Here is a 134,635-nt window from a genome sequence, read left to right as displayed (position 1 = left end):
TCTTATGTTTCTCTCCTTATTTTCCTCCTGTACTGATGTACTCAAAAAAGTACATATAAAAGGCAGAATGCATCTCTGAGCCTTTCTCAACTCTTAATAAGATATAATGGTGTGTAAATAAATAGTATGGGTGGCCATTCACAACATATCACAAAATAGATTTGTATGCATAACAAGAGGAATAAGTTGCCCTGTGGCCTCAGGACCAGGGGAGACAAACAAGAAGGAAGTGGGACCATCCCACTCAGATCCATTGATGGGATGCTTTTGCATCTAAGTGCAGCCCACTCTGATCTGTGGGGCATCTAAACAAGCCGGGGAATGAGTAGACATCTGGCTCTCTTTCAAGGCTAGGAGAAAAATCACATAGCACCAACTCCTCCATTCATATCCTCTCACCTTCCACAACATGGCTCAGCAAAATCCTGGTCAGCTCTCTTGCTCATTTACCATAGCAGCATTTTGAGCCTTTTCCACTTCCTCAGACATGCCAAGACCACTCTGCTTACTTTTCGCAGATAAACTTTGAATAAGCCACCTGACTCAGCAAATGCAGTTACCATTAACCTGGTTGGTGAAACCAGAAATCAAAGAATCATTCTATTCCTTCAATTTCCGTATCCAACCACTGACCAAAAATAATAGATTTTTGCCTCTAATACAACAAAATCTGTTCACTTTTCATTGCACCCGTGGTTAGTCCTTAATGCCAGCTACCATGATTGTCAGCTGGACACCAGCAAAGGCCTATTAATATATCATCCTGATTCCACACCTCCCTGCGCTTTCCTTCCTAGCCTTCACCCTGCATTCAGGGTGACTTTTCTCAATTCCACTCTATTTACCCCATCACTTTCAGGAGCACCCCTGTGCCCTCCTTGGTAGAAAGGCTTCCTTAACCAGAGCCTTGTCTCCTGTATCCCCCACTGCCCACATTTGCTTTGGGCATGCATGAAGCCCTTCACACACACTACGCCATTTCAAACCATCCTCACTTTACTCAAGCTACTTCTTCCCCCTGGCATGCAAGTACCATTCTTTTTTCCTGGGCTAATTCTCCCTCATTATTCATGAATTGCCTTATGCCTCATTTTCTCCTTCATTTAATCCTATCTTGAGCTTGATTCTTCCTCCTCCTTCTCCCTGTGTTGTGCACTCTTTCATCACATGCTTTCCATTATTTTGAAATTATCCTGCTATAGGTCTGTTTCCCCCACATGACTATGTGTTTATCCAGGACAGGAACTGTATCTTATAAATTGTTAGATGCCTGGGACCCAGCTGATGCTCAATAAAGCCTTATGACCTCAAAAATTTTTTTTCCTACCTTGACCATAACAGAGAACTAACTCCAAAGGATTAATCCCAGAGGGGTCTGACTAACTCTCAGTTCTTTCTCAAGGCACCCTGCATTTCCCTAAGGAAAAGAACTGTGTTAAATATTAGTCTACCATTTTCTCTGTTCTAGGTTAGAGATTTGTCCCTACTAGGGAAGACACTTTGGCAGGGAGGAATTTAAGTGATCCCAGCCCTCCAGATTCCCTAGGTAGGAGAAGAAGAAACATTGCTATCCCCTGCCATATTTATGACAAAATAACTACTACTCTGTTAGTTTTGTATGCTGAATAACAAATTATCTTACAACTTAGCAGCTTTAATCAACCAATATTTATTATCTCAGTTTCTGTGCATTAAACATTTTAGAAAGGACTAGCTTAGTAGGTGCTGGCTAGTCACTCAAAGACTCAGCTGGGTTGGAGGATTCATTTCCAAGAGGAGCCATTTCCTTACATGGCTCTTGGCAGAAGACCTCAGCCTCCTGTAGCCCTATCCATAGGGCTTTTTGATTGTCCTCAAGACATGGAAGCTGGCTTCCCTCAGAGAGAGTGACCCAAGAGATACCAAGGAGGAAATCACAAAGCCTTCTATGTCCTCATCTCAGAAGTCACACATCAGCACTTCCACCATATTCCACCTGTTAGAGGTGATGGTCACTATGTCCAACCCACACTAAATGGGAAGAGAATTAAGCTCCACGTTTTGAAGGAAGGAGCATCAACATTTCTGCAAAGATGTTTTAATACCTCTCTACAGATACCATTTAATGCGCAACCTCCAAGGGCCAAAGTCAAAAATCTAATAAACAGCAGTTCTGGTTTTGTCTACTTTCTAAGTCTAGGCTCTTTCCCCCATGTACCATCCCCAAAATTGGAGCACGTGACTCATACTCCTCATTCAGTTTTTAGAGGAAATTCTTCCCTCAGATTCCCACCATCATTATGGTTTTTTTGCACATGCTGTCAGGGCATAAGGTCATAAACCTTATCCCCTAATCTTCTTTTCTACGTTAGGTAGACATGTCATAGTGTAGTATATAGGAACTTATCAAAAGTTCCAGTGTTAAACCAGAGTAATATATAAATAAATGCACTTGGAGGAATTTTTAAATTGTGACTTATAGGTACAAAAGGAACTATCAACAATTTAAACTAGTAAAGAACTACCCTGCTTTGTGTTCTGCTCCACACCAGCATTCATGCACAAGGGTTGAGTCACAGAAAAACAATAAAGAATGGCCATTCAGTTCTGTGGTAGGAACCACAAATGCTAAGGTCACAGACATTTCATTTTATGAAAAATTGGCCCTTGTGTCTGTGGCTTTCTTTGTCTAAGCTCAAATTTCATTTTGGAAATTCTGAATAAGCTCTATTCAATTAAAATCAACCACTTGTCCACAGTATAAAAAAATTTAAATGTTTCTGGACAAAATTGATTAAATTTGGAGAACTGGTTGGTCAAAAAGAATGAGAGCTGTACCCCTGATATTAATAATAGAGATTTGGTGAAGTGGCATAAGGGTTTCTAAAAGAAAGATGCTCCATTGGGAAGAGACCTTCTTCGAATTAGCAGACTCAGGACATGGAAATTTAGAAAACCTGAAACTCAAGTGGGAATAATACACATTTCTAAATGTTTTCATAAAAGACACCTTTTAAATTTATAATCTTTTTTCTCACAGACCTAACTTCATTTTTTAATGTGAATTGTCTCAGATTAATTCCTCAAATAAGATAGCATAATTAATGCAGTCCCATATTTTGCAATTTAGAAATGTTTTTAGTACACTTGAAGAAGCATCTATCTTCATATTTAAATCAAGAACAGCACATACACAGAAAAATGGAAATTGAAGAACCAAACTAAATAAACTTTTATTCAAAAATAAGATAAAAACAGAAACAACAAACTAAATCAAAATGAGGTACCAGAAAGGATAAAAGTAAAAAGTGTATGACTAGAAAAAAAAAAGTAGAAATAAGAAGCAAAACCAAAACTTTTGCTTTTAAAAGTCCAACAAGATAAATGAATGAGACACTCTGGCAAGTGTGTCCCAGAAGAAAAAAGATAGAACCACCGATAGATAACATTAGGAATGAAAAGAGATATGTTCACAGTACAGAAGAGAAACCACTATAAAAAAAGTCTTTGTTGATGTGTCTGAAAATCTATATGAAATAAGACAGTTCCTAGAAAATTTAAATCATCAGAGAAAAAATTTAGAAGCTTTAAGGAAAACTAAAACTAGGGTAAACAACTGAAAAAGTTATAAAAAAAATTTATCCCATAAATAAAGAACGAGATTCTGATGGATTTTAAAGAGTTGTATTAAAGCCCTGAGGAAGATACAAATAATTCCCATATAAATTAAACTATTCTAAATTATAGATAAAGATAAATAGATTCTAATTCAGCTTACAAAGATTACATAATGTTGATAATAAAACAAGAGCAAAAAAAAAGTCCAATTTAATGAAACAGATGCAAAAATTCTACACAATATATCAGTAAATTAAAACAATAATATACTTGTTGAGCATTATAACAGAGCAATATATAAAAACCAAGTATGCTTTATTCCCGGTATTCTAAGAGTAGTGAATCTGTTAGTATAATTCATCACAAAAATAAGTTGAAAGAAAGAAATCCATACAACCATCTCTATTTTAGAGATTTTATTAAATAAAATTCCACATCCATTCTTAACACACAAAAGCTCCTTATATGCTGGAAGATAATGATGCTTCCATACTCTGAAACTAAAACAAACACATTATTGAAACAATAGCGTCATCTCCATAAAAGTCTCGAACAAGAGAAGGATACCTGTCTAATCAGTTCAATCTGACAGTAAAAAAGTACTGGCTTTGTTTAAAAATAAGAGTGACTTTTTTTAAAAAAGCTTAAGTTGAAGAGGAATTTATTGTAAGCATCCAGGAAACCAAAGAATAGGAAAAACAGGAAGCACTCACAAGTGACTAAAACTAGGGCCCGAAAAAAATTCCAAATAAAGGCAACTAGCTACTCAGTCTCTGTCTCTGTCTCTGTCTCCCGAGGGTAGCAGGACCCTGAATTTTATTCATACACCTTTCTCCTCAGAAAACCTACTAACTCATCTATTTACACACGGCCTACCATGGTCACCCGAAATAGCAGCCTCAGGCCTCACTGATTATCAAGCCATTACCTCTTAAGACTTTGCTATGCCTCACTCTCTTTCTCCCCTCCTTTTGGGCTCCAATTAAAAGCATAGTAAAACTTTTCACGTGATCATATGAGTCTCTTACCCTTTGTATTAGCCAAGGTTCTCTAGGGAAACAGTAACAAAAGGAGATATCTGTAAATAGTATGAGATTTTATAAAAGTATCCCATGAAATTGTTGGGATGCATCAGTCCAAATTCCATAGGGCAGCTGCAAGTTGGCACTCTGAAGGTCTTCAATGAAATCCCCAGGAGAGGCTGGCTGGCTGAAACAGAGATGAAAGTTCTCTCTTCTGACTGCTGAAGTCATCACCTTTCCCTTAAAAACCTTCAACTGATTGGATTAAATGTCTCTTATTGTGGCGAACACTCCCCTTAGTTGACCATAGATGTAATCAGACACTGATGTACTCAACTGCCCAGAAATATCCCTGCAGTAATGGTTAGGCCCGTGCTTGCTTGACCAGACAACTGGGTACCACTGTTACCATAAGCACAAATCTTTCCAATAGAAGGGCCAGCCTGACCTGGCACAACAAAGGAGAAACATGTCTCTCAATGTGTAGGTGATTTATTGCAAGTGCACTTTGCAAGGAACTGGAGGAATCTTCCTAAAACCAATTTGAAGTAGGGATATGAGTTGGAATTTTTATAGGTAAAAGGAAGGGGGTAGGGGTCAAAAACTAAATAATAACCACATGATTCATTATTTTGTTTTAAAAATTTTTTACTGTGAAATATAACATATATACAAAAAAAGCAATACATTTCAAAGTACATTTTAAGAAGCACTTTTAGAGCAAATGTCAAAATATGGTGTGAGTTACAGTTACACAATTTCAGGTATTTCCTTCTAGCTCCTCTACGACACCAGAGACTAAAAAGAAATGTCAATGTAATGATTCAGTAGCCATGCTTATTTGTTAAGTCCTATACTCTCTGTCACAACTCCTCCTTCTTTGAGACATGATTCATTCTTGTCAGGTCAGCTATGACATTGGATCTTTTTGAGGAAAGCACAGGCAAATTTCTCAATCTTGTATTGTCTCAAGCATGTCTTGTTGTTCCAGTTTCAGTGATTAGATTTAGATATTGATGTGTAGCCTTTTATGTTCAGGGTTTTCATGACTCTTTTTTTAGTTGAGCCTCAAGAAAGTCAAACTTTCGTCATTTGAAGAGGAAGTCACTGATTCTCTATGCCACAGAGTATTTTTGATGCTATTGTATTATCTTATTCCTGTAAACAAAACTGAGAGGGTCTTATTAATGTCCTGGGAATTAAGTACAAAGAGTAGACTGCTAAGCTCAGCTATGGTAAGCATATTTTACAGCTATCACCATCACCTAGCCAAATTAACACACAAACCTACTCATCACACTCTTTTATAGGTACTTCTCATATTTTGTCTCTGCTTCACTGTGGATTGTTCCTTCTGACCTATCTTTCAATTTTCTACTCCTCTCTGCAGCTGTATCTAATCTGGTTCTTTATTTAGCATAATGCTCTTTTTAAATTTTCATTTTATTCTTAACAACAAATTATATGGTCACCCTATACAGAAGAGAAATTATTAGTTCCAATATCATAGATGGGAAACCTCAGGCTAACAAAAGTTACAGCTGAATCAATATCATACATGTAAATACCTGAGACAGGACTAAAGCTTTGATCTTTTGAGCTTAAATACCATGCTTACCATAATATTCTGAGGTTCATTCATATTTTAGTGCTATGTGATAACACTCCATTCCTTTTATTTCCAAGTAAATCTATTATGGCTATACCACATTTTGTTTATTCAGTCATCAGTTGACAGTCATTTGGGCTGTATCCATTCTGGGTATTGTGAATAGTGCTGCTATGAACCTTCATGTGGAAATTTTTGTGTGGATACATATCTTCATTTCTCTTGAGTATATAATTGGCACAGGAATTGCTAGATATGGTAACTCTCTAGCTTTAACCTGTTGATAAACTGCTAAACTGTATTTCAAAAGGGCTGCATTTATAATACTCCAATCAGCAGTGTATGAGGTTCCAATTTCACATGTTCACCAACACTTATTATTGTCCATCCTTTTGATTATAGGCATCCTACTGGTTGTGAAATGGTATATCATTGTAGTTTTGATTTGTGTATTTCCCTAATGACTAATGATACTGAGCATCTTTTAATGTGCTTATTGGTTATTTGTATATCTTTGGAGAAATGTCTGTTCAGAACATTTGCCCCTTTTTAAATTGAGTTATTTGTTGTAAGAGTTTTTCTTTTTAATATATCCTGGATACTGGACCTTTATCAAACACATGATTTGCAAAAGTTCTCTCACATTCTGTGAGTTGTCTTTTCACTTTCTTCATAGTATGCTTTGAAGCACAAAAGTTTCAGTTTTATGAAGTCTAGTGTATCTATTTTTTCTTTGGTTGCTTGTAGTTTTGGTGTCATATCTAAGGAAAAAGGTACAAAGATCTACACCTATGCTTTCTTTTGAGAATTTTGTAGTTTGTACAATTAGGTCTTTGATGAGTTTGAATTCTTTTTTTTTTAATATGGTGTGAGGTAGTAATGCACTTTCTTCTTTTACATGTAGAGAACCAGTTTTCCCAGCACCATTTGTTGAAGAAACAGCTATTTCTCCATTGTGTAGACTTGGCAACTCTATTGAAAATCAATTGGCTACAGATGTATAGGTTTATTTCTGGATTATCAATTCCACCCCATTAGTCAATATGTCTACCCTTATGCCAGTACCACACTATTTTGATTTCTGTAGCTTTGTAGTAAGTTTTGAAACCAGAAACTGAGAGTCCTCCAATTTTGAAATTTTTTTCTGTACCTGTAGTGAATTAGACTGATTTTCAAATGTAAAACCAACTTTTCATTCTTATCTAAATGTTATTTGTTAGAATTTTGTTATCATTTTCATATACCAATGTATTAAATATGTCAATATTTTGCTAATAGTTTTTGCTTCCATGTCCATGAGAGAAACTGAGTTATAATTTTACTTTCTTAGAACTTTCTTGTCAGGTTATGGGCTGGCTTTATAAAAAGAGATTGGAAGTATCTCTTCTTTCCTCCATTAATGTGGTGAGTTATAAGGGATTAGTTTTTATAATATTAACCAATCATTATTCTTATAATAAACCCAAACAAAGCAGCATATAGTTGTATTTTTTTAATATTGTAATAGTGTTTACTGAAGAAAATTTTGGAACTTTCAGCTAAATTAAAAGATTAAAGTCACCCATGTTCTAACAACCAAGACAATATCATGCATTTATAATATATATTTTTAATAGGATCACAATGTTGTTGGGTTGCTATGTGATTTCCCATCTTCTGCTATTTTTTTCTGCATTAACTTTCAATTTATTAACAGTAACCAGTCAATGGATATATATATATTATTATATATTTGATGGCAAGAAGGTACAAAAGTACAAAAATCAGCATATCAACCCATGCACTCTGATTGAGTGGAGATTTATCTGACAGCGCTTGCTAGAGAGGTACATTCTTATCTCCAAAGTTGGAGAAGGAGGGGCAGAGCCAGTTTCACAGGCATGTGGCCTTTGCAATTAGTTGCTCAGGTTCCTCATTCTTAGAAGCTTTCTGCCCTTGGATTAATGCTTTTTTGCTTCCACCTTGAATTCTTAATCACTTTTGAACAAGCGACCAGCATTTATTTATCTTTTTTTTTTTGGTTTGCATTAATTTAAAAAATTTTTTTTTGTGAAATATAACCTATATACAAAAAAGCAATCAATTTCCAAGTACATTTTAACATGTAGTTATAGAACAGATTTTAAAGTTTGGTATTGTTTTTCTTCTGTGGCTCAGATGTGGCCTCACTCTCTCTAAGCCCAACTCTGCAAGTGAAATCATTGCCCTTCTACCTAGATGAGACCTGACATTCAGGGGTGAAAGTCTCCCTGGTGGCATGGGAGATGACTCCCAGGGATGAATCTGGCCCTGGCACCATGGGATCAACATTGCCATCCTGACCAAAAGAGGGAAAAAAAGTGTAACTAATAAAGTTTCAGTGGTTGAGAGAGTTCAAATTGAGTCAAGAGGCTACTCTGGAGGATACTTTTATGCAAGCTTCAGTTAGATATTTCTACCTTTCATAACTTGCCAAAGCTCAACCAGAACCATTCCTGCCAATCCTAAAGAACACCTAGGGCATTATATAAGAGTATACAAAGGTTCCATGCACTAGGGTAACTTTCCAGAAATCTACAACCTCCAGATGGGTCCCCAGACCAGATAAATCCTGAAACCTAGAGGGCCCAGCTTCTCTAAAATATCAGCTAGTTCCATCTCCCTACCCAATATTATTGATAGCCCCTTCCAACATGAAAAAGTTAAAATGGCCATAGCCCAAATACCCCTAAAGAATAGGATAGAAAGATCAAAGGTGATCTTGGAGTTATACAGAGAAGGTAGGGTTTAACCAACAAATATGATTGCTGAATCATTAAATTGATATTTCTTTTAGTCTCCATTATCTTAGAGCACCCAGAAATAAAATCCTAAGATTGTGGAATTGTAACTCATACCAAACTCTGAAATCTGTTCTACAATTAATTGTTGTGCTGTACTTTGAAATTTATTGCTTTTATGTATGTATGTTATTTAAAGGGAAAGAGTGGTATAACAGAGAAGATAAGATTTAACAAATGAGTATGACTGCTGAATCATTATATTGATATTTCTTTTGGTCTCCAGTGTCTTGAAGCAGCTAGAAGAAAAAGTTGCAGAGTTGGACTAGAGAGGGAAAGGCCATGTCTGAGCAACAAAAGAGGTCCTCTGGAGGTGGCTCTTAGGCATACCTATAGTTAGGCTAAGTTTCTCTACTACATACATAGCTTCACAAGAGCAAGCCTCAAGATCAAGGGCTTGGCCTATTGATATGGGTGTCCCTAATGTTTGGGACAGTATTCAGGGTATCACCTAGTGTTAAAGTTTAATAGTTCCATAACTTTTCCCCCATCCCTCAAGGGACTTTGCCAATACTTTTTGATTATCTGCTTAATATACTCTGAGATGTATACAGGCATTACATCTTCTGCTATTTTAAGTATCTCTGTGGCTAATGTATTGATGGGTAAACTTTGCACATATATTTAATTATTTCCTTAAGATCAAATTAAAGAATTTTAATCTCTACATCAAAGCATACATTTTCAAGCTTTTTATATGTATTGCTAAACTATCCTCTAGATTAAAAAGTGAACTATTTTGCAGATCCACCTATGGTGCGTAAATATTCTGTTTTCCCCATATCTTCACCTACACTGAGTATTACCATTTTTAATAATCCTGCCAGATGACTAGAGGAAAAATAGCATTACAGTATTGTTTTAATTTACTTTTTTTCACATTAAATATTTTCCCACATATTTATTTGGTTAATTACTTCTTCATGTCCTCAGCCCATTTTTCTCTTGTGGGGTTCCATGTTGATTTTCAAAAGCTCTTTAGTTATATTAATTATACTAATCTTATGTGTAGCTCATGGCAAATGGTTTCCCTAGTTTGGTCTTTCCTTTTCAACATTTCTAAGGTCAATTATTTATTTATTTATTGTATAATATAACATATACAAAGCTAAGAAGCAAGCAATAGTTTTCAAAGCACTCTTCAACAAGTAGTTACAGGACAGATCCCAGAGTTTGTCATGGGCTATATTTTATTTTTTAAACTAGTCTGATGATCTTTGTCTTTAAATTGAGGTATTTAGTACATTTACATTTACTATAAGCACTGATTTACTGTTTTTTCCTACTACTTTTTCTTTGTTGTCTATTAATCCTACCTGTTTTATATTTCTTATTCTTTCTCTCCTTACCTTCTTTCAGATTAAGTATTGTTCACCATTCCTTCCCTCCATTAGCTTATCAGTTATACATTCTTCTACTATTATTTTAATGTTTTCCTTAGAGACAGCAACATGAATCTTTGGCATATTATAACCTAATATAAATTAGCACTGACACGTCTCAGAAAATTCTCACTCTTTAGAATACTATTCTCCATTTATTCCAGGCTTTTTTTTTAAGACTTTTTTTATTATATAGTTAACATATATACAAAGCAAGAAATAAAAAAGCAATAGTTTTCAAAGCACTCTTCAAAAAGTGATTACAGGACAGATCCCAAAGTTTGATCCATATCATATGATCCTCTCAATATTTTCCTTCTAGCTTCTCCAGAATATAGAAGGCTACAGGGCTTGAATACGTTTTTATTATCACAATTGACTTCTTTTCCTTCTTTTCTTGTGAACAATAACATATATACAAAAAAACTATAAATTTCAAAGCACAGCACCACAATTAGTTGTAGAACATATTTCAGTCTTTGACACGGGCTACAATTTCACAATTTTAGTTTTCATTTGTAGCTGCTCTAAAATACTGGAGACTAAAAGAGTATCAGTTTAATGATTCAGCATTCATATTCATTTGCTAAGTCCTATCTTCTATGTGTAATTCCACCATCACCTTTGATCTTTCCATACCTCTCTTTAGGGTTGTTTGAGCTATGGCAATTCTAAATTTTGGATATTGGAAGTGTCTGTCACTAATATGGGGTAGGGAGAAGGAACTATCTGATGTTCTGGAGAGGCTGGGCTAGGTTTCAAGACTTATCTGGACCAGGGACCCATCTGGAGGTTGTAGGTTTCTGGAAAGTTACTCTAGTGCCTGGAACCCTTGTGAAATCTTATATATTGACCTAGGTGTTCTTTAGGATTGGCTGGAAGGGTCCTGGGGGGATTGGCAGGTTATGATAGGTAGCAAGGTCTACCTGAAGCTTGCATAAGCGCAATCTCCAGAGTAGCCTCTTGATTCTATTTACACTCTTTCTGCCACTGATACTTTATTAATAATATTTCTTTTCCCGCTTTTTTGGTCAGGATGTAATTGTTGATCCCATTATACCAGGTCTAGATTCATCCCTGGGAGTCATCTCCCATGTTGCCAGGGAGACTTTCACCCCTACTCTAGGCCTTTTTGTGTGTTATTATTATAATATATTAAATTCAACTTGAGTCACAAAACACAGTATTATTGACATTTACATTTGCTCACATATTTATCTATTGCTCTTCATTCCTTCCTCTTCCTGAATTTCAAAATTTTTATCTAGAACCATTTTCTTGTGCCTATCTCTTTTTATAAGTTGACATTGGGTACAACTCTATGAACTTTGATTGGTGCATAAATTTGTGTAAGCATCTCCACAATCATAATGAAGAACATGAAAAATTCCACTTAACATTTCTTCTAATATAGATCTACTGGTGACACATGATATACGCCACCAATTTTTGTTTATCTTTATTTTGCATTCACTTTTGTAGGATATTTTCGCCAGGGATAGAATTCTAAATTAACTTTTATTTTTCATCTCTTTTAAAGATGTCATACACTGAGATGGCATAATCTAGGAATGCCTAGAATGTACAATGACAGTGACTAACTGTACAAATTTAAAAATGTTTCTGCATGAGGAAGAATAAAGGAATGTCAATATTGTAGGGTGTTGAAAATAGATGGTAATTCGTATTTTAAAACTTTAACTTACGTGTAAGACTAAAGCAAAAAATGTTTATTTGGTACAAAATTTATAAGCTGACTAGTGCATTTCCTAATACAACTTATGTGAACAGTTTAACTGAACACCATAAGTACATGGAACCTTGAGTAGGACATGAGATTTTGTTGGTTTGTCCAGAGTGATGCCCTAATAAATCCCAGAGTGATTTGAACAGTGAATAAAAAAGTATTTGCAAAGTCCCCTTGGTGGAATGGTGAGAAAGGGGGAAAATTCAACTTCCCATGTGGAGAATTCCTGATATTCTCACAAGCAGTGGGGACAACCAAAGCAATAGGCCAAGCCCTCAATCTTGGGCTTTGTTCATATGAAACTTATCCCCACAAAGGATAGGCTAAGCCTACTTAAAATTAGGCCCAAGAGTCACCCCCAGAGAACCTCTTTTGTTGCTCAGATGTGGCCTCTCTCTCTCAGCTAACATGACAAGCAAACTCACTGCCCTTCCCCTCTCTACCTGGGACATGACTCCCAGGGGTGTAAACCTTCCTGGCAACATGGGACAGAAATCCTAGAATGAGCTGGGACTCAACATCAAGGGATTGAAAAAACCTTCTTGACCAAAAGGGGGAAGAGAGAAATGAGACAAAATAAAGTGTTAATGGCTGAGAGATTTCAAACAGAGCCGACAGATTATCCTGGAGGTTATACTTACGCATTATATAGATATCACCTTTATTTAGTTAAGGTATATTGGAGGGGCTGGAGGGAAGTGACTGAAAATATAGAGCTGTGTTCCAGTAGTCATGTTTCCTGAAGATGATTGTATAATGATATAGCTTTTGCAATGTGACTGTGTGATTGTGAAAACCCTGTGCCTGATGCTCCTTTTATCTACGGTACGGAAAGATGAGTAAAACATACGGATTAAAAATAAGCAAACAATAGGGGGAACAAATGTTAAAATAAATTTAGTAGGTTGAAATGGTAGTGATCAATGAAAAGGAGTGATAAGGTAAGGGGTATAGAAAAAAATAGGGAAACAATGGATAAAATATATTGGGTAGATGGAAATAGTAGCAGCCAGTGAGAGGGAGTGGTAAGGGGTAGGATATGTATGAGTTTTTTTCTTTTTTCTTTTTATTTCTTTTTCTGAATTGATGCAAATACTCTAAGGAAGATCATGGTGATGAATATACAACTATGTGATGATATTGTGAGTTATCGATTATTTACCAAGAATGGCATTCCATTCCATACCATCATATGGTAAGAATGTTCGTGTTTTTTGTTGCTATGTTTAAAATAAATAAACATGTCATGCACTATTTGACTTCTATCATTTCTATTGAGAAATTAGGTTTCAGTCTTATTGTTGCTTTTTTTTAACACAAAGCATTTTTCTTCTCTGGTTGCTTTTATGATTTTCCCTTCATCTTTGATTTTTAGCAATTTGATTAGGATGTGTTAAGTTGTCATTTTTATTGCCTTTATCCTGCTCAGTGTTCTTAGCAATACTTTATTCTGCAATATTTTTTGAGTCTTTGGAAAATGCTTGACTATTACTTGTTCAATACTGCTTCTGTCACATTTCTTTTCCCTCCACTTCTTGAACTCTAATTACATTAGAACTTTTCACACAGTAGACCACATCCCATATATCTCTTACATCTTTATGATGTTGAGTTTTCCTTATCAAAAAGGAAAAGGAGGCTTTCTATTTGCTCAAATTTATTAAGTCTTTAAAGAGTGTTTTACAGTTTTCCTCATATTAGTTGTGCATGTTATTTTAGGCTTATGTCTAGGTATTTAATTTTTGCTATTGCCTGCTCTGCCATTTATTCTCTAAACTGCTTACAGTTTATATATATAAAGGCTCTTGATTTCAGTATGCTAATTTTAAATCCTGGTACTTTATTAAATTTTCAGTGCTACTCCATTGATTCTTTTGGACCTTCCAGATACACAATTATAGATAGGCTTAGCACATAGAGACAGTTTGGCTCTTCCTTTACACTCCTTATACATATAACTATTTTCTCTTCTTAAATTGCATTAGCTAACACTCCAATGCGATGTTAAAACCACTATCCCCCAGGTTTTTCCATCTAATTACTTTCATGTACATTAATTTCACTCAAATTTATGCTTCATTGGTTTAACAATAGTGTTTAAGAATTTGAACCAACTACCTTTGCTCCAGTCAAATAAGCAACTACCCAGATTATAATCTCTTGGGTCAGAGATTGTCTAGTATATGTGAACCAGGATCTGGCATTTAACGGTAATTGACAGCATTGAAACAGCACCTGAATGAGGCAACTGCAGAGAGCCTTGGAAGTGATGGAGAGGTGAACCCACACACATGCTGGGCCCAGAGGTGTTCTGGTGTGTGTGAATATATTATATATATACATGTGTATGTATATATAATACATGTATATGTATATATATAATACACTTTGCTTTTAGAGTAGTTTTGAGTTTACAGAAAAACTGTACAGAAATTACAGAGTTTGCACATTTCCTCCCCCACCACAGTTTCCCCCATTATTAACACCTTCCATTAGTGGGGTACAGTTCTCACAATTGATAAACCAATATTGATACATTATTACTAACTGAAGTTCATAATTTATATTTGGGTTCACTCTGTGTTTTACAGTTTGATGAATTTTGACAAATGAAAAATGTCATATATCCACTGTCATGGTCAGGTTCATGTGTCAACTTGGCCAAGTTGTGGTACCTGTTTGTCTGGTTGGGCAAGTGCTGGCCTGTCTGTTGCAATGAGGACAATTCATAATTAGATCATGATCATGTCAACTGAATCCACAGCTGATTCCATTTGTAATCAGCCAAAGGGGAGTGTCTTCTACAATGAGTGACACTTAATCTAATCATGGGAAGCCTATTAAGGAGGATTCAGAGGAGACAGGCCCCATTCCTGCTTTGGCTGGTGAGCCTTTCCTGTGAAGTTCATCCAGACCCTCCATTGGAATCGCCGGCTTCACAGCCTGCCCTGCGGATTTTGGACTCTGTGTTCCTGCGGTCACGTGAGACACTTTTATAAATTTTATATTTGTGAGTGTTCCCTGTTGATTCTGTTTCTCTAGAGAACCCTAACTAATACATCCACCTTTACAGAATCATGTAGAATAGCTTTATCACCCTAAAAATACTCCATTCCTCCTACTCATTCCTCCTTCATCCCCCCACCCCATGATAAACACTGATCTTTTACTATTGCTTTAGTTTTCTGTGGTAGTTAGATCCAGTTGTCAACTTGGCCAGGTGAAGGCACCTAGTTCTTTTGTGTGGACATGAGCCAATGGTACGTGAACCTCATCTGTTGCTGATTACATCTGCAGTCATCTAGGAGGTGTGCCTGCTGCAATGAATGACGTTTGACTTAATTGGCTGGTGCTTAAAGGAGAGAGCGCAACATAGCACAGTGCAAGCAGCTTGGCATTCCTCATCTCAGCACTCGCAGCTCAGCCCAGGCCTTTGGAGATGCAGAAAGAAATCACCCTGGGGAAAGCTGTTGGAACCCAGAGGCCTGGAGAGAAGGCCAGCAGAGACCATCTGTGCCTTCTCACATAAGAAAGAATCTAGTTGAAAGTTAGCTCCCTTTCCTCTGAAGAACTAACAAAATAAATCCCTTTTTAAAAGCCAATGAATCTCTGGTGTGTTGCATTCCAGCAGCTAGCAAACTAGAACAATTACCTAGACCTTTGGAAATTACTAGATATTGCTGCTAATTCCCGGAGACCTAAAGCACCACTGTGGCCCACCATTCATAGTTGGAGCTTACCACAGTGAGGTGGTAAAAATAGAGTTTTTGACTAGGTCTGTCTCATAGAGACATAGCGTCTATGGACTCACCTTCTGGCTACTACCCTAGTTTCTGAATACATAATTCAGGACTTGGCAAACTTTCTGTAAATACACAGATACCATTTCCCTGGAGATGTAACCTAATCAAGAGTGGTTGTTAAACTGGATTAGGGGAACTGTGTCTCCACCCATTTGGGTAGGTCTTGATTGGTTTACTGGAGTCCTATAAAAGAGGAAACATTGTGGAGAATGAGAGATTCAGAGAGAGCAGAGAATGCTACAGCACCATGAAGCAGAGAGTCCACGAGCCATTGACCTTTGGAGATGAAGAAGGAAAATACCTCCTAGGGAGCTTCATGAAACCAGAAGCCAGGAGAGAAAGCTAGCAGATGATGCCGTGTTCGCCCTGTGCCCTTCCAGCTGAGAGAGACGCCCTGACTGTGTTCAACATTTGCCTTCTCACTTGAGAGAGAAACCCTGAACTTCATCAACCTTCTTGAACCAAGGTATCTTTCCCTGGATGGATGCCTTTGATTGGACATTTCTATAGATTTGTTTTAATTGGGACATTTTCTCGGCCTTAGAACTGTAAACTAGCAACTTATTAAATTCCCCTTTTAAAAAGCCATTCTGTTTCTGGTATATTGCATTCCAGCAGGTAGCAAACTAGAACAGAGGGGAACAAAAAATAGAAAACAGACAAATGACATGGAGGTACTAATTCACAGATGACAAAAATTCAAACGGCCAACAAACATATGAGAAGATCTGCAAATTTACTAATAGATAAGGAAATGCAAACTGAATTTACAGTGAGCTATTACTTTATGACCCCCAAACTGGCATAGATTTAAAATATCCACAATACCAACTGTTGTTGGGATTCCGGGAAAGGGTAAGTTTAGACATTGCTGGTGAGCAGGTGAATTTTTACAGCTTTTTTTTTTAAAAGCAATCTGGACAATTACTATTACACATTTTAAAAGTATATATTATATCCTACTACTACTAATCTATCCCAGGGGTCAGTCAACTATGGCCTGTGGGCCAAACTCAGCCCACTGCTTTTTTTCATAAATAATGTTACTGGAACACAGTCTTGCTCATTTGTTTAAATATCATCGACGGCTACATTTGTGCTACAATGCAGAGGCAAGTAGTTGCACTGAAAACCACATAGCCAAACCAAGCGTAAAATATATACTATTGGGCCCTTTACAGAAAAAGTTTGCTGATTCAGAATCTATCCCAAGGTAATAAAAGCAAAGATCTATATGGTTATTTGTATTTATACAAAAAATGTTTATTGAAACATTGCTTGTAGGGACAAACAAGTCCATCATTAGGATTTGTTTGAATACATTGTGACATGTCCACACCACAGGATAGTAAGCAAGTCTCAAAAAGCAAGAAATTAAAGTTTAAAGTGATGCCACTTGATTCAGAAGGGTTTCCAAAAGGTATCTTAGAGCAAAATACCCAAAAGCATGTATATGATCCTACTTGTGTAATACAAACAATAACCACAACCATTTGTTTATAATGTGTCAGTTTATAACTGTAAGAGCAAGAAGAAAACATTTAGAAGGATATACACTGCATTTTGAACATGAATAACTTAGAACAGGAAGAGAATGAAGAGGATGGAGAGCTGGAAGGAGGAGCCAGGATAGAAGGAAGAGGAAAAAGACTACACACACACACAATAATGTTACATGATGACACTTACATATTTATATAAAAGCATAATTGTGTGTATGCATACAGTCAGATAGTGAAATGAAATGAAAAATTAATTGGAGCTCAATTGAAGATTTAAACAGTAGACTGGACATAGGCAGAGAGAGAATTCAAAAACTGTAAGGCAAATATGAAGAAATGAGGTTAAAAGGATACAGGTAGATAAAGAGTTTAAAAATCTGAAGGACCAGTATTAGCCTACTCAGAGGCCCAGGAGAGACTAAAGAGAATGGAGGAAATGAGACATGTGAAGACAACTGGCTGAGAATTTTCCAGAACTGAAGAAGGACCTAAGAAGCACCAGAACTCGCAAGCAACATTAAATAAACAAATCTATCCTTAGAAGCACAGTGGCAAAACTATAGATCAGCAAAGTAAACAGACAAGGGAGAAACAGGTTGCTTACAAAGGGATGAAAACATAGCTTTCCTAATTTCTCATTAGCAGCAAAGAGGTCAGAGACGACGGAATAATAACTTCAAAGTGTTGAGGGAAAAGGATTACCGGTCTAAAGTTCTATGTCTTGCTCACCTCATGGGGAGGGTATAATGAAGATAATTGTGGACAAAGACTGACAGTTCACCCAGCCTCTCCAGAACATCAGATAGTTCCATCTTCCTACCCTATATTACTGACAAGCCCCTTTCAACATGAAAAAGTTAGAATGGCCATAGCCCAAACACCCCTTAAGAGAGGGATAGAAAGATCAAAGGTAATGGTGGAATTATACAGAGAAGATAGGATTTAACAAATGAATATGAATGCTGAATCATTAAATGATATTTCTTTTAGTCTCCAGGATCTTAACTTAGAGCAGCTAGAAGTAAAAACCTAAAATTGTGGAACTGTAACCCATGCCAAACTCTGAAATATGTTCTACAACTAATTGGTGGTTGTGATTTGAAATGTATTGCTTTTTATATATATATGTTATTTTTTACAAAAAAAAAGTCAATTGGGATGATAAAAAAAATTTATGTCTTCTAACCTCCTATATTCTGGAGCAGCTAGAAGGAAAAATCTGAGAGGTAGCCCATGACAAACTTTGAGATCTGTCATGTAACTACTTGTTGAAGAGTGCTTTGAAAACTATTGCTTTTTCCTTTCTTTGCTTTTATATATATGTTACCAATAAAAAAAGTGAAAAAAAAAAAGACAAAGTTCACCACATGAAGACATTCACCAATGAACAATCAATGGATGGATTTAGGTGAAAGGGAAATTGAAGCCAGAAAAACTGGATTGCAAAAAACAATGGAGCAAAGAAACTGATAAATATTTCTGTATAGCTAAAGAAGCATAAACTCTTAAAAATACAGTCATCATCATCATCATCATCACCATCATCATAACTAATTTGGGGATTGTTCTAGTTTGCTAGCCGCTGGAATGCAATATACCAGAAATTAATAGCTTTTAAAAAGGGGAATTTAATAAGTTGCTATTTACAGTTCTACTGAAAATGTCCCAGTTAAAAGATCTATAGACACACTCCAATCTGAGCATCCAAAAAAATACCTTGGTTCACAAAGGCCAATGATTCTTCTCTCTCAAGTGAAAACACATGCACACTCGTTGCGCTCCTCAACTGAAGGGCACTGTGAACAGGGCACATCTGCTAGCTTTCCTCTCCTGGTTTCCGTTTCATGAAGCTCCCGAGAGGTATTGCCTGCCTTCTCTCCAAGTCACTGGTTGATGACTCTCTCGTTTGGTACGTGGCATTCTCGCTCTCTCTGAATCTCTCTTTCTCCAAAATATTTCCTCTTTTATAGGACTTCAGAAACTAATCAAGATCCACCCAAAGGGGTGGAGACATCCTCTACCTAATCCAGCTAAACCTCGATAAATCTATCTCCAGAGATTCTAATTACAGTTTCAAGCATATAATACTGAATAGGAGTAAAGAAACGGCTGCCTTTACAAAATGTGATTAGATTAAAACATGGTTTTCTAGGGCACATACATAATTTCAAACCAGCACAGGGATATTTAAAATTAAGGTGGAACAAAAACACTCAACCACATAACATGAGAGATGGTTGGATAAAACAACTTCTGCTACCTAAGTCCTCATACGAGGGAAACAATACTGTCTTCAGATTTTATTGAACGAGTATCCTTGTTTTATAAAAAAGAATACAGATATTCACTCAGGGCAATCAGGCTTTGTACTTGCAAGCAACATAAAAACCAGTGTCCAGCTGAAATAGGAAAAGGATTTTATTAAAGAAAATGAGGAGCTCGTGGGATCTCAGGAAAAACTGAGAACTGACTGGAGGTCAATCCAAGCAGGACAAGTTCCTGCATTCAAGCTTTAGACGTGGTTCCAGAGAACACTGCTGCCACCGCACCCCAAACTCCCAACACCACAGCATCAGACACAGCCACCACACCAGCTTCCACAGTGGCTCTGTAGCTTGGTGGGGCTGGAGGATGTGCTCATGCTAGTTTTGTGAGCAGGGACTATAAAGCGCTCCTTTTGTTTCACTTTTACAAAGAGAGGTGCCTCCCAAAGACACACGAGTTAGGGGCCTTCCAAAAAAGTACCCATCCACTAGACACCAAATAAAATTACATGTCTACCATACCACTAAAATAATTTAAATAGATGCATAAAAGAGGAAGAATGGCTAGAAAGAGGAAGACAGTTCATTTTTTGGTCTGGCAAGGAGTGCCATATCTAATCATTAGAGAGCATGGATTATCTTGACAACCTTCAGAGCTATTTTATGTTTTGCTTGGTTTCTTAAATCAAATTGAAGTGACTCTGAGTATATTCACCAGGGTTGGTGAGATATGCAATATTAGTCATTATTGGCAAGCAGATCTCCCTCCCTAAGAGCCCTAAGGGAACTATATAATCCAGAAACTTTGCAGCAGCCTTTGCTCTTGGGTCCATCAGGGTTGTGTTGAGATGCTCATCACCCGGTCCCGGGAGGACCACTTGAAGACAGGCATCCTACTGCTCACAGCATCACTCCCTGGGCCCAGTCTGGCCCCAGAAAAACAGCTGCTCTTTCGAAGGCCAGAGCTTAGAGTTCAGGCTCCATGCATCTGCAACCCACCCCAATCAGAGACTTGCCACCTTCCCAGGTTATGTGGGACCAGGGTGCAGCTTTCTGCCACACATACTAGGGAACCCAATAGCGTTCCCCCAGGCCTCTGGATCACTTTTCCAAAATGCCCCTTCCCTCTCCACCCTTTGCAAGTCCTATCTCTCTAGGACAATCCAAATTTAGAGCCATGGTGAGATCAGACCTGTTCATTCCTCCAGGAGAGAGGGAAGTCTGTGCTACAGGACACAAAGGCTTGATTGCCCTGTTAGGGGGATGGGGAAGAAACTTTTTCCTTCTCTGATGAGTCTACAAAAAAATATATATAAACACCACTATTTCCTCAATTAGCCATTTATATTTGTTCATATAAATTAGGGCTTAATTTTGGGCTTGTATTTGAATATTTATTTATTTTGCTTTGTGTGCAATGACATAAGGAGATTTGGATGCTTCAAGTGAAAAAAATACGTTGGCACATCCCTTCTCTAAGTAACAAGGCAGAAGCACAGGGTTGGTCATTTTTATGTCCTTAAGCTAGCCATTTTATCTCTGAGCCTTGATTTCTTTACCTGGAAAGAAAAGATAATATTTCCCCTGCCTTCTTTAGTTATCACAAAGCTGGGTTCACATAAGGCAAAAGATGAAAAAACGACGTTGCAAATCTAAGGTACTATTCATTACAAAGCTTTATTTCCAGGACAGCTCACCAAAAGATAGAGTTTCCCTGACTCCCATAAGTAAATCTGTGGGCATATTGATCAAACATCTTTACACCATTTTCTGAAAATAGGCTAGTCTTTGGAGTCATAAGTTGAGAGGTAAAATTCAAATGCTATTTGTGAAAGTTCCATTTTTCCCTTGACTTCAAGCTCTCATCAGGGGAGGGAGCAGGGGAGGCTATAAATATTGTTATCTGATTCATCTCAGTTTTAGATGGAGTGTAAAGAGGGCCCTGTGTGTCCCAAATAATCCTGGTTTATAGCCATGATGAATAACTTCTCCCTCCATTTTCACTCTTAAATGTGCTCCAGTTTAGTCAATGATTTATGTGATCACCCTACCGCTATGGGTAAAAAAAGATTGGTACAATATCTATGACGCAAAACAGGGTGTCATATAATTATCAAACAAACCTCTACTCTCAACACCCCTGTAAAAGAATACACCTTTGCTGACAGGGAAACAGTACTCACCCGCTAACTGCTGACACCTGCTGCCATCTGGTGGTCAAATCTGCTGTTATGACCACATCTGACAGGATCCTTTGACCTTTTCAGAATGGATGGAGGCATCATAGACAAAGAATTGGAGGCTTGCAAAATAAGTAGCTCATTAACAAACACTTTTGCATTTGTTGGTGAAAGGAAATGGTAGTTATTTCCAGGAGAAACTGATAAAGCAGGAATCAGTCTTCTTTGCTTTTACAAGATTGGGTAGATGCAGCTTGCAGGTTAAAATATTATTTCAATGTAAGTTCTATTTTATATTGCAATGATGATTAATTCACGCAACAGAGTGGGGATAATGGTCTTAAACAAAATAAATCCACCAAAAAATGTTTAATTATTGTCTGTGAAATGGTCTTTGAAAGAGAGGAAAACTATTCTATGAGAATATATAACAAAGGACCTGCTTGGACTGGGGGCAACCTGAAATAGAGAGGGGGCCCTCAAAGAAAGCTACCCTAAGAAAGTGACTTGAGAGCTGAAATGTGGAGAATGACTAGAGATAAGGAGAGGGGAGGCAAGCATTCAAATTCAGGGGAACAGGCAGTGCAAGACTCAGTGAAAGGGGGGTGTGGTGTAAATGAGAGCTGGTTCATTTAGTAGGGAGTGAAAGGGTGTGTGGTGTGAGATAACGCTGGAGAGGCTGGTAAAGCAGCTGTACAGAAGGTCATAGGATACATAAAGGATTCTCCACCTTTTTTTCGAAGAGCAGTAGGAAACTATTATTATGTTACTGTAAGCAAGGAGACAACAGGATCATATTTGGAGTTCAAAAAGAATATTCTGGTGAAATGAGAGGAAAAGGCTGAAGATGGGTTGTAATGGATGAGGTAGCGCCACTGAAGTAGTTCAGGTGAGAATTAAAATGACAGGGAATCCTCAATACATTCTAGACACTATTCTAAATGCTTCATGTTCTTGAACTCATTTACTCATTATCAAAACTCATTACACGAGGTAAATCCACACAAAACCCCTAAGAGATAGGGACAATTATTATGCCCATTTTACAGATGAAGAATGAAGCTTACAGAAGTCTAATTCTAGAGCCACAATTGTGATCACTAGGCTCTGTTGCCTACAAGGGTAATAAGAAAATGGAGGACAGTATATTCAAGAGCTATTTCAGAAGTAAAGTCAATCAGCCCTAATGATATGTTGGGTCCAGGACACTAGAAAGGTGTCAGGGTTGATGTACCCCAGTGCATGAGACCAATGGAAAAACACAAGGTGTGGTGTGGGTTAAAGTTGTCCTCGCATCTGTTGAGTTAATCCAGTGTTTAAGACAATCAAGAGGAGATATTGAGGAGGCAGCTGGTTCAAGAGATATAAATGTGGGCACCACTGGTGAAGAGATGGTAGTTGGAGCCAGGAATACAGAATAACAAAACCAGGGTTAGAACCTAATTCCATGGAACTCCAACATTTAAGTACAAGATATGCCTGCAGATGAGATGAAGGGTGGCTGGAAAGACCAGAATAAAACCAGTAAAAACCAGGGACCTGCCACAGTGAGGTGATCAGTCAAGGAGAGAAGATTAATTTCTTGTATGCTCAAGTATTTCTGTTCTCCCCAATTGAATTCTATGCTTAACAAGTTGTCCTTGATTTGTAACTTTATAATTTAATTAAATATACAGTGAAATAGTAGTATGAAAAGAGGGTTGGTGTTTCTATGAAAATGTATTTGAATGTTTTGGGAAAACTTGACAAAGGCAAAACGCTACTACAAATGCCGTCCTCAGAGGTACAAGTGATTGGAAAACACGGTAAAAATCCTGTCCACTTAGGTACAAGTGATGGGAAAATATACTGAAGATCTTTGTTCTGCAAGGTTCATTTTTTGTTCCAACTTTAAGAGAAAAAAACTGGAAAGCACAGAATTATGTCAGACTTTTGCAATGAAAATGAGATGGAATGCTAACCAGCGGATCTGTATTCAATGAAAAAAGCCATGGCCTTGCCTCAAAATAGTGATGAATGAATATATATGTTTATTGACTCCCCATTTCGACTGACTTTTTCAAACAACTGACCAACTCCTGGACCAAGCTGTCATTAAGGATTCTATAGTTACAAAGGTAATGAGGAGAAGGAGGGAGAGAGACTATATTAGTGGCTGCTATATATTAAGGAACAGGCTTAACAGGCTTTTAAAAAAATTTACTCCTTACAGCAATCCCATAAGACAGACATGATCATTCCCAAAGTTAAGTAATTTCCCAACTATCAAGTTACAGTATTTTGGTGGGAACTTGGTTCTCTACACCTCTACCCTAAGATCCAGACTGGCCATATCCACTAATTTCACATGAACCTGGACTTATCCCCAAACTGTCTCCTCAAACATGCTATACCCAGAAGTCTCCACCCATCAGCCATCCATCACTGATCTATTCTTATCCTTCACCTCCCATATCCAATCATCAAAACCTGTCACTTCAACTCCCATTAATCTCTCTTCACCTTGTCCCCATTATCACCAGCCTTGCAGAGTCACATCATCCGTTCTTGTTGGCCCAATTTCTTAATAATTAGATCCAAGCAACATCATTCTACAATGTATGATATCAGTTGAACACTCCGCCTTCAAGTTCTTTCATTTTTCTTCTAGAACTTTCATCTCTTCCAGGTCTGTACCTGGTTCTCTTATCACTCCTTCTCAAAGTCCTTAATGATCATTTTGTTCTTTACCAGCCTCTTAAATTTCTGTGCTACCTGGGTCTCATTCCTTTGGTCTCTTCTTATTATGGCCTCTCCCCGGCAGATCCTATTTTTGCCTCCAGCTTCAACTGCATCCACCTACTGAAAGTCACCCAGCCTGTTTTCAACTCATACCCCTATTCTGTGTTCCTGAACTGTATTTACAACTGGTTAATATTTCTGCCACCTGGATGGTTATAAGCATTCAAATATGTATGAACTCAAACATATATGCCCAAAACTGAAATCCCCATGTTCATCCCATTATGCCCCACCTCAAACCACCTTCTTCTATACGCATCCCTTAATGTTATGACTTAACATTAACCGATGTTAAGTCATAGCATTGACGATGTTGGGTCTTATGACCCAAACTTAAACGCTGAAATCATCCTTCTCCCCTCATTGCTATAGCAGTCAAGGTTCTCCCGAGAACAAAATCAACAGGATGGATACTCTGTGCACATGTATATGATTTATTTTAAGGAAGTGGCTCAGGTGATTGTGCTGGAAAGTCCAATACCTATAGGGCAGGCCATAAGGCTGGAAACTCAGGCAGGAATTTATGCTGCAGTCTTGAGGCAGAATTTATTCTTCTTTGGGAAATCTTGGTTTTGCTCTTAAGTCCTTCAACTGATTGGGTGAGATCTACCTATAGTGTTGAGGTAATTTCATTAATTTAAAGTCAACTGGCTGCATAAATTAACCACATCCACAAAAACCTTAACAGCAAAACTTAGATTAGTGCTTGAATAGATAACTGGATTTTTCTTCTTTTTTTTCACATGGGCAGACACCGGAAATCGAACCCGGGTCTCCGGCATGGCAGGCAAGAACTCTGCCTGCTGAGCCACCGTGGCCCACCCAATAATTGGATATTACATGCTAGCTAAGCAGACATAAAACAAACCATACTTCACAATCCATTCTCAAGTCCTACCCTTTTCACCATGTATTAAAACATTCCTTTCTGGTCTGTATCTCTATTTCTATTTTCTTGCTTGGATCACAGTGAGACTCCTTATTTCCACTATGCCTCCAATTAATTCTCCTCACTGCAGTCAGCATGAGCTTTCTAAACCATCTGTACCTAGTACAGGTGTCTGAAAGAGCAGCCACTCAATAAATGTTAAAATAAGTGAATCAATGCTCTCACTCAATTTAAATTATTTCAACACTCTCCACCACTTAACGCATGAATTTCAAAGCTTTTGCTATTGCACAGAAGGCCTTTGGGACCTAGATCTTTCCTTCTTCTCTAGCCTCAAACCAGTGTGCCCAATACACATTCTATTCTAGGAATAAACATCCAGTCATATTCCCTTGACTCTGCCTTTGCACTCTTTACTCTTCTGTCTGGAATCTTCTTCTCATACTGTACCTATAAAACTTCTACTTCCCCTTGAGGGTACTTACTAAAGTTTTTGTGGTTCTTTCTCTTCTCCAGCCCTAATAAAACTTCTGTCATACACAGCATCATTTTTACAGCTCAATTCAAGTACTTGTACATAATGTGACTACTTTTCAATTTCCTCCAGTGGTTTGTAGGGCCCGAAGGTAGGGCAGCATAAAGAGAGAGCATTCTCACTGCTCCCCCAGAACCTTTCTCCTCCACTCTCAGGAAAACACCTCCCTCCTTTTAAGGAGTATGCTACTTGTTATTCTGAGACCTTGAGATCAGTCTTCCAAGTCCCTGACCTGGCACACAGTCCATGTTTGTCTTCTCCATCCCAACTCTGGCATCTTACACAGAACTAACTGCCAGGCTGATGGTCCATACAATACCCCGGAATAAGTCACAGTTATCAGAGTTCTCTTTGCTCTGGCTGTATTTAGTGTCATACTCAGAAGTGGTTCACCTCTAAAATCCTTGTCTCTGCCCAAAACTTCCTATTCTGTCCCTTATACATATATATCACATTAATCTTTAATTCTCTAGAGCTCTTCCCGTTTACCCAGTTTATCAGTACTTTACTCACCTTAATTCTTTTATGACCCAGCTCAAATCCCAATCTTCAACAACCTCTAAATGGCCTTGTCATTTTAAGGTAGGCAAGACCTTAACAATCTGACCCCAGCACAATCCACTTTTTTCCATCCTACATTCTTGGCAGCTGAGCACTGCCTACAGAAAAACTCACAACCTGACTCATTTAGACCTAGTACTATATGCTCTTTAGGTTCTAAGTCAATTACTTTCATAGCACTTAGAATACTACTGCTTATCCTCTTAATACTTTGGGATTTTTAGAGAATTTGCAAAATGATGTGAAATATGAACCATTAGTATTACAATGACTGCTTTTAAATTCCTTCATGTCCAACGTACTCTTCAGGGTTACTTCTTATACTTTATCAATGAGACATACACATCTTTTGTTTTCCATTTAATTTATTCTGTGCAGTTTAAAGTGAAAAGTTAAAACATCACACAGACAAACCACAAAAGCTTAGATAGAGTATACTGACCATTTTTAAAACAAAAACAAGGGAGAGGTAAATGATCATTTTACAAACATTCCTCGTCTCTTATTTTACATCTTGTTACACAAAGATACTGTTAACACACACAAGTCTAATTCCTTATCAAGTGAAGCAGCAGGATGACAACGCATCATAGTACAGCACAGAATGTTTCCTTTAAGAAACTTCAGCAGCAGTATTTGTTGAATGGTTATGCTTAGGACTGACTTGGAGGGTAAATGTTAAACACTCTTCACTAAACAGGCAATACATGGACACTATCAAATGGGAAATGTGTCATCTATTAGTAGAAGATAACATGGTTACTTGTTATGCTTTAAGTTAAAAACTATAGGATACTTTAAAAGCAGATGATACACGGTGCTTTAATTCTAGAGCCTTTGACAAAGTACTACTTTACTAGTTGTTTGAAAGTCTCTAACTTTTGGCCTTTTTTGGGGGGGGGAGGTGCAAGGGCCAGAATCAAGGCCCAATCTCCCGCATGGCAGGCAAGCAGCTCATTGGCTTTTAAAAGTCAACTTCAAATATAAAAACACTTGAAGTTTATCATCAAAATCTAAAGTTGCATTAGTTATGTCTTATATATTAAAACATAACCTTCAAGAAAAAAGTGACTTTTTAAAAAGACTGCATCATTGACTAAGAATAATGCCAAAAACTGTTGCTGTTTCTAAAAGCAAAAATGCTCTACTTTCAAATCTTTCAACACATTTTGGTTTAAAATGTCATATTTTGTGAAAGCATTATCTAATATATTCCAAACATTCAGTAAAATAACATCTTGAAATTGTTTTTAAACCAAACATATCTAAAGAAATGGGTCAACAAATCTGGGAATTAGCTGTGGACCATGCAACAAAGTATTTTTTCCACCATGAAAATGTCATTACAAAGTCCAATAGATGAATCCTACTTTTAGCTTGATGTAGATATTAGAAACTTCACTTAACAGTAATACAGAAATATTTAGTTCCTTTTTTGGCATTTTAATTAGAGTAATACTACCAATAGAATTGAGACAGGCAATTTTCACAAAAGTTTCAAAGGCAAAAGAAGAAAGGATAAGATTGAGGAATGATTTGGTTAATTGGGAGGGAGTAAAACTAACCTATCCCAATTTCAGAATTAATCCTCAAAAGATAACGTATTTTATGATGATCATTTTTTTTGTGTATGAGAATTCAGATAAGTCTCTAATACCTGTATGTGTATTTTATGCTCATAACCTTTTAAACTTTAAAATTAACCACAGGCTGGTCCATCTCCTACTGAGAGACTGAAAATGCACTTGGATATAGTGCCAGTAAATTCAGCTACAAATGCAAAACAGGAAAAAGAACAGGAGGAAAAGAACAGGAAAACTTTATCACATAAATAATTCTATGTTTGCAACTATTTTTCTCTCCTCTCTTGGTGGCCTGAGAAATATGTAATATGGGTGTATGTGTGTATGGGTGTGTGTGTGAGTGTATGTGGTGGGGCAGGTGTCCAGTGAGGATTTTTTTTCTGCAGAAAAAAAATTAAAAAGAAAAGGAAGTTTTAAGCAAAGGAATTAGTTTAAAGAATTTCCACATTGGCATCAACCTTTTTTTTTTATTCTCTTAAGTGAGAGTTAAAATGTGGTGAATGTGGGGTTTACCATGTTTTGCATTATATTTCTCAAATAAGTTAAGCAGAACATTTCTTAAAAGTCTGTGAAATAAGATGTTGGAAGCATAAATGTTAATAATGCCAACATTTACATGGATCAACTTGTACTAATCTGAGGGTGACCCTTGTAGATTTGGGGGGAACGGTTACATCAGTCATCACTCTTTAATGCTGCCACAATAGGAAGTTTGCCACTTAAAGTATTTTTCAGTAACTATTATTATCTAAGCCTCAGCTATCCGCTATAAAGCAGAATCCACTCATAATATTAGATGACAAAAGATCCAACTGAAATGTCCTTCCCCACTAACAAGTATCTTTTAATATTTTTCATTTTAATGTGATATTTAGCTATTATGAAACATTAAAATTAATGCCTGAAAATTCTGTCACTGTTTTTGTTAATCCCTGGAGTCACACAAAAATAGGAAATTGCATCCAATTAGGAAGTGAAGACAGAAAGGTTGTCTCCCACTCTCAGCTGCTGGGAATTTCCCCTAGAAAATAATTAAAATCCAAATTACGCTCTTTGAGTTCACCTTCTGCATATCCAAAGACCTACAATGACAGTAAAGAGAATATGACTCTTTCATCAGGAATACAACCCGGGGCAGATCAAATAAACTGTTAATATAACAAACAAAACCAGCAGTAAGTCTGAGGTATCAAACATAAAAATAGAGGTGATATTTTCTGAGTAGCTCTTGAGAAACAAAAGTTAAAACATAGGATTGAAAAAGAACTTGGAATAATAAAATTAATTGGCCTTGCAATTTATTCTTCTACTAAGTAAGTAATGCCAAAAACTAAACAGGAAGGTTCTTTAGTCCATATCTCTCTTCTCTAGTAAACACTGAGTCCAAAGTTCAGCGAAGACAAACATGGAATCCTGGCAAGAGTCATTTACAGTTAAGTGGGTATTTTTACCCGCTCTATTTTTTCCTTAATACCAAGTACCTTTGAAGTCTTATCACTGAGTTGTTGTTTGTGAAGAAGTATTTCCTCCACAACACATGCCTTAAGCATGAAGTCCTCCCATATAAAGGGAGTAACTAATCCTTCTCTTCCTAACGTAGAAGATATGTCTCAGATTCCTAAATTACTACTCTCAACTCTTGACTAGGTTACAGATAAAAAGCATTTCATATATGATAACTATTTTAACAAGAAAATATGTGTCAAAATTAAGTTCCCCAATAAATAATTGCTTTACTAGAAAGAAAAATAAATTTATTTTACATTTCGATCTAATCTGAGATAACATCAACTGTTAAGATGCCTTATTTTATGCATCACTAAGAAAGAACACTGTCCAATTCAACTATGACACAATGCTTTCTTATCATGTAAAATGTTTATTTTATTTTTACTGAAAGAGCTCTTTTTAGTGGTAACAGATTTTTATCACATAAATCTGGTGCATATGTAAAATAAATGAGTGAGATAAACTGGTTAAGTTATAACTATGACTTCATATTCTGAGTCCAACTCTTCTGAATCACTTTTCAAATCACAGTCATGTATGTGTGCATTTTTCCAGACAATAATGCCCCCTGGGCCATCAAGAGTATTAGTGATGTAGCATTTCTTAGAAGAGTACTCCATCACTGTCTTCTGTTTAATGTCAGCAGGAAACTTTGGACAAGACAATGTTTGACGCTTTAACGAAAGTCCTGCTCGATGCATGAATCGGTCACACCAGCCTCTTGTTGCTTTGAATTTTGTTTCATCTATTCCAAAGGTTTTAGCAAATTCTCCTGCCTTCAACTGTATCACCTGGCGTGTGATAGGCAATTGTTTTGCACGTGTCTCACTGACAAAATGTAGCACAGCTTCGTCTATTTGTGGGTATCTTCCTTTCTTAGGTCCTGTAAAGCATTTTGTTGTTGCTTTGCAAGAAAATATGGACTTGCAGTCATTCCTCCAACGACGAATATCTGCTTCACTAATATCGAATGTACGCCCCGCTGCTCTGTTTCCACGCTTTTCTGCATACGCAATAACTTTTCTTTTCAATGCTGAATCATAGTGTAATCTTTTTGAAGACATTTTTAAATGGCAATTAAACCTAACAAGTTTGATATCAACAATACACAATTTGGTTAAAGTGATGACACACTATTCCAAACTTCACCCAGGCATAGGCAGGGTAATTACATCATGACTATCACCTGGTTGACAGCAAGTTAAAATATGAAGAAATATGTACATTTTAGAACTGATAAAATATGATTTCTCAAGCCTATAAGGTTTACCAGATTTACATCAGTGCAAGTAAAATAAGCCCAAGAGCTAAAGAATAAGCATATAATTAGAAAGCTAGTAAAACAAAGATTATCTTTAAGATAATATCTACAATGGTCCAGTTTGGTTTTAATTCCCTTTTATATGGCTTACATATAAATCTTTTTTTTTTAATTTGACTTAAAATTCACGCACACATGTTCTTCACTCTTTTAGCAAATTTCACGACCATACCACTAAATACAGAAGCTCCCAACCACTGCCATCATCATTCACTAATAAAGGACTGTGTCTGAGGGTCAGTGGCCTTCATCAGCAGGTGCCCTCCTTTGGCGAGCCGATCTGATCCTGTGTGGAGAGGATGAGGTGTCTTCTTCTGTTTCAGACCCTGAAGGCTCATGATCTCCTTCTTGGGATCCTGTGTCTCCCACCAGTTCCCGCAGAAACTTGAATTTAGATAAAAAAAGATGCCATACGAAATACCAACCTAAAGAGAAACAAAAACATTAAGAAAAGTTATTATACACAATGTCATCAATTCAGAACATACGAGTTGGGGCAGGGGAGATGGAAAACAATGCACAATAGTACTGAGAATAAAAAGATATATGTGATGAAAATACATCTCTGTAATAAATATTTATTAAGCATTTACTATATGTCAGACACAAGGATAAACTCTGGGAGTAACGTTGGTGGTAAAAACGGAAAATTTCTGTCCTCATAGAATTTAGTATCCAAGCTCGATCCATCTACATTTAAATTGTAAACGAGAGTAATCCTGAACACAAGTGTTTATTATATTAAAATCAAATTTTTCTGGGGAAGAAAATATTTTGCTATTTACTGGGACTTTCTATGTTCCTTGCCAAAAGCAAGTTCACTTCAATCAGAATACCAAAGACACTAAATGGAAGGAATCAACTCAGTCAAAATCAAGCTATTTATAAGTTTCTAGAAATAAAAAACTTTCACAGAAAATGAAACATTTTATTTAATTTCCATGATTAAGGAATAAAGCCAGAAAACCAATATCTTAAGTTGAAGATTTTAAAAATACAGTATTTTTATGTCTCTCCTTAAGTAAAAATACTAACCAAGTCTTGTTTGTTTTTTAAAGGAGTTTTAAGTCTAAATTTTTGATGCTTACTAATCAGGAACAAACAATCAAAGGAAGAAACAGGATAAAATCTCTGAACTCATAAACCTTAAGAGCATGAAATAAATCACTGTAACAGAATTTTTCGTGCTCATGTGTTTTCTTGATGCCTCCTATTTTAAATTCACTGGTTTTGTAAAAAAGCCACCGACCAAAACATATCCTAATGACTGGCATTTCATAAAACCAAAAATTCAATCAGCTTTTCTACCTCGGGTTATCACACTGCAACCAAGATGAACGGCCATGATGAATGGTCACTTTAAGGAAGTTTCTAAAGGGGATTATATAATAATTACCTTGATATCCAAAGACTATCTTCAGAGATTTATACTATTTCTCAAGTATTTTCTTTCAAGCTTGAGTTCTGAGTACTAACTGTAGCACAGCATAAATACATTAAGGTCAATTGAGTGTTTGAGGAAAAAACAACTTGATAAAATAACATATTCTAATGGAATTCCAGATTACCATGCTCTCCCTTCACATGAAATTCTCTGCAAAATAGGCAGAGCAAACTAACAGAAAAGACTGGAGAAGGAGTCAGGAGACCCAGTTCAGACAGAAGGTGCACAGGGCTACCAGGAGGAATAAATGAGAAAATACCTAAAAAGTTTAGGTACCAGTACCAAGTAAGAGTTCTACAAAGTGTTCACTGATATAAGCTGTGATCTTGGGATCTGAAGTAACTTCTGTTGGTTTTCAGAAAATTATTTTTTTAAGAGATATAATCATGTACCATACATTTTACCCCTTTCAAAGTGTAAAATTCAGTGGCTTCTAACATATGCACAGGTTGTGCAACCATCTCAATTATCTAATTCTAGAATATTTTCATCAAATCCCACCCCCCAAAAATACCCCATACCCATTAGCAGTCATTCCTTATTCCCTGGGTCCCCAGCATTTGGCATACACTAATCTACTTTTTGTCTCAATGGATTTGCCTATTCTGGATATGTCATATAAATGGAATGATACAATCCATGAACTTTTGTGTCTGGTCTGGCTCTTTCTCTTAGCATAATGTTTTCTGGGTTCATCCATGTTGTAATGTATCAGTATTTCATTCTTTTTTATTGCTGAATAATATTCCATCAAACAGATATACCACATTTTGATTACTCATCAGTTAATGGATATTTGGGTTGTTTCCACTTTGAAGCTATTAAGAATCATAAAGTCTTTACTTTTGGGGTGTTATGAACATTCATATACAACGTTGTATGTGAACATATGCTTTCATTTCTCTTGGGTCTAAACCGAGGAGTGGAACTGCTGGGTCATATGGCAACTCTGTGTTCAACTGTTTGCGGAACTGCCAAACTATTTACCATAGCCATTTTCCACATTCACACCAGCAATGTATGAGGTTCCAATGTCTTTACATCCTCAACAACACTTGCTTTTGTCTGTCTTTTTAATTATAGCCACCCTAGTAGGTATGAAGTGGTATCTCATTGCAGTTTTGACATGTATTTTCCTGATGACTAATGAACGCATAATCTTCTTTGCAGAACTATCTGTTCAAATCCTTTGTCCATATTCTAATTGGGTTATTTGTCTTTTTATTACTGAGTTGTAGGAGCTCTTTATATATCCTTGATAAAAATCCCTTAATCAGGATATATGATTTGCCAATATTTGCTCCTATTCTGTGAGTTGTCTTTTCACTTTTTTAATATTGTCTTTTGAAACACAAAAGCTTTGGTGAAGACCAATTTATCTACATTTTCTTTGGTTACTTGTGATTTGGGGGTTATATCTAATAAACAATTGCCTAATTCAAGGTCTCGAAGATTTATACCTACGATTTCTTTAAGAGTGTTACAGTTTTAGCTCTTACATTTAGGTCGATCCACTGTAGTATTTTTGGTTTTGTTCTATTGTTTCATTGGTTGGTTTAGTTATTTTTGTTTGGTTTTTTTTTTTTTTGGCATGGGCAGGCTCTGGGAATCAAATCTGGGTCTCTGGCATAGCAGGCGAGAATTCTGCCACTGAGCCACCATTGCACCACCATGGTTGGTTTAGTTTGGGCTGCAAAAAACATTATTGTTTACACTTGGTTCATGGTTAGAGGGCTGCAAGATGGATTGTTAAAAAGATACCTCCTGGCTGGAGGGAAGGTTTCAGGTAGAAGCCTGGATGCCAGGGGAATGCAAAGGTCCCCCTCAAAGGCCTCTTGGCCCCAGAGTCTCCTAGTCATGCTTGAGGGTTCACCTGTTGAAGAGATACTTGCCTGGCCTGGACAGCAAGCTGGCGAGTCTGAAGAGGTTTGTCACATGGTCACCCATCTTATTGATAAGCTTCACCACCTCCTCTAGGAAATGGCTCTCCAGGAGGACACAGAGATGAGATTCTGCATAGGTAGGACCAGGGCAAACAGGTCCAAAATGACCTGATTTAGGCTCTTCTCCAGAGCCACAGTGGTTTCCATGGTGCCCAGCGTTTTACCCCATTCATTTTAGGACAGATCCTGCATGTACTAGAAGAGGTGCAGACACTGTGCTGGTTTTACATTTTTCAAGAGATAATCAATGCCCTTGTGCTTCTCCTTGGTCAATTCGTGGAAGAAGTAGTCCATGTCCTTCAGAGCCAAATCTGTTTTTGTGGTCAAAATAGATGTCCAGGTAGGTTTAGAAGGCTCACAGATGAAGGCTGACCAAGGGGCTGACAGAGACTTTCACTTCAGTGGAAAAAAAATCTGAGAGATCTGGGAGTTCATAATTCATCAACAGTGAGTAATTAACCACAAAAAAAGGTGTCAGCTGATCCTGGAAGCAGGAGATGGCTGAGAAGATGATCTTGGAGTTCCAACTGGAGAAGCAGTTGGAGGGTGGGCCAAGGTTGAAGAGAATGGGGGAATGGTCCCTGGGCCTATTCCAAACAAACACTGTTGAACCAAGAGACAAATCCACAGGACCACTGGGCCTGCTATCTGTAGTTAATTTTTATATATGCTGTGAGGGAGGGACCCTAATTTATACTTTTGCATGTGGATGTCCAGTTGTCCCAGCACCATTTGTTGAAAACATATTCTTTCCCCCACTGTGTGGTTTTATCACTTCTGTTGGAAAATCAATGGATCATAAATGTACAGGTTTATTTCTGGACTTGATATTCCACTGAACTATATGTTTATCTTTACACCAGTATCATATAATCTTGATTACTATAATTTGTGATAAGTTTAAAAATGGGAAGTGTGAGTCTTTCAACTTTGCTCCTCTTTTCAAGACTGTTTAGGTTATTCAGGGTTCCTTTCATCTCTACATGAATTTTAGAATCAGCTTGTAAATTTCTGTAAAAAGAGCAGCCAAAATTTTAAATATCCAATGCCATTAACTGGTCTAAATTAATAATGCCAATTGATTTCAAACGACTTACTAAACAAAACTTCTTTAACTTTGAGGTTAGGTTAGAGAATCTAATATAAAATTTAAAAGAACTTATTAGTCCAAGGTCCATTGCTAAATAGAGATTATAAGGATGAATTTGTCATCAGGGAAATTATAATCCATCTCTCAAATGATGGCTTTGACCTCATAATAAGCAAAGATTCCAACATTGGCACAGGGTATTAAATAACCATAAAGAACAGTAATGGAACTGAGTAAAGGTATACTGACTGAAAAGGGACTATGGTAAAGGTCTGACCCATTGAGGTTCCAACTATAAACCACTATAGGGCACCTGGAAAAGTTAACAGAAAGCAAAGTCTCCAGCATAGAAATCTACAAAAATAAGGAACTGAGTATAACTTGTAGTAGACAGAGTCTTGGCAGATGTATTGGCATTTAGCTAGATCAGAGACTTTTTCTTCAGTTTAATAAAATGAATAAAAAGTTCATTTTAAACCAAACAATGCATGGGACTTGATCTCAGGTCGAATGTCAGAATGCAGTGACCCATGAGAGAAACTCCAGAATGAAGAGCAGCAAATTATGGCTGCTAACTCCATACTCACCCCTCCCCTCCCTCACTCACACAGCTGAACCATTCCAACTCCAAAACTCTTTATTTTTTAACCTCAGCTCTGAAGATAAGCAAACATGGAAGAAATGCTTTTATTTTCCCTATTCTGCCTGGGTGTTGGTATGTATGTGGAGGGGAGAGAAGAAGCAGGTAGGTAGTGACACTGCTTTCCCACAAAAAAATAAAAAATAGAGAATATCCCTAATATAGAAATAATATACCACTAATACAGAAACTAAGAGGGGTCCTATAGTGACAGGTACAACAGCTAAACAGATATTCACTAACTATATTAACTAAACATGGAAATAATAGCTAACTTTTTTTTACCATGGTACAGCTGCTGTGAGGAAAAGCTTTGCACAGATGTTTTTCAATGTAACTAGACTGTCTTGTCATTTACTTCTGATATGTCATATCCCCTTGTACTGACCTTATGACAAATAAAAATATAGTTCATTTCCTGTTATTTTCATAAAACAGCTTTTAGTTCAAGTAACAAAACCCCCAAGATCTAGTTTAAACAAAAAGGGGGAATTTGTTATAAGCTGATGAGAGTATCTCACAGAGCCCATGGGAGGAAGTGACTTCACCAGGGACCAGAACTAGGGGAAGGCTCTGGCAAACTGAGGTCATTTTCTCAGCATTGTCGGTTTCTCTCTGTATACTTGTTTAACTCTCCTCTTTGTTTCTCTGTGTGCAGAGCTCCCCCGCCCCGGCCCCTGCCCCTGCCCCCACCCATCACTTCTTGGTTCATATTCTCAAAACAAAACAAGACAAAACAAAAAAACGCAGTCTAAGTCAACTGTCAGCTCCAGAACCAGTCTGCTTTACCTGAGGGTGGGGGCAGGTACTGTGAACATGGCTAAAGGGTCTGCACTTGAAAGTAAAAGGGCAGTTTTCAGAGATTGGAAGGGAGTAGTTGGGATAGTCTGCAAAAAGATCCCCATTGATGAGGTTTCTTTTAACTTTATCAGGCAATAGGCTCCTGGTGGATGTTTTTTACTAGAAGAAACACACCCCCAAAACACCCCAGAGCTAAGCAAATTAATTAGTTGGATAAAGTCCAACCAAAATATTCGATCTTCTTGGGATCTAACTCTATTTCTTTAAAACCTCTACACAATGTGACATTTGATGAACATCTACACTGATAGAGGTCCCTGACTTCTTCAGCAAAAGAATTACTTGGGGGAGGCAAGTGTGAATCAGATGGAGTAGAAGGCAGATACTCCTGTTTAGGGAAAAGAGCACCCACAAAGGTAAGGTAAAGCCAAAAGTATTTATTATCCAACAGGATCATCCTAGTTAAAGATATGTGGTATGTTACTGCCTTTTACAAGAATGATCACTTAAACTACCAACCCATCAGAATCTGCTAGGGGAACTTAAAAGCTACAGGTTCCCAGTGTCTCATCCTTGATATCCTATAACAATTTCTAGGGGTGGAGCTTGTTTTTTTGCTGTTTTTGTTTTTAAGCTCCCTATGTGATTCTGATGTAGGTATGAAAAAGACAGAGTGAAAAGAAAACACAAGAACTTTTGCCAATCAGTTATGGACACTGGTCAAGGAAAAGGAAAACATGGATTAAAAATAGAGTTCCAGTGGGGAGCAGGGATTAAGAACAGAGTTCCAGCGGGAAAGTGATGGAACAGTGGACCAGACAGCCTATCTCAGAAAATCCCTGAGAACAGTCAGAAGCTAGACGTAAAGAATGATTATGTCTTTGCTCCAACTAGAATTACATGCTCTCTGGTTAATAGAATGGTTTAATATAACAGACTGACGTAGTCAGGGTTCACACTTTTGTATACTATGAATATAAATGAGTAAACGGAAAGTTAACTAACAGAAAATGAAGAAATATTCTCTATCTACAAGTTACTGGTCCTAAGAGAGCCCCAACAGCATGAGAAGGGTATGTGTGTGTAGACGTACAGTTGGGAGACACAAGAATTCCCGGGTCAGACTTGTAACTATAATTTACCATAAGAACTGACCAGCCTAATTTGGACTCTGAGCCCTAGCCACTAACTTTTCCCACGTGTGTATACGTGATCTTGGGGAGTAAAAGGGAAATAACCACTAAAATCCAGACTACCTTTTACTGAAAGGGGTTTTGGCTTTGAACCCTGCCCTCTTATGCAAATACTGTATGGCTCACACAATTCCCCTCAACCAAACATGATACAGATATTAAAACTCCTGCCCTACTCTTATTCAATGGAGCATGTGTCTTGTACCACCATGTCCTAGGATTTAGTAACAGAAATGGAAGGGAGAGAGGAGAAGAAAGGGGGTCAGGGGGCAGCAGGTAGGACTGCCTAACAATTATTTGTGCCTATGGTCAGAAACTTACTCTGATTACCAAAACACGTATTCTGTTTTCTCACAATTTAAGAGGCAAGTCTGTGCCTTGCTCCAGGCTCACAATGATAAGCAGTATGCCAGAAAAACTGGCTGGCAACAGAGGGTGTGTATTCTTGGGTAATCAAAGGAGTACTCGCTTGTGTGCGCTGATAACAAAGCATTACTTCAAAGGATTAATTTCATGAAATGCACTGTACATTCTTTTTCTATGCAAGATAAATGCACCGGCAGCAGAGAGGAAGTGATTACAGATGAACCAGTGTGATGAACTATCACCACCAATACACACGGGGGGACAGTAACTCTACCTTCATTATAGAGTTCTCAGGTCACAAAGGGCTTTAACATTCAACATCTCACTTATACCTCACAATAGTCGTATGTTAGTTAGACCAAGAATCATTATCCCCCTTTTATAGATAAGAAAACCAAGAATCATTATCCCCCTTTTATAGATAAGAAAATAAAGGCCCAAAATGACTCACACCCATTGAATTTTTAAAAGTGTTTCAAATTTCTTAGATTTGATGGTTAAAGATGGCTAAAACATAAAATACTATTTAGGGAATGAGAATTTGATTTCACCACCAAGTTCGTTTTAATCCAAAAACCTAGGTGGAGTATTACCACATACTTCTTATCTTTGTAAACTGTACAATCATTATGATGGAATTAAATATAATCCTACCTTCATGATGGCATCTAAATGACTAACTGGTAGGCTCAATACCAGCCTTACAGTTATATAAAACTTCTTTCCACTTTCAGTCCTATTATTAATTTGTTTCCATTTTATTCTGAAGGCAGCCATGGGCTAAGCCAAAATAGAGGAAAATTCTTCCAACTCTTTCTCCACAGAACTTTCTCCACTGCATAACCGTTCCTAATGACATACCAGACAAAGCCTGATGCCCATGGAGATACCACTACTGAATTACACAACTGTGAATCATAATACATTCTCATTAAAAACTCTTTTACCCAATAAATGTACATTTTTAAGTTGCCATTTTTTTAACTTCTTTTTTTCTCTTTCTATTCTCTCCTTCCTTTGGTGATCACGGCAGTCCCACAGTTTCAAGTCTCACCTCCATATAAATGGACAACCAAATTTTTCATCCAGACCTTCCACCTTTCTTAAATCCCAGGATGGAAATTCTATCTGATTGGCTGGAAGACACCTTTTCCTCTCTCATTTCTCTTTCTCTCTCTCTACCCCGACATACACACAGGTATTTATGTACATATAAATGTCAACACGTACACACAGATATTTCAACCAGCTCCTCCTGATTCCTGATTTTTGTATTTCTGTTATGGAAATTGTGTCCCCTTCTCCACCTCTTTGTTGAGAAAGAGTTCCTCTTCAGCACATGGCCCCTCCCCTACTCTGCCTCAGTGCCATATTCTACTCTAGTAAATTCTCTGCCATCTGTTTCTCTACATTTCCAGAGGCATTCCCTATCCTAGACCAAACTGTCATTATCTCTTTACTGAATTATTTCCGTAATTTCTTATATTTCAGAGGCATGCTGGAGCCACACCACTCTGCCATATATCCTAACTCAAAAATTACTTGCAAATAAGTGACCTTGGGAAAGTTAACCTCTATGGGCCTCAGTTTCCTCTTCTATAAAAGAGACCTGTTAACAATATTCATTCTCAAAGGATCAGTGTGGTAATAAAAAGAGTTAACATATGTAACATGCTAAAAAGTATCTGGCACATAATACAACCATCAAATGTTAGCCATTGCTACTACCTCCTAGCCTCCAGTCTCTTACTCTCCAGGGCAAACTACACAAACAACTTGAGACTACTACTATTGTTACTGAGAATTTTAAGCACCATCAGTATAATCATTTTTAAATTGTAAACACATAATATTTAAATTTTAAATACAAATCTTTATTTAAATAGGTTTTCATATAAAATGTTTAAATGTGATAGCATTATCAATATTTGCTGTCTTAGGTGATCACTTTAGCACCTCGAGCTAACCTCCATCCTCTTATCTGTCTTCCCCAAGAAATGCATGCTTCTTAAGGAAGGGAAACATATGCTTTATCACTGTTTTCCACTGTTTCTCTAATGCCTTAAAAGAATATCTAACAGGACATCACCAATGTGGTGACATAAGACATCCCCTGGAAAAGTCTCCCCTCAGAATCAACTAATAAAAGGAAAAATCCCACTTGCCTATAACTCTGGAGGATGACAGAGACTGGCGAAGGACTCCACAAGTGCTGAATCAAAAAAAAAAAAAACCTCTCCAAAACCAGGTAGGAGATTTCCATCCCAGACCCATCAGCCCAAGCCCTACCACCTCACTCAGGCCTGCACAGCCTGGGATTCACACAGAGGCAGCCGGTCCAGGTCTCTTCTCCAAAGGATACAGACTATAGAGCCACTCACAGCAGCAAGACAGAACCCCACACATATCCAGACACAGGCACCCAAGTCTGCAGGGAACCAGGGTGGAATACAAGCAGCTGAGGAGTGCCACATACAAAAGGGCCGGCAACGGAGGAAAAGAAAAGAGGGAGACAGACCATGGTAGCACTGTTGGCACGAGGTGAACACACTCTATCCAGTCTCTTTTTGCTGGGCTACTTCTTCATAAAATGGACCCTTCTGGATTAACTCACCTTTCTGGATTGAGGCCACCTGAGTCCCCAGAGCAGGATACACAAAGGGAAGAAATCAGAGGAAGAAAAGCTGTAGTAGCTGTACTATTATTAGATAAAAATAGACTTTAAGTCAAAAGCTGTTGTAAGAGACAAAGAAGGACACTACATATTAATAAAATGGGCAATCCATAAATATACATGCACCTAACCATGGTACCCCAAAATTCATGAGACAAAACTGGCAAAACTGAAGGGAAAAAGAGACACCTCTAGAATAAAAGTTGGAGATTTCAATACATCACTCTTATAAAAAATAGAGTGTCTGGAATAAAGATCAATAAGGAACTAGAGAACTTGAATAATATGATAAATGAACTAGACCTAACAGACACATACAGAAAACTGCACCCCAAAGCAGTAGCATATACATTCTTCTCAAGTGCACATGGCTTGTTCTCCAGAATAAACCACATGTTGGGTCAGAAAAAAAGTCTCAGTAAATACATAAAATATTGAAATAATACAAAGCATCTTCTCTGAGTATAAGGAAATGAAGCTGGAAATCAGTAACAGGCAGAGAACTGGAAAACCCATAAATATACAGAAGTTAAATAACACTCTTTAACAATCAGTGGGTCAAAGAAGAAATTAGAGGAAATAAGTATCTTGAGAAGAATGAAAACAAAAACTTGTGGGATGCAGTGGTGAAGGCAGTACTGAGAAGGAAATTTATAACCCTAAACACTTATGTTAAAAAAGAAGAAAGAGCTAAAATCAAAGACCTGTCTGCACACCTGAAAGACCTTGAAAAGAACAACAAACTAAAGACAAAGCAAGCAGAAGAAAAGAAATAAAGATTAGAACTAAATTAAATTGAGAACAAAAACAACAGATCTTTTTTTGAAAAAGATCTTTTCTTTGAAAAGATCAATAAAATTGACAAACCTTTGGCTAGACTGATAATGAAAAAAAAGAAAGACAATGCAAATAATAAAATAAAATATGAAAGGGGGGCATTACTTCTGACCTCACAGAAATAAAAAGGATCATAAGAGGATACTATGAACAACTATATGCCAACAAATTAGACAGCCTGGATGAAATGGGCAAATTTCCAGAAACACACGAACAATCTAAACTGACTCTAGAAGAAATAAAAAATCTCAAGAGATTAATTTTAAGTAAAGAGACTGAATCAGTTATCAAAAACCTACCAACAAAGAAAAGCCCAGGACCAGACAGCTTCACAGGAGAATTCTACTAAACATTCCAAATAGAATTAATACCAACCTTGCTTAAACTCTTCCAAAAACCCAAAGAGGAGGGAATACTTTCTGTGAGGCCAATATAACCCTGATACCAAATACTACAAGAAAAGAAAATTACAGACCAATTTCTCTCATGAATATGGATGCAAAAATCCTCCACAAAATAATTGCAAATAGAATTCAACAGCACATCAAAAGAATGAGCAAGGGGGGTCTACCCAGATATGTAAAAGTGGCTCAACATAAGAAAATCAATTTGTTAATTTAGGATTAACACATCATAGGAGAAAAAAGCCACATGATCATCTCAACTGACACAGAAAAGGTACTGGACAAAATTCAGCATCCTATCTAAGTATTCCTAAAATCACTTAGAAAAATAGAAATACAAGGAAACTTCTTTAACATGATAAAGGGCATATAAAAAAAATCCAAAGCTAATATACTTGGTGGTGAAAGACTGAAAGTGTTCCCTCTAAGATCTGGATCAAGAAAAGGATGCCCACTTTCACTGCTGTTACTCAACACTGTACTGGAAGTTCCAGCCTGAGCAGTTAAAGGCAAGAAAAAGAAACAAAAGGTATCAAAATTGAAAAGAAAGAAGTAAAACTTTCATTATTTGTAGATGGCATGATCCTATATATAGAAATTCCTGAAAAATCAACAACAAAGCTATTAGAGATAATAAACAAATTCAGCAAAGTGGCCAAGTACAAGGCCAACGCGCAAAAATCAGTGGTGTCTCAATACACTAGTAATGAACAACCTGAACAGGAAATCAAGAGAAAAAAATCCATTTACAGTAGCCACCAAAAGAATCTAACACCTAGGAATAAATTTAACCAAGAATGTAAAGGATTCATACATAGAAAACTACAAAACTTTGCTAAAAGAAATCAAGGAAGATCTAAAGTGAAATGACATTCTATACTCAAGGGTTACAAGATTAAATATTGTTAAGATGTCAATTCTACCCAAAATGATTTACAGGTCCAACACAATCCAATTGAAATACCAACAGCCTTCTTTGAAGAAATGGAAAAGCCAATAATCAAGTTTATTTGGAAGGCTAAGGGGCCCTGAATAGCCAAAAACATTGAAAATGAAGAAAAGACTTGGAGGACTCACACTTCCTGACTTTAAAACTTATTCCAAAGTTTTAAAGCTACAATGGGCAAAAGTGCATGATACTGGCACAATTGATAGTTCAGAAATAGACCTTCATATCTACGGCCGATTCATTTTTTTTTTTAACTTTTGATCATTCTGCTCTACATATATAATCAGTAATTCACAATATCATCACATAGTTGCATATTCATCATCATCATCATTTCTTGGAACATTTGTACCTATTCAGAAAAAGAAATAAAAAGACAACAGAAAAAAAATTCATATATACTATACTCCTTACCCCTCCCTTTCACTGATCACTAGCATTTCAAACTAAATTTAACATTTGTTCCCCCTATTATTTATTTTTATTCCATATGTTTTATTCGTCTATTGATAAGGTAGATAAAAGGAGCATCAGACACAAGGTTTTAACAGTCATAGTCACATTGTGAAAGCTATATCATTATACAATCATCTTCAAGAAACATGGCTACTGGAACACAACTCTACATTTTCAGGCAGTTCCCTCCAGCCTCTCCATTATGTCTTGACTAACAAGGTGATATCTATTTAATGCGTAAGAATAACATCCAGGATAACTTCTCGACTCTGGAATCTCTCAGCCACTGACACTTTATTTTGTCTCATTTCACTCTTCCCCCTTTTGGTTGAGAAGGTTTTCTCAATCCCTTGATGCTGAGTCTCAACTCATTCTAAGGTTTCTGTCCCACATTGCCAGGAAGATCCACACCCCTGGGAGTCAATGTCCCATATAGAGAGGGGGAGGGCAGTGAGTTTCCTTATCGGTTGGCTGAGAGAGAGAGGCCACATCTGAGCAACAAAAGAGGTTCTCTTGGTGGTCTAATTTTAAGTATAGCCAATACATTTCTGACAAGGCTGCCAAGTCCACTCAACTGGAAAGAATAGTCTCTTCAACAAATGGTGCTGGGAGAACTGGATATTCATATGCAAAAGAATGAAAGAGGACCCCTATCTCACACCATATGCAAAAATTAACCACAAAGTGTATCAAAGACCTAAATATAAGAGTCAGAAATATAAAAATCCTAGAAGAAAATGTAGGGAAGCATCATCAGGATCTGGTGTTAGGCAGTGGTTTCTTAGACATTAAACCAAAGCACAAGCAACAAAATAAAGTAGACAAATGGGACCTCATTAAAATTAAAAAGTCTTGTGCATTCAAAATACTTTATCATGAAAGTGAAAAGACAACCTACAGAACAGGAGAAAATATTTGGAAACCACATATCCAATAAGGGTTTAATATCTAGAATATATACGTAAAAAATCCTACAACTCAACAATAAAAGACAAACAACCCAATTAAAAAATGGGCAAAATACTTGTATAGACATTTCTCTAATGGCCAAAAAGCACATGGAAAGATGCTCTATCGCATTAGCTATTAGGGAAATGAAAATCAAATGCATAATGTGATACCATTTCACACCTACTAGACTGGCTACTATTAAAAGAACAGAAAATTGTAAGTGTTGGAGAGGATGGAGAGAAATGGGAACAATCATTTTTGGCTGGTGGGAATGTAAAATGGTGCAGTTGCTCTGGAAGACAGTTGGGCAGTTCCTCAGTTAAACACAGATTAACATATGACCCTGCAATCTATTTACCAGGTATATATCAAAAAGAATCAAAAGCAGGGATTCGAACAAATATTTGCACACTGATGTTCAGAGCAGCATTATTCACAATTGCCAAAAGGTGGAAGTAACCCATCTTTGGGAAGCAATCCAAATGTGCATCAACTGATGAATGGATAACAAAATGTAGTATATACATACAATGGAATATTATTCAACGTTAAAAAGGAATAAAGTTCTGGTTCATATGACAACACGGATGAACCCTGAAGACAACCTGAGTGAAATAAACCAAGCACAAAAGGACAATATTGTATGATATCAGGGATAAGAATAATTAGAATGAGCAAATTTATAGAGTTAAAATCTACAGTATGGGTCACCAGGGCTGGGTTTGGGGCAAGAAATGGAGAATTAATGCTTAATTTGTACAGAAACTCTTTTTGGGTTGATTGTAAAGTTTTGGAAATGGATGGTAGTAATGGTAGTACAACATTGTGAGGATTAATTAACAGCAGTGAATTAACAGCAGTGAACATATGTGAATATGATTTGTATATGTCACTAGAATAAAAATTAAAAGAAAAAACAAAGGACTATATAACACAGCGAACCCTATTCTAATCCATGAACTACAGCTAATGGTCCAATTATAAAAATGTCTGGGTGATGCTATGGTGGCTCAGTGGCACAATTCTCACCAGCCATGCTGGAGACCGAGGTTCGATTCCCAGGGCCTGCCCATGCAAAAAAAAAAAAACAAAGTTCTTTCATGAATGATAACAAATGTCCTACACCACACGAATGCAAGGTGTTAGTAACAGGATACTATATGGGGGAAAAATACACCCTATTATGAACAACAGGCTATAGTTAACACTACAATTACAATATATTTTTTTCATGAATTGTAAAAAAGGTACCACATTATTGCAAAATGTTAATCATGGCAGGGCTTAATATAGGAATGCTTAATTTTTTACATGATGTTTCTGTAAATCTGTAACTTCTCTAACTAAAAAAAAAAAAACAAACAACCTACTTGACACAGAGTAGATACTGAAAAAAAATCAACCACCTCCCATCTTCCTTTCCATCCAGCCCCACACAGAAAAAAACCTATCCATGAATGTAAGGGTTTAATGACGCTCACCAACTAAACCATTCAGTATCAGTTAGATCTGAAAGTTCCTACCAAATAAATACAGTAGCTGAAGTATGGGGAGGACTGCTGAGTGCACTTTCACAAAGATACTGAACAATCTTATCAACCAAATTGACCTAACTGACATTTATAAAATATTCTACTCAATAACAGCACAAGAATACATGTACATTCACCATGACAGATCATATTCTAGGACATAAAATAAATCTCAAGAGATTTATTTATTTATTGAGATTATAAATCTCAATAAATTCAAGGGTAAAGTCTCTTAAATTCAGTCATAAAAAATATGTTCTTTGACCATAAAAAATTAATCTAGAAATTAGTAATAAAACAATAGCTGGAGATCCACTTCCAGGTCAAGATGGCAGCGTAACAACATGCACATTTTAGTTCATCCTATAGAACAACTACTAAATAACCAAAAATAGTACAGAACAGCTCCCGGAGCCACAATAGTGACCAGACACACAGCGTACCCCAGTCTGGACCAGCTGGACCAGCTGCGAGCACCCCCCAGAACCATGAGTTCCCAAAGCTGCGGTGGCCACTGCCCCTCCCCCACAGGCCGCTCCCCAGAGGGGAAAGGAAAGGACTTTACCAGGGTACAATCAAACGCCAATTGTGGAACTAATTAACAAATTCTGACTACTAAAAATAGGCCCCCAGCTTAGGTGAACCTGATCAAAGCGGAGGTTGCTCATTTTTGCCCCGGCGCCAAGGGGGCAGGACTGACAGAAAAAGGGGGAAAAAAAAAGAAGGAAACAGAGGTTTTTGTAGCTGTGTATCTACAAAGGCTTGACTGCCTCTGGATACAGCAGCAGGACTTTTCTGGCTGCAGCTGCCCCAGGCATAGGCAGAAGTGAGCTCTTTTGGGGGCTTATCTGGAGCCTGTGCCTTCCCCAGGGGAGAGGTGAAGCCCCACCCAGGTGGAATCCCTCCATCAAGGAATTCAGACACCAGGGCTTGGTAATTTGAAGCCATTAAAACCAGCCTACAACCTCTCCTCTGTCTCCACCATGCCCCCAGCAGGGAGAGTCTGCCAAAGTTAAAGGTACCGTATCATCTTAAGCTGGTGGGACCTGCAGTCAGACAAACGCCACATACTGGGCAGGATAAGAAAAACAGAGTCCAGAGACTTCATAGGAAAGTCTTTCAACCTGCTGGGTCTCACCCTCAGGAAAACCCGACGCAGGTGACTCTTTCCTCCTGATAGGAGGCCAGTTTGGTCTGGGAAAATCTGGCTGGGGTATATAATATCTAAGTAGACCCTCCTAAGTGTGTGTGGGGAAAAGGCACCACACAAGCAGGGCAAGAAACAAGAAAACAAGAACTGAAAAATTCTCCTCTGTTAAACAAAACTTAAGCTAAAGGTCCAGATAAAGCTGAACGGAATGTCAAAGAACAGATAGACAACAAATTCATCCAGCAAGAAAACCCTAGATAAAAGAAGTGAAAGCAATCTCCAGAATAAACTAACTAAGGTAATTAAATGCCCAGACGCCAGCAAAAAATAATAAATCACACTAGGAAAATCGAAGATATGGCCCAGTTAAAGGAACAAACCAACAATTCAAATGACATACAGGAGCTGAAACAATTAATTCAGAATATACGAACAGACATGGAAAACCTCATCAAAAACCAAATCAATGAATTGAGGGAGGATATAAAGAAGGCAAGGAAAGAACAAAAAGAAGAAACTGAAAGTCTGAAAAAACAAATCACAGAACTTATGGGAATGAAAGACACAGTAAAAGAGATGAAAAAAACAATGGAAACCTACAATGGTAGATTTCGAGAGACAGAACATAGGATTTCTGAACTGGAGGACGGAACATCTGAAATCCGACAAGAAACGGAAGCTATAGGGAAAAAAAAAATGGAAAAATATGAGCAGGGACTCAGGGAATTGAAAGACAATATGAAGCGCATGAATATACATGTTGTGGGTGTCCCAGAAGGAGAAGAGAAGGGAAAAGGAGGAGAAAAACTAATGGCGGAAATTATCACTGAAAATTTCCCAACTCTTATGAAAGACTTAAAATTACAGATCCAAGAAGTGCAGCGTACCCCAAAGAGAATAGATCCAAATAGACATACTCCAAGACATTTAATAATCAGAATGTCAGAGGTCAAAGAGAAAGAGAGGATCTTGAAAGCAGCAAGAGAAAAGCAATCCATCACATACAAGGGAAGCCCAATAAGACTATGCGCAGATCTCTCAGCAGAAACCATGGAGGCGAGAAGACAGCAGGATAATATATTTAAATTATTAAAAGAGAAAAACTGCCAACCAAAAATTCTATATCCAGCAAAACTGTCCTTCAAAAATGAGGGAGAAATTAAAACATTTTCAGACAAAAAATCACTGAGAGAATTTGTGACCAAGAGACCAGCTCTGCAAGAAATACTAAAGGGAACACTGGAGACAGATATGAAGACAGAAGAGAGAGGTGTGGAGAAGAGTGTAGAAAGGAAGACTATGAGTAAAGGTAAAAAGAAGGAAAATTAGATATGACATATAAAATCCAGAAGGCAAAATAGTAGAAGAAAGTACTACCCATGCAGTAATAACACTGAATGTTAATGGATTAAACTCTACAATCAAAAGACATAGTCTGGCAGAATGGATTAAAAAACAGGACCCATCTATATGCTGTCTCTACTCAAAGGACATGAGGTCAAGGACACAAATGGACATTTACACACCAATGTTTATAGCAGCATTATTAACAATTACCAAGAGATGGAAACAGCCAGAATGTCCATCAACAGACAGTTGGCTAAACAAACTGTGGCAGTTACATAAGATGGAATATTATGCAGCTGTAAGACAGAATAAAGTTATGAAGTATGTAACAACATGAATGGACCTTAAGGACATTATGCTGAGTGTGATTAGCCAGAAACAAAAGGACAAATACTGTATGGTCTCACTGATATGAACTGACATTAGTGAATAAATTTGGAATATTTCCTTGGTAACAGAGACCATCAGGAGATAGAAATAGGGTAAGATATTGGGTAATTGGAGCTGAAGGGATACAGATTGTGCAACAGGACTGAATATAAAAACTCAGAAATGGACAGTACAATATTACCTAACTGTAATACAATTATGTTAAAACACTGAATGAAGCTGCATGTGAGAATGATAGAGGGAGGAGGGCTGGGGCATAAATGAAATCACAAAGAAAGATAGATGATAAAGACTGAGATGGTGTAATCTAGGAATGCCTAGGGTGTATAATGATAGTGACCAAATGTACAAATTTAAAAAATGTTTTTGCATGAGGAAGAACAAAAGAATGTCATTACTGCAGTGTGCTGAAAATAGATGGTATTTAATATTTTAAAATTTCAACTAATGTGTGAGACTAAAGCAAAAAATGTTTATTTGGTACAAATCTATACTTTGACTAGTGCATCTCCTAATATAACTTATGTAGATAGTTGATTGAACACCTTAAGGACATGGAACTTTGTATAGGACATGAGATTTTGTTGGTTTGTCCAGGTGATGCCCTGATGAATCCCAGAGTGATTTGATCAGTGAGTGGAAAAGTATTTGCAAAGTCCCCTTCAGGGAATGGTGAGAATGGGGGAAAACTCAACTCTTCCAAGTTGAATTCTTGATATTCTCACAAGTAGTGTGGACAACCAAAGCTATAGGCTGAGCCCCCAGTCTTGGGGTTTGTTCATATGAAACTTAACCCCAAAGGGGATAGGTCAAGCCTACTTAAAATTAAGCCTAAGAGTCACCCCCAAGAGAACCTCTTTTGTTGCTCAGATGTGGCCTCTCTCTCCAGCCAACACAGCAAGCAGACTCACCACCCTCCCCCTGTCTACGTGGGACATGACTACCAGGGGTGTGGATCTTCCTGGCAGTGTGGGACAGAAATCCAAGAATGAGCTGAGATTCAGCATCAAGGGATTGAGAAAACCTTCTCGACCAAAAGGGGGAAGAGTGAAATGAGAGAAAGTGTCAATGGCTGAGAGATTCCAAACAGAGTTGAGAGGTTATCCTGGAGGTTATTCTTATGCATTAAGTAGACATCACCTTGTTATCCAAGACGTATTGGAGAGGCTGGAGGGAACTGCCTGAAAATGTAGAGCTGTGTTCCAGTAGCCATGTTTCTTGATGATGATTATATAATGATATAGTTTTCACAATGTGACTGTGTGACGTGAAAACCTTGTGTCTGATGCTCCTTTTATCTGCCTTGTCAACAGATGAGAGGAACATATGGAATAAAAATAAATAAATAGGGGGAACAAATGTTAAAATAGATTTAGTTTGAAATGCTAGTGATCAATGAAAGGGATCAGTAAGGGGTATGGCCTGTAAAATATTTTTTTTCTTTTGTCTTTTTATTTCTTTTTCTGAATTGATACTAATGTTCTGAGAAATGATCATGCTGATGAATATGCAACTATGTGATGATATTATGAATTGCTGAGTGTATGTGTTGGGAATGTTTGTTTCTTGTAATATTTTTTAATTAATAAAAATTAAAAAAAAACAATAGCTGGAAAAATGTTCAAAATTTAAACACACTTCTATAGAACCCATGGATCAAATAAAATTAGAAAATACTTTGATCTAATGAAAATGAAAAAAATTATTAAAAGCAATATTTGTGCTCTCTCTCCGCCGGACCGCCGCGCGGCGCACGCGCCCCGCAGCAGCCGAGCCGCCCGACCTCCCTACCCCCTCTCTCTCTCCGCCGGACCGCCGCGCGGCGCACGCGCCCCGCAGCAGCCGAGCCGCCCGACCTCCCTACCCCCTCTCTCTCTCCGCCGGACCGCCGCGCGGCGCACGCGCCCCGCAGCAGCCGAGCCGCCCGACCTCCCTACCCCCTCTCTCTCTCCGCCGGACCGCCGCGCGGCGCACGCGCCCCGCAGCAGCCGAGCCGCCCGACCTCCCTACCCCCCTCCTCCCCCTCCTGCTCCGGCTGCTCTCCAACCAACACGGTGCCCTCTTCCCCCGCCTTCACCGTGCTCCTCCGCCACCAGCCTCGACACCCTTGCCGCCCTCACCTTTCCTCCTCCAGAACAACTACTGGGGGAGTGGAGATAATACAGAGCAGCTCCCGGAGCCACGAGGGAAATCAAAGGGACAGCGTACCCCATCCTGGAACGGCTGACTATCTGGGAGAACCAGCTCCGGTGAGATCACCAAGGGGCACGGGCTTTCCTGGGTGGGACAGCAAGCGACCGGAGTCCCTCCCTTCTACCTTCCCAGGCCAGCTGGTAGAATTGGACAGGCGGTCCCCTTAGGCCGCGGCGGCTGGTGCCCCCACCACACGAGGCCCCCCGGAACAACTGAGATAGTTGGGTCGGAAATCCCCAGACTGCAGAGAACAGTGACCGGGGGATCCCTTCCAAACACGTGACTCCCCCGTCGGCTGGGAGCAGTGCACTCTCCCGGGCTGCGACAGCTGGCGCCCTCCCGCCACGCTTGGTGCCCCGGGCCGACTAGCTAGTTTGGCCGGACGCTCTCCTGTGCTGCGACAGCCGGCGACCCTCCCCGCGTTTGGAACCCCGGGCCGGCTGGCATTCTTCCGGGACGCTTCGGTTGCCGGGCCTCCCCTACGGCGAGAGTTTTCCAGAGTTGAGGGACCCACAGCAACTTTCGCTGGTGGAACCCACAGACAGGCGTGTGCCACGTGTGCCACCTACTGGGCAGGATAGGAAGAACAGATCCCAGAGACTGCGCAGAAAAATCTTTCAACCTGTAGGGTCGAACACCCGGGGAAATCTGACTAAATGCCCAGACGCCAGCAGAAGATAACGGATCACGCTCAGAAAATTGAACATATGGCCCAGTCAAACGAAGAAACCAATAGTTCAAATGAGATACAGGAGCTGAAACAACTAATGCTGAATATACGAACAGAAATGGAAAACCTCTTCAAAAACGAAATCGATAAATTGAGGGAGGACATGAAGAAGACATGGGCTGAACATAAAGAAGAAATAGAAAAACTGAAAAAACAAATCACAGAACTTATGGAAGTGAAAGATAAAGTAGAAAAGATGGAAAAAACAATGGATACCTACAATGACAGATTTAAAGAAACAGAAGATAGAATTAGTGATTTGGAGGATGAAACATCTGAACTCCAAAAAGAAACAGAAACTATCCGGAAAAGAATGGAAAAATTTGAACAAGGTATCAGGGAACTCAAGGACAATGTGAACCGTACAAATATACGTGTAGTGGGTATCCCAGAAGGAGAAGAGAAGGGAAAAGGAGGAGAAAAACTAATGGAAGAAATTATCACTGAAAATTTCCCAACTCTTATGAAAGACCTAAAATTACAGATCCAAGAAGTGCAGCGCACCCCAAAGAGATTAGACACAAATAGGCGTTCCCCAAGACACTTACTAGTTAGAATGTCAGAGGTCAAAGAGAAAGAGAGGATCTTGAAGGCAGCGAGAGAAAAACAATCCGTCACATACAAGGGAAACCCAATAAGACTATGTGTAGATTTCTCAGCAGAAACCATGGAAGCTAGAAGACAGTGGGATGATATATTTAAGTTACTAAAAGAGAAAAACTGCCAGCCAAGACTCCTATATCCAGCAAAATTGTCCTTCAAAAATGAGGGAGAATTTAAAACATTCTCAGACAAAAAGTCACTAAGAGAATTTGTGACCAAGAGACCAGCTTTGCAAGAAATACTAAAGGAAGCACTAGAGTCAGATACAAAAAGACAGAAGAGAGAGACATGGAGAAAAGTGTAGAAAGAAGGAAAGACAGATATGATATATATAATACAAAAGGCAAAATGGTAGAGGAAAATATTATCCAAACAGTAATAACTCTAAATGTCAATGGACTGAATTCCCCAATTAAAAGACATAGACTGGCAGAATGGATTAAAAAACAAGATCCTTCTATATGCTGTCTACAGGAAACACATCTTAGACCCAAAGATAAATATAGGTTGAAAGTGAAAGGTTGGGAAAAGATATTTCATGCAAACAACAACCAGAAAAGAGCAGGAGTGGCTATACTAATATCCAACAAATTAGACTTCAAATGTAAAACAGTTAAAAGAGACAAAGAAGGACACTATATACTAATAAAAGGAACAATTAAACAAGAAGACATAACAATCATAAATATTTACGCACCGAACCAGAATGCCCCAAAATACGTGAGGAATACACTACAAACACTGAAAAGGGAAATAGACACATATACCATAATAGTTGGAGACTTCAATTCACCACTCTCATCAATGGACAGAACATCTACACAGAGGATCAATAAAGAAATAGAGAACCTGAATATTACTATAAATGAACTTGACTTAACAGACATTTATAGGACATTACATCCCACAACAGCAGGATACACCTTTTTTTCAAGTGCTCATGGATCATTCTCAAAGATAGACCATATGCTGGGTCACAAAGCAAGTCTTAACAAATTTAAAAAGATTGAAATCATACACAACACTTTCTCGGATCATAAAGGAATGAAGTTGGAAATCAATAATAGGCGGAGTGCCAGAAAATTCATAAATACATGGAGGCTCAACAACACACTCTTAAACAACAAGTGGGTCAAAGAAGAAATTGCAAGAGAAATTAGTAAATACCTAGAGGCAAATGAAAATGAAGACACAACATATCAAAACTTATGGGATGCAGCAAAGGCAGTGCTAAGAGGGAAATTTATTGCCCTAAATGCCTTTATCAGAAAAGAAGAAAAGGCAAAAATGCAGGAATTAACTGTCCACTTGGAAGAACTGGAGAAAGAACAGCAAACTAATCCCAAAGCAAGCAAAAGGAAAGAAATAACAAAGATTAGAGCAGAAATAAATGAAATTGAAAACATGAAAACAATAGAGAAAATCAATAAGGCCAGAAGTTGGTTCTATGAGAAAATCAACAAGATTGATGGGCCCTTAGCAAGATTGACAAAAAGAAGAAGAGAGAGGATGCAAATAAATAAGATTAGAAATGAAAGAGGAGACATAACTACTGACCTCACAGAAATAAAGGAGGTAATAACAGGATACTATGAACAACTTTACGCTAATAAATACAACAATTTAGAAGAAATGGACAGGTTCCTGGAAAGACATGAACAACCAACTTTGACTCAAGAAGAAATAGACGACCTCAACAAACCAATCACAAGTAAAGAGATTGAATTAGTTATTCAAAACCTCCCTAAAAAGAAAAGTCCAGGACCAGACGGCTTCACATGTGAATTCTATCAAACATTCCAGAAAGAATTAGTACCTACTCTCCTCAAACTCTTCAAAAAAATCGAAGCAGAGGGAAAACTACCTAATTCATTCTATGAAGCCAACATCACCCTCATACCAAAACCAGGCAAAGATATTACAAAAAAAGAAAACTACAGACCAATCTCTCTAATGAATACAGATGCAAAAATCCTCAATAAAATTCTAGCAAATCGTATCCAGCAACACATTAAAAGAATTATACATCATGACCAAGTAGGATTCATCCCAGGTATGCAAGGATGGTTCAACATAAGAAAATCAATTAATGTAATACACCATATCAACAAATCAAAGCAGAAAAATCACATGATCATCTCAATTGATGCAGAGAAGGCATTTGACAAGATTCAACATCCTTTCCTGCTGAAAACACTTCAAAAGATAGGAATACAAGGGAACTTCCTTAAAATGATAGAGGGAATATATGAAAAACCCACAGCTAATATCATCCTCAACGGGGAAAAATTGAAAACTTTCCCCCTAAGATCAGGAACAAGACAAGGATGTCCACTATCACCACTATTATTCAACATTGTGTTGGAAGTTCTAGCCAGAGCAATTAGGCAAGAAAAAGAAATACAAGGCATCAAAATTGGAAAGGAAGAAGTAAAACTATCACTGTTTGCAGACGATATGATACTATATGTAGAAAACCCAGAAAAATCCACAACAAAATTACTAGAGCTAATAAAGGAGTACAGCAAAGTAGCAGGCTACAAGATCAACATTCAAAAATCTGTAGCTTTTCTATACACTAGTAATGAACAAGCTGAGGTAGAAATCAAGAAACGAATCCCATTTACAATCGCAACTAAAAGAATAAAATACCTAGGAATAAATTTAACCAAAGAGACAAAAAACCTATATAAAGAAAACTACAAAAAACTGTTAAAAGAAATCACAGAAGACCTAAATAGATGGAAGGGCGTACCGTGTTCATGGATTGGAAGACTAAATATAGTTAAGATGTCAATCCTACCTAAATTGATTTACAGATTCAATGCAATACCAATCAAAATCCCAACAACATATTTTTCAGAAATAGAAAAACCAATAAGCAAATTTATCTGGAAGGGCAGGGTACCCCGAATTGCTAAAAACATCTTGAGGAAAAAAAACGAAGCTGGAGGTCTCGCGATGCCTGACTTTAAGGCATATTATGAAGCCACAGTGGTCAAAACAGCATGGTATTGGCATAAAGATAGATATATCGACCAATGGAATCGAATAGAGTGCTCAGATATAGACCCTCTCATCTATGGACATTTGATCTTTGATAAGGCAGTCAAGCCAACTCACCTGGGACAGAACAGTCTCTTCAATAAATGGTGCCTAGAGAACTGGATATCCATATGCAAAAGAATGAAAGAAGACCCATCTCTCACACCCTATACAAAAGTTAACTCAAAATGGATCAAAGATCTAAACATTAGGTCTAAGACCATAAAACAGTTAGAGGAAAATGTTGGGAGATATCTTATGGATCTTACAACTGGAGGTGGTTTTATGGACCTTAAACCTAAAGCAAGAACACTGAAGAAGGAAATAAATAAATGGGAGCTTCTCAAAATTAAACACTTTTGTGCATCAGAGAACTTCATCAAGAAAGTAGAAAGACAGCCTACACAATGGGAGACAATATTTGGAAATGACATATCAGATAAGGGTCTAGTATCCAGAATTTATAAAGAGATTATTCAACTCAACAACAAAAAGACAGCCAACCCAATTACAAAATGGGAAAAAGACTTAAACAGACACCTACCAGAAGAAGAAATACGGATGGCCAAGAGGCACATGAAGAGATGCTCAATGTCCCTGGCCATTAGAGAAATGCAAATCAAAACCACAATGAGATATCATCTCACACCCACCAGAATGGCCATTATCAACAAAACAGAAAATGACAAGTGCTGGAGAGGATGCGGAGAAAGAGGCACACTTATTCACTGTTGGTGGGAATGTCAAAGGGTGCAACCACTGTGGAAGGCAGTTTGGCGGTTCCTCAAAAAGCTGAATATAGAATTGCCATACGACCCAGCAATACCATTGCTAGGTATCTACTCAAAGGACTTAAGGGCAAAGACACAAACGGACATTTGCACACCAATGTTTATAGCAGCGTTATTTACAATTGCAAAGAGATGGAAACAGCCAAAATCTCCATCAACAGAAGAGTGGCTAAACAAACTGTGGTATATACATACGATGGAATATTATGCAGCTTTAAGACAAGATAAACTTGTGAACCATGTAATAACATGGATGGACCTAGAGAATATTATGCTGAGTGAATCCAGCCAAAAACTAAAGGACAAATACTGTATGGTCCCACTGTTGTGAACGGACATTCGAGAATAAACTTGAAATATGTCATTGGTAACAGAGTTCAGCAGGAGTTAGAAACAGGGTAAGACAATGGGTAATTGAAGCTGAAGGGATACAGATTGTGCAACAGGACTAGATACAAAAACTCAAAAATGGACAGCACGATAATACCTAATTGTAAAGTAATCATGTTAAAATACTGAATGAAGCTGCATCTGAGCTATAGGGTTTTTTTTTGTTTTTGTTTGCTTGTTGGTTTGTTTGTTGTTGTTGTTTTTTACTATTACTACTACTTTTATTTCTTTTCTTTATATTGACATTTTATATCTTTTTCTGTTGTGTTGCTAGTTCCTCTAAACTGATGCAAATGTACTAAGAAACAATGATCATGCATCTATGTGATGATGTTAAGAATTACTGAGTGCATATGTAGAATGGTATGATTTCTAAATGTTGTGTTAATTTCTTTTTTTTCTTTCCGTTAAAAAAAAAAAAAAAAAAAAAAAAAAAAAAAGCAATATTTGTTTGGGTTCAGTTCCCGGTCCATGCACTTTCCCCCCAAAAACAAACAAACAGACAAATTTAACAAATGGTGCTGCAATATGGGATACTCACATGGAATAATAATGAAATGTGACCCCACCATACAGTATACACAAAAAAGCAATATTTGAAAAGAAATTTATAATATTAAACGCCTGTTTTAAAAAGAAAAAAGTATAGCATCAATAATCTAAACCTCCACCTTAAGAAACTAGAAAAGAAGTACAAATTAAACCCAAAGTTAACAGAAGGAAGGAAATAAAGATGTAAATATAATTCAGTGCAATGAGTCAATGAAATTAAAAGATTGGTTTGTTGAAAAGATCAATAAAAATGTATAACCTCTTGCCAGACTCATTATCAAAAAAAAAAAAAGAAGAAGAAAGAAGACACAAATTACCAGTATCAGGAATAAATCAGAAGATAGCACCACAGATCATACAGATAACGGAACATTATGAATTTTAATTCTGTGAATGCTATAATTCAGATTAAATTGACAGTACTTGAAAGACAAAATCTACCAAAGTTCACTCAAAAAAACAGATACCTGGAATAACCCAATATCCTAATATTAGAGAACCATACCCCAATATATATTAAATAAATTGAATTTGTAGTTAAAAACCTTCCCACATGTAAAAGAGAATAAAGTCATGAAGTACATAACAACATGAATGAACCTTGAGGACATTATGCTGAGTGAAACAAGCTAGAAACAAAATACTGTATATTCTCACTAATAGGAACCAACATTAATTAGAGAACTTGGAGAATTGAAGGTAAGAACACAGGTAATCAGGAGATCAAAATAGGATAGAGATTTGGCAGTTGGTGATGAAGGAATACAGACTGTGCAACAGGACTGACTGTAAAAAATCAGAAATAGATAGCAAAATACTACCTGATTGTAGCACAATAATTAAGTACTGAATGAAGCTGAATGTGAGTATGATAGAGGGAGAAGGGCTGGGGGAAAGTATGAACCAGAAGGAAAGAGAGAGGATACAGACTGAGACGGTATGTATAATTTAGGAATGCCTCGAGTGGACAGTGATGGTGATTAAATGTACAAATAAAAAAAAAAAAACATTTTTGCATGAGGGAAAACAAATGAATGTCAATATTGCAGGGTGCTGAAAATGGATGGTATAAGGGAAAAAGTACAATCAATGCAAGCTAGGGCCTATAGTCAACAGTAACACTGTAATATGCTTCCACTTAATATAACAAAGGCATTATGTCAAAGCTAAATATCAACAGGCAGGTGGCATGGAGAAGGGGTATGGATTCTTTGTGGAAGAAAAAGAAGTGTCTTCAGATATATTATTGTGGCAAAGGCATGTCCATACGCTTAGGTTGGATTGTATGATGTGTGACTAAAACTGTTTAAAAATGAACAGAGAGAAATAAGTGCTAGAGAAAATGCAGAGAAAGAGATGTACCTATTCACTGTTGATAGGGAACTGCGAGGTGCAGCTCCTTGGACGGCAGTGTGGTGGTTCCACAGGAGGATAGCGTTGGGGATGCCTTATGACCCTGAAACTTCACTGTTCAGACAGCTGGGGGAACTGAGTGGGGGGACATGAATGGACATTTGCACACTGGTGTCTATGGTGGCAGTGTTCACAATCCACAACGGATGGAGGCGGCTTAAGGGTACAACGACTGAGGAATGGAAGAGGGAATTAATGAGTGGCCAAAAGAAGGAATGAAGTTGTGAGGTATGCAACCAGGTGAACGAACCTTAACAATTGTATGTTGAATGAACCGTCAGGCACAAAAAGACAGATATTATCATGGCTCACTCATATGGATTAACTGTAATATAAAAAGTCAGTGAACTAAAGTCGAGAGCATGGGTTATCAGGTTGGGACCTATTGTAAAGGGTCCTAGATTATAAGCTTTTACAGCATAACATGTATTCAGGAGTTATAACTGTTATTTCTAAATTCTGAGATATTAAGCTGTTTGTTTATAACCTGGTCGTTCCCAGAAATTTCGCATATTTATGTGATACCTGAGACTCAGAGCTCTGAAGCTATGAAAGTCAGCAGTACCCCATACAGGAACTGTTTAAAAAGCTGAAAAAAGGATCAGACTTCAAGTAGAGATATGGATGAGGATGATATGGATAGGATTAAGGTAAATGAGAATATAGGGTAAAGGATGATATTGTCCATATTTTAAAACTTCAACTTCTGTGTGAGACCAAAGGCAGATATGTTTATTTGGTGCAAAATTTCTATTTTGGGTAGTACATTTTCTAATTTAACTTGTATGGTCAGTTTAACTGAATACCATAAGTACATGGAATCTTGAATAGGGTGTGAGACTTTGCTGATTTTTCCAGGTTAGTATGATGCCCCAATATATCCCAGAGTAATCTGGGCAGTAAATAATGAAGTATTGCAACATCCCCTTGAGGGACTGGGAAGAAAGGAGGAAATAATCAACTTCCCCATTTAGAGAGTTTCTGATATTCTTGCAAGCAGCACGAACAACCAAATCAATGGGAAAAGACCTCGATCTTGGGATTTGCCTCTATGAAACCTATTCCTGCAAAGGATAGGCTAAGCCTACTTAAAATTAGGCCTCAGAGGCAACCCCAAAGAAACTCTTCTGTTACTCAGATGTGGCCTCTCTCTCTAAGCCAACACAGGAAGTGAACTTACTGCTCTCCCCACCCCAAGTGGGACATGACTCCAAGGGGTGCAAATCTCCCTGGCAACGTGGGACAGAACTCCCTGGATGAGCCAAGACCTGGCATCAATGGATTCCCCCTTCTTGACCAAAAGGGGGAAGAGAGAAACGAGACAAAATAAAGTTTCAGTGGCTCAGAGATTTCAAACAGAGTCAAGAGGTTATACTGGAGGTTTATTCTTACACATTATATAGATATCCCTTTTTAATTTATGGCAAACTGGAGTGGGTGGAGGGAAGTGCCTGAAACTGTTGAGCTGTGTTCCAGTAGCCTTGATTCTTGAAGGTGATTGTATAACAATATAGCTTTTACAATGCGACTGTGTGATTATGAAAACCTTGTGTCTAATGCTCCTTTTATCTAGGGTATGGACAGATGAGAAAAAAATATGGATAAAAATAAATAATAGGGAAGATAAGGGGTAAAATGAATTGGGTAGAATGCAATACTAGTGGTCAATCAGAGGGAGAGATAAGGGGTATGGTATGTATGAGTTTTAATTTTTTTTAGATTTCTTTCTCTGAAGTGATGCAAATGTTAAAAAAAAAATGAACATGGTGATGAATACAAAACTATGTGATGATATTGTGAGCCACTGATGGTATACCATGTATGGAATGTTTGTGTATTAAGTTTTATCAATAAAAATATTTAAAAGAAAAGGAAAGAAAACAACAAAAAATCTTCCCACAAAGAAAAGCCCTGGCCCAGATGGATTCTGCCAAACATTTAAGGATGAAATTATACTGATTGTGGCAGGTACACCCTAGGTTAACTCCAGTGAGTCAATACCACATATAAGGCTTGTGAAACCTCCTCCTCCTAAGTGTGGAAGGAACCTGTAGCCAACTTCCAACCAACAGAATATGGCAAAATTGATGGATAGTTATTCTCTTTATTAAGTTATGTTATATGGCAAAGGGCTTTTGCAGATGAAATTAAGGTCTCAATTTTTTAGTTAATCCAAAGGGATATTATCCTGGGTCAGCTGACTCAATAAGCTGAAAGCCTTTCAAAGAGGCTAGGCTCCTCTCTGGTGTCAGAGAGATTCTCACACTGGCCCCAAAGAAGCAAGTTGCCATAAGTCCCACAGCTGTAAGGAACTCAATTATGCCAAAAAAACACATGAGCTTGGAAGAAGAGCCTAAACTTCAGAAAAGAATGCCACCAGACTGATACCTTGACCCCAAATTTGTGAGACCCTGTGTAAAGAACCAGCTAAACCATGCCTACACTTCACAGAAATTGTAATTAATAAATGTATGTTGTTATAAGTTGCTACATTTGTGGTAGTTTGTTATGTAGCAATAGTAAACTAATAAACAACTTCTATGCAAACTCTTCAAAAAACAAAACAGAAGGGAACGCTTCCCAACTCATTTGATGAGGACTGTAATACCTTGATAAGAAAGCAAAACAAAGATATATAAGAAAACCACAAATATTTCTCATGAATGTAAATACAAAAATATCTTAAATATTTAGGAAATGAAGTCCAACAATACGTAAAAAGCATAAAGCAAAAAACCTAAGGGGGTTATCCAAGGAATACAGGGTTGATATGAACACTCAAAAATCAATTTAATTTACCATATTAGAGAAAAATCACATGATCATCTAAATGGATACAGAAAAAGCATTTGAAAAAATCAAATATCCATTCTTGATTTTAAAAAAATCTCAGCAAAACAGGAACAGAAGGGAAGTTTTCTTCCTCAACATGATAAATGACAACTACAAAAAAAACCTATCAGTTAATACCATACTCAATAGGAAAAGACTAAACGCTCTCCCCTCAAAAGATCAGGAACAAGGTAAGGAGGTCAGTTCTCACAACTTCCTTTCAACACTGGACTAGCCAGTGCAATAAGTCAAGTAAAGAAACTAAAAGATACATACTTTGGGAAAAAAATGGGTAAAGCTACCTTCATTTGCAACTGACATGAACCTCTATTAGAAAATCCTAAGGACTGTGCAAAAATTAAGAAACCTAATAAATGAGTTCGGCGGTTTTGCTGGATACAAGGTTAATATATAAAAATAATTTCATTTCTGTATATTAGCAGTGAATTAGAAATTAAAATGAAAAGAATACCATTTAAAATAGCATCAAAATATGAAATATTTATGGTTAAACTTGAGAAAATGAATACAAGACCTATTCATACACTGAAACATAAAAAGTTGCTGAGAGAAATTAAACACCTAAAAATGGAGAGATATAAATACGATCATGGAGAAGTCTCAACGTTGTTAAGATGTCAATGCTCTCCAACTTCATCTATAGAATAAATGTATCTATTTTGTAGAAACTAAAAAGCTGATCAATTTTGAAAAAAAATTTGATAGTGTTGTAATGGCAAAAGAGTTCAGATATAAATCCCTACATATATGGCCAGCCGATTTTCAACAAAAATTCCAATTTCAATGGGAAAAGAAAGCCTTTTCAATAAACAATGTTTAAACAGTTGGAAATCCTTTTTTTTAAAAAAATAAAATAAAAAAGAATCTCAATCCTTAATTCAAAGCATACACAAAAATTATACCAAAGTGGATCACAAACCTAAATACGAAACATAAAATAAAAAACTTACAGGAGAAAAAGCTTTGCAATCTTGGATTCGTCAATGATTTCTTAGGAATCAAAAAGCATGAAATGTAAAAGAAAAAAAATTGATAAATGGAATATAATCAAAATACAGAACATTTGCTCTTCAAAAAACACTTAAGAAAATGAAAAGGTAAGGCACATATTGGGAGAAAATATTTGCAAAATATACCTGATACATAGACTGGTATCCAGAATACATACAGAAATGTTACAATCTAATTAATGATAAAAAGACAAATAACCCCATTTAAAAATGAGCAAAAAATGTGAACAGATGCTTTCCCACAGAAAAGAATGGTAAATTATCATATAAAAAGATGTTCTCATTAAGGAAATACAAATTTAAGTCACAATTAAGGTACCACTAACCATCCTCTAGAGTGGCTAAAGTTAAAAAGGATTACTAACAGTTGGTGATGATGTAGAGTAAAAGGAGCGCTCATACATGGCTGCTGGGAATGTAGCATGTTTGGCAGTTTCATACAAAGTTAATCTTACACCTACCATATGTTCCATCAATCCCACTCTTGGGTATTTATCCAAGATAAATGAAAACATATGCCCATGCCAAAACTTGTATTTATACAAGTTTTGTATTTATACAAAACTTGTCAATAATAATAATAATAGTAGCCCAAAGCTAGAAACAACACTAATGTCCATCAATAGGTAAAGGGATAAACATATTGCCCAGTGGAATCGTTAGGTTCATATGTCAACTTAGCCTGATGGTGCTCAGTCGTCTGGTCAAGCAAGCACTAGCATAACCATTACTGCAATGACATTTCATGCTGATTGATAAACCAGAAGTCTGGTTTATTAAATCATTAGCACTTTGATTGCATCCATGGCTGATTACCTCTGCATCAGCCAAAGAGAGTGTCTTTCGTAACTAGTGACATTTAATCTAATCAGTCAAAGGCTTTAAAGGAGAAGTCAGAAGAGAGACTCTACTTCAGCCAGCCAGCCTCTTCTGAGGGACTCATTGAAGACCTTTATCGGAGTTGTCAGCTCACAGCCTGCCCTATGGAATCTGGATTCATGCATTCCCACAGTTGCCTGAGACACTTTTATAAAATCTCATATTTACAGATATCTCCTGTTGGTTCTGTTTCCCTAGAGAACCCTGACTAATATACCTGGCAATAGTATAATATATACAATGACAGAGATGGATTTCAGAGGCATTATATGCTAAGTGAAAGAAGTCAGACACAAAAAAGCAGTTAAATTGTGTTAAGGAAAGCAGTTCAGCGGTAGTCAGGAGCTTAAGGATTGACTACAAAGGAGTATGAGGGAAGATTTTGGGGTGATAGAAATACTCTATATTCTGACTGTGGTGGTGGTGGTGGTTACATTTGCCAAAACTCCTAAAACTGTGCACTTAAAATTTTATTGCATATTACACTTTAATAAAGTTGACTTTAAAAAAAATTAGAATCAATTTTTGTCAGATACCTAAAACACCTTTGCAGACTATGGGAAAACCAATAGAACTAGATGACCTGCAAAATCTGGTCATACTTTCCTGCAATCAGCAATTTTCATCTTATCCCATCATTATCTTTGAAATGTGTATTACCCTAAGTAAAGCAATATTAAATTGACAGCTTAAATTTCTAAAACCAGATTTAATCTTTGAATATCTTATTTTCAAATATCAATTAAATCATATTTATTCACCTGTGCCTCAATATGAAAAAGATATACAGAACTTATCTGAAACAGATTGTGAATGGAAATAAATGAATTTCAAATACATGGTCCAAGCGATATATAGATACAAAAAAAAAATTCCCTTTAATTGAAGTAGCTGTATTTAAACTTTCATACTCTGTTCATTCTTATAACAATTTTAATTCAATTATTAGATAGAAAAGCAAATTGTAAAACAAAAAAGCTGCAGCTATTTTCATGTTTGGCCCAAAGATTCAAAAGACAGCTGGCTCTTATGAAACCTATTTCTGTAACAGAAAAGCTAAGCCTACCTATAATTATGCCTAACAGTTATTTTCAGAAAACCTCTTTTGTTACTCAGATATGGCCTCTCTCTCTAAGACCAAATAAACTCTGCAAATAAAATAATTACCCTCCCCCCTATACAGGACATGACATCCAGGGGTGTAAATCTCCCTGGAAAATTGGGACATGACTCCCTGGGATAATCCTAGCCCTAGCACCATGGGAGCAACAATGCCAACCTGACCAAATGGGGGAAAAGTAACAAAATAAAGTATCAATGGCTAAAAGAGTTCAAATAGAGTGGAGAGGCTATTCTAAAGGTTACTCTTATGCAAGCTTCAGCTAGATATTGCTAATTGCCATGGTTTGACAAGCCCCAACCAAGTGTATTACTGTAAACTCTAAAGAATACCCAGGGTTCTGAGACTCTATAAAAGTTTTACTCACTAAGTTTATTTTTCAGAAACCTAAATCCTCCAGATGGTTCCTAGGACAGATAAGCCCTGAAACTCAGTTACCCTCTCTAAAAGCCTCAACCAGTTGCATCCCCCTACCATAATGCTGACAACCCTTTTCAACATGAAGAAGTTAAAATGATCATTGCCCAAATACCCCTAAGGATTGGGAGAAGGATCAAAGGAGAAGGGGGAGTTGTAATAGAGAAGACAGGATTTAATAAATGAGTATGATTACTGAATCATTATATTGACATTTCTTTTTAGTCTCCAGTGTCTTAGAGCAAAAGGAAATATCTGAAATTGTGGAATGGTAATCCATACCATACATTGGAATTTATTCTATAAGTACTTGTTAAAATGTACATTGAAATTTATAGCTTTTTTGTATATGTGTTATATTTTACAATAAAAAATGTCTTTAAAAAAGACAGCTAGCACTCATCAGGCAGAGTTTTTGCCTGCCATGCTGGAGATCTGGGTTCGATTCCCACTGCTTGCCCATGTGAAAAAAAAAGACAGCTACCACATGATTTATGCAAACATCCAACCCTCTATCAAAGTTAACTTTAAAATACTTACACAAATAATAAACTTCTCACACCAGAAAATGAGAAGTTACAAACAAGTAAAAATAAAATTAAAAAGTGCAATCCCATCACCCCAATGGTGCTAAACTTCTATTAAAACCAATTTCTTGGACTCTGGTTAAAATCCAAGTTCGTATCACTTAGCAGCTTTGTGACCTGGACAAGCTGTTTCATCCTTCTATATCTGAATATTCCTTTATCTGCAAAATGGGGATTGATAAGATTAACTCCCTAACATGGCAGAATTAAATATATAAAAACATAAAAAACACTTAGGCCAGTCAGCACTCAAAATGATAATACAACTGCTATTAGACCCTCATGCAATAATAGTGCACCAGTTGGTAAAATGACATATTAAAAGTAATTGCTCATTTAGTTCCTTTGTTTTTGAAAGTTTAGATTTTGCTCCATCCCCATTTCTTGTCAAAGTGGCCTTATTAGACACAGCTCTCCTTTACTGAGTACCTACTCTAAATTAGGGATTTTAGTTATGTTTTTAGTTTAATCCTCCTAACCATGTGTTGAAGTAGGTATTATCTACATTTTGCAAAAAGAGGAAAATATGGATAAAAGAGATTGAGTGCAGCACCTAAGTGACACAACTAGTAGTGATAATGCTAGTAGTCTTTAAAGCTAGGCAGCCCAAATCCAACTTGGTTCACTGTACATAGTAGACCCTTTTCAAAGACTCTTACAATACAATTTGTTGTTGAAAGAAATAACTATGCTATATCCATTCCCCACTGGAATCTGGGGAAGGTAGAACCAGTTTTTACTTATTCTGTATCTCAGTTCCACGCTTATAATAAATGCGCAAATATTTGGGGGGGTGTGTGAATGAGTGTATGAAAAGTGGCCCAATGATAGGGAATGAATAAGGAAGGTAAAATAACCCCTAAACTTTTATGTATGAACTGAAAAAAGAAGGGCAATTTTTAGGGAAAGATTCTGAGCTCAGCAACACAACAGGTGGTCAGAGAAGGTCTCTCTGAAGTGATAGCTAAGCTGAGACTTGATTGATGAAGAAATAGCAATGTGAAGAGTCAGAGGAAAAATGAGGACAAAGGCCTTGTGAAGGATACAAGATGGGTTGATTCTTGGAATGTTGTGAGTAGTGGGGAGAGTGGCTGGAGATGAGATCAGAGAGACAGGCAGAGGCTAGATCACAGAGATTCTTGAAGGCCACAGGAAGAAATGTGGACTTCATCCCAAAGGAAATGGGAAGCCATTGGAGGGTAGATTTTAGGTGAGGAAGAACATTTTTAAAAGGAAAAAAAAAGCTGGTCAGCTGCAGAGGGGGAGCCAAAATGCAGTGAAAAACCTCCGAATGCATCATGACTTATGGTGGGACAGTGGAGGGAAAGGAGAAAAAAGGACTAGTTGAAAGTTTATCTACGGAGCTTTCACATACCCAGGCAGCCATATTAATAATCCCCAAGCCAGAAATAAGAAGATTCTTGCCTGGAGAATAGAATACCTACAGAGAATAGATACCCAGTTACTGACAACTGGGGATACCCCTAAAGAAGAAACCAACTCACTGTTCAATCACCTTGCAGTGAGCCCAGAGCTGGCACTGAGAATTTGTCACCAACTTTTACTACCTCACCTAAATAGGAACAGAGACTAGATCACTACACACATGTGGAAAAGCTCCATCAAGAAAGAGGCTGAACAAAAGACATGTGAAAAGATGCTCAACTTCCCTGGCTTTTAGGGAAATGTAAATCAAAACCACAAGGAGACATCATCTCACACTCACCAGAATGGCCATTATCAATAAAACAGAAAACAAGTACTGGAGAGGATGTGGAGAAAGAGTCACACTTATTCACTGTTGGTGGGAATGTAAAATGGTACAACTGCTGTGGAAGGCAGTCTGGTGGTTCCTCAGGAAGCTAAGTATAGAACTGCCATATGACCCAGCAATACCATTGCTAGGTATCTATTCAGAGGGCATGAGGGCAAGGACACAAATGGACATTTGCACACCAATGTTTATAGCAGCATTATTTACAATTGCCAAGAGTACAAATGTCCATCAACAGAACAGTGGCTAAACAAGCTGTGGTATATACATATGATAGAATAATGCAGCTGTAAGACAGAATAAAGTTATGAAGTATGTAACAACATGGACAGATCTTGAGGACATTATGCTAAGTGAGATTAGCCAGAAACAAAAGAACAAACACTGTTTGGTCTCACTGACATGAACTAACATTAGTGAATGAACTTGGAGAATTCCAGCTAAGAACAGAGACCATCAGGAGATAGAAATAAGTTAGATATTTGGTAACTGGAGTTCTAGGGATACAGATTGTGCAACAGGGCTGACTGTAAAAATTCAGAAATGGATAGCACAATACTACCTAACTAATATAATAATGTTAGTACACTGAATGAAGCTGAATTTGAGAATGATAAATGGAGGAGAGCTGGGGGCACAAATGAAATCAGAAGGAAAGATAGACAATAAAGACTAAGATGGTATAATTAGGAATGCCTAGAATGTACAATGACAGCGACTAAATGTACAAATTTAAAAATGTTTTTGCATGAGGAAGAACAAAGGAATGTCAATATTGCAGGGTACTGAAAATAGATGGCAATTCATATTTTAAAACTTTAAGTGTAAGACTAAAGCAAAAAATGCTTATTTGGTACAAAATTTATAATTTGACTAATGCATTTCCTAATATATATTATGTGAACAGTTTAACTGAACACCATAACTACATGGAACCTTGAGTAGGGCATGAGATCTTGTAGGTTTGTCCACAGTGATGCCCTGATAAATCCTAGAGAGATATGAACACGGAATAAAAACGTAGTTGCAAAGTCCCATTGGGGGAATGGCGAGAAAGGGGAAAAATTCAACTTCCCTCTGTGGAGAATTCTTGATATTCTCACAAGCAGTGGGGACAACCAAAGCAATAGGCCGAGCCCTCAATCTGGGGGTTTATTCATATGAAAGTTATCCCAACAAAGGATAGGCCAAGCCTACTTAAAATTAGGACTAAGAGTTACCTCCAGAGAACCTCTTTTGTTGTTTAGATGTAGCCTCTCTCTTTCTCAGCCAACACGACAAGCAAACTCACTGCCCTCCCCTTCTCTATGTAGGACATGAGTCCCAGGGGCGTAAACCTTCCTGGCAACGTGGGACAGAAATCCTAGAATGAGCTGGGACTCAACATCAAGGGATTGGAAAAACCTTCACGACCAAAAGGGGGAAGAGAGAAATGAGACAAAATAAAGTGCTAATGGCTGAGAGATTTCAAACAGAGTCAAGAGGTTATCCTGGAGATTATTCTTACGCATTATATAGATATCACCTCTTTAGTTAAGGTATATTGGAGATGCTGAAGGGAAGCACATGAAAATGTAGAGCTGTGTTCCAGTAGCCACGTTTCTTGAAGATGATTGCATAATGATATAGCTTTCACAATGTGACTGTATGATTGCGAAAACCTTGTGTCTGATGTGCATTTTATCTACGATATGGATAGATGAGTAAAACATAGGGATTAAATAAATAAATAATAAGGGGAACAAATGTTAAAATAAATTTAGTAGATTAAAATGCTAGCGATCAACGAAAGGGAGTAATAAGGGGTATAGGAAAAAAATAGAGGAAACAAAGGCTAAAATATATTGAGTAGACGGAAATACTAGCAATCAATGAGAAGGAGGGATAAGGAGTATGGTATATATGAGTTTTTTTTCCTTTTCTCTTTTTATTTCTTTTTCTGAATTGATGCAAATGTTCTAAGAAATGATCATGGTGATGAATATACAACCATGTGATGATACAGTGAGTTATTGATTTTATAACAAGAATGGAATGATCATATGGTAACAAATGTTTGTTTTTGTATGCTATGTTTAAAAAAAATTTTTTAATAAAAAAAAAAAGAAAGAAGCTAAACCTTGATTCTTGAAGACAACTGTATAACCATACATTTTTTACAATTGTGATGGTGCAACTGTGAAAACCTTGTGTCTCATGCTCCTTTTATTCAGGGTACAGAGAGACGAGTAAAAAAAAAATAATAGGGATAAAAAAATAAATAAATAATAGAAGGAATGTTCTAGTTTGCTAGCTGCTGGAATGCAATATACCAGAAATGGTATGGCTTTTAAAACGGGAATTTAATAAGTTGTTAGTTTACAGTTCTAAGGCTGAGAAAATGTCTCACTTAAAGCAAGTCAATAAAAATGTCCCATCAAAGGCATCCAGGGAAAGATACCTTGGTTCGAGAAGGCCAACGAAGTTCAGGGTCTCTCTCTCTCAAGTGGAAGGCACATGGTGAACATGGTCAGGGTTCTTCTCTCATCTGGAAGAGCACATGGCAAACACGGCATCATCTGCTAGCTTTTTCTCCTGGCTTCCTATTTCATGAAGCTCCCTGGGAGGTGTTTTCCTTCTTCATCTCCACGGTGCTGGCTGATGGACTCTCTGCTTCACAGTGCTGCAGCATTCTCTGCTCTCTTTGAATCTCCTTCATTCTCCAAAATGTTTCCTCTTCTATAGGACTGTAGAAACTTATCAAGATCCACCCAAATGGGTGGAGACACATCTCCCCAATCCAGTTTAAGAACCACTCTTGATTGGATTACATCTCCAGGGAGATGATCTGATTCCAGATTCAAACATACAGTATTGAACAGGGATTATTCTGTCTTTATAAAATGGGATTTTGATTAAAATATGGCTTTTCTAGGGTCCATACATCCTTTCAAACAAGCACAGGGAGATACGGGATAAAAATGGGATAGATGGAAAAACTGTGGGTCAATGAGTGGGAAAGGTACGGGATGTAAGAGTTCTTTTTTTAAATTTTTATTTCATTTTCTGAAGTGATGCAAATGTTCTAAAAATGATCATGGTAAAGAATATACAACTATGTGATGATATTGTGAGCCAGTGATTGTATAATACGGTTGGACTATATGTGGTGAAGATATTTCTCAATAAAAATATTTTTAAAAAAAGTAGAAAGAAAACACAGGAAAAACAAAGACAATGTAAGGGAGAAGAAAAATAATTTATTTTAAAAATTTATAACTAATATATTTAGAGAGATAGATATTACATACCCAAAGCAACAATAGGTACTATAAAAGAGGAATAATCAGAGAAAAAGAAAATTATTAGAAATTAAAAATTGGATAGCTAAAATAAAAATCAAATATTCAAGAAAGGAGATAAAACCCAAAATATCTCCCATAAAAAAACAGAAGGGAACAGCAACAGAAATTGGGGATAAAAAAATAAAATTAAAGAATCAGACCCAGAGATCCAACATCCAACTAACAGAAGTTTCAAAAAGAAAGAACCAAGGAAATGGAGGGGGTAAAAGTATCAAAAATCTAATGCAAAAGGTTTCCAGAAATGAAGAATAAATCTCAATTGAAAGTGCCCAGAAAAATGCAAGAGATAGATACTAAGGCATAACATTATGAATTTTCAGAATACCAAGGATAAAACGGCAATCCAAAAAGTATTTAGAAAGAGAAAGTAAGTCACTTGAAAAGGACAAGAAAACAGAAGGCATTGGATTTCTCAAAACTAAACTTGGAAGTTAGAAATCAATGGAGTAATTCTTTTAAAATTCTGGAAGAAAATTATTTGCATCCCCAAATTTTATAACCAAATTATCAATCAAGTGTGAGGTTAGAAAATAAAAATTCATTTTCAGGCACAATTAGCTCAAAAATTTATATTTCTATGCATTCTTTCTTAGATAACTACTAGATAATGTGCTTCAACAACAGAAGAGGATATGATAAAAATGATGACGAGATCTATAAAGCATATGTTACAGCACAGAAAGTAAAGGGTAGGCCCAGAATCATAGCTGTTGAGAGGGAAGGAAGGATCTGGGTCTTAGAGGAAAGGTGATAGGTAAAGAAAAACAATTAATTTGAACATACAGGAAATATTACTGACAGCTGTTTGCAAATATAATGACATTGTGGTGGGGTGATGTAGACAAATAACAATGGATATAAAAAAACAGGCAATAGTAGGTGTCATGGTCAGGTTCATGTGTCAACTTGGCCAAGTGGTGGTACCTGCTTGTCTGGTTGGGCAAGTGCAGGCCTGTCTGTTGCAATGAGGACATTTCATAGAATTAAATCATGATCACATTAGCTGCATCCATTTGTAATCAGCGAAGGGGAGTGTGTTCTGCAATGAGTGATGCTCAATCTAATTACTGGAAGCCTTTTAAGGAGGATTCAGAATACACAGGCTCTCTTCCTTCCTGCTTCGGCTGACGAGCCTCTCCTGTGGAGTCTGTCCAGACCCTCCATCGGAGTCGTCAGCTTCACAGCCTGCCCTGCGGATTTTGGACTCTGTGTTCCTGCAGTCATGTGAGACACTTTTATAAATTTTATATTTGCAAGTGTTCCCTGTTGAGTTTGTTTTTCTAGAGAACTCTAACTAACACAGTAGCTAAATTTAAAAGGCAATTATTAACTTCAAGATAAATGGTAACCCATACCAAAAAAAAAAGGGAGTATGGCTACATTATACTAGAACATCAGGGAACAATATTTACACAAATATAAATATTGACTATCAAGTTAACCAAAAATTGCATTATTAATGGCATACAGGAAAAAAAGATGGGGAATCTACCATAGTTAATAAGCCATATCTAAAAATGATAAACTAAGAAACAGCAACAGATAAGTTATTTAGAAGTAGTAAATAACCATAGGAAACAATGAAACTGATGGTTGAAAGGCACTACTTTTTTATTGACTTTTGAAACCATGTTTCTTTCATTAAAAACTTTTGATAAAATATACATTCTATAAAAAAGTCTGGCTAGTATGTGGAAAGTAGATTACAAAGAGGGGACAGAAAAGGTAAAAGGAAACTAGTAAGAAAATTAAGGCAGGTCAAGAATGATGATGGTGGTACTGGACATGGAGAAGGGAACATACTTAAGACTTTTTTAAAGAGACAAAACTGAGAAGAGTAGTAGATGAACTTGATGTACATATAAGGAGATGCAGTGGGAGTAAAGGAAAGGGAAAAATCAAGGATGATACCCAAGTCCTTGGCTTGAAACTGAGTGGATGCTGGTAAAATTTGAGACGGGAAAGAAAGGGATGAGAGGAAAAGGTGGTAGAAATCAAGAATTCTGTTTTACATGTATTAAATTTGCTTATTAGCTCGCCAGCAGCAATATTAAGAAATAAGTCCGATGCATAAGCCTGGTGCTCAGGAAAGACTTGAGGGCTGAAGATATAAATTTTAAAACCATTAGCTACTAGTTTGTATTCAAATCTCTGGAACTAGTTAAGATATCACAGTGAGAGAATATAAAGAAGACCCAGGGCCAAGTCCTGGGCTCTCCAGTATTCAGAAGCTAGAGAGAAGAAAGAAAGAGAATAGAAAATAGCAACCTACCTACCTTGCAACTATTATTCCATAAAATCTTTATTTCATAGAAAGACATAGATGACTGCCGTGTCATTTACACTTGTGACTGTACTGGGCATAAAGTAAAATGTATTTCCTATTACAGGTTGCAGTCAAGAAAAGTTAAGAAATTCTGAGGAAGGGAATGAGAAGCCAGGAAAAAAAGAGAAAACAATTAGCCAAGATGTAGGAAGAACACCATGGAAGTAGAGTATACAAGAGTTCCATTGTCTACAGTAAGTATGAGAGGTTAAGCACCATAAGCCAGATAAGAGTCCACAGGCCTGGCAGAGTGGAAGCCAGTTGTTACTGATCTTGACATGGACAGCTTCAGTGAATGTTGGGGGTGGAAAGCAATCTAGAGTAGTTTTCAGAGTGAGTAAGAGACCAGAAAGTAGAGATAGCCAATGTAGACAGGAGAATGAAACCTCCCCAGGAATTTGAAATTTAAAAATTGGAATTCACTATGTGATGGAGCCTGTCAGAATTATAAAATACACTAGTCTGTGAGCTCCTTGGGGCAGCCCCCATCAGATTTTTGTGCTCCCAGGGCCTAGCATGCATACAACACTCAGTTTGCTGAACTGAGTGAAGTCAGAAAACAGAAGACCCAGCCCAAAGGGCAGAGGCTCTTAACCTGAACTCCATGAGTAGGCCTACGGAAGGGGGAGTCCATGAAGCCTCTGATACAAGTTAAAAAAAAATTGTTGGTGCATTTTTCTAGGGAAAAGGTTCACAACACTCATTAGATTCTCCAAAGGGCCTGTGATTACTAGAAAGGTGAGAAGAATAGCTTAAAGGCCTATGCCTCAACTATCTAGCTACTTCTTACCCTTCAGTCAGCACTGAAAACTGGCACCCTATTTCTCTCTCAAATCTGGACCCAAACTTTTTTCCTCTCCCTCAAGCTCCAGCCCCATCCTATCCCTTCATTAGCCCTCCCAACAAAAAAGTGTTTGGATTACATCTTCATAGCTCATGACCACTGTAATCAAACTAGAGTGTTTTTTCACCTACCACAACTCTCTTATTCCACAGTCCTTTCTGAAACCAAAGGCAGAGAACTTCCTGAAAAATCAGTAAAATCAGACTGTCAAAGTGCCATTGGGAACTGAGAGAACAAATGTAATATATGTAGCAAGTAGGAATTCTGATGCCTCAAAGCATCAGAAATTTTGATGCTTGGCCAATAGTCCATGCAAGGTGTGGTATGATCTGTATGTCACATCCCCAACTCCAAATAGCTTGCATCTTCAAATTAGAAGGGATAACATGTGCTCATTTCCTCCCCTACCTCCAAACAAATCACAAGGATCTGGTTTTCCTCAGTACAAGAACCTTAAACATTTGCAATTAGCCCCAAATCTTGACATCACGAGCAGGAAACTGAGAAAAGCTTTTCAATAGTTTCATCTCATCAGGAAAAAGCAAAGCTGTAAATTTAGAAGCTTTAACTCTGATGTTTTAGGAAAACAAAAATAATTAAATATATATATACACAAATATATTTATACATATATATACATAGGCAAATGCACAAGCACATACACTCTTCTTCAAACACAGATCTGATACTTAGCATTACGTTGTCCATTGTGTAATGAATAAGTTCATTGTATTTCTTATGAATTCTGACCAACCAGAATCCATACTTCAGTTTTGTAAATAGGAAAAAATAAACTTACTGACATATGTTCTAAATACTTCCCAAATTTTAATAATTGTTCTGCAACTTTGCTAAGAGACCTGTCATTATCAGTTACAGTATATAAAAAAACAAAAAATAAATCTAAGATTGTGCTAATGTTACCTTGTGAGGAAAGTCTAATGTCTTCTCATTCCAAGGCAGAATAAAAACCCACAGCAAATAAAACAGCACCATTATGCCAGAGCTAAGAGTTAGGTTACCTGACCTTGAAAGTTTTAATATAGCCGATTTTTAAAAATTCTGCTTAATCTGAACACCTCTATTTGGAATTCAGTTTAAGGCTGAACTGGAAGTAAACAAACAATTTCACAAGGATGCATAAAATCCAACCTGTCCCTCTCCCCGAATAAGCGGAGGTACTGAAAGTTCACAGCGTCCTTAGGGTAATGCCTGTCAAAAGGAAAAGGGGTAGTCAATCACTTCGCCTTCGAATGCAGGCCAAGGTGGAAATCTGGGCAGCCTGTAATAAGAGTGGCAATCAAATACAGACGCTGCCAGTGAAGCAGTCAGTATCTGCTTTAACGCAGAGGCAAGATATCCAGCCCAGGATCCTATCCTTGCCCTCCCCTGGAGGGTCAGGGGTCCATCTCCTCCGAACTCAACCTCAGAGGCCAGTGGGCAAATGACGATTATAAGACGCTTGTCCCTCGGTGCCTTTTTGGGGTTTTTTGGACCAGACAAAACGCACAGGCTCGTGGGCGTACAGCGTGTGTAAATGACCTCGGCCGGACGCCCACACTCACCGCACACCATCAGCAGCAGGACGATCAGCAGCGTGGCCACGAACACCAGCAGGGTCAGCCCGACGTTGTGCCACATCTTGGGGGCGGGAGGGAGGTGGGCAGCAGGAAGGCGGGGCGCGGGTGCGGGCGCCGGCGGGGCTGGGGGCCGGGGGCCGCGGGACAGGCAGCGGGTCCTCGGCCTCAGCGGCGGGCGCCGGGCGCAAGCGGGCGCCGGGACGGCATGTGCCGCGAGCGCCCCTCGGCAGCGCCCCCAAGGGGGCGGGACGGTGCACGGGGCGGCACCTCCTCCTCACCGAGGCGGGTGACGCGGGCTGGAGGCTGCCCCGGGCGCCGCTACTTCCTCATCGCTCCGGGGAGCCAGAGACTCCGCGGCGGGAGAGCCCGGGGGTGGGTGGATGCGCTTCCATGGCGGATGTCGCGCGCCTTGGGCCGGAGAGAGCGCGAGCGGAGAGGGACGCGCGGCGGCGACACGGCTCCTGTCGCCACCCGCCGGAGGCTCCCTCCGCCCCACGGAAGACAGATGTTAACGTCTCCCGGAGGCCGCTGCAGCTGCCCCACAGCCCCAGCAGATCCCCTCCCCCTGAGGCGGCTCATCACCCAGCGCCCCTCGACTCGCCTCCGCCGCGGCGCGGGGGCGACTGGGAGATGGAGTGTGAAGCCCGGCCGAGGCACGCGGACGGCGCCTAGCAGGACTACAACTCCCAGAGTGCACCGTGACTCCCCCCCGCGGCGCCCACCCCTCCTCGCCGCGCTGCCTTGGGACCTTTCCCGGCCGTCTCCACCTCTGGATGCTGGCTGGTGTTCTCGGAAGCCGCGGGCTCGGCCTCCCCCTGCGCGGTGCCAGAGCCCCAGCGTGACTTCAGCCGTTACTCTATACACAACCTCGTGGGGTTTGAAGCCATGACGACGAAGTACGAAGAAGTAAGAGATGGGAGGCGGCTGCCTGAAAAACTGGTTGTACCTGAACCGAGCCCTGTTGGCTGGGGCAGTGGTTGGAGCCTTCGCACTTGTGAGGAGGTACATCCCTGCTGAAGAGACGGTCAAAAGGCACGGAACCTCCCCTTCTTTTCTGCAACAGATGTTTTGTTACATGTTTTCTTAAGTATTGTATTTCCCAAGTGGTCCGCGGACGGCTTAAGGACATCTGCTGTGCCCTAAATTCGCCTGAGGTGTAAGTTTGATTCAGCTGCTTCCTCATAGCTGAAAATTTGGCCGCACTGGCTTGAACAAAACCACGGTGAGACAAGACGCTCGAATAATCATCTCAAATGCTCTCTTTCTCTTCCTGAAATTAAAACGCACCAGTTCCACCAGATTACACTCTTGTGATGTAAAAGATGGAGAATAAATGTATAGACTTTTTTGAGAACGGATTAGATGTCATCACGCGTTTGACTATGGCTCTTACTCCCTGCCACATTTCCCCACTTTTCTACAAATTCCTTTTCCCTGGCCTCTGTTTCCGAAGCCAAAAACACTTAAGTAGCAATCCCTTGAACTAATAAATATATCCTGGACGTGTCAAGCTGCCCTGCTCTGTGAGTATATTCCCTAAGTAGAAGCTTTATGAGCAAGTACTGTACATGAAAATACAGTAAGGGATAATTATTTTGTTTGCAGATTTAATATACGGTCCCTGTAAAGAGAGGATGAACCCAGCGCGATGAAGATCTCCACCAAAGTTATTTTTTTTCTTTTTGTACAGATACTTCAACTGTATTGCATAAATAAAGTATATTTTAGTAAAATCCAATCAAATAGTCTAAAAGAACACAGTCAAAAGACCCGAGAAAATTTGTGTGAAAGCTTTTTGTTTTGTCTTTCATTCACGTATATTGAATGCTTAATAGGTATCAGGCACTGTTCTAGCTGCTGGGGATGCAGCAGTGAATAAAACAAACACCGTGCCTATGCTCAAGATGTTTCTATTATAGTTGGAAGACACAGACAATAAGCATCAATAAGGAAATTTCATGAACTGCTCATTCCTAGAACGAATATAAACAGGTTGGTATGATAAAGATTGGGGTGCGATGTCAGGGAAGGCTTACCTGAAGAAGTGACATTTAATCTGAGGCCTGAATGACAGGAACGATCCAGCTGTGGAAAGAAAAAGCATACCAGGTTAAGGGAGCCATGAGTGCAAAAACCACAAGGAGCAAACAGCTTGGCCCTTCTTCCAAGCCTTGTCAGTGTTTCTCAATCCTTTATGCACATTTTGATCCACCTGGGTTTTAAAAGTACAAATGGCCAGACCGCTGTTCCCAGACCAATTGAACGAGAATCTCTGGAAGTAGGGCTCCTGCCCTGTACTTTTTTTTTTAGAAATCATTCCATTCTACATGTACAATCAGTAATTCTTAATATCATCACATAGTTGCATATTCATCATTTCTTAGTACATTTGCATCGATTTAGAAAAAGAAATAAAAAGACAACAGAATAAGAATTAAAACGATAATAGAGAGAAAAAAAAAACCTATACCTCACATGCAGCTTCATTCAATGTTTTAACATAATTGCATTACAATTAGGTAGTATTGTGCTGTCCATTTCTGAGTTTTTATATCCAGTCCTGTTGCACAGTTTGTATCCCTCCAGCTCCAATTACCCCTTCTCTTTTTTTTTTTTAATTAACGGAAAAAAAGAAATTAACCCAACATTTAGAAATCATACCATTCTACATATGCAATCAGTAATTCTTAACATCATCATATAGATACATGATCATCGTTTCTTAGTACATTTGCATCGGTTTAGAAGAACTAGCAACACAACCGAAAAAGATATAGAATGTTAATATAGTGAAAAAAATAAAAGTAATAATAGTAAAAACAAAACAAAACAAAAACCTATAGCTCAGATGCAGCTTCATTCAGTGTTTTAACATGATTACTTTACAATTAGGTATTATTGTGCTGTCCATTTTTGAGTTTTTGTATCTAGTCCTGTTGCACAGTCTGTATCCCTTCAGCTCCAATTGCCCATTGTCTTACCCTGTTTCTACCTCCTGCTGGGCTCTGTTACCAATGACATATTCCAAATTTATTCTCGAATGTCCGTCACATCAGTGGGACCATACAGTATTTGTCCTTTAGTTTTTGGCTAGACTCAGCATAATGTTCTCTAGGTCCATCCATGTTATTACATGCTTCATAAGTTTATCCTGTCTTAAAGCTGCATAATATTCCATCGTATGTATATACCACAGTTTGTTTAGCCACTCTTCTGTTGGTGGAGATTTTGGCTGTTTCCATCTCTTGGCAATTGTAAATAACGCTGCTATAAACATTGGTGTGCAAATGTCCGTTTGTGTCTTTGCCCTTAAGTCCTTTGAGTAGATTCCCAGCAATGGTATTGCTGGGTCGTATAGCAATTCTATATTCAGCTTTTTTTTTTTTTTTTTTTGGTTTCTTTATTTTGCCTCTGAGAAAACCTGTTAGGATAAGTAAAGTTGTTATTTATGTATTTATTTATTTATTTATTTATTTATTTATTTATAATTTTTTTTTTATTAATTAAAAAAAATTAACTAACACAACATTAGAAATCAATCCATTCTACATATGCAATCAGTAATTCTTAATATCATCACATAGGTGTATGGTCATCATTTCTCAGTACATATGCATCGATTTAGAGAAAGAAATAGCACGACAACAGAAAAAGAAAGTGATAACACAGAGAAAACACAAATAAAAATAAAAAGTACAAAAATATATAAGAGAAAGAAAAAAAAACAAAAAAAAACTATAGATCAGATGCAGCTTCATTCAGCGTTCCAACATAATTACATTACAGTTAGGCAGTATTGTGCTGACCATTTTTTTTTTTTTTTAGACATCATACCATTCTACATATGCAATCAGTAATTCTTAACATCATCACATAGATGCATGATCATCGTTTCTTAGTACATTTGCATTGGTTTAGAAGAACTAGCAGTATAACAGAAAAAATTATAGAATGTTAATATAGAGAAAAAAAATAAAAGTAATAATAATAAGAACAAAACAAACAAAACAAAACAAAACAAGAACCTATCGCTCGGGTGCAGCTTCGTTCAGTATTTTAACATGATTACTTTACAATTAGGTATTATTGTGCTGTCCATTTTTGAGTTTTTGTATCTAGTCCTATTGCACAGTCTGTATTCCATCAGCTCCAATTACCCATTATCTTACCCTGTTTCTAACTCCTGCTGAACTCTGTTACCAATGACATATTCCAAGTTTATTCTCGAGTGTCGATTCACATCATTGGGACCATACAGTATTTGTCTTTTAGTTTTTGGCTAGACTCACTCAGCATAATGTTCTCTAGGTCCATCCATTTTATTACATGCTTCATAAGTTTATCCTGCCTTAAAGCTGCATAATATTCCATCGTATGTATATACCACAGTTTGTTTAGCCACTCGTCTGTTGATGGACATTTTGGCTGTTTCCATCTCTTTGCAATTGTAAATAACGCTGCTATAAACATTGGTGTGCAAATGTCTGTTTGAGTTTTTGCCCTTAATTCCTTTGAGTAGATTCCCAGCAATGGTATTGCTGGGTCGTATGGCAATTCTATATTCAGCTTTTTGAGGAACCGCCAAACTGTTTTCCACAGTGGTTGCACCATTTGGCATTCCCACCAACAGTGGATAAGTGTGCCTCTTTCACCGCATCCTCTCCAGCACTTGTCATTTTCTGTTTTGTTGATAATGGCCATTCTGGTGGGTGTGAGATGATATCTCATTGTGGTTTTGATTTGCATTTCTCTAATGGCCAGGGACATTGAGCATCTCTTCATGTGTCTTTTGGCCATTTGTATTTCCTCCTCTGAGAGGTGTCTATTCAAGTCTTTTTCCCATTTTGTAATTAGGTTGGCTATCTTTTTGTTGTTGAGTTGAACAATCTCATTATAAATTCTGGATACTAGACCTTTATCTGATATGTCGTTTCCAAATATTGATTCCCATTGTGTAGGCTGTCTTTCTACTTTCTTGATGAAGTTCTTTGATGCACAAAAGTGTTTAATTTTGAGGAGTTCCCATTTATTTATTTCCTTCTTCAGTGCTCTTGCTTTAGGTGTAAGGTCCATAAAACCGCCTCCAATTGTAAGATTCATAAGATATCTCCCGACATTTTCCTCTAACTGTTCTATGGTCTTAGACTTAATGTTTAGATCTTTGATCCATTTTGAGTTAACTTTTGTGTAGGGTGTGAGATATGGGTCTTCTTTCATTCTTTTGCATATGGATATCCAGTTCTCTAGGCACCATTTATTGAAGAGACTGTTCTGTCCCAGGTGAGTTGGCTTGACTGCCTTATCAAAGATCAAATGTCCATAGATGAGAGGGTCTATATCTGAGCACTCTATTCGATTCCATTGGTCGATATATCTATCTTTATGCCAATACCATGCTGTTTTGACCACTGTGGCTTCATAATATGCCTTAAAGTCAGGCAGTGCAAGACCTCCAGCTTCGTTTTTTTTCCTCAAGATGTTTTTAGCAATTCGGGGCACCCTGCCCTTCCAGATAAATTTGCTTATTGGTTTTTCTATTTCTGAAAAATAAGTTGTTGGGATTTTGATTGGTATTGCATTGAATCTGTAAATCAATTTAGGTAGGATTGTCATCTTAACTATATTTAGTCTTCCAATCCATGAACACGGTATGCCCTTCCATCTGTTTAGGTCTTCTGTGATTTCTTTTAGCAGTTTTTTGTAGTTTTCTTTATATAGGTTTTTTGTCTCTTTAGTTAAATTTATTCCTAGGTATTTTATTCTTTTAGTTGCAATTGTAAATGGGATTCGTTTCTTGATTTCCCCCTCTGCTTGTTCATTGCTAGTGTATAGAAATGCTACAGATTTTTGAATGTTGATCTTGTAACCTGCTACTTTGCTGTACTCATTTATTAGCTCTAGTAGTTTTGTTGTGGATTTTTCCGGGTTTTCGACGTATAGTATCATATCATCTGCAAACAGTGATAGTTTTACTTCTTCCTTTCCAATTTTGATGCCTTGTATTTCTTTTTCTTGTCTAATTGCTCTGGCTAGAACCTCCAACACAATGTTGAATAATAGTGGTGATAGTGGACATCCTTGTCTTGTTCCTGATCTTAGGGGGAAAGTTTTCAATTTTTCCCCATTAAGGATGATATTAGCTGTGGGTTTTTCATATATTCCCTCTATCATTTTAAGGAAGTTCCCTTGTATTCCTATCCTTTGAAGTGTTTTCAACAGGAAAGGATGTTGAATCTTGTCAAATGCCTTCTCTGCATCAATTGAGATGATCATGTGATTTTTCTGCTTTGATTTGTTGATATGGTGTATTACATTAATTGATTTTCTTATGTTGAACCATCCTTGCATACCTGGGATGAATCCTACTTGGTCATGATGAATAATTCTTTTAATGTGTTGTTGGATACGATTTGCTAGAATTTTATTGAGGATTTTTGCATCTATATTCATTAGAGAGATCGGCCTGTAGTTTTCTTTTCTTGTAATATCTTTGCCTGGTTTTGGTATGAGGGTAATGTTTGGCGTCATAGAATGAATTAGGTAGTTTTCCCTCCACTTCGATTTTTTTGAAGAGTTTGAGGAGAGTTGGTACTAATTCTTTCTGGAATGTTTGATAGAATTCACATGTGAAGCCGTCTGGTCCTGGACTTTTCTTTTTAGGAAGCTTTTGAATGACTGCTTCAATTTCTTTACTTGTGATTGGTTTGTTGAGGTCATCTATGTCTTCTTGAGTCAAAGTTGGTTGTTCATGTCTTTCCAGGAACCCGTCCATTTCCTCTAAATTGTTGTATTTATTAGCGTAAAGTTGTTCATAGTATCCTGTTATTACCTCCTTTATTTCTGTGAGGTCAGTAGTTATGTCTCCTCTTCCATTTCTGATCTTATTTATTTGCATCCTCTCTCTTCTTCTTTTGTCAATCTTGCTAAGGGCCCATCAATCTTATTGATTTTCTCATAGAACCAACTTCTGGCCTTATTGATTTTCTCTATTGTTTTCATGTTTTCAATTTCATTTATTTGTGTTCTAATCTTTGTTATTTCTTTCCTTTTGCTTGCTTTGGGGTTAGCTTGCTGTTCTTTCTCCAGTTCTTCCAAATGGATAGTTAATTCCTGAATTTTTGCCTTTTCTTCTTTTCTGATATAGGCATTTAGAGCAATAAATTTCCCTCTTAGCACTGCCTTTGCTGCGTCCCATAAGTTTTGATATGTTGTGTTTTCATTTTCATTCGCCTCGAGGTATTTGCTAATTTCTCTTATATTCAGCTTTTTGAGGAACCGCCAAACTGCCTTCCACAGTGGTTTGCCCTGTACTTTTTAAAAGCTCCAGGTGGCTCTAATGTCCACCTGTGTTTGAGAACCCTTGTTCTAAGGCTGTAGTTGGCAAAGAATAGTCCCCTGCCTAGCAGCATCAGCATTATCCTGTAACTTGTTAGAAATGCAAAGTCTCAGGTCCTACCGCAGACCTACAGAATCAGAAACTGGGGTAATCCAGGTAAGAGGTGGTGATTCTGATTAGGGTGCCAATCAGTGTAATTGGTGGAAAGTGTACAGACTTGTGATATGTTTTGGAAGTAGAATGATCAGGATTAGCTAATAATTGGCTATAGGGGCAGGTGAGAAAAAGAGGAATCAAAATGACTGCCAGATATTTAGCCTGAGCTTCTGGGTGAATGGTGGTGGCATTTTCTGAAACGGGGAAGTCTGTGCAACAATGTTACAAGTCAAAGGCAGTAGATTATTTTGCCCCAACCCATGTGCTGAAATGACCAATTCTTGAGACTTCGGGATTTCAAAAAGAAAAAGTTTATTGCTAGGTGTGAAACAGAAGATCATATGACCTGTCAGCCTAAGATTTTGTCTCCCTGAACTGCAGTAATTCTGATTGTTTTGTAGTATTAAAAGATGGGCAAGTTTTAGGATAATGAGTACAATGACCCCAGATGATGTAATTAGAGGTGATCTAATTATTGAGCATGAACAGATAGATTCGTCCATGCTCAGTCACAAAATGTTGTAAGAAAATGGTGGCCTTAATATGGTGATGGGCATGATTTTTAGTAATATGACATATAGGTGACATACAGGTTTAAGTCTAAGCCACCGCACGAATCAGGTGGACCTATTTTGGTTAGATCCAGCTTCAATTATCAAGATAACTTTGGACTTTGGGTGGGTTAGTTCTGGGCTGACCCAAGGCCCCTAATTAGTAAACATTAGGGGCTGTCTTTAGTGATCACAAGACTTCAAGGTCAAAAAAAACAGATAAAATGGGTACAAGTGAGGATCAGTTATAAGATTTTCATAATCACAAGGGCACAAGATAAAGGTTATACAATCATTATCACAGATCAAGGTGTTGGATTACAATTCAAAGATTTTAGGTATTTCCCTCTGTCTACTCCAATATATCAGAAAGTAAAAAGGAACAACTTTATAATGATTCAGCAACCATAATCATCCCTTGTGTTAGTTTGCAAGCTGCTGGAATTTGATATACCTGAAATGGCATGGCTTTTAAAAAGGAGAATTTATTAAGTTGCAAGTTTATAGTCTAAGGCTGTAAAAATGTCCAAATTAAGGCATCCAGGAAAATATACCTTGGTTCAAGAAGGCCGATGATGTTCCAGGTTTCTCTCTCAGCTGGAAAGGTACATGGCAAAGTCTGTTAGCTTTCTCTCCTTATTTCGTAAGTCTTCCCGAGGGGCATTTTCCTTTTGCTCCATCGGTCTCTGGCTCTCTGGGCTCTGTTGGTTCTGGTGGCTCTCTAGATTTTTCCAAAATGGTTCCCTTTTATAGGGCTCCAGTAAGCAACCCCACCTTGAGTGGGTGGAGACACATCTCCATGGAAATCATCTAATCAAAAGTTACCACCCGCAACGGGGTGGGTCATATCTACATGGAAACAACCAACAGGATTCCATGCAGAATATTGAATGAGAATTAAAGGACATGGCTTTTCTGGGGTATATAATAGCTTCAAACAGGCACTTCCCTTAGATCCTCATTTCTTGGTTACAACAGTCTTCCAGAATGCTTTATAAAGGGACTCTTCTCTTTAGAAGATATCCTTTAAGATCAGCCTTTGAGGAAACTAAGAGTGAAGGCTGTTTTGACTTGGGCAAAATCACAAAGCCAGGAATTAGACTTAAGAAGCATTAATATAAACTACATTTAGTAATTAATTATGTGCCTACCTTGTGAGGTCCCTTGAACTGTATTATATTGTTATTTAACACCCACATATATGCCTTGCTCCCAAATCTCATTCTTAGGGTGGATCAATTACCCCTCTCCTGCTGCTGCTTCATTCCAAGAGAGAGTAACTGAATTGGTGTAATAATATCCCTGGCCTCTTTATGCATCTTTATTCCTTCTGTCCCAGGAGAAAAGTGGAGTTACTTACCTAATTGGTGCATTTGGAAAAAATAAACTGGGTTTTCTAAGCTCTGCTTCTCCCACATTCCTGTTGGGTTTGAGCTAGCTTACACCGCAACTGGGTCAGGCCTCAGCATAGGGCGGTCCACCCTTGTTCAGCATTGCCTTTGATTCCTACATTTACCTCAACTTAGGGTTTAATTAACAGGCCTGTCTGACTTTCATATTATTATATGTTCTCTGTCATAGTCATTATTAATAAAGATGGTATTTTTGTCCTTCATATGTCTTACATCTTTTTAAATTTCTCAGTTGGACAACACTATTCATAATTTCCTCTTAGTGATCTCACATCAATTTTAAGATAGAGAAAGGAGCCATAAATTCGGCATTTATATATGACCACATAATAACAGACATATGGACTACATTGAATTTTATTTTTAAAGTATTATATAAGATTTTATGGATAAGATTGAGGCTTAGAGAATCTAAAAAACTTGGTAGTAGGTAATGGATAGTGCTGATGTTAAAATCCAGTTCTGTTTGACTGTAAAAAACCTTGTTTCCGTTAACAAAATTCCTTTTGGTTCTACAGAATTTGGAGTAGAGGTGTGGGGTTATGGTTGAAAGTTCCCATCTATAATAAGAGACTCGGTTTAAATTCTAACTTCACCATCTTGGTTGAATTAATCTCTTTAAGCCTCTTTTACTTACATTTGTCAAATAGGTTTAATAATAGTACCTTCTCAGGACTGTTTTGAGAATAAAATCAGATGCTGTGTTTACAGAGCTTACTTAGCATAGAGTCCATCACTTAGAGGTTGTGCTGGTTTGAAAGTATTATGCATCCCAGAAAAGCCATGTTTAACTCTTGATCCGATCTTGTGGAGGCAGCTGTTTCTTTTAATCCTAATTCAATATTGTAGGGCAAAAACTTTTGATTAGGCTATCTCCATAGAGATGGGACACACCCAATTGTGGCTGTGACCTTTGATTGATGGAGACGTGACTCCACCCACTCATGGTGGGTCTTGATTAGTTTACTGTAGTCCTTTAAAAGAGGAAACATTTCAGAGAGAGCCAGTAATGACAGAAACAGAAATGCTGACAGAAAGTTCGCAAGAGAGCTGACAGAGAACAGAGACACAGATGTTTAGAGATGCTTGGCGCCCAGCTGACGTCACTATGAGATGTTAAGCAAGCCAGAACCTGGAGAGTGCCAAGGGAAGCCAAGAGATGAAAGCCAGTCCTGGCAAAGCAAGATGAGGAACCCCCACAGGAACAGAGGCTGAAAGCAACGGAGCCCAGGAGCAAGGGACCAGCAGATACCAGCCACGTGACTTCCCAGCTGACGGGTGTTCCAGACCCATTGGTCTTTCTTGAGTGAAGGTAACCTCTTGTTGGTACCTTGATTTGGACATTTGCATAGGCTTAGAACTGTAAACTTATAACTTATTGAATTTCTTTTTTTAAAGGCCATTCCAATTCTGGTATATCATGTTTATATATATCATGCAGCTTGCAAACTAACAGTAAGTGTTACCTATTAACCTTTTGTTTTATTTGTGAAAAATAATGTATATACAAAAAAAGCATTAAAAGGCATTTTTAAAAGATTTTAAAGCACACCACATATATATACAAAAAAGCAATAGATTTCAAAGCACAGTTGGTTGTAGAATGGATTTCAGAGTTTGTTATGGGTTACAATTACACAATTTTAAGTTTCACCTCCTAGCTGTTCCAAGACACTGGAGACTAAAAGAAATATCAATATAATGATTCAGCAGTCACCCTCATTTGTTAAATCCCATCTTCTCTTTATAAATCCACCTTCTCCTTTGATCTTTCTCCCAATCTTTAAGAGTATTTGGGATATACCCATTCTACCTTTTTCAAGTTGGAAAGGGCAGTTGATAAATGGCATAGGGAGATGGAAGTAGTTGATGTTCTGGAGAGGCTGGCCCTTCTGGATTTCAGGACTCACTTAGCCTCGGAACCCATTTGGAAGTTGTAGGTGTCTGGAAAATATCATAGTGCATGGAACCTTTGTAGAATCTTAGATAAAGCCGTAGGTGTTCTTTAGGGTTGGCAGGAATGGTTTTGGTTGGGGTTTCACAAACTATGATAGTAGCAATATCTACCTGAAGCTTGCATAAGAGTAGCCTCCAGAATAGCCTCTCAGCTCTATTAGAACTCTCTCAACCAGTGATATCTTATTTATTACAAATCATTGCCCCATTTTGGTCAGGAAGGCGTTGTCAATCCCACAGTGCCAGGGCCAGACTCATCCCTGGGTGTCATCTCCCATGATGCTAGGGAGACTTTCACCCCTGGATGTCATATCCCACGTAGTGGGGAGGGCAATGGTTTCACTTGCAGAGTTGGGCTTAGAGAGAGAGAGAGAGACCACATCTTCGCAACAAAAGGGGTCCTCCAGAAGTAACTCTTAGGCATAACTATAGGTAGGTTAAGCTTCTCTGCTACATAAATAAGCTTCACAGGTGGTGCAACAATGGCTCAGTGGCAGAATTCTCGCCTGCCACCCAAGTTCAATTCCCAGAGCCTGCCCATACCCAAAAAATAAATAAATAAAAATAAATACTAAGTAAGCTTCACAAGAGCAATCCTCAAGATCAAGTGCTTGGCCTTAGTACTTCAGAGTTCCTAATGTTTGAGACAGTATCAGGAGTTTCCCTGGTGGTAAAGTTTAATAGTTCCATACTTTTCCCCATTCTTCAAGGACTTTGCCAATACTTTTTAATTATCTGCTCAATATACTCTGGGATGTATCCAGGCTTTACATTAAACTATACAGAATTACAAGCCTTCATTTCCATTCTGTGCTCCCTGTGTTTGGATTGTTTAAATGATCTATCCAGAACAGGCTGAATTAGATTATGTGCTACAGAATATTTAAGTTCTGGAAAAAAATAAATGTCTCTTCCATTGGTCTCATAGAGTAAGTGAAGTTCTAAAATACAGACAATGTCATTCTTACCCTCGTATTCTGATTTACCTTAGTCCCGACCTGATCAGCTTTGTTATTATCTCTCATTGAAGCCTGATCTCTTTTTAAGTTGTATGTGACAAAGCTGATCTTCAGAACTGCAAAACTCCTACCCTGAGTCTTAGATATCACACAGGTACCCCAAGTTCCAGGGAAATACTGGGTTATACATATATAGCAGTCTCTCAAAATCTAGAAATAACAGATATGTTCCAGAGTAAATGTGACTGGTAGATTATAAGGCCCCAATTTTCTTATACATATTTTCTAAAGTAGACCACACAGAATTTGCTCTTTTGTTTCTGGCTTATTTTGCATCACATAATGTCCTACAGGTTAATTCACAATGTTGCATGCCTCAGAACTGTGTTCCTTTCTGTAGCAGCACAGTATTCGATCATATACATACACCACAGTTTGCCATTCTACTTCTCAATCAGTGTATCCTTCAGCCACCTCCATCCATTGGGCATCATGTATAATGTCCAAAGTCAGCAGTCTCAATTGAGAGTCAATACTCTCAATTTTAGATAATTTTCATTGCTCCCAAGAGTAACTATTAATCTTAATAACCTGATATATCTTAATATCATATAATGGAAGGAACTGGGTATCAGAATTGGCTTTACTCAATGTGCTTTTACTTAATTTGGAAAGTAGTGTCAGGATCAGAGATGCAGAAGCACTCCAAGCAGTTTGGAATAATGGATTTATTATAGGAGTTAGACTTTACTCAACTATTGGAGTTTGTTGTGGCTATTCAGACTATTGCCTCTGTGATTTATGTTGATCCTAAAGTTGTTATACCAGCAGTTTGGAAGGAAAGATGTGTGTGGATGAGAGCAAGAGTGCACTGGAAACTGGATGGTCAACTAGGGCCAATGAAGATTACTAGAACCTACAAAGACAAACAGGAACTCATGTCTGCCTCTTGTCACCTCCAACCCCAATGCCATAGATGACCTAGAAGAGAAGCTGGTGCCCTTCACTATGGAGGGGTACATGTACTCAGTCCAAGAGATGGGAAAATGGAGGAGGTGATCTGGCAGGAGCTGGAAGACCTGCAGTTTCAGGTATAATTCCATGCCAGTTAGTGATCTAGCTGAAGAGCAGTGACAATGTACCTTGCACCCTCCACCAACCACCAAAACATTAAAAAATAACTGGCAGCTGCTTCATGTCTATCTTCCAAATAACATTCAAAAGATCTTTTATGGCCAACCCTAATCCAGAACCACACAGGAAGGGACATTCTTGAAAATTCCGACCTAGATAAATTGATGACGTAGAGAGCCACCACACAGTAAGAGTCATCAAAAATTTTTTAGGGAAATGACTTGATGGAAATTTTGTTTTGAAAATATTGATCTGGCAGCAGAGTGAGGAAAGATTGGAGACCAGGTTAAGAGATCATTGGCATAGTCTAGGAAAGCGGTTTCTCAGCACTTTTTTTTATCATATTTTGGATAATGGTAGCTTACATTAAATCAGGTCAACCCTCTCTCTGTCTGAATATAACTAAAAAATCTGAATTAAAAAACTGATACTTTCTTAAAGTATCAAAGAGCTAATAAGATAATGAAGCATAACTGGGCCAGGATCAGGAAGAAGTGAAAATCCAGAAATCTGCTAGCTGAGCACCTGGTGCCTCTTTTACCCAGGGCAGCGTTTGAAGGTACTGAAGAAGAGACTGGGAGGTGCTTTACACAGTATTAGGGGACTACAGTAAAGTTGGAGTGCAGGGTATGGGGGCCACGGGAAACTACCAGGCACTTAGGGTTGAGATGCCTAAGAGTTGAACCACAGGAATGAGGAGGAACCAAAAATAAACCAGCCTGGGAAAAACTGCAGGTCATCTTTAACTGATCTGGCTGACTCAGAAAAGTTCAAATCCTGAAATTGGATTAAGGGAATCCCAGATTACTACAGCCTCAAGGCCTGCCAGAAAATAATGAAGAAGCTCAGCACCTTAGACTTCAAATTATTACCATGAATAACTTTACAATTTCCAGCACATACTCAAACATTTTTTTTATCGTATACCATTTTTAAGGTATTTTTTCTTGTTTTTTTTTTTCTTTTTTTTGTATGCTGTATGGTAGGGTCACATTTCATTATTTTTCCATGTGAGTATCCTATATTGCAGCACCATGTGTTGTATTTTTGTTTGTTTGTTTTATTTTGGGGAAGTACATGGTCCAGGATTCCAACCCGGCTCTCCCACATAGCAGGCAAGAATTCTACCACTGAACTACCCTTGCACCCTCTGTATACCATTTTTAGTTAAGAAAAGTTAAAAATTCTGAATATTCCCCTTTAACACGTTTGTCTATAAATTATTTGTGTTCATTCCTTTACATTATGAAACACACAGAAATTTAAAAGGATGAGATAAAGATGAAATAAAATGTTTTAAATTTTTTTATGGTAGAAAAAAATATCACTGAAAAGTCTTCACTGCTTTCCAAAATCTTCTGAAAATTGACATTTTGAGTTTCAGCACTTCAATAATTTGATTCTGTTCAATTTATATTAAAAATTAGTTTTAACATTTGTCATAAGTATAAAAAGTACCTCAAAAAGATTCAGAGATCCAAATGAAGGCAACTTAATTCTGACTCTACTTACTGAATTTTAATACACATTTTACAAAGTTTTTGGTTGAAAATAGCTAGTAAATGTCCATCTTTCCTGTGTTAATTAGTATTCTTGAACTCTAATTGGTAGATATTTCATTTCTATTATTTTTATAAATAGGTTCAAAATCCATGAAAACTCATTGTCTGGAAAATTTTAAAGCAGTTTAAAAGTTCTGTTTCCAAGTCTGTTTGCAGATAGTTTGGGACAATTAAATCATGTAACAATGAAAATATTTTTAAACAGTCCTTTTCAAAATACTCCTTACATGGAGCAAATTTCTTTCAAAAGCAACCACTTTTTCCTTTATTGTTAAAGCATCTTTATCTTAAGTAAACAGATTAAGTGTGTGGATTTCTGCCCAAAATGTCTGCTCTGTGCTCTCTGTAACATATATAGAAAGACCCTCTGTTCTAGTTTGCTAGCTGCCGGAATGCAATATACCAGAAATGGAATGGCTTTTAAAAAGGGGAATTTAATAAGTTGCTAGCTTACAGTTCTAAGGCCGAGAAAATGTCCCAATTAAAACAAGTCTATAGAAATGTCCAATTTAAGGCATCCAAGGAAAGACACCTTGGTTCAAGAAGGCTGATGAAGTTCAGGGTTCCTCTCTCATCTGGAAGGGCACATGGTGAACACAGCGTCATCTGCTAGCTTTCTCTCCTGGCTTCCTGTTTCATGAAGCTCCCCAGGAGGCATTTTCCTTCTTCAAAGGTCACTAGCTGGTAGACTCTGCTTCTCGTGGCTATGTCGTTCTGCTCTGCTCTCTGAATCTCTCATTCTCCAAAATGTTTCCTCTTTTAGAGGACTTCAGAAACTAATCAAGACCCACCCAAATGGGTGGAGACATGTAGTCACCTAATCCAGCTTAACAACTACTCTTGATTAAATCACATCTCCAGGGAGATGATCTGATTACTGTTTCAAATATACAGTATTGAATAGGGATTATTCTACCTTTATGAGATGGGATTTAGATTAAAACATGGCTTTTCTAGGGTCCACACATCCTTTCAAACCAGCACACCCTCTATCTCCTCACCATAAGAAAGTTCAAGCTTTGTATACTTGTCTTCTGTGATAGCCTCTGAGAAGCCCCATCTAGATTCATCCCTCTTCAGGGATGAAAGCTTATTGCTCTGGCTTGGGAGAGAGCTTGTTACTCTTGACTGTTGGCATTTCAGGGATTGCCTGGCCCACACCCCATCCTTGGCTGGCCCACATCCAGTGACTGGTCCACGTAGTCATATAAAGATCTGGCCATCTCAGCACAAAAGAGGACGAATTTGACAGTTCATTCTAGCTCCAGAGCTCTCCCTGGGGTCAGCCAAGGAGACTTTGACCTGTTGTGCAGGTCTGTGCAGGACTTCTCCCTCAGCTCAGACCTGCTTCCTTCCTCTCCTCCCTTCCACTGGTATTGAAACCAGCGGCAGACCCCAATCAACATCCTACAGACTGCCTCTCAGATTTTCCTTCCCAGCGAACGCAACCTGCGACATCTTCAATTAAAAGAGAAAAAAGAGTGTAACTTATCTTTAAATACTGTGTCAAGAGAAAGCTAGAAACTGCTGTGTAGTGCAAAATACTTACCTGACCCCGCTGTAATGATAACATCTTATTTTTCAGTCTTGTTTTAATAAAATTAAACCATCGAAGTTAACACATAGCAAGGAGATGGCAGTACAAAGTGAGGCACTGATAGTGGAACTCCTGCTCTTCTCTCAGGATATGTCCTAATATTCTATCTGACATGTGACCACTTAACATAAGGCCCACTTGAGGGCCCCAGCGTCAATCCTTATAGGAAACATTAGGAAGGTTTCATTTCTGACCTTTTAAAATAAAAATAAAAATGTAACTTCTGATATTTTCTTTTTATGTCCTCAATGGGTTGTATTGCACACTCTATACTCCATTTGGGGATGGGGGGACAACCCAAAATCCTAACATAGGGTGTGGCAAAGGAAAGGCAAATGGGAGCAACAGTGTGAGTTCAGGATTCACAGGTTGTATGTGCTGATAAGGGCATGAAAGGGTCACTGATAACTTCTAGAGTGTTAGCCTGAGTGACGGAATGAAGTCAGTGCCCTGAACAGAAACCTCTGACTTGGGGAAGGAACTAAGGTAACAATTGCCATGCTCAATTTAGAGCATGATGGTGGGACATCTGAAAAGATACGTTGTGCTGGATTGAAAGTATCATGTACCCCGGAAAAGCCATCTTTTAATCCTGATTCAGTCTTATGGGGGCACCCATTTATTTTCATCCTAATTCAGTATCATAGGGGAGAAGCTTTTGATTAGATTATCTCCATGGAGATGTGACATGACCAATTGTGGATGTAACCTTTGGTTGAATGGAGATGTGACTCCATCCATTCCACGTGGGTCTTGATTAGCTGACTGGAAACCTTTAAAAGAGGAAACATTTTGGAGAGAGTTCAGAGCAGACAGAAATGACAAAGCCAACAGAAACTTCAGAGCACAGCTGACACAGATGCCAACACTTGGAGAACAGAAACACAGATGTTTGCAGATGCCTGGAGCCCAACAGATGTTACCATGAGATGTTAAGCAAGCCCGAACCTGGACAGAGCCAAGAAAAGCCAAGAAATGAAAGCCATCCCTGGCAAAACAAAGTGAGGAACCCCCACAGGAGCAGAGGCTGAAAGCAATGGAGCTTAGGAGCAAAGGACCAGCAGTTGCCAGCCATGTGACAAAGGTTTTCCTGACCCATCAGCCTTCCTTGAATTTGGACATTTTCATGGCCTAATAAAATTAGACCACTGAAGTTAACACATCAAAGTTAACCTTGCAACTTACTAAATTCCCTTTTCAAAAGCTGTTCCATTTCTGGTATATTGCATTCTGGCTGCCTTTACAAACTAAAACGTATGTTCATCAGGAAGATCCCAGTTTGTGTCAGGACTAAAGCAATTGTCTACAAATTAAGGCAAGTTAAAGCCAAAGAAGTGATGAGAGTACAAAAAGAAGATGTGATCGAAGTGGCGTTTTGAAAAGATTGGACCTAGCAGCGGTGTTCAGGATATTGGAAAAACAGTAAAGAAGGTATGGGGATGTAGATGTGAACTGATGAGGTCCCGGACAAGGGGGATGGGGAGGGTTGAGAAGGGAGGATGGGTTCAAGAGACATCACTGAGAAAGGCAAACTGTCACAAGCAGGAGATGAGTAACCAGGAAAAGAAAAGAGTTGAAACTTTCCTTTTAGCCCTTATTTGGAAAAGCATCTTTATTTTAAACATTTTGACCCTACTCCCATTCCTGACCTCATGGAACTCCACATAAATATAAAGCCTTCATGGTCAGAAGAGATTTGGTTAACTTTTAGTTAGGCACTGAATATACATCAGTTTCTCTATGGTAATTTTTCTTTTCTTTTTTTTTTTTGCATGGGCAGGCACTGGGAATCCAATTCGGATTTCCAGCACAGTAGGTGAGAACTCTGCCTGCTGAGCCACCTTGGCCCGCCCTCCCTATGGTAATTTAAACACAATTTTAGAAATAAACTTTTATATATACAGACGACACCTATTTTTCATGGCCATGAAGACACATAGAACATTCCTTTCCCTTCTTGATCTAATAATGCTCAAGACAGGGAGGACATATCATTTTAGACCAGATGTATAAAAGTTACTATTGTAGCTACATTCACTTTTAGTGTTTTAGGGAAAGACTAAACAATTTAGAACTTTAAAGGATAGCTCTACTATTATTTTTACAGTTTAATAGGTAGAATGTTTGAAAGATGGATGTCATTTCTTTCCTTTATCAGCTCAATTTATCCTATTTCCAAAGTACCATACCTACCTTTCCCTTTGAAAATGTTGTGTAAGCAACAGAGGGGAAAAGAATACTAAACAAAAAGAAAAAAATTCTTGTGTTTCCAGAGAAAAGTGACATTTTATTGGATTTTTATTTTCTAGTACACAAATTTTAATTTCTAGTAGAAACTTTCTCCCGCCAGTATAATTTTAGGGTGTTAATCAGTTGAATAACTAGGTCACTTCAGTCCCATTTGAACCCAGACTGGGGGAGAACTGCATTTGGGAATTACCAAAACATTTTTGTTGGACTTAATATTGTAGCACAAGCCGCTATTTTCAAGCCAGTATTTAAAGAGTACTTATCACTGTAGTACTTTTCTATTCAGTTGTGAAAATTTGAGTTAGGCTCAAACTCTGCATTGTAACTTAATTGAAGTCTATCTAATAACAGCAAATAACACTCTTTTAGCACTTGTCTACCCATGATAATTTAATCTCAATTCTATTAGGTAGGTATAGTAGGTATGGTTTTTAGTTCTATTTGACAGACGAGGAGACTCAGGCACAGAGAATTTATGTAACTAGACCAAAGTTACATAGCTAATACATGAGAGAGTTAGAATGTCCCTCCAGTTAATCTGCCTTGATACCATGCTCTTAGTCACTCTGCTATACTGCCAAATTAAGTGAGAGGATGGGTACAGGGGGAAAAGACACTTTGGCTTGCCTCCATGCAATTCCAAGAACCAAACATGTGGTTATGTTATAGGAAATAAAACAACTAGTATTAAAAAATTGCTTCTGGAAGACAAAGCAGGTGTTTCCTGCCATCCAGCCTACCCTGGAATCCTACCTTCCAACATTCCATCTCAACCCATAAGAAACACAAATGCATGCTTTAGGATCTGGAACACAAAACCATTTTATGATATAAGGGTCATCTCATTCAGATTTTTTAAATTTCAGGTCAACACATAATAGTGTGAGCAGTATTTTGAATGAGTTGCAATAGAATAAAAATTATCAGAGTACATTGCATATAGTAAAGGCAGGTGTTACTTTGTTTATGAAACTTTTTTATTGGTGTTCTGAATCACAATCTAAATGTATTTTTTACTGTGAGTCACAAACAAAAAAATCTGATACCTACTTAATAATATCCTCCTTCCTGTAAGAACGACCAAGATTAAACTGTCACTCAACTATGGCCATCCATCCTATTTTAAGTTCACCTTTAAAAATCAGACCTAGCACCTACCACTAACTTTGACAGTTTTTATTGCCTTCAGAGAATCTCTGGATTACATTTAAGACTGCTACTAATTTTTTAAATCTCTTGCCTTGCAATATGTTATTTTGTTTTTACCTAAAACTATGTAGATTAGACTCTAAAGGATTCATAGATGAATACCTCCCACAAGAAGAGCCTTTTTCCAATAAAACAATTTCTAAAAAACTGGAAGGGACTACCAGAAATCAACCAGTCCCCTTCTATTCAAAGTGTGGCCCACAGACCAGCAGGCTCAGCTCTACCTGAAGCAGAATCTAAGGCCCCACCCCAGTTAATAATTTTTCCCAAAACTAGAAAGTAGCAAAGAAGACTAGTAAGTGCAAATTAAATCTTATCATTCATATTTTTTCTAGTTTCATTTGTCGGCTTATGAATACTACAAAGTTGTGTTTCCAACCCTTAATGTAAATGCATGAGAAAGAAAAACGTTGTCTGAAGCAAGATTTTAGACAGGCATGGTTATTTATATTCTTATCCTGTGGCCACCTCACTTACTCCTTACCCTCTCACCTGCTTGCCCCACTTGCTCTAACTTACCTCCTTCTTCATTCCTACCACCTATTCCTTTCTAAGTCTACACTCTGCTGTGTTCTTTCTCAACCCAAGCAAAACATTAGCCCCTTGCCTATTCCGGTCATTTGCTCTTAGGAGTGAGCATCTATGTGTATTTATGTGTATGAATGTATCCTTATAAGTTTGTACCTAGAATGGAGTTTATAATATTCACCTAATATAAACATATATATAATAAAATTTCATTGGAAAGTGTATTTGGTAAGCTTAAAGCAATGACCTACGATATATGGATAGGTATAAAAATGAAGAGGCCCTATCATATTTTAAAAAATCTCATGGGGGAGAGAAGTGTGAAATGTCTTATGTGGAAATGCAAATCCTGTATTATGGAATTATAGAGGGAGCCTGTCATGGTCAGGTTCATGTATCAACTTGGCCAAGTTGTGGAACCTCTTTGTCTGGTTGGGCAAGTGCTGGCCTGTCTGTTGCGATGAGGACATTTCATAGAATTAGATCGTGAGCATGTCAGCTGCATCCACAGCTGATTCCATTTGTAATCAGCCAAAGGGGAGTGTCTTCTGCAATAAGTGATGCTTGATCTAATCACGGGAAGCCTTTTAAGGAGGATTCAGAAGAGACAGGCTCTATTCCTGCTTTGGCTGGCGAGCCTCTCCTGTGAAGTTCGTCCAGACCCTCCATCGGAGTTGTCAGCTTTACAGCCTGCCATGCAGATTTTGGACTCAACATTCCCGTGGTCATGTGAGACACCTTTATAAATTTTACATTTGCTAGTGTTCTCTGTGGATTTTGTTTCTCTAGAGAACCCTAACTAATACAAAGCTGAAGCAAAATTCATTTTGATTGGGGGCTCAAAGAAAGCTTCCTAAAGAATGAATGGTGACTTCCTGGAAGATGGCGGCTTAGTAAGACGCGCGGATCTTAGTTTCTTCCCCAGGACAGCTACTAGGGGAGTAGAAACGATACAGAAAGCGCCCAAAGCCACAACAGAGATAAAAAAGACAGCGTACCCCATCCTGGAACGGCTGGCTGGCTGAGAGAAGCAGCTCGGGTGAGAACGCCGAGACGCGCGGGCCTCACCGGGCGGGGCGGGAAGCGGCCGGAGTTACTCCCTTCCCCCTTCCCGGGCCGGCTGGGAGAATTGGAGAGGCGGTCCCCTGAAACCAAGGCGGCTGGCGCCCACACCACGCGCGGCCCCCCGGACCAACTGAGAGAATTGGATCGGAAAGCCCCAGGCCGCGGAGAACGGTGACGGGTGGGGGAGGCCCCTTCCAAACCCGTGACTCCCGGGGAACGTGCACTCTCTCGGGCGGGCCGCTGCCGCTGGCGCCCTCCTGCCACGCTTGTCGCCCAGGGCCGACTAGGAAATTCGGACGGGCTCTTTCCCGGGCTGCGGCGACCAGCAACCCTCCCTGCGTTCGGACCCCGGGCCGGCTCAAGCCGCTTCGGCTAGCAAACCTCCCGGACAGCGAGAGTTTTCCAAAGTTTAAGGTCCCACAGCACCTTTTACTGGTGGGACCCGCAGACAAACGTGTGCCACGAGCGCCACCTACTGGGCAGGATAAGAAAAACAGAACCCAGAGATTTCACAGAAAAATCTTCCAAACTTTTGGATCCAATACCCAGGGAAATCTGTCTAAATGCGCAGACGCCAACAGAAGATAACGGATCACGCTCAAATAATTGAAAATATGGCCCAGTCAAAGGAACAAACCAATAGTTCAAATGAGATACAGGAGCTGAGACAACTAATGCTAAATATACAAACAGAAATGGAAAACCTCTTCAAAAATGAAATCGATAAATTGAGGGAGGACATGAAGAAGACATGGGCTGAACATAAAGAAGAAATAGAAAAACTGAAAAAACAAATCACAGAACTTATGGAAGTGAAGGACAAAGTAGAAAAGATAGAAAAAACAATGGATACCTACAATGATAGATTCAAAGAGACAGAAGATAGAATTAGTGATTTGGAGGATGGAACATCTGAATTCCAAAAAGAAACAGAAACTATCGGGAAAAGAATGGAAAAATTTGAACAGGGTATCAGGGAACTCAAGGACAATATGAACCGCACAAATATACGTGTTGTGGGTGTCCCAGAAGGAGAAGAGAAGGGAAAAGGAGGAGAAAAACTAATGGAAGAAATTTTCACTGAAAATTTCCCAACTCTTATGAAAGACCTAAAATTACAGATCCAAGAAGTGCAGTGCACCCCAAAGAGATTAGACCCAAATAGGTGTTCTCCAAGACACTTACTAGTTAGAATGTCAGAGGTCAAAGAGAAAGAGAGGATCTTGAAAGCAGCAAGAGAAAAACAATCCATCACATACAAGGGAAACCCAATAAGACTATGTGTAGATTTCTCAGCAGAAACCATGGAGGCTAGAAGACAGTGGGATGATATATTTAAATTACTAAAAGAGAAAAACTGCCAACCAAGACTCCTATATCCAGCAAAATTGTCCTTCAAAAATGAGGGAGAAATTAAAACATTCTCAGACAAAAAGTCACTGAGAGAATTTGTGACCAAGAGACCAGCTCTGCAAGAAATACTAAAGGGAGCACTAGAGTCAGATACAAAAAGACAGAAGAGAGAGGCATGGAGAAGAGTGTAGAAAGAAGGAAAGTCAGATATGATATATATAATACAAAAGGCAAAATGGCAGAGGAAAATATTATCCAAACAGTAATAACACTAAATGTTAATGGACTGAATTCCCCAATCAAAAGACATAGATTGGCAGAATGGATTAAAAAACAGGATCCTTCTATATGCTGTCTACAGGAAACACATCTTAGACCCAAAGATAAACATAGGTTGAAAGTGAAAGGTTGGGAAAAGATATTTCATGCAAATAACAACCAGAAAATAGCAGGAGTGGCTATACTAATATCCAACAAGTTAGACTTCAAATGTAAAACAGTTAAAAGAGACAAAGAAGGACACTATATACTAATAAAAGGAACAATTAAACAAGAAGACATAACAATCATAAATATTTATGCACCGAACCAGAATGCCCCAAAATACGTGAGGAATACACTGCAAACACTGAAAAGGGAAATAGACACAAATACCATAATAGTTGGAGACTTCAATTCCCCACTCTCATCAATGGACAGAACATCTAGACAGATGATCAATAAAGAAATAGAGAATCTGAATATTACTATAAAGGAGCTAGACTTAACAGACATTTATAGGACGATACATCCCACAACAGCAGGATACACCTTTTTCTCAAGTGCTCATGGATCATTCTCAAAGATAGACCATATGCTGGGTCACAAAGCAAGTCTTAACAAATTTAAAAAGATTGAAATCATACACAACACTTTCTCGGATCATAAAGGAATGAAGTTGGAAATCAATAATAGGCGGAATGCCAGAAAATTCACAAATACCTGGAGGCTCAACAACACACTCTTAAACAACGAGTGGGTCAAAGAAGAAATTGCAAGAGAAATTAGTAAATACCTCGAGGCAAATGAAAATGAAAACACAACCTATCAAAACTTATGGGATGCAGCAAAGGCAGTGCTAAGAGGGAAATTTATTGCCCTAAATGCCTATATCAGAAAAGAAGAAAAGGCAAAAATGCAGGAATTAACTGTGCAATTGGAAGAACTGGAGAAAGAACAGCAAACTAATCCCAAAGCAAGCAAAAGGAAAGAAATAACAAAGATCAGAGCAGAAATAAATGAAATTGAAAATATGAAAACAGTAGAGAAAATCAATAAGACCAGAAGTTGGTTCTATGAGAAAATCAATAAGATTGATGGGCCCCTATCAAGATTGACAAAAAGAAGAAGAGAGAGGATGCAAATAAATAAGATCAGAAATGGAAGAGGAGACATAACGACTGACCTCACAGAAATAAAGGAGGTAATAACAGGATACTATGAACAACTTTACGCTAATAAATACAACAATTTAGATGAAATGGACGGGTTCCTGGAAAGACATGAACAACCAACTTTGACTCAAGAAGACATAGATGACCTCAACAAACCAATCACAAGTAAAGAAATTGAATTAGTCATTCGAAAGCTTCCTAAAAAGAAAAGTCCAGGACCAGATGGCTTCACATGTGAATTCTACCAAACGTTCCAGAAAGAATTAGTACCAATTCTCCTCAAACTCTTCAAAAAAATCGAAGTGGAGGGAAAACTGCCTAATTCATTCTATGAAGCCAACATCACCCTCATACCAAAACCAGGCAAAGATATTACAAAAAAAGAAAACTACAGACCAATCTCTCTAATGAATACAGATGCAAAAATCCTCAATAAAATTCTAGCAAATCGTATCCAACAACACATTAAAAGAATTATACATCATGACCAAGTAGGATTCATCCCAGGTATGCAAGGATGGTTCAACATAAGAAAATCAATTAATGTAATACACCATATCAACAAATCAAAGCAGAACAATCACATGATCATCTCAATTGATGCAGAGAAGGCATTTGACAAGATTCAACATCCTTTCCTGTTGAAAACACTTCAAAAGATAGGAATACAAGGGAACTTCCTTAAAATGATAGAGGGAATATATGAAAAACCCACAGCTAATATCATCCTCAATGGGGAAAAATTGAAAACTTTCCCCCTAAGATCAGGAACAAGACAAGGATGTCCACTATCACCACTATTATTCAACATTGTGTTGGAGGTTCTAGCCAGAGTAATTAGACAAGAAAAAGAAATACAAGGCATCAAAATTGGAAAGGAAGAAGTAAAACTATCACTGTTTGCAGACGATATGATACTATACGTCGAAAACCCGGAAAAATCCACAACAAAACTACTAGAGCTAATAAATGAGTACAGCAAAGTAGCAGGTTACAAGATCAACATTCAAAAATCTGTAGCATTTCTATACACTAGTAATGAACAAACTGAGGGGGAAATCAAGAAACGAATCCCATTTACAATTGCAACTAAAAGAATAAAATACCTAGGAATAAATTTAACAAAAGAGACAAAAAACCTATATAAAGAAAACTACAAAGAACTGCTAAAAGAAATCACAGAAGACCTAAATAGATGGAAGGGCATACCGTGTTCATGGATTGGAAGACTAAATATAGTTAAGATGTCAATCCTACCTAAATTGATTTACAGATTCAATGCAATACCAATCAAAATCCCAACAACTTATTTTTCAGAAATAGAAAAACCAATAAGCAAATTTATCTGGAAGGGCAGGGTGCCCCAAATTGCTAAAAACATCTTGAGGGAAAAAAACGAAGCTGGAGGTCTCGCGCTGCCTGACTTTAAGGCATATTATGAAGCCACAGTGGTCAAAACAGCATGGTATTGGCATAAAGATAGATATATCGACCAATGGAATCGAATAGAGTGCTCAGATATAGACCCTCTCATCTATGGACATTTGATCTTTGATAAGGCAGTCAAGCCAACTCACCTGGGACAGAGCAGTCTCTTCAATAAATGGTGCCTAGAGAACTGGATATCCATATGCAAAAGAATGAAAGAAGACCCATCTCTCACACCCTATACAAAAGTTAACTCAAAATGGATCAAAGATCTAAACATTAGGTCTAAGACCATAAAACAGATAGAGGAAAATGTTGGGAGATATCTTATGGATCTTACAACTGGAGGCGGTTTTATGGACCTTAAACCTAAAGCAAGAGCACTGAAGAAGGAAATAAATAAATGGGAACTCCTCAAAATTAAACACTTTTGTGCATCAAAGAACTTCATCAAGAAAGTAGAAAGACAGCCTTCACAATGGGAGACAATATTTGGAAATGATATCTCAGATAAAGGTCTAGTATCCAGAATTTATAAAGAGATTGTTCATCTCAACAACAAAAAGACAGCCAACCCAATTACAAAATGGGAAAAAGACTTGAACAGACACCTCTCAGAAGAGGAAATACAAATGGCCAAAAGGCACATGAAGAGATGCTCAATGTCCCTGGCCATTAGAGAAATGCAAATCAAAACCACAATGAGATATCATCTCACACCCACCAGAATGGCCATTATCAACAAAACAGAAGATGACAAGTGCTGGAGAGGATGCGGAGAAAGAGGCACACTTATCCACTGTTGGTGGGAATGTCAAATGGTGCAACCACTGTGGAAGGCAGTTTGGCGGTTCCTCAAAAAGCTGAATATAGAATTGCCATACGACCCAGCAATACCATTGCTGGGAATATATTCAAAGGACTTAAGGGCAAAGACACAAACGGACATTTGCACACCAATGTTTATAGCAGCGTTATTTACAATTGCAAAGAGATGGAAACAGCCGAAATCTCCATCAACAGAAGAGTGGCTAAACAAACTGTGGTATATACATACGATGGAATACTATGCAGCTTTAAGACAGGATAAACTTATGAAGCATGTAATAACATGGATGGACCTAGAGAACATTATGTTGAGTGAGTCTAGCCAAAAACTAAAGGACAAATACTGTATGGTCCCACTGATGTGAACAGACATTCGAGAATAAATTTGGAATATGTCCTTGATAACAGAGTCCAGCAGGAGGTAGAAACAGGGTAAGATAATGGCCAATTGGAGTTGAAGGGATACAGAGGGTGTAACAGGACTAGATACAAAAACTCAAAAATTGACAGCACAATACTACCTAATCGTAAAGTAATCATGTTAAAACACTGAATGAAGCTGCATCTGAGCTATAGGTTTTTGTTTTGTTTTGTTTTGTTTTGTTTTAATTTTAGTATTATTACTTTTATTTTTTTCTCTATATTAACATTCTATATCTTTTTCGGTTATGTTACTAGTTCTTCTAAACCAATGCATATGTACTAAGAAATGATGATCATGCATCTATGTGATGATGTTAAGAATTAATGATTGCATATGTAGAATGGTATGATAAAAACTCAGAAATGGACAGCACAATACTACCCAATTGTAATGCAATTATGTTAAAATACTGAATGAAGCTGCATGTGAGGTATAGGTTTTTTTTTGTTTTTTTTTTTTTCTTTCTTTCTATTATTGTTTTAATTCTTATTCTGTTGTCTTTTTATTTCTTTTTCTAAATCAATGCAAATGTACTAAGAAATGATGAATATGCAACTATGTGATGTTATTAAGAATTACTGATTGTACATGTAGATTGAAATGATTTCTAATTGTTTTGTTAATTCTTTTTTTAATTAAAAAAAAAAAGAATGAATGGTATTTCAGTAGGTGGAGAAAGGAGAGTGGAAGAAGAAGAGCATGGTGAAGGGAGAAAGTATGTGGTTCTCAGGGAAAAATAAATAACCAGAGATAAGCACATAAAAGGATGAGATTGGAAAAATTAGAGAACCCTAAATGTCACGCTTAGACAATTCCAGAGTCAATTCTAGGTTCCGTTCTAGGGAAGCCACTTTTGCTACATCCCGGCAGCTATTCCTTCTCCACAACACAGCAAGTCATTTTGCTTTGAAACACAGAGTTGATGTGTCTGGCCTGTTCCATCTACCTTGCCATCACTGCCTCTTTTACTAGCTTTGCATTATTCTGAAGACAAAGAACAAAACTTTCTACAAGGCCCCTTGGTCTGCCCCTGCTTCACCTCTCTCTACTCTCCCTCTTCACCTCTTTACAACGGAGACTTGTCGTTCACTCCCTGGAAACATTCAGGCTCCCTCTAAAACAGAGTATTGTACTTTTCAGTTTCTGTGCCTGGTGTGGTCTGTCTTCCCTACCTCCCACCCTGGTCTTCAGATGGTGTTCTAGTTTGCTAGCTGCCGGAATACAATATACCAGACACGGAATTTAATAGGTTGCTAGTTTACGGTTTTAAGTCTGAGAAAATGTCCCAATTAAAACAAGTCTATAGAAATGACCAATCTAAGGCATCCAGGGAAAGATACCTTGATTCAAGAAGGCCAATGAAGTTCACAGTTTCTCTCTCAAGTGGTAAGGCACATGGCAAACATGGTCAGGGTTTCTCTCTTGGCTAGAAGAGCACATGGCGAACACGGCGTCATCTGCTAGCTTCCTCTCCAGCTCCCCAGGATGCGTTTTCCTTCCTCATTTTCAAAAGTCACTTGCTGGTGGACTCTCTGCCTCGTGGTTCTGCAGCATTCTCTGTGTGGTTTTTTCGTGGCTCTGTCGTTCTTCTCTGCTCTCTCTGAATCTCCTGCATTCTCCAAAACGTTTCCTCTTTTATAGGATTCCAGTAAACTAATCAAGACCCACCCAGATGGGTGGAGACACGTCTCCACCTAATCCAGGTTAACAACCACTCTTGATTGAGTCACATTTCCAGGGAGATGATCTAATTACAGCTTCAAACATACATTACTGAATAAGGATTAGAAGCAACAGTTGCCTTTACAAAATGGGATCAGGATTAAAACATGGCTTTTCAAGGGTACATACAGCCTTTCAAACCGGCACAGATGGGTAACTACTGTCAGTGAAGTCCGTTGCATCTCAGCTCATTGCATCTTAGCTGGACTAAACGAGGTCTCTCTGTTCAATGTTCACATAGGGTTGTATCTTTTCAAAACACATATAACAGTTCATAGTAATACAGCTTTTAATCTCTTGATTTCGTGAAAGTCTGTTCCCCAGCAAGATTGTGGACTCCCTGAGGACAGGGATAGCACCTCTTTAGCTGTAAATGGAATTCCCGGAATTTAGTGGGCATTTGTTGAATGAATGAATGGCAGTGATATAATTTAGACTGAGGTTTGTCAGATAACCCAGAAGATCTTGTAGAGATTGGAGGCTGGTGTGTGTGTGTGTGTGTGTGTGTGTGTGTGCGCATGCACATGCATGCACAAACATGTTCATAAGCACATGCAGAGGGATGGGTAGTTGTTTGGGAGACAGAGCATGGTATTATTAATTTCTAATTTCAGTAAGTATATTTTTACCTTTTGATTGTGTAAATCATACATGCAATAATGACTATATGTATATCCATATTTCTTTTTCTATAGGATCTGAAACAGAAATATACCATAGGTGTGTGTGCATAGTTTGTTAGAAGGACATTTGTTCAAAGAAGAAAGTTCTTTGGTAAAGATTATAAATAATACATCCTCCAGAGCCTGTATTTGAATGACACAAGGCACAAATACCACATTGTCAGGAAACAGCTGTATTTATCAGAGATGCACATAATTTCTCCAGCAGAGGGTGCTAAAATATAAATCTGGCCCAGTGAAGCTTAGCAAAAGTTTGTTTAGTTGAATAAATGCACAAATTAAAAAATGTTTTTGCATGAGGAAGAACAAAAGAATGTCAATACTGTAGGGTGTTGAAAATGGATGGTAATTAATATTTTAAAACTTTAACTTATGTGTGAGACTAAAGCAAAAAATGTTTATTTGCTACAAAATTTATGTTTTGACTAGTGCATTTCCTAATATAACTTATGTGGACAGCTTAACTGAATACCATAATACTTAGAGTCTTGAGTAGGGCATGAGATTTTGTAGATTTGTCCAGAGTGATGCCCCAATAAATCCCAGAGTGATTTAAACAGTGAATAAAAAAGTGTTTGCAAAGTCCCCTTGGGGGAATGGTGAGAAAGGGGGAAAATTCAACTTCCCCAAGTGGAGAATTCTTGATATTCTCACAAGCAGTGGGGACAGCCAAAGCAATAGGCTGAGCCCCCAATCTTGGAGTTTGTTCGTAAGAAACTTAACCCTGCAAAAGGCAGGTTAAGCCTACTTAAAATTAGGCCTAAGTGTCATCCCCAAGAGAACCTCTTCTGTTGCTTCGATGTGGCCTCTCTCTCTCAGCCAACATGACAAGCAAACTCACTGCCCTCACCCCCTCTACGTGGGACATGACTCCCAGGGGTGTGGACCTTGCTGGCACCGTGGAACAGAAATCCTAGAATGAGTTGGAACTCAGCATCAAGGGATTGAGAAAACCTTCTCGACCAAAAGGGGGAAGAGAGAAATGAGATAATAAAGTGTCAATGGCTGAGAGATTTCAAACAGAGTTGAGAGGTTATCCTGGAGGTTATTCTTATGCATTATATAGATATCACCTGTTTAGTTAAAGTATAATGGAGAGGCTGGAGGGAAGTGCCTGAAAATGTAGAGCTGTGTTCCAGTAACCATGTTTCTTGAAGATGATTGTATAATGATATAGCTTTTGCAATGTGACTGTATGGTTGTGAAAACCTTGTGTCTGATACACCTTTTATCTACCTTATCGACAGACAAGTAAAACATATGGATTAAAAATAAATAAATAATAGGGGGAACAAATGTTAAAATAAAAAACAAAAACAAACATAAAAAAGTGATGGTGGAGTTACACAGAAAAGGTTGAATTTAACAAATGAGTACGAGTGCTGAATCAGTACATTGACATTTCTTTTAGTCTCTAGTACGCTAGTGCAGCTAGAAATAAAAACCTAAATTGTGGAATTTTAACCTATACCAAACTCTGAAATCTGTTCTACAACTAATTATTGCAATGTACTTTGAAATTTATTGTTTTTTTGTATATATGTTATTTTTCACTAAAAAGTAAAAAAAAGAAAAGAAAGAGTATGACAGAAAAGATAGTATTTAACATAGGAATATGACTGCTAAATCAATAAATTGATATCTCTTTTGCTCTCTAGTGTCTTGGAGCAGCTAGAAGGAAAAATGAAAAATTGTGGATCTGTAACCCATACCGAATTTTAAAATGTATGGTGTAACTTTGCTAAAATGTACTTGAAAATTTATTGCATTTTTGTATGTATGTTATTTTTACAATAAAAAAAGAGTTTGTTTAGTTGAATAATAGATTTTCTATTCAGTCTTGATGGTCAGGTTCTGACAGCAAATACATCTACAAAGAGCTAATTTTATAGAATATGGGCATAGGATGTCTTAGAATCAAAGTTTTTTTTAAACTGTGTGTGCTGGTTTGAAAGGATGTGTGTCCCCTAGAAAAGCCATGTTTTAATCTAAATCCCATTTCATGAAGATAGAATGATCCCTATTCAATACTGTATGTTTAAGTCTGTAATTAGATAATCTCCCTGGAGATGTGATTTAATCAAGAGTGATTGTTAAACTAGATTAGGTGACAGCATGTCTCCACCCATTTGGGTGGGTCTTCATAAGTTTACTGGAGTCCTATAAAAGAGGAAACATTTTGGAGAATGAGAGATTCGGAGAGGGCAGAGAATGCTGCAGCATCATGAAGCAGAGTCCACAAGCCAGCGACCTTTGGAGATGAAAAAGGAAAATGCCTCCCGGGGAGCTTCATGAAACTGGAAGTGAGGAGAAGCTAACAGATATGCCGTGTCCACCTTGTGCCCTTCCAGATTAGAGAGGAACCCTGACCATGTGCACCATGTGCATTTCAAGATGAGAGAGAAACTGTGATTGTGTACACCATGTGCCTTCTCACTTGAGAGAGATACCCTGAATTTCATTGGCCTTCTTGAACCAAGGTATCTTTCCCTGGGTGCCTTTGATTGGACATTTCTATAGACTTGTAATTGGGACATTTTCTCGGCCTTAGAACTGTAAACTAGCAACTTATTAAATTCCCCTTTTTAAAAGCCATTCCGTTTCTATTATATTGCATTCCAGCAGCAAGCAAATTAGAACACCGTGAAATATTTAATATTATATCTTAAATACAAGGGCAAATTCCCCATGTTGACTTGCCACTTTGTAAAACTTATTATTAATGTCCTTAAAGGGAAAGAAAATTTTTTGTTGAGTGGCAAATTGTGTAAGACACCAGAGGATTGAAAATAAGTAAATGAGCTTTTTTTAGAAGGCTTGGCAAAATGAGCATTTGTCCCTCAAATTTATGGACCAGGTGAAAGTTTTCTGAGGTTATCTCAAAAGACCTCTAGACTCATTTGTTTAATCCTCAGACACTCCCAGAAATCCCATCTATCAGTCAAGAGAGGGTAGCTAGGTAATGTGGTAACAGCCAGCCTCAAAACTTAAGTAGCTTAAGACATCAAAGGTTTATTTCTAGCTCAGGCTGCATGTCCATCATATAGTCGGTTGGAGGCTCTGCCCAGTGTTGTCCTCATTAAGGGAACCAGGTTAACCAGGTAGTTACCATGGCAGAGGGAAAGGCAAAATTGGCCAATCATGTATTAGTTCCCAAAGGTTCCATTTGAAGGTAGTGCCCATTTGAAGGTTGTAGCCATTACTTCCGGTCACATTTTCTTGACTAAAGCAATTAATATGGCTACACCTAACTTCTAGAGTTTGGGAAATGCGATGTTATCATGAATCCAGAAGGAAAACCAGAATTATCAATGGAGAGTATTAATAACTTTCACACACTATAAATGTAATAATAACAATAATAACCATTGGAAATAATATATCAATGTTGATTTCAAAGTTATCCTTGAGTCTTCAAAGTGTGGGTGGGCTTTATCATCAACTCAACTTTCTTCTTTAATAACTAGAATTGCTAGTATAATTAAAACAATTTGCTTTTGATTTTTAGATTCATTGCTCCATATGATTTGGAGGAGAGGGGTGCATAGTATAGTAGATTTACTTCTTTTCTTAAGTTTTTCTTTGGTTAACATTAAAACCTATTTTGTCTTTCCTGAGAACACAACAACTCCTCTGTGTGAGGAAGTGGGAAAGGAAACAACTAGGCTAGAGAAAAAAAGATAAGGCAATCTGAAGATAAACTTTCCCACAGATAGCTAACAAAACATAAATGAAAAAAAATTGCCTGCAGTCTTCCTTTTTCCTTTAATCTCATAAAGAAAGACAGAGAAGTAGTTTTCTCTAAAATGAGAAATGTAAAATGAAGCAATCCTTCCAAGTACTGGAAAGGACAGCTTAGTTTCTTAACAGGATAAAAATAAATCTCAGCTGATCTTCCATTAAACACAGCATTCAGCTGCCTTCTGCAGTGATAGCCACTCACTGCTCACCTAGAACAATCCAGGATTTAAATCTGGTCATAATCAGAGAGTCACAAAACTAGTTATCTTGGAGACAAACATTCTCCTACCAAGGTAGAGTTGAAAAGTTGTCTGATCTAAACAAAGCCGAAAGATGTGTTATGTCAAAGAACAGGCTGATGTACTCAACCACAGTCAAAGACATAAGAATCAAGGCTTCCACTTATTCAAAGGCAATCCTAGATGATCAAGATGCCCTTAACAGTCCTCAGTCTTGAGGCTTGCCCTTATGAAACTTATTTAAGTAATGTCAAAATGAAGCTTACTGATAATTATGCCTGAGTCACCCCTAGAGAACCTCTTTTGTTTCTCATATGTGGCCTTTCTCTCTCTAAGCCAAGCTCTGAAGATAAACTCACTACCCTCTCCCCTACATAGCACATTACTCCCAGGGGTATAAGTCTCCTTGGAATCATGGACATGAATCCCAGGGATGAGACTGACCCTGGTATCCTGGGACTGATAATGCCTTCTTGACTAAAAGGGATAAAATAAATGAAATAAAGTTTCTGTGGCTAAGAGATTTCAAATAGAGTCAAGAGGTCATTCTTGAGGTTACTCTTATGCAAGCTTCAGCCAGATATTGCAAATTACCAAGCTCCAACCAACAGTATTCCTAAAAACCCTAGAGAATACACTGGGCTCTATCTAGGACTCTATACAAGTTTTACTTAATAAGTTTATTTTTTCAGAAACTTAAAGACTCCAGATTGTTCTAAGCCAGATAAGCCCTGATACGCAGAGGTACTTATCTCTTCAAAACATCAACCAGTTTCATTTCTCTGTCCGATAATGCTAACACCCCTTTTCAGCATAAGAAGTTAGAATGTTCATTGCCCAGATATTCCTGAAGATTGAGAGGATAATCAACTATGAGGGAGGAGAGTTGTAACTGAGAAGTTAGGATTTAACAAATGACTGTGACTAGAGATATTTGTTTTTAGATTCTAGTGTATTAGATTAACCAGAAGGAAATACCTGAAATTGTTGAACTGTAATCCACTAACCTTAACTGTTGTTAATGATTGTAAAACTATATAACCTTTACCTTGTGACTGTGTGATTGTAAAACCTTTGTGACTGTCATCCCCTTTATCTGGTGTAAATAATAAAGATGTGCAATAAAAAAATGCCCTTAATATTCCCATTCCAACCTGGCTCTTGTCTGGTAACTACAGCAAAGGCAGGAGCAGGGGTTAGTTCCCCTCTGCCTACATTGCAAATTGCTTAGGTGTGGAGGAAGTTGCATGCTTTATACATTCAGCTGGAAACAGAAACCCCAAATAAACTTCATTCGAATATGGTATGTGCTAGTTTGAATCTGCTGTGTGCCCCAGGAAAGCCAAGTTCTCTAATCCTTATTCAATATTGCTGGGCCAGAGCTTTTTGATTGTTTCTATGGAGATGTGACCCACCCAATTGTTGGTGGCAACTTTTGATTAGATGGTTTCCATGGAGATGTGTCTCCACCCACTCAAGGTAGGGTTCCTTACTGGAGCCCTTTAAGAGAGAACCATTCTGGTGGTCATGAGAACCACCATAACTGACAGAATCAACCAAATGGACAGAACCCCAGGGAAGCCATTGAAGAGAAACTAGCAGATATTGCCATGTGCCTTTCCCACTGAAAGAGAAACGCCGAATGTCATCAGCCTTCTGGAACCAAGATATATTTCCCTGAATGCCTTAGGTTGGACATTTTCATAGCCTTGCCTTAATTAGGACATGTTCACAGCCTTAGAACTGTAAATTTGCAACTTAACAAAATTCCCCTTTTTAAAAGCTGTCCTGTTCAGATATATTGCATTCCAGCAGCTTTCAAATTAGAACATATTTTGGTACCAGGAGTGGGGTGTTGCCGTGGTTTGCAAATGCCAAACATGTTGGAACAACTTTTTAAATGGATAAAGGGAAGATTCTGGAAAGTTGTGAGGAGCTTGGTAGAGAAGGTCTAGAATGCTTTGAAGAGACTGGTTGGTAAGAATGTGGACTCTAAAGATACCTCTGACAAGGCTTTAGGCAGAAATGAGGAATATTGCCATTGCAAACCAGAAGGAAGGCATTCTTTGTAGATGGAAGGCAGAATTTGAGAGTAATGAACTTGGATATTTAGCAGAAGAAATTTCAAAGCTAAATGTGGAGAATGCAGTCTGGCTGCTCCTTGAAGCTTATAATAAAATGTGAGAGGAAAGAGATAAGTTGAGAACTGAACTCTTGGATACAAAGAAACCAGAAATTGATTGTTCTGGAAAATTCTGGGCTTCCAGAAAGGGAGATCCCAGAGGGTAGTGCCCACATGAGGGTTTGACCAAACATGGAAGCAGTCAACCATAACAGGACAAACAAGGATTTGAGATAGAGTTATCCGAGAAGGATTTGTGTAAAGTCCTTTTATCTGATGGGCATGATCTCAGCCTATTGCATAGGAAATTAAGAGTGCTATCGGATCTGTATAAATGGAACAACTTCCTGTCTGGACTAAGAGGGGCAAAAAAGGGACACATTGGAGGAAAAATAACTTTAGAGGCAGAACTATGGAAGCTAAGGTCTGAAGTCAAGAAACCACAGGCCAGGAGAGCAGACCCACCCAAGCACTTGGAGAGGGTGAGTTTTCCCCAAAGGCAGATGGTGGGCCTTTTACCTCATTGCAGTGGAAGAGTTGTGATGCCTTAGGCCTTGGAGAGGGTGGAGCACATTCCTTGGGGATTGCGGAGAGCCTGGCTGCCACCACATTGTTTGTGAGGGCATGAGTGTATGCCACAGAGATGACTGAGAGCCCGGGTGCAGCCCCAATGCTTGGAAAGGGTGGCACCAAGAATGTCTCCCCAATGTCCCCCAAGGTTGCATCTAGTGAGAGAAGCAGGCCATTATGTATGCCCTTGGAAAGGGTGCTGCTTTCTAAAGTCCCAAAGATAATTGACTCTCAGACTTTGAATTTTAATGGAGTTTACCCTGCAGGTTTTTGAAACAGCTTGGGTCTGGTGACCGCTGTGTTCCTTCTAACTTTTCCCTACGGACATGGGAAAATGTATCCTATGACAGCATCTCCTTTATATCTTGACAGCAAATAACTGGTTCTGTGTTATACAGGTGAATTTTGCCTTAGGGCAGATGATGCCTGAAGCTGGCTTTGATGAGATGTCGTACTGTTTCTGATTTTGTATTGTTACTGAAATGGTTTAAGAATTTCTGATATTGTTATGAAATGAATGTATTTTGCATTTGGAAAAAACATGTCTTTGGGGGATTCAAAGAGTGAGATGTACCAGTTTGAATCTGTTGTGTACCCCTGAAAAGCCAAGTTCTTTACTCTTCATTCAATATTGCTGGATTGGAGCTTTTTGATTGTTTCCATGGAGATGTGACCCACCCAGTTGTTGGTGGTAAGTTTTGATTAGATGGTTTCCATGGGATATGTCTCCACCCATTCAAGGTGGGGTTGCTTACTGGAGCCCTTTAAGGGGGAGCCATTTGGAAAAACCTTTAGAGCCACAAGAGCTACTGACAGAGCCCACCAAACAGACAGAGCCCCAGGGAAGCCGTTGATGAAAAAGCTAGCAGATATTGCCACGTGCCTTTCCAGCTAAAGAGAAACCCTGAACATTATCGGCCTTCTTGAACCAAGGTATCTTTCACTGGATGCCTTAGATTGGACATTTTCATAGCCTTGCCTTAATTAGGACAAGTTCACAGCCTTAGAACTGTGAATTTGCAATTTAATAAATTCCCCTTCGAAAAGCTGTTCTGTTTCAGGTATATTGCATTCCAGCAGCTTTCAAACTAGAACATGGGATTATGCTTTAATATGCAACATCTTCACTCCCGATCCACCTAAACTTTGTAAGCTAATATTCTACTCATCATTCAAGGGCCTCTCAGCAACCACATTCTCCAATATAGACCTTCCTTCTTGACTTCAAATTATGTTCTCTCCCTGTTCTCCATCACTTTTGTGTTCTAACTCCATTAGAGTACTCATTGCAGTCCACTTATCAGATACTCTGTGTATCTGTGTCCCTCTACTCCAATCCTTTGATTGCGAGTGTTTGGAAGGCAGTACTCAAGTACTGTTATCTCTGATAACAAAATCTGCTGATTTTGCCCAGCTCCTACCCCAATTCTGTGCACACAGAGGTGCTTAGTAAATGTCTGTTGATTTAGATTGACAACATATTCATTTGATGATGACATACATTTCCTTTGTTAAATCAAGAAATATTTCAAACACCCATAAAAGTACTGAGAATATTATAGCCCACACTCAACATGGCATTAATTTTTCTTAACACATTTACCTGGGCAGGAGAACCTACATGTTGAAAGCATGGACTCTGGAGTCACACTGATGTGGTTTTTGACTCCGAGCTCTGTTTCTTAGTACCTATGTAACCTTGGGCAAATTACTTCATCTCTCTAATCCTCAGCTTTCTGTCTATAACATGGGGCTGATAATAACTAACTCACTGGATTATTGCAAGGATTAAATGGGATGTTGTATGTAAAGCACAGTAGAACTCTCGGCTCATGAAAAGGCCTTCAAAGGAAGCTAATCATTAGCTTTATATGAATCACCACAAGGTTTTGTGACTGAACCTCTTAGCATAGTAATCATAAAAGTTGGAAAATATCCTGCTTAAAAACTGTAGAAGAGAGAAAGAGAGAGGGCCTATAAATCAAAAGAGAATTAAAAGATGTATCAATCAATTACAAAGCATCAGACCTTATGTAGATCCTGATTCAAATAAACTGAACACTGATTTTATTGATGGCATTTAGGTTTTCATGGTTATGGTTTTTTAAAAGAAGAGTCATTATGTTTTAAAGATTCATCCTGATATACTTACCGATTAAAATTTACAATACCTTGGATTGGCTTCAAAATAATCTAGGGTGGAATGGCAATTAGGAGGAATGAGAAGGGGTTTAGAGAAAACCAGATTTTCCATGGGGTAATCATTGTTGAAGCTGGACAATGGGTACATGGGAGCTCATTTCCTTGAAATTTTGGAATTTCCACAATGAAATATTTTCTAAAGCTGCCTGAATATATTTGTCATGGGCCAGATTCTCCTAGGAAGCAGACTCTGAGATGAGAGTTGTGTGCAGAAAATTAACTGGTGAGTGCTATTAGGATTAGCCCTGTGAGGAGATGAAGAAGCAGGACTGGGCGAGTGAGAAGGATTTATTTGCTCCTCCAGAGAAGGGTTGGCCCTTCAGATTGTCCTGAATTAAGGAAAGGGACTAGGCCTTTCTACCCTATTGACAACTCATTATCTGTGGACATAACCTGGGCAAAACAGGGGTATAACTTTGAGCACGGCAGCATGGCTCTCCTACAGCCTAGGGCAAGTTGAGAAGCAGACTCATGTCTCTGAAGTCCAAATTCTTAGCAGCTGGGGAAATAAGAGGACCTCAATAATGATAAATATAGGTCTGTAGCAAAAATACTTATTCCATGTGAAGTACAATGACTGTAACTTTAACATCCTTAATAAAGGCAGTTTGATAGCAGGTATTTAATTTTGTATGCATTTCAGGAAGTCATCTTCCATCTATCAGTTCCTAGCTTGAGGAAAATGTTTCTATCTTTTTATAAAATGGGTGCAAATGAGTGAGGCATGCATGTGCATATGCTTACTCAGTTGATAATGAGTAGCTTTCTCTTGAAACCTTTTTGAGAAGAAGCTAGAGAAATCGATGAAAACATTGAAAATTCCTAGAAAGGCAGATTAATTAACACATTATCTGAGCAAGTTTTATTTTTACTGGGGCAGGCTTCTGATTCTATCTCATAAGAGTACCATCCTGCTAAGCCCAGAAACAATGCTTTGGCCATCTGTGTGCATAACTAGTTAAAGTGTATGATTCTGTTTCATTCTGGGCTAAACAATCTTTACTGTCTTCTTCCACAATACACAATACACTTTAAAATTTGAGTGAAGAAAATATACAAGATGTGTTTCAATGAATAAGAATGATAGTAGATCCTGAATATCTGAAATCTTGGTGAGAACAACTAAAGAGGCATGAATTATATTTAATGAAACTCTGTAATTGAAAGAATGTAGAAATATTACTATTGCTAGACCACATAATCATCTAGTAAAGTTCATATAATCCTAAATTACTAAAAAGTAGGAGAGCTAACTCTCTATCATTTCAAGTTTTTCACTCTTATTCAGCTGCCTATCAGTGTGTATGTAAGTAGTTCAAACCTGGGTACAAATAATAAAGAGGTGCATTGTGGAAAATTCTAAAACATGTCTTTAAAAGGACTGAAAATGAGTCTGATTTTTCTTATCACCTTGTGATAGGGTCAGGAATCTGAGCAGGGATTAGCCGGATGCTTCTGCTCTGTGTAATATTGTAACTGGTGCCCTCTTGGCAATGGTGTCAGCTGAGCCCCGATCCAGGTTCAATAGCCTTGAAACTAAAAATATTTAGAGAAGAGAGGGCCAGTAGGTATAAGTAGTAATGTTAATTAAAAGAAGTTTATTAAAAAGAGAGACTACACATCAGAGAGGTTAATGTGGGCATGCCCAAGGGAGGAACACACACTGAGTGGAGTGGGACAGCTTGTTTTGTAGGTAAGTTTTACCAGAGGCAGGTTTCCATAGGAACCTTTGACTACTAGGTGTCTTAGTTCTAGGAGGACACAGTTAGCAGAACTCATGGTTTCACATACCTAAAATCTGTCTTTGGGCAAATGGTTAACAATCTTTATGACCCTCTGCCTCCTATCATTAACTGAGGGTTTGCTTTGGGCCCAGAATTTTACCAGCTTTTATGGTTTGGTGAGTTTGCAATGGTTTGGGGAAGTTTGGGGGCTTTAGGGAAGATTTGTCCCAGGAAGCTTGCAGTTCTGTATTAGTTCCCTTGGAAGTAGATAAGAAACCAGGGACCTGGAGCTGTCTGTTAACTCTTTCAGGGCCGAATAGGAAACTAAAGACTTACTTGTCCTATTTTATCCTCCTGCAATATCAGCTGTGTCCTTCTCTCAACTGAATTTAGCTGGTAGCTGGGCTAGGACAGAGGGCCTAAGGAGGCTTCACTCACATAGCTGGTACCTTGATGTTCCTCCATGTGGCTTTTATTGCTTGTAACACAGTAATAAGCTTGAACTTTTTAACAGCATGGCAGCTGGCTTTCTCAAGCAAACACAGAAGCTGCTGATCCTCTTAAAAGCTAGCACATAATTTGTCAAAACTGGCACATAATTTGTCACTGCATTTAAGGGGTTAGGGATAAGATTCCACATCTTGATAAGCTTACAGGGAGAAAAGAAATTGATGGCAGTCAGCTAAAGAGACTAACACTGCAAGTAAAATATTTAAAGTTCTCATCAATAGGCCATGCTGGGAAAAAGTATGAAGTAGAAGTTGTGTCATGCTCCCAGACTTCCCTTCATGTATTTTATTCCTTCCTCTTCCCACACCCTGTCTCTCCCATTCTATATGGAATCAAATCTATTTTGTTTGCCTTTCCTCCCTCCTCCCAAAAATCTCAGGAGATGATCTTTTCCCAGTTATTAATATGTCATTCTGAATTTGTTACTGTGCTTCCTCTTACAAAGACAATTCACATTTTCAACTTTGTGCCCAACTGTGGCATGAATCTTATCCCAAGAAAGAAATTAAAGGTGACACTGGGAGACATCATGCATGTGTATATGGGTTGGATGGAGGTGAGAAGAAGGAGTTTCTTTTGGCACTGTGGTATCAAACAATCTATTAAGCCAGATTTAGTCTGTTCAGTATTTTAAATGCCACATTTACTTATATTTAAATAATTGTTTTCTCTAAATATTTTATTGATCAAACATGAAAGTTCTCTGATTTGATAGTAGAAACCACATGTTCAAATATAAGTAACAGAAAATTGTTTTCTCAATTAAAATGACTTGAGAAACCTAAGGTTGATGTTCTATGAGGAAATTAAAAACTGTTTACTTTTGCTACATACCATAGGATCCACCCCTTCATATTCAGAATAAACCATAATTATTTTGAAAACCAGGGACAAAGAGTGGCCATTGGGCTTCTTAGTGGTGTCACATAAACAAGTGTTTTCAATCTTATTTGATGATAACCAGTAGGAGGAAATACAATGCATGCTTGTGTGTGCGCACACGCACACACACAAATGCACAGGTTTCAAAGTTTCTTGAAACAACACTTAAAGTTTCATGAAGCAGGGCGGGTCACGGTGGCTCAGCAGGCAAGAATGCTTGCCTGCCATGCCCGAGGACCGGGTTCGATTCCCGGTGCCTGCCCATGTTAAAAAAAAAAAAATTCATGTAACAAAACTTTACACATGAGATACAAGCTAGTATTTTCTTTTATATTCTACATTTTATATTCTCTTTTTAAAAACTGAGTTAAGCAATCTCTAATATTCAACAGATTTACATTAGAGATTCTATATCTAGGACATTTTGGATTGAGCTAATAAATATGAAAATGAACATATGCCAGTATTCACTATTTTCATTTATTCATTCATTCAATAAGTTTTTACTATACCGCTTTTTTTTTTTTTTTACTATTTCTGGAATTATATATTGCAATATCTTAAATATTGTCATTAATTTAAATATTATTACATATAAATGTTAAAATATTTTTGGTATATCCCCTGTAGAAATTGCCTTCAAAGTAATACATTCGTCAGCTATTTGAACCTTCAACTTAACTGGCCAAAAAGAGAAATGGAAAGTTTATGTTTACATTTCAACATAGCCTAACTTAAATGCAGGAACTGTTTTGGAGGTTTTCCATACTAAAGGAACAAAGATCTGATGCTTTACTGTGTCACTGACAATATGCTTCATTTTATACATAATTTGATCTTCCTGTTTCATAGTTATTGAGAATGTTATAAAAATGAGGGTATTGATTTTTTCTTGTATGCTGGGGGGGGGGGTGACATTTCATTCGTTTTCCACATTACTATCCCGTTATTGCAGCACCATTTTTGTTGAAGTTTTGTTTGTTTTTTTATTTTTTTTTTTGTTTGCTTTTCGGGAAGTGTATGGGCAGGGAATTGAACCTGGCTCTCCAGCATGGCAGGCGAGAACTCTCCACCAAGCCACCACGGCCACCCCCAGGCATCCATTTCTATAGGTTTGTTCTCTAACCACAACAGAATTAATCTATAAATCAATAACAGAAAAATATCTGGAAACCATGGAAATCTTTGGAAATTAAAAATCAAAGGGTTAATCACAGGGAAAGTAAAAAATATTTTGAATTGAATAAAAAGTGAAATTACAACAAACTGTGGAATGCAACGAAAGCAATGTTTAAAGGAAAATTTATAGCATTATATGCTTACAACAGAAAAGAAGAAAAGTCCTAAGTCAATAATTTGTTTCTACTTTAAGAAATTGGAAGAAGAACAAACCAATCCAAAACAAGCAGAAGGAAAGAAATAACAAAGGTAAGAGCAGAAATCAATGAAATTGAAACTATAAAAACAATGGATAAAATAAATGAAACTGAAAGCCAGTTATTTAAAAGTATCAAAGAAAATTGATAAACCTCTAGCCAGACTGACTAATATAAGAATGAAACTCAAATAACTAATATCAGGAGCAAACGAAGAGAAATCACTGCAGATACTACAGATACTTAAAAGATATTAAGAGACTATTATGAACTTTATATCCATACATTTGGCAGTTTATATAAAATGGACAAATACTTTGAAAAAAAATGACTGAAGCTCATTCAGGAAGAAATAAATGAACTGAATTATCCTATGTCAATTAAAGCAACTGAATTAATATTTTAATTTTTTTCTAAGAAAGAAACTTTCAGGCCTAGAAGAATTCACTGGCATATTCTACCAAACATTTTAGAGAAGAAATAATGCAAGTTTATAGAAACTCTGCAGAAAATATAAGAGAAGGAAGGAGTTCCCAGCTCTTTAATTAGCTTTACCCTGGTATTGAAGCCAGACAAAGAAAACAGTGGAACAATAGCTCTCAAGAACACAGATACGAACTTATCGACAAAAGTTAGCTAATCAAATCCAGCAATATATAAGAATAGCAATCATTACCAAGTGAGCTTTAGCTAGGGAACTAAATTAATATAGCTAGGGAGCTAACTCAATGTTCCAATATTAATCAATGAAATCTTCCATACCATTAGACTAAAGAAGAAAAAAAAAATCATATGATTACCTTAATACATATCATAAAAGCATTTGACCAAATTCAACATCATTCATGACAAAAACCTAGCAACTTAGACAAATAAGGGAACTTCTTCAACCTGAGAAAGGGCATCACGAAACAAACCAAAGCAAAATAAACAAACAAAAAACCCCTAAAACTAACATACAATGGTAAAACACTGAAACATTTACCCTCAAATTCAGAAACAAGGCACGGATGTCTACTCCTGTCGCTCCTATTCAACATTGTACACGCAGTTCTAGTCAGTATAAATATGTCAAGAAAAGGAAGTAAAAAGTATACAGATGGAAAACTAAGAAATACAATGGACTCTACTCACAGATTTCATGGTTATATATGTAGAAAACTTAAAAGAATCAACAAAAATGCTTTTAGAACTATTAAATGAATTTAGAAAGGTCATAAGATACGAAGTCAACATAACAAAACCGATTTATTTCTATATATTAGCAGCAAACAATCATAAATAAAAAAATTTAATGCCATTTAACAGCACAGAAAACTTTAAATACATAGGTATAAATCTGCAAAGTATGTGCAAAATATGCTTAAAACTACAAAAAAAAAACCACTCATCAGAGAAGTTGAAGTACACTTAAATAAATGAAGTGATATGCAAGAATCATTGACTGGAAAACTCAATATTGTTAAACTACCTATTTACCCCAAATTTATCTATAGATCCAAGACAAACTCAAACAAATGTTCTACAATTTTGTACAGTGACAAGCTGATTCTAAAATTTATATGGAAAGGCAAAGGAGCAAAACTAGCCAAAACAATTTTTGAAAAAGAAAGTTCAAAACTTGTAAAACTTGAGTTGGAAACATATCACTGAGAACAATAATCAAGATAACATGATACTTGTGAAAAGATAGAAACATAGATTCAAGGAACAGAATAAGAAATCCAGAAATAGACCCATGCATATATGGTCAATTTAATTTTAACAAAGATGTAAAGGCAACCGAAAGGGGAAAGGATGGTCTTTTCAAAACACAGACCCGAAACTGGACATGCTTTGGGTGCGGATGAGACAGAGGTCACATGCTGGCTGCAGAGATACAGTAAAGCTGCCTCTGGGAAAAGGCAGACACTTTAGTGTCCTGAAAACACTAAAGTGTTGCAGAGCTGCTTGAGTCTGGGTCAGAAGGAGGCCTTGGGAAACCTGTGCAACTTTTTGACTCAACTGGCCACAAGGAAGCAGATTGTTCAGCTCCTGCTTCCTCCTCCCCTGTTCTTTGCTTATATTTTTGACTTTCTTTCCTTGCAGACCTATAAAATAAACCGTACTGAAACTCTTGGGGTCTTTGAGTCTCCATCTGAGCACAGAGTCCCACCTTTTGTCTCTTGTATTTCTTTCTCAATTCCTGGTCGCCTCCGTTCATTCCTGACCCTGAGCGATGCTGGTTGTGGCAGACATGCATATGCAAAGAAGAATCTTCACTCACCCCTTGCATTATATTACAAAAGTTAACTGCAAAACTGATCATATAGACCTAAATGTAAACCCCCAAACTACAAAATATCTAGGAGAAAATCCTTGTGAATTTGGGTAGGTAAATACTTTTCCACAGCAGCAAAAGTATGGCTCATAAAAGTAAAAATATAACTTGGACCTCATCAAAATTGAGAACTTTTCTTCAAAAAACATTGCTAAGAGAAAGATACACCAACTTATAGACCATGACTGTAGATCTGCCATACATCTGATAAAGGACTTGTATCCAAAATATGTAAGGAATTCTTAACACTCAATGATAAGAAAACAACCTAATAAAAGATGGACAAAAGATTTGAACAGACTCCACTCAAGAAGGCATGGTGGTGGCAATATGCAGATGAAAAATGCTCGATAAATCATGGTGGACTATAAGTGAATGAATGAAATTTGGGCTTCCCAAAGATTTTTGTTACCTGACAACTCTTTAGAGTTCATTTTAATGATTACTCTAGTAACTACAGCAAGTGAAAATTATTCTAGTACAAATCTACGTACTAAAGCCAGATAAGATAAGTTGTGAAATATCCCTATCTCAGGTCCCTTCCACTAGGGCAAATATTCAAAAGTTGGCGCTGTTAAGATAAAGGAAGTGTTATTTCACAGGGTGCTTCTTATAGTGTTCCTTGATATAAAGTATCAGTATCATACAAAGTTCAACTGAGTGAAAACATTTAATAGGGGCCAATTTGATTTTGTCCATGTTCTTAGCTTTCTAAAGATCTGGCTTAATTCATGGGTAGATTTAGGCTATTCGGATTAATTTACAAGAACCACAAATCTCCATAAAAATTTATCTCTCAACTAGGCTTTCAATAGATACTCAGTAACAGTGAGTTCAAGATAGCATTACCAGACAATGTACAGATGACCATCCATTTAAGAACCTAGCAAAAGCATGGGCAGAACTCTTCACCACCAGAACTTGGCTGTACTAGGAGATTCTGCTTTGTTTAAATGCTAATATTTTTTCCTCACCTCTTCTCATTTACAGAAAGTAGATAGCAATTAAGAGTTTCTATTCCCTTATTTTTTCTTGAAAACTTCATTAGATGACCTTTAGATGCCTCTGAGATTGTACACTTTACCTTCTTTTTTTTAAACATTTTTAAATTGTGAAATGTAACATATATACAAAAAATCAATAAATTTCAAAGTACCTTGTAACAAGTAGTTACAGAATAGATTTCAGAGTTTGGTAAGGGTTACAGTTCCACAATTTCAAGTTTTTCCTTTTAGCTGTCCCAAGACACTGGAGACTAAAAGAAATATCGTTATAATGATTCAGCAGTCATACTCGTTTGTTAAATCCTAGCTTCTCTGTTATAACCTCTTCCTTCTCCTTTGATCCTTCTCCCAATCTTGGGGATATTGGGACTATGCCCATTCTAATTTTTCAAGTCGGAAAAGGGGAATAATATAGGATAGGGGAATGGAATTAGTTGATGTTCTTGGAGATGCTGGCTCTTCTGGGTTTCAGAATTTATCTGGCCTAGAAACCAGGTAGAGGCTGTAGGTTTCTGGAAAGTAATCTTAGTGTATGAAACTTCTGAAAAATTTCAGATAGAGCCCCAGGTGTTTTTTAGGGTTAACAAGAAGCGTTTTGATTGGGGTTTGGCAAAGCATGGTAATTTGTAATATCTAGCTGAAGATCACATAAAACTAGCCTCCAGGATAGGCTCTAGACTCCTCTCTTAATGACTGGTACCTCATTTTGTTACATTTTCCTCCCTTTTGGTCAGGAAGGCATTGTCAATCCCATGGTGCCAGAGCCAGTCTCATCCCTGATAGTCACGTCCCACATTGCCAGGAAGACTTTCACCCCTGCACGTCATGTCCTACAAAGGCGGGAGGGCAATGATTTCACTTGCAGAGTTGGGCTTAAAGAGAGAGAGTGAGGCCACATCTAGCAACAAAGAAAGGTCTCCTGAAAGTAACTCTTAGGCATAACTATAGGTAGGCTTAGGTTCTCACCCACAGATATAAGCTTCACAAAAGCAAGCCTCAAGTTCAAGGCCTATTGACTTGGGAGTCCCTAATATTTGAGGCAGTATCAGGGGTTTCCCCAGTGGTAAAGTTTAATAGTTCCATTTTTTTTTCCAGTCCCTCAAGGGATTTTACCACTACTTTTTAATTATCTGCCCATCATACTCTGGGATGTATCAGGTATTATATTAAGCTATACAGAATAAGAAGCCCTCATTCCATTCTGGGTTCCAAGTGTTTGGGTTGTTTAAAAGATATATCCAGACATGTTGAATTAGATTATTTACTACAGAAAATTTAGGTTTTGGACAAAATAAAGCTCTCTTCCTTTGGTCTCATATGGCAGGTGAAGTTTTAAAATACAGACAATGTCATCCTTACACCTATATTATGATTTATCTTAGTCCTGACCCAATCGGTTTCATTCTTAACTCTAATTGAAGATTGATCTCTTTCTTGGTTTCATTAACAGTAGTATGTAGCAATGCTGACTTTCAGAGATGTAGAAATCAAACTCTAAGTCTTAGGTGTCACACAGGTACCCAAAGTCCCAGGGAGATACCAGGTTATACATATATAGCACAGCATCTCAAAATCTAGAAATAGTATCTACAGCTCTAGACTAAATGTAACTGACCTAAGAACTTACAATCTAGGCCCCAATTTTCTTATAAATATTTTCTAAAAGAGACCATACAATATTTGTTCTTTCGTTTCTGACTTATTTTGCACCACATATACTGTCCCTCAGATTCATTCATCTCATTGCATTCCTCACAACTTCATTTTTTTCTGTCACCACACCATATTCCTCATGTGTATACACCACAGTTCACCATTCTGCTTTTCAGTGTATCCTTCAATCACCTCCATCCGTTGGAAATCATGGATAATGTCCAAAGTAAACAATCCATGTCTCACATTATCCTCACTAAGTTGTACGATTATCAATACCTTCATTTTTAAACAATTTTCATTGCTCCAATGAGAAAAATAACTGCCAAACATCCCCTCACCAAATAGAAAATCCAAACATCCCCTTAACTCTTGTTCTTCCCCCTCCTCCCCACTTCCCAATTATTTACCCTGGTATTGTTGTGATACTGCTGATGTCTTCCTGTTAAATATAGACCATGGTATGCAATAGTAGCTTTCCCCCATACTCCTCTATTACTGACTCTTTGTATAAGATTCATACCTTTGAAGTAGTTTACACAAGAATTTATTTATATTTGTATTGTTAATCCATAGGATACATGGTTCTATACAACTCCTTTCAATCATATTCACCTTCAATATGGCAATATTACCCATATAAACCTACTGTACTGGTTTAAAATGATGTATGTCTCCTAGAAAAGCCATGTTTTAATCCTAATCCCATTTTGTAAAGGCAGCTGTTTCTTTTAATCCCTATTCAGTATTTCATGCTTGAAACTGTAATTAGATCATCTCCCTGGAGATGTGATTTAATCAAGAGTGGTTGTTAAGCTGGATTAGGTAGAGGCATGTCTCCACCCATTTGAGTGGGTCTTGATTAGTTTCTGAAGTCCTATAAACGAGGAAACATTTTGGAGAATGAAAGAGTCAGAGAGCAGAGAAGAACGACATAGCCACGAGTAGAGTCCACCAGCCAGCGACCTTTGGAGATGAAGAAGCAAAATGTCTCCCGGGGAGCTTCATGAAACAGGAAGCCAGGAGAAGAAGCTAGCAGATGATGCCATGTTCGCCATGTGCCCTTCCATCTGAGAGAGGAACCCTGACCATGTTCACCATGTGCCTTTCCAGATGAGAGAGAAACTCTGACTGTGTTCGCCATGTGCCTTCTCACTTGAGAGAGAAACCCTGAACTTCATCAGCCTTCTTGAACCAAGGTATCTTTCCCTAGATGCCTTTGATTGGACATTTCTATAGACTTGTAATTGGGACATTTTCTCAGCCTGAGAACTGTAAACTAGCAACTTATTAAGTTTCCCTTTTTAAAAGCCATTCCATTTCTGGTATATTACATTCCAGCAGCTAGCAAACGAAAACACCTACTAATGAACTGCCTTCACTTCTATCCATTCCCTTACATTTAAGTTCAACCTCATTAGCTAGCTGTTCACCCTTTTGTAGGTTCTGTGTATCTTTAGGTCCATTATATTCTACATTATTAGCCTCTGAGTTTACCTTTACCAAGGTCATAATAGTGAAATCATACAGTATCTAACATTTTGTGTCTGGCTTATTTCACTCAGCATTATGTCCTCTAGGTTCATCCATGTTGTCACGTGCTTTGGGACATCATTTTGTCTTACTGCTGCATAGTATTCCACCATATGTATATACCACATTTTGTTTATCCAGTCCTCTGTTGATGTGCGCTTGGATTGTTTCAATCTTTTAGCAACTGTGAATAATGCTGCTGTGAACACTGGGGTGAAAGTATCTGTTTGTGCCACTGCTTTCAGTTCTTCAACTAGTAGTACCGCTAGGTCATAGGGCAACTCAATATTTAGTTTTCTAAGGAACTGACGAACTATCTTCCATAGCAGCTGTACCATTGTACATTCCCACCAGCAGTGAATAAGTGTTCCAATTTCTCCATATCCTCTTCACTATTTATACCTTCCTGTTTGTCTAATAGCAACCATTCTTATAGATGTGAGGTGGTATCTCATTGTAATTCCTGATCTGCATTTCCCTTATAGCTAATGAAAATGAGCATTTCTTTGTGTGCTTTTTAACCATCTGTATTTGCTCTTCAGAAAAATGCCTAATCATATCTTTAGCCCATTTTATAATTGGGTTATTTGTTCCTTTGTTGTTGAGTTGTATGATTTCTTTATGTATCCAGGATATCAAACCTTTATTAAATACGTGATTTCAAAATACTTTCTCCCGTTGAGTTGGCTACCTCTTTAGCAATTTGACACTGTCCTTTGAGGCACAGAAGCATTTGATTTTGAGGAGTTCCTTTAAATCTACTTTTTATTTTGTGGCTTGTGCTTTAAGTGTAAAGTTTAAGAGCCTACCTCCTATTACTAGGTCTTAAAGATATTTCTATATATTTTCTTCTAGGAGTTTGATGGTACTGGCTCTTATATATAGATATTTGAGCCACTTTGAGTTAATTTTTGTACAGAGTGTGAGGTAAAGGTCCTTTTTCATTCTTTTCGCTATTTGTAACCTGTTCTCTCATGCCCATTTACGGAAAACACTATTCTTTCCCAGTTCAGTGGATTTGAGGACCTTGTTGAAGATCAGTTGACCACAGATTTGGTGGTCTATCTCTGCACTCTCAATTCAATTTCATTGGTCAATACTTCTATCTTTGTGCTAGTACCATACTGTTTTGACCACTGTGGCTTTATAATAAGCATTAAAATCAGAAAGTGTTAATCCTCCCACTTTATTCTTCTTTTTCGGGATATTTTTATATCCTAAGTATAAAAACAACAGAGGGCATCCTTAGCTCATACCTCACTTAGAAATTCAAGGTCTCTCATCCAAATTATTTTGATAACTAGCTTTTCCAAGTCTTCAAAGTAAGTTGTTGAAATTTTGATTGGTATTGTGTAGGAGCCAAAGGGTTAATAGAAAACCTGCGGAATTTATTGGGAGTGACTGGCTTCAAAGTGGCCTTGAGGAAGGTCTGCTGCAAACAGCGAGCTCCTGGCCGTGAGCCTTCTCTGGGAATGAAGGGGAAGAACATGTTCTGCAAACAGACTTGTTTTGTTCCTACTTTCGCACACGAAGTATGGAATGTTCCCTTTTTGCTACCCAGATATCCGGGAGGCTAGATTGAAAGTAACAAGAGAGCAAGGGAGTAATATACTGGAAAACAGGCTTGGTCAGCAAAAGAGCTGGGAGAAAGGACATAAAATAAAGCAGCTAAAGCTCTTCGAGGCTGCAATCATCTTGTCTGTCTTCTGTGTGTCTGTGTGACTCATTCCACAGGAAGTGTCCATGTCTGTGTTTCTTATTTCACAGGGGTTGCTAAAAGACCACAACAGTATTGTACTGAATCTGTAGATCAATTTGGGTAGAAATGACATCTGAACAAGATTTAACCTTCCTATCCATGAACAGGATATGTCTTTTCATCTATTTAGGTCTTCTTTGATTTCTTTTAGCAATGTTTTGCAGTTTTCTGGGTACAGGTCCTTTATGTCTCTGGTTAAGTTTATTCCTTAGTACTTGATGCTCTTAGTTGATATTTTGATTGGGTTTTTTCCTTAATTGTCCCTTCAGTTAGGTCTTTGCTTCTGTATGGAAACATTACTGATTTTTGCACATCAATCTTGTATTTATTAGCTCGAGAATGTGCTTATTAGCTCAAGAAGCTTTGTTGTAGATTTCTCAGGATTTTCCATGTATAGTATCATGTCTTCTGCAAATAATAAAAGTTTTACTTCTTCCTTTCCTATTTGGATGCCTTTTATTTCTTTTTCCTGCCTTATTACTCTAGCTAGAACTTCTAGTACAACGTTGAATAATAGTGGTGACAGAGGGCATCCTTATCTCATTCCTGATCTAGGGGAAGGCTTTCAGTCTCTCACCATTGAGTACAATGCTGGTTATGGGTTTTTCATACATGCTCTTTAACCTATTGAGGCAATTTCCCTCGATTCCTACCTTTTCATGTGTTTTTATCATAAAGGGATGCTGAATTTTGTCAAATACTTTTTCAGCATCAATTCAGATGATCATGTGACTGATTTTTCCTTTTCAATTTGTTAATGTATTGTACAATATTGGTTGATTTTCTTGTGTTGGACCACCCTTGCATTACTGATATAAACCACACTTGGTCATGGTGTATAATTCTTTTAATGTGCCACTGGTTTCAATTTGCTAATATTTTCTTGATAAATATTTTCTATATTCATTAGGGAGGTTGGCCTGTAGTTTTCCTTTCTTCTAGCATCTTTACCTAGTTTGGGTATTAATGTGTTGTTAGCTTCATAAAACGAATTAGGCAGTATTCCTTTTTCCTCAAGTTTTTGGAAGAGTTTGAGCAGGATTGGTGTGAGTTCTTTTGGGAATGTTTGATAAAATTCCCCTGTGAAGTCACCTGGCCCTGGGTTTTTCTTTGTAGAAAGCTTTTGGATGACTGATTGAATCTCTTAACTTGTGATTGGTTTGTTGATATCTTTTATTCTTCTCGACTCAGTGTAGCTTGTACATGTGAAATTAATTTTGTCTATATCATCTAAGTTATCTAGTTTGTTGGCATATAGTTGTTCATAGTATCCTCTTATTTTTTTTTAATTTCTCCAAGGTCTGTGGTAACAACCCCCCACCCCCACCCCTCATTTCTGATTTTGTTTATTTGCCTCCTCTTTCATTTTTTCTTTGTCAGTCTGGCTAGGGGTCCATTGATTTTATTTTCTCAAAGAACAGATTTTAGGTTTTATTGAGTCTTTCTACTGGACTTTTGTTGTCATTCTCCATGTCATTTATTTCAGCTTTAATCTGTGTTATTTCTCTTCTTCTGTTTGCCTTGGGGTTAGTTTGCCATTCATTCTCTAGTTCCTCTGGATTAAGTCCTCAATTATTGCTCTTCTTTTTAAATATAGGCATTTAAATTTCCCTCTCAGCACAGCCTTTGCTGCAACCCTTAAGTTCTGATATATTGTATTCTCATTTTCATTCACCTCCAGATATTTACCAATTTCTCTAGCCATTTCTTCTATGAGCCACTGATTGTTTAAGAGTACATTATTTAAGATCAATGTATTTGTAAAAGTTCTGGTTCTTCAGTGGTTATTGATTTCCAGCTTCTGTTGTGATCATAGAAAGAGTTTTGAATAATTTCAGTGTTTTTAAATTTATAAAGACCTGTTTTTATAACAGGAATGCAAAGGTTGTTCAACTTAGGAAATCAATGTAATATACCACATTATTAGAATAAAAGGGGAAATATATGATCATCTCAATTGATGCAAGAAAGAAATTTAACAAAATATAGCACTATTTTATGATAGAAACATTCAGAAAACTAGGAATAGAAGAGAACTAAAGTCATGAAACTCATACAAGAAAATATGAAAGTAAATCTTTATGACCTTGGATTTGGTAAAGGATTTTAGAGATGATACCAAAAGCATAAATAACAAAAGAAAATAATAAATTGACCACACAAAAATTAAAAAAAAATTATGCATCACAGGATGTTATCAGTAAAGTGAAAAGACAAACTAAAAAATAGGAGAAAATATTTGCAAATCATATCTGATAAAGGTCTAATATCCAGAATATATAAAGAACTCTTACAACTCAATAACAAAAAGGAAAACAACCCAATTAAAAAGTGGACAAAGGACTTGGATAGATATTTCTGCAAAGATATTCAAAAGGCAATGAGCACAAGAAAAGAAGCTCAACATCATTAGCCATTAGGGAAATCCCACTAGAATAGCTAGAATTTTTTAAAATGGAAAATAAAAAGTGTTGGTGAAGATGTATGGAAATTGGAACATTTTCATTGGAAGAATGTAAAATGATTCAATTGCTGTGGAATGAACATTGTTTGGCAATTTCTCAAAAACAGAAACAAAGAATTACTATATAACACAGCTATTCCACTCCTAGACATTTATCAAAAGAATTGGAAACTGGTACTCATATACGTGTACACCAGTGCTCATAGCAGCACTATTTACAATAGCCAAATGGTGGAAACAGCCCAAATATCCTCAGCTGATGAAAGGAAAAATAAACTGTGGTATATAAATACAATGGGATATGATCCAGCCATAAAAGAAATGAAATACTTGGAAAAGAATGAAATGTGACCCCACCATACAACATACAAAAAAAAAAAAAGGAATGAAATATTGATAAGTGCTGCAGTGTGGATAAACCTCAAAAATAGGCTCAGTGATACAAGACAGACATAAAGTCACACACAGTATGTCTGCATTCATATGATACATACAAAATATACAAAGTAGGCAAATCCATAAAGACAGAATGCTAATTAGTGGTTGCCAGGGAATGGGGAGCAAGTGCTTAATAGGTACTGGCTTTTCTCTAGGGATGATAAAAAGTTTCTGGAACTAGATGGAGGTGGTTATTGCAAAATATTGTGACTGTACTAAATACCACTGAATTATTTGTTTACTTTAAAATGGTTTAAATGGTTTATTTCACCTCAATAAAATAATTGATTTTTTAAAAAGAAAACATTGTGGAAGGATCCCCTTTTATTCTTTAACTGCAAAATTAATCTGCAGAAATCTGAAGGTGCTATTTAAGCCAACTGGACATGACTGTCCATTTTGCTTCAACTCCAACCTTCTTCCAATGCTGGCTGACTGCTCTAGACTCCCTGTGGACCTGTGCCATATAAGTAATTGACAACCCTCCCCACTCATAAGTGAATAAATGACTTGCTGAAAGTAAGTTCTCTGGCACCTTTATAAGGCTTCTGAATGACTGGTCTATTCAAAACAGAAAGGTGTTGTGGAAAGTATCCAACCAGGATGGAGTCCTGGCTCCCCCACTTTACAGATGCCTGACATGTGTGACCCTGTGCACATTATTTAATCTCTCTGTGCCTCAGGTCCTTATCTGTACAATGGGGCTAGTCACATAACTGTTGTGAGGATTAAATAGGCTACTGTTATAAACCAGCTAGCATGGCTTTGAGTTTATGGGAAGTATCCAATAATTACCTATAAACATCACATTTGATCTAAAAAGAATGAGGAGATAAAAAGCTGACACTGTCTGCTATGACTTCTGGATTAATCTTAGGGTCCCATTATTCTCTGTTTTCCAAACATCAAAGTTGTTTGGGCAGTAACAATGCACATGATTGAAATCAGTGCCAAATAAAATGCCCTTTAAGCTCCTTTATCTCATTTAGATTCCTCGTCTATAACTCCTCTAAAAGATTTCATTCAGTAATACGCTGGTAAAAATAACGTTAACTACATTGAGACTGTTCTTATTTTACATCCTTACCAAATACTAGTTAGGACAAAAGTAAAAGAATAATGCACTAGCTTGTTTTTAAATAAAATTATACTCTTCTAGTTACATTTTACTAGCTTACCATCTTCTTTAAATATCCAAATTCCTTATCTTCATACAGAATCCACAGAACATTTGAGTGTCTTTCTGGCATATATGGCTTTAACATTGCATGGCTTTTTTTCTGAATGAGAATAGAAATATATGCTAGACAAATTAGTCTAAGGAGAAGTAAAATGTCAGGGGAGTAATCTATTATGCTTTATTCATCCATGTAAATTTTACCACCACCTACATTCACATTAACACCTTCAATAATTTACAATAAAATTGTAACAATTGTTTGTTATGGATCAGATAGTTCCAACCAAGTTTTGACTATAGGCCAGAAAATCATAAAGTTCAAAACGATTATGAAGTCCTAGTCTCTGTTCCATCACTATTATTCCCAAACCTGAGTATTTCTGGCAGCGAAGGATGTTTGAATAAACCCTCCACTCCCAAAGACACACACACACACACACATTATACATTTGCAGTGGGGAATGGTAAGGGGGAGTTCATGCAAAGTTTCCTTTTTGAGATCCAAATGGTTGGGTTTAATCAGCAATTTCTCTTTCTTCATTTGATTTCCAGGTTTCAATTTGGTGTAGGTTAGCTTTGCAACAAAAATAGGCTAGGAGGCTACTCCTAGGGTTTGTCTAAAAGAAGCCTGAGAAAGGAACAGCTGAACTATAATGTGAGTTGGAAAGGCTAATATAGATCATCTGAAGGGATTACAGTGCCTCATGTTCCTTGTAAAATAGGCTATTGTACTTTACACTTGTGCTACTTGCCAATGATGAAAGAAACTTAAAAAAAAAATTAAAAGGAAGTTAATAAATATAACTTAGCTAAAATAGGCTATTTAAAACATAAAATGGTAAAGTGAGTGAATGCTAAAAGATCAGTTAAATGAATCCTACTGCTGTATGAGTATACAGTTTAAGGGCTAAAGTCCCCGCCAGGGTATCTTGAACTGAGATTTATTGTATCTGGCCAGTAGACATTATGTTAGATTATTCTTTGGGGACCAGGGTTTAGGTCCTCAAAGATAGAGTTCCAGGGCAGGGGTTAATGGCCCTGGTGCCAGAAAATGCCTGGCTACCTATCTATAAATTTTGATGATAGTGATGATGGTCATTGTGATTAGACCCAGGAAACTGCAGCTGAGCCCAACAGCCAAGCAAAGTCAAGGTCTAGACTTCAAGCTCCAGCTCAATAAAATATCCAGACAAAAAAAGAGGCATCAAAAACATTCTGGTACCATAAAAAGTAGAAAAGGAAACTTTGTCTTGTATTAAATATTTACTACACAAGTGACAAATGCCCATTGAAGAAAAATTAGAAAATTCAAATGTACAAAAAGAAAAATGTTAAACTTCCATGTAAAATATTTATTAAAATACTAAAAATGAAAGCATGTCTAAATGATTTTTTCTAGGATTAAGATTCTTAGCTAATTGATTGTGGATATGATTGAGGGAGAAGGGCTGGGGGCACGTATGAAACCAGAAAGAAAGATAGGGATAAAGACAGAGACAGTATAATTTATGAATGCCTAGAGTGGACAATCATGGTGATTAAATGTACAAATTAAAAAAAACGTTTTTGCATGATGGAACACAAATGAAAGTCAACATTGCAGGGTTTTGAAAATGGATGGTATACCAAGAAAAAGTACAACCAATGCAAGTTAGGGTCTATAGTCAACAGTAACATTGTAATAAGCTTCCACTGAAGGTAACAAAGGCACTATACCAAAACTAAAAGTCAGCAGGAAGGGGGACTGGTAAAGGGGTTTGGCTTCTTTGTGGAAGAAAAGGAAATGTCTTCATATAGATTATGATGGTGAAGGCATATCTATAAACTTAGGTTGGATTGTATGATCTGTGAATAACACTGTTTAAAAATGAACAGAGAGAAATAAGTGCTAGAGAAAATGTGAAAAAAGAGATGTACTATTCACCAATGGTAGAGAAATGAGAAGTGCAGCCACTTGGAGGGTTGTGTGGTGGTTTCATATGTTCCTGAAACCCTGTTGCTCAGTGTATACCTGGAGGAACTGAGTGTGGGGACACGAATGGACATTTGCACGCTGGTGTCCATGGTGGCAGTGTTCCTGATTCACAATGGATGGAGGTGGCCTAAGAGTACAACACTGAGGAATGGAAGGGGGAACTATGGTGTATACATACAACATACTACTGAGCTGCCGCAAGCAGGAATGAAGCTGTGAGGTATGCAACTAGGTGAATGAACTTTAAGGACTGTATATTGAATGAAATGTCAGGAACAAAAAGACAAATATTATCATGCCTCAATCCTATGGACTAACTATAATATAAAAACTTAGTGAACTGAAGTTGAGAATAAGAGTTATCAAGTTGGGGCCTATTGCAATAGATCCCAGACTGTAAGCTCTTATGGCAGGCACATATATTCAGGAGTTGTAACTGTTATTTCTAAACTCTGAGATACTGAGCTGTTTGTATATAACATGACTGTTCCCAGAAACTTCATGTATTTATGTGACACCTGGGACTGAAGAGTTAGAGCTCTGAAGCTATGTAAGTCAGCAGTACCTCACAAAGGAACTTTTAAAAAGTTGAAAAAGTGATCAGACTTCAAGTAGAGATATGAATAAAGCTGATCTAGATAGGACTAGGAGCAGAATACAGGGTAAAGGATGATATTGTTTGTATATTAAAACTCTAACTCCCGTGTGATACCAAAGGGAAAGATGTTTATTTGATGCAACATTTATATTTTGGGTAGTGCATTTCCTAATTAAACTTGTATGGTCAGTTTAGTTGAACACTAAGTACATGGCATCTTCAACAGGGTGTGATATTTTGTGCTTTGTCCAGGTTAGTATGATGCCCCGATATGTCCCAGAGTAATTTGGGCAGTGAATAAAGAAGCATTTGCAAGATCCCCTTAAGGGACTTGGGAGAAAGAAGGAAGTATTCAACCTCCCCACCTAGAGAATTTCTGATATTCTCACAAATAGTGGGAACAACCAAATCAATAAGTCGAGCCCTCAATCTTGGGGTTTACCCCTGTGAAACCTATTCCTGCAAAGGATAGGCTAAGCCTACTTAAAATTAGGCCCAGAGAACCTCTTTTGTTGCCTTTCTAAGCTAACTCAGCAGGTAAACTCATTGCCCTCCCTCCTACGTGGGAAATGATCACAGGGGTATAAATCTCCTTGGCAAAGGGGAGAAATCCTGGGATAAGCAGGACCAGGCATCAAGAGATTGAGGAAGCCTTCTTGATGAAAAGTAGGAAGAGAGAAATGAGAAAAAATAAAGTGTCAATGGCTAAGAGATTTCAAACAGAGTCGAGAGGTTATCATGGAGGCTATTCTTATTCATTATAAGAGTTGAGCTGTGTTCCAGTAGCCTTGATTCTTGAAGACGATCATATAAAGATATAAATTTTACAATGTGACTGTGTGATTGTGAAAACTTTGTGTCTGATGTTTCTTCAGCGCCAATTACCCAATCTCTACCCTATTTCTATCTCCTGATAATCTGTGTTCATAACTTTAATTCTCAAAGCTCACTCATTAATGTTAGTTCATATCAGTGCAACCATACAGTATTTGTCCTTTTGTTTCTGGTTAATTTCACTCAGCACAATGTCCTCAAGG

The 134,635-nt window shown here is 37.7% G+C and overlaps 2 protein-coding genes across 2 annotated transcripts; one reads left to right on the top strand and one right to left on the bottom strand.

Annotated features, from left to right (window-relative positions):
- Positions 1–27,038: 27,038 nt before the first annotated feature.
- On the bottom strand, positions 27,039–75,841 carry SMIM13 (small integral membrane protein 13). Its single transcript, XM_077143662.1, has 2 exons — positions 75,708–75,841; positions 27,039–31,529 (listed from the first exon to the last, which is right to left on the bottom strand). The coding sequence occupies exons 1-2, from the start codon at positions 75,781–75,783 to the stop codon at positions 31,342–31,344; spliced, it is 264 nt and encodes an 87-aa protein (XP_076999777.1). The 5' UTR covers positions 75,784–75,841; the 3' UTR covers positions 27,039–31,341.
- An 86-nt stretch (positions 75,842–75,927) lies between these two features.
- Positions 75,928–78,762, top strand: LOC143668776 (uncharacterized). The gene is made up of 2 exons (XM_077143316.1): positions 75,928–77,245; positions 77,328–78,762. Exon 1 carries the CDS (start codon positions 75,928–75,930, stop codon positions 76,609–76,611), a length of 684 nt encoding a protein of 227 aa, XP_076999431.1. The 3' UTR covers positions 76,612–77,245; positions 77,328–78,762.
- The last annotated feature ends 55,873 nt before the right edge of the window (positions 78,763–134,635 follow it).

The sequence above is a fragment of the Tamandua tetradactyla genome, chromosome 25 (genome assembly GCF_023851605.1).
Source record: "Tamandua tetradactyla isolate mTamTet1 chromosome 25, mTamTet1.pri, whole genome shotgun sequence".
Classification (NCBI taxonomy): domain Eukaryota; kingdom Metazoa; phylum Chordata; class Mammalia; order Pilosa; family Myrmecophagidae; genus Tamandua; species Tamandua tetradactyla.
The sequence above is the reverse complement of the archived record's forward strand: the minus strand, read 5'-3'. Positions and strand labels throughout refer to the sequence as shown.

Bases quoted from the DNA above. Each gene is read 5' to 3' on its own strand.
- SMIM13 (XM_077143662.1), bottom strand. From the start codon at position 75,783: ATGTGGCACAACGTCGGGCTGACCCTGCTGGTGTTCGTGGCCACGCTG. The intron at 31,530-75,707 runs GTGAGTGTGGGC...GTTTCTCTTTAG, and splicing joins CCTGCTGCTGATGGTGTGCG to GTTGGTATTTCGTATGGCAT.
- LOC143668776 (XM_077143316.1), top strand. From the start codon at position 75,928: ATGTGCCGCGAGCGCCCCTCGGCAGCGCCCCCAAGGGGGCGGGACGGT.